Source organism: Lepidochelys olivacea (genome assembly GCF_965140295.1).
Source record: "Lepidochelys olivacea isolate rLepOli2 genome assembly, chromosome: 5".
In the NCBI taxonomy this organism is placed as follows: domain Eukaryota; kingdom Metazoa; phylum Chordata; order Testudines; family Cheloniidae; genus Lepidochelys; species Lepidochelys olivacea.
The window spans coordinates 252,941-364,131 of record NC_140415.1 but is presented as its reverse complement, the minus strand read 5'-3'; the positions used below and the strand labels follow the sequence as shown (position 1 = coordinate 364,131).

General features: G+C 52.8%; 2 protein-coding genes across 4 annotated transcripts; one reads left to right on the top strand and one right to left on the bottom strand.

Annotated features, from left to right (window-relative positions):
• Nucleotides 1-9,979: 9,979 nt before the first annotated feature.
• LOC311520448 (gamma-secretase subunit Aph-1b-like) lies at nucleotides 9,980-38,669 on the top strand. Of its 2 annotated transcripts, XM_084627898.1 has the most exons (8): nucleotides 9,980-10,237; nucleotides 16,096-16,266; nucleotides 32,531-32,604; nucleotides 32,879-33,001; nucleotides 34,803-34,847; nucleotides 36,461-36,588; nucleotides 37,183-37,306; nucleotides 37,625-38,669. In XM_084627898.1, exons 1-8 carry the CDS (start codon nucleotides 10,125-10,127, stop codon nucleotides 37,660-37,662), a joined length of 816 nt encoding a protein of 271 aa, XP_084484024.1. In that variant the 5' UTR covers nucleotides 9,980-10,124; the 3' UTR covers nucleotides 37,663-38,669. The 2 variants fall into 2 exon arrangements, with proteins under 2 accessions (XP_084484024.1, XP_084484025.1); XM_084627899.1 differs by lacking the exon at nucleotides 34,803-34,847 and having other exon boundaries at nucleotides 10,005-10,237.
• Nucleotides 38,670-39,565: 896 nt separating this feature from the next.
• On the bottom strand, nucleotides 39,566-108,379 carry CA9 (carbonic anhydrase 9). 2 transcript variants are annotated; one of them, XM_084629630.1, is made up of 13 exons: nucleotides 108,136-108,379; nucleotides 80,042-80,071; nucleotides 68,420-68,590; nucleotides 61,840-61,982; nucleotides 60,424-60,516; nucleotides 59,817-59,883; nucleotides 59,090-59,247; nucleotides 58,696-58,837; nucleotides 52,078-52,152; nucleotides 41,425-41,448; nucleotides 40,641-40,676; nucleotides 40,253-40,346; nucleotides 39,566-39,882 (listed from the first exon to the last, which is right to left on the bottom strand). In XM_084629630.1, the coding sequence occupies exons 1-13, from the start codon at nucleotides 108,236-108,238 to the stop codon at nucleotides 39,816-39,818; spliced, it is 1,203 nt and encodes a 400-aa protein (XP_084485756.1). In that variant the 5' UTR covers nucleotides 108,239-108,379; the 3' UTR covers nucleotides 39,566-39,815. The 2 variants fall into 2 exon arrangements, with proteins under 2 accessions (XP_084485756.1, XP_084485757.1); XM_084629631.1 differs by lacking the exon at nucleotides 52,078-52,152.
• Nucleotides 108,380-111,191: the final 2,812 nt, after the last annotated feature.

The following is a 111,191-nucleotide window of genomic DNA, read 5'->3' as shown; positions in this document are numbered from 1 at the left end:
TCTCCCTCACATCCTCAACAGTGACGACCGATGCAAAGAATTCATTTAGTTTCTCCGCAATGGCCTTATCATCTTTGAGTGCTCCTTTAGCATCTCGATTGTCCAGTGGCCCCACTGGTTGTTTAGGAGGCTTCCTGCTTCTGATGTATTTTTTTTTTAAATTTGCTATTACTTTTGGAGTCTTTGGCTAGCTGTTCTTCAAATTCTATTTTTGTTTAATTATATTTTTAAACTTCATTTGCCAGAGTTTATGGTCTTTTCTATTTTCCTCATTAGGATTTATCTTCCACTTTTTAAAGGATGCCTTTTTTGCCTCTCACTACTTCTTTTACTTTGTTGTTTAACCACGGTGGCTCTTTTTTGGTTCTCTTACTAATTTTTTTTAATTTGGGGTATACATTTAAGTTGAGCCTCTATTATGGTGTCTTTAAAAAGTTTCCACGCAGCTTGCAGCGATTTTACTTTTGGTGCTGTACCTTTTTAATTTGTTTCACTAACCTCCTCATTTTTGTGTAGTTCCCCTTTCTGCAATTAAATGCTACAGTGCTGGGCCGCTGTGGAGTTTTCCCCACCATAGGGATGTTAAATTTAATTATATTACGGTCACTATTACCAAGCGGTCCAGCTATATATAATACCTGAGAACCCAGATATGGTGGGGAAGCCCCAGATGGCAGGTGAGCCAATGCCCCCACCCAACTCTAGACTGGCCCAGGCACCCCAAAATTGGCCCTTGTTTCATCTTCAGCTGATTTGGCACCTTTGATGCGAGTGCCCCATGTTGGACTGCAATTTCAGCCGGGTCTGCTCTGGGGAGTCTCAGGCCCGTAAGCAGCCCTCCTGGTAAGCTGATAGTCCCCTTGGACACGTACGGAGTCTGAGTGTCAGCCCTCATTGATGCTGGATGCAGGCAGACTCTCGACCATCAGGACCTCATCCAGCCCCTGGATCTATCACTGGGAGTCATTCGGCTGCAATGCATCCACGGGGAGGTGAAGCCCTACTCCAAGGCCTGGGTCATCGTGATGGTGAAGGGGGAGGCACAGACCATGACGGTAGGCCAGCACCAAGGCTAGCATATCCTGTTATCTTGGTCCACGGCTAGAGGGGATTTGTGGAGGTCCTGCATGCTGCAAACCTGGGGGTCCCATCAGCCTGAAGTGGCCTTTGAGGGAGAGCCCTTTGAGGAAGTGGACGAGGCACCCGAGAAAGCACAGGAGTGAACTTCTAACAAGGGAGCCCGGGGGAGGACCTTTTGAGCCTGATGAAAGGGCTCTCCTCCTCCTACCCTCTGAGGAGTCAAAACTCCTAGCACGCTGACAGGGGGCTTATGGGATCATTCGCCAGGTTGGGCCGGTCACCTATGAAGTGTCCCAACCCGACTGGAAGGAAAATGACATGGTAAATCTGTCATATCTGTTAAAGGTATGGCGGAAGCTCGAGGGGCTGCTGATCACCTCATATGCCTTGGAGCCAGACTTAGGGGCCCAGCTTCCTGACCTAACGGACTCTGAAGGGCCACAACTGGGGGATACTCTGACTGAGGAGCAACAGAAGCAAGTCAGGAGCCTGCTGAAAGCATTCCCTAAAACCTTCATGGCTCAGCCAGGACAGACTACACTTGTACAGCATAGAATATTGATGAACCCGGGAGAAGTTGTCTCAGAGACCATGAGGCCATTCATAGAATCATAGAATATCAGGTTGGAAGGGACCTCAGGAGGTCATGAAGGCAATTGCCATGCCAAACACCCGAAATAGTTGAGAAGGAGGTCCAAGCCATGGTGGAACTAGGCATAGTCGAGAGGTTCCAAAATGAGTGGCACAGTCCCCTTGTTCTGGTCCTTAAGCCTGATGAGACCCTTGGGTTCTGCCTTAATTTTCCAGAGAGTCAACACCATCTCTAAATTCGATGCTTACCTGATAACATGGATCAATGAGCAACTAGACTCCCTCAGTGATGCCCAGAAACACCCTGGATCTCACCAAAGGGTACTGGCAAATTCCACTGGAGCCAAGCTCCAGGGAGAAGACTGCATTCACTACCCTGACCAGGCTGTACCAATTCACCTGGATGCTTTTCGATCTCCATGGCACCCCGACCACCTTCCAGCAGCTGATAGACTGGATCCTACAACCCCATTATGCCTGCACTGCTGCCTGTCTCAATGAGACAGTGATTTACAGCAGCCACTGGGAAGACCACCTCAACTGGGTCACCACTATCTATAGAGCCTTGTGCACCACCAGGCTGACTGCTAACCCCAAGAAGTGCAAGATTGGGTGGCAGGAGATTACTTATCTGGGATACACCCTGTGGCAAGACCAAGTATGGCCCCTAGTGGGAAAGCTCCAGGGTCTGCAGGCCTACTCAGCCCCCTACCACAAAAAGACAGGTGTGGCAATTTCTGGGGCTAGCAGAATATTACCACTACTTTGTCCCCAATTTTGCCTTGATCGTGGCTCCTGAAAAAAGATAGTCCCCGATGTGTGCATTGGATGGATGAGTGTGGACGAGTCTTCCAGAGTGTGGATGGGCCTTCCAGACCCTCAAAGACCAACTGTGCCAAGAGCCAGTGCTCATAGAATCATAGAATATCAGGGTTGGAAGGGACCTCAGGAGGTCATCTAGTCCAACCCCCTGCTCAAAGCAGGACCAATCCCCAACTAAATCATCCCAGCCAGGACTTTGTCAAGCCTGACCTTAAAAACTTCTAAGGAAGGAGATTCCACCACCTCCCTAGGTAACGCATTCCAGTGTTACACCACCCTCATAGTGAAAAAGTTTTTCCTAATATCCAACCTAAACCTCCCCGACTACAACTTGAGACCATTACTCCTTGTTCTGTCATCTGCTACCACTGAGAACAGCCTAGAGCCATCCTCTTTGGAACCCCCTTTCAGGTAGTTGAAAGCAGCTATCAAATCCCCCCTCATTCTTCTCTTCTGCAGACTAAACAATCCCAGTTTCGTCAGCCTCTCCTCATAAGTCATGTGTTCCAGTCCCCTAATCACTTTTGTTGCCCTCCGCTGGACTCTTCACAATTTTTCCACATCCTTCTTGTAGTGTGGGGCCCAAAACTGGACACAGTACTCCAGATGAGGCCTCACCAATGTTGAATAGAGGGGAACGATCACGTCCCTCGATCTGCTGGCAATGCTCCTACTTATACATCCCAAAATGCCATTGGCCTTCTTGGCAACAAGGGCACACTGTTGACTCCTATCCAGCTTCTCGTCCACTGTAACCCCTAGGTCCTTTTCTGCCGAACCGCTACCGAGCCATTCTGTCCCTAGTCTGTAGCAGTGCATGGGATTCTTCCATCCTAAGTGCAGGACTCTGCACTTGTCCTTGTTGATCCTCATCAGATTTCTTTTAGCCCAATCCTCTAATTTGTCTAGGGCCCCCTGTATCCCATCCCTACCCTCCAGCATATCTACCTCTCCTCCCAGTTTAGGGTCATCTGCAAACTTGCTGAGGGTGCAATCCACACCATCCTCCAGATCATTTATGAAGATATTGAACAAAAACCAGCCTGAGGACCGACTCTTGGGGCACTCCACTTGATGCCAGCTGCCAACTAGACATGGAGCCATTGATCACTACCCATTGAGCCCGACAATCTAGCCAGCTTTCTATCCACCTTATAGTCCATTCATCCAGCCCATACTCCTTTAACTTGCTGGGAAGAATACTGTGGAAGACCATGTCAAAAGCTTTGCTAAAGTCAAGGACTGCCATCTGCTGTTCAGCCCTGACTTCAACTGGGACTTCCTTTTACAGACAGATGCCTTAGTAGTGGGACTGGGAGCCATCCTCTCCCAAGAGGTTAACAGGGAAGAGCACCCCATATTATATATCAGCTGCAAGTTGCTCTTCTGAGAGAAGAACTACTCAGTTATCAAGAAGGAAGCTCTGACAGTCAAGTGGGCCATGAGTGCCTTGAGATATTAGCTCCTGGGACCCCCTTTGTGCTTCTGACTGACTGCTCCCCTAAAGTGGCTGAACATGGTCAAGAAAATGTCTGCCTGACTGGTGCATTGGTATCTCACCGTGCAACCCTACACGTTCACGGTGTGTCATCGGACTGGTAGGGACCACACCAATACCAATTTCTTCTCTCGGTTGGGAGAAGGGGACTTTGCCATCTCTTTGCCTTTTCCTAGAGATGGACTTGAGGGGGTGGGGTGTGTAATGTGGTGGAATGGCCTCCCTCTGGACTTGAGAGCAAGGCACCACTACACTCCCCCGGTTGGCAGAGCCAAACCTGCATCGGAAGTACCAGGGTGGGACAGGAAGTATAAAGGGAGGGCCCTGCAGCTCAGTTACCAGGAACCAGGGAAGGAGACAGATGTCTCCAGTCCACTGCAGAACTCCAGAGCTGAACCAGCTACTGTGCAGCACCCTGACCCCAGGGAAAACTGACCTGGAGAGGAGTTGCCGGGTCTGCCATCTGCAGTGTACCCCGAGGAGACAGAGGACTCTTGGACTACGGAACCCCCTGCCCAAACTGTGGTACAAAGTAGCCAGAGATGCTGGAATAATTTGTATAGTGGGGGTGCTGAGAGCCATTGAGCCAAACCTTGCGTATGATGGAAACCACTTCAAGCCAAGGGGTGCAGCAGCCCTCCCAGCACGACTACTTCCAGCACCTATGGAAGTAGCCCAAGGGAAACACACTTTAGTCCGGTTTTATTAGAATCATAGAATATCAGGGTTGGAAGGGACTTCAGGAGGTCATCTAGTCCAATCCCCTGCTCAAAGCAGGACCAATCCCCAATTTTTGCCACAGATCCCTAAATGGCCCCCTCAAGGATTGAACTCATAACCCTGGGTTTTGCAGGCCAATGCTCAAACCACTGAGCTATCCCTCCCACCGAAGGAATCAGCATGTTTCAGTAGGATCCCCACTGACCCAGTGGTAAAATTATTCACCACTGTTATGGCTCTGGGCTGGGACCCTGTGGAGTAAGGTAGGCCTGGAACCCCTACCCTCTGCTGCCAACCCCAATCCCAGGGTGGCAGCCTATTCACTCCAAGGCCAGAAGGCCTGTGCATTGCTTGTGGCTTGCCCAAACCAGAAGACTGTAGGCTCCAGACTGTATTTGGTGGCTGCCTTAGCCAGGTTAGGCTAAAGCCTGCTTCCTGCTTTGTCCTGCCCCCAAAGGGCCAGAGCTCTAGAGTAGGGGTGGCCAAACCATGGTTGTGAGCCACATGTGGGTCTTTTACAGGTAAAGTGAAGCTTGCAGAGCCCCCCACATCACCACCATTCTCCACCTATGGGGGTGGGTGGGGGGGAGGCTCAGGTCCTCTGCCTGGCAGCGGGGAGCTGGGTCTTCAGCCCAATGGGGAGGGGGGTCTCCAGGCTTCAGCCCCATGGGGCATACCTGCCGGAGTTTGGGGCTTGAGCAGGGCTGAAACCAATGGGAGATGCCAACAACAGGGATTTGTCCATGCCCCATCCCTCTCAGGGAGTTTGGTGCCTTGGCCTGGGCTGCAGGGACACACAGCCAGAAACCATCTCCTGGAGTCAGGCTGCTTTGTGACAGTGAGCTAGGCAGGGGCCTCATACCACACAGCAGCTGGAGGAGGGGATACTCTCATAGTTTTTAGCCCAGTGGTTAGATGCGGGAGCCCAGGTTCTGGCAGACAGGAGGGAACTGACTCCTAGGTTTCCCACAGCCCAGACAGGTTCTATCACTGGGGTAGAAGGTATAATGTGGCAGCTCCACAATCTCCTCCTGATGGATTCTGAAAGTGCTGCAATCCAGTCAGCAGACTCTTAGCACCTCTACGGGATCAGGCCCTGCAGTGAGCTAGGCATGCATTCGCCCGTCTCCCTGGCTTGTGAATTGCTCTAGGGCTGGGGCATCCTGATGCCCAGAGTGGGGCAGGAGTGCAAATGCTGACAGGCAGACTAAACAGGGCAGAGTTTTGTGAATTGCAATAGAGCCAAACCTGGGACCTGGTGCCTAAATACCGTGGTGAATCCCTCCTATGGGACCGTCCAGCCCATTCTACACAAGTGACGTTTGGGGCCCAGCTTGAACTGGTTCATTGATTGGGATAAAACCCAAATAGACACCTCACACGAATGCACCTTGTGTGTGGGAGATGCAGCGCTGACAGCTGCTGAGAAGAACTGGACCAATTCCCCGGGCACTCAACAAACGGAACTGACTCAGCTCTGGGACCACCTCTTCTAAAGCAGCAACCCCACCCCACCCAAAGGGGGTCAGACACTAAACGCAAATAGAAACATGCTCCATTCTTCTTGACACATTATTGCTCCTGTGCTCAGTAACGCCCCAGCAAACATACCGTCTGCCAACACGGCACCAGTAGCCGAGTCACTGGGAAGAACATATCAAACCCAGCAACAGCCCAACTGGTTGTGACACAGGCATGCCTCAGCAGGCACAACACACCAATGTCTGACCAGTGTCTCACTCAGCTAGCAAAGCATGTGCTCTGAGGAGAAAGTCCAGGATGTGCACCTTAACACACGTGAAACAGCCTTCACCAAACCAGGACACTTCACCAGAGCAGTAGATCTCATCATGGAATGAGCCACCCTAATACTCCGAGAGAACCTGCTTCCACACAGAAATAAAACCCCCTTTTACTGCACACCCCAGTTGTCACCTACCACCCCACATTGGAACCCATATGGCATGTCATCAGACTACAACCTGATGGGGACCTGAAAGAAAATTTTTCCTGAACCCCCTCTTCTGGCCTTCAAACTACCCCCAATCCCCCGTCCTCTTCATCCGAAGCAAGCTCTCCGTAGACCAGGACTGTAGTGGTCTCTCGCTGTCAAGTGGGGAGGGAGGCCACCCCACCTCGCCACGTCAGGCAGCAGCACTTGGGCTTGGGTCCTGCTGGTGGGGCCAAGCAGTCAGCAGTTTGTAGCTCGCAGCCTCCCCGCAGAAGCAAATGACCATTAGCAGTCTAACAAATTTATTTGAGCATAAGCTGTAGCTCACTCATTTATTTATGCTCAAATAAATTTGTTAGTCTCTAAGGTGCCACAAGTCCTCCTTTTCTTTTTGTGAATACAGACTAACACGGCTGCTACTCTGAAACCTGTCATTAGCAGTCTGGAGCTCTAGCCCCTTGGGCGTGGCAGAGCAGTAAGCAGTCTTTAGCCCAGAGTCTCCAGGCCAGGGAAGACAGCAATTAACAGCCTATAAGGGAAGCTGTGGCCCTCTGGGTGGGACAGAGCAGGGAGGTTTAGCCTAAGCCTCCTGGCTAAGGCAGACAGTAAACACAGGGTATGTCTACACTAGGCACCTGTGCTGCTACATCCATGCCACTAAAAGGTACGCAGTGTAGCCACTGTTCGACAAAGTGCTGTTCACACTGGCACTTTCGTCTGTAAAACTTTTGTCATTGGAGGGTGTGTGTGTTTTTTTCACACCACTGAATGACAAAAGTTTGACCAATAAAAGTTCAGTGTAGACAAAGCCAGGCTAGAGCAGAGTTGGCCAAACTATTTGTCCACACTGAACTTTTGTGGAGGGGGCGGGGGCGGGGAGAGGAACTCAGGGAGGCTCACAGGGTGTTCTAACTTGGGGGAATGGAGGACTCAGGGCGATCTCAGGGAAGCTCCCTGCCAGGCACGTGTATCAGACTGGGAAATCATCTCCCTGTAAAAGCGGGAAGGGCAGCCGTATTGATTTAAATGCTGCTTCCCTCCTTTCTTGGCTGGCCCCCTTGCTGCGATATGTCCGATTCGGGTTGTGAGGTCCATGGCAGGGTCGGCCGTGAGGTGTCAGAGCGGCAGGGCCTGGCCAAGCAGATGATCAGACCCACCCACCTCAGGAAACAGGTGCATCCTCTGTGCTCCGCACGTGGTTTGGCTTGGCTGAACTTTGTGCCTGCGGCAGGGTTGGCGTCCAAGCTTCCTGGCAGGCCAAGTTCATTCCTGGAGCTCCCACCCTGCCCTTCCCCTGAGCTCAGGGAGGGAGCTTCAGCGCTCTGCTCTGGGGGGGAAGGATCCAAAAGGCCTGGCTCCAGACGACCCCGCCCCACCCTGGCCTTCCTCCCCACAACTGACCCCAGACTCTCCCCCGCCCTGGCCTTCGTCCCCACAGCCTACCCCAGACTCCCCCCCACCCACCCCGGCCTTCGTCCCCACAACCGACCCCAGACTCCCCCCCCCCCGCCCCGGCCTTCGTCCCCACAGCCGACCCCAGACTCCCCCCCCCCCGCCCCGCCCTTCGTCCCCACAGCCGATCCCAGACTCCCCCCCCCGCCCCGCCCTTCGTCCCCACAGCCGATCCCAGACTCCCCCCCCCCCGCCCCGCCCTTCGTCCCCACAGCCGACCCCAGACTCCCCCCCCACCCGCCCCGCCCTTCGTCCCCACAGCCGTCCCCAGACTCCCCCCCCCACCCGCCCCGCCCTTCGTCCCCACAACCGACCCCAGACTCCCCCCCCCACCCGCCCCGCCCTTCGTCCCCACAGCCGACCCCAGACTCCCCCCCCCACCCGCCCCGCCCTTCGTCCCCACAGCCGACCCCAGACTCCCCCCCCCACCCGCCCCGCCCTTCGTCCCCCCAGCCGATCCCAGACTCCCCCCCCCCGCCCCGCCCTTCGTCCCCACAGCCGATCCCAGACTCCCCCCCCCCCGCCCCGCCCTTCGTCCCCACAGCCGTCCCCAGACTCCCCCCCCCACCCGCCCCGCCCTTCGTCCCCACAACCGACCCCAGACTCCCCCCCCCACCCGCCCCGCCCTTCGTCCCCACAGCCGACCCCAGACTCCCCCCCCCACCCGCCCCGCCCTTCGTCCCCACAGCCGACCCCAGACTCCCCCCCCCACCCGCCCCGCCCTTCGTCCCCACAGCCGACCCCAGACTCCCCCCCCCACCCGCCCCGCCCTTCGTCCCCACAGCCGACCCCAGACTCCCCCCCCCACCCGCCCCGCCCTTCGTCCCCACAGCCGACCCCAGACTCCCCCCCCCACCCGCCCCGCCCTTCGTCCCCACAGCCGACCCCAGACTCCCCCCCCACCCGCCCCGCCCTGTCCCCACAGCCGACCCCAGACTCCCCCCCCACCCGCCCCGCCCTGTCCCCACAGCCGACCCCAGACTCCCCCCCACCCGCCCCGCCCTGTCCCCACAGCCGACCCCAGACTCCCCCCCCACCCGCCCCGCCCTGTCCCCACAGCCGACCCCAGACTCCCCCCCCCACCCGCCCCGCCCTGTCCCCACAGCCGACCCCAGACTCCCCCCCCACCCGCCCTGTCCCCACAGCCGACCCCAGACTCCCCCCCCCCGCCCCGTCCCCACAGCCGACCCCAGGCTCCCCCCCCCGCAGCCGCCCCCAGACTCCCCCCCCCGCCCCGCCCTGTCCCCACAGCCGACCCCAGGCTCCCCCCCCACCCGCCCGCCCCGCCCTGTCCTGTCCCCACAGCCGACCCCAGACTCCCCCCCCACCCGCCCCGCCCCGCCCCGCCCCCACAGCCGACCCCAGACATCCCCCCACCCGCCCCGCCCCGCCCCGCCCCCACAGCCGACCCCAGGCTCCCCCCCCACCCGCCCCGCCCCGCCCCGCCCCCACAGCCGACCCCAGGCTCCCCCCCCACCCGCCCCGCCCCGCCCCGCCCCCACAGCCGACCCCAGGCTCCCCCCCCACCCGCCCCGCCCCGCCCCCACAGCCGACCCCAGGCTCCCCCCCCACCCGCCCCGCCCCGCCCCGCCCCCACAGCCGACCCCAGGCTCCCCGAGGTCAGCGCCCGGCTCCTTTACTCAGCCCCCAGGCGCGTGCCGGGCAGGGCAGAGGGAGCCCCGGCCCCCCAGGAGCCCGCGCGGCCCCGGCAGGAGGGAGGGTCACAGGGGCGGGGCCCCCGGCCTGAGCGGGTCCGTCGCACCCCGGGGCGCGCGCTGCGGCCCCAGGCGGGGCTCGGGGTCACCAGCGCGGCCCCGCGGAGGGGCCCAGCGCTCGCCCCGGCGTTGCCCTTTTAACGCGGCCGGGCTGCGGGACGTGATGTCACCAGGCCCCCGGAAGGGGCGGGGCCAGGGCCGGCGAGGCGGGACCGGGACCGGGACCGGGAGCGGCAGCCCGACCGACTGACTGACCGAGCCCTGGTGCTCCCGCCCGGCCCGGCCCGGCCCGGCCATGACCCTCCCCGTCTTCTTCGGCTGCAGCTTCATCGCCTTCGGGCCGGCGCTCGGGCTGCTGCTCTTCACCGTGCTGCGGGACCCGCTGCGCGTCATCGTGCTCGTCGCCGGGTGAGTGCGCGGGAGCGGCCCGGGGGGGGCCCTGGCGGAGCCCCGGGGGGGGGGCCCTGGCGGAGCCCCGGGCGGACCTGCTGCGTGCCCCGGGGTCAGAGCCAAGGGTCCGACCAGCCCCGCGTCCTGTCCGCCGTCAGGGGCCGGCGCCCCACGGGGAGCGAACAGGCGGCGAATCCCGCAGTGACCCATCCCCGGTCGCCCATTGCCCGCCTCTGGCAAGCAGAGGCCAAGGCCACCATCCCTGCTAATAGCCATTGTTGGGCCTGTCCTCCAGGAACTTACCTACTTCTTTTTTAAACCCTGTTATACTCTTGGCCTTCACAGCCTCCTCTGGCAAGAATGACAGGTTTCAGAGTAACAGCCGTGTTAGTCTGTATTCGCAAAAAGAAAAGGAGGACTTGTGGCACCTTAGAGACTAACCAATTTATTTGAGCATGAGCTTTCGTGAGCTACAGCTCACTTCATCGGATGCATACCGTGGAAACTGCAGCAGACTTTATATACACACAGAGAATATGAAACTATACCTCCTCCCACCCCACTGTCCTGCTGGTAATAGCTTATCTAAAGTGATCATCAGGTGGGCCATTTCCAGCACAAATCCAGGTTTTCTCACCCTCCACCCCCCCACACAAATTCACTCTCCTGCTGGTGATAGCAAGGAGTTCCACAGGTTGACCGTGCGCTCTGTGAAGAAATACTTCCTTCTGTTTGTTTTAAACCTGCTGCCTGTTCATTTCATTGGGTGACTCCTAGTTCTTGTGTTGTGAGAAGGAGAAAATAACACTTCCTTATTTGCTTTCTCCACACCAGTCATGATTTTATAGACCTCTGTCACATCTCCCCTTAGTCATCTCTTTTTCAAGCTGAACAGTCCCAGTCTTATTAATCTCTTCTCATTAGGAAGCTGTTCCATACCCTCAGTCACTTTTGTTGCTCTCTTCTGTGCCTTTTCAAATCCCAATATATGTTTTTTGAGGTAGGGTGACCAGATCTGTATGCAGTATTCAAGATGTGGGAATATTCTGGATTTATACAGAGGCAATATGATATTTTCTATGTTATTAACTATCCCTTTCATAATGATTCCCAAAATTATGTGCCAGAACCTGGGATGGGCAACAGGGGATGGATCACTTGATAATTCCCTGTTCTGTTCATTCCCTCTGGGGCACCTGGCACTGGCCACTGTCAGAAGACAGGATAATGGGCTAGATGGACCTTTGCTCTGACCCAGTACGGTCGTTCTTATGTTACCTTTTTTGACTGCTGCTGCTGCTCATTGAGTGGATGTTCTCAGAGAACTGTCTATAATGACTCCAAGATCTTTCTCTTGAGTGGTAACGCCTAATTTAGATCCAGTCATTTTGTATGTACAGTTGGGATTATAGCACTGGTTGTAGGTCTCGTCTGACCTCCTGTACAGCATAGGCCAGGGAACTGTCCCAAAATACTCTCTAGAGTAGAGCTTTTCAAAAAACATTTGCTCTTGATTTAAAATTTGTCAGGTTATGGAGTATCCACCATGATCCTTGGTAAATTGTTCTAATGGTTAATTACCCTCACTGTTAAAAACATACACCTTCTTTTCAGTCTGAATTTGTCTAGCTTCGCTGTCCAGCCATTAGATCATGTTATGCCTTTCTCTGCTAGATTGAAGAGCCCATTATTAAACATTTGTTCCCCATGTGGGTACTTATAGCCTGATCAAATCACACCTTAACCACCTCTTTGTTAAAAGTTTATCACTAATTTTTTCTAATTTTTTAATCATTCTCATGGCTCCTCTCTGAACCTTCTCCAAATTATCACCAATTACAGGCATCAGAACTGGACACAGTATTCCAGCAGTAGTTGCACCATTGCCAAATAAAAAGGTAAAATAATCTCTACTCACACTCAAGATTCCCGTTTATACATCCCAGGATCGCATTAGCTCTTTTGGCCACTCTGTCATACTGGGAACTCATGTTTGGCTGATTATCCATCCCCCCCAGGGTGCTGGAACAATTTGTATAGTGGGGCTGCTGAGAGCCATTGAACCAAACTGTAATATAATGGAAACCCATTTCTAGCCAGGGGGTGCTGCAGCACCCCCTACACCCCTAGTTCCAGCACCTATGCACCCCCCCCCAAGCTTTTTAGAGTCTCTGTTTCCCAGGATCCTGTGAGCATGGTCGACATTCTGTGTTCCACACCTTTCCTAAAAGGTGGCGCCCAGAATTAGACGCAGCTCTCCAGCTGAGGCCTCACCCAGCACCAAGGAGAGCAGGACAATTGCATCCCATGGTTTTCGTACACAATTCCAGTTAATACACCCCAGAATGATACCAGCCTTTTTGCAACCGCATGATGTGGTTGACCCATATTCAATTTGTGATCCCCAGGATCTCTAACCCCCAGATCCTTTTTAGCAGTACTCTCACCTAGACAGTTGTTCCCCATTTTGTAGTTGTGCATTTGATTTTTCCTTCCCAAGTGAAGTACTTTGCACTTGTTTTTATTGAATTTCATCTCCTTGAATTCAGACCAATTCTCCAATTTGTCGGGGTTGTTTTGAATTCTAATTCTGTTCTCCAAAGTGCTTCCAACTCTCCCAGCTTGGTGTCTTCTGCAGATTTTATAAGCATACTCTCCACTCCATTATCCCAAGTCATTAATGAAAAAAATTGAGCAGTACCAGACCCAGGGCTGTCTGCTGCAGGACCCCGCTAGATACATCCTCCTGGTTTGACAGCAACCCATTGATAATGACTCTTTGAATACGGTCTTTCAACCAGTTGTGCACTTGCCTTATTGTAATTTCATCTAGACCACATTTTTCTAGTTTTCTTATGAGAATGTCACATGGGACTGTCAAAAGTCTTACTAAAATAAAGATACATCATATCTACTGCTTTCCCCATATCCACTTGGCCAGTAACTCTGTCAAAGAAGGAAATGAGATTAGTTCGGCATGATTTGTTCTCGATAAATCCATGCTGGCTGTTCCTTATAACCCTGTTTATTTTTAGACACTTATAAATTGATCTGTTTAATAATTTCTTCCAGTATTTTTCCAGGTATTGAAGTTAGGTTGACTGGTTTGTAATTCCGTGGTCCTCTTTGCTCCTCTTCTTAAAGATAGGTACTATGTTTGCCCTTCTCCAATCCTTTAGGATCTCACGCATCCTCTAGGAGTTCTCAAAGATTGCTTCAGCTAGTTCTGTAAGTAGGAACTAGAATGAATTTCATTAGGTCTTGCTGACTTGAATACATCTACTTATCTAAATAGTCTTGAATCTATTCTTTCCCTATTTTGCTTGCATTCCTTCCCCCTTGTTAATAGTAACTGTGATTTCAACTTAGTTTGCAATGGTGTTGTAGCCATGTTGGTCCCAGGAATGAGAGACTCGGTGGGTGAGGTAATATCCTTTATTGGACCAGCTTCTGCTGGTGAGCGAGACAAGCTTTTGAGTTTATACAGAGCCCTTCTTCAGGTCTGGGAAAGGTACTGAGAGTGAAGACAGCTTGTCTCTCTCACCAGCAGAAGTTGGTCCAATAAAAAAATTACCTCACCCACCATGTCTCATCAAGCTAGTTTGACAGGATCTATTTTCCATAAACCCATGCTGATTGGCATTAATTATATTACCCTCCTCTAATTCTTCATTATTAGAGTCCCATATCAGCTGCTTCATTATCTTGCCCAGGATCAATGTCTGGCTGACAAGCCCATAATTACCCAGGTCATGCTGTTTACCCTTTCAAAATATTGGCATACTATTTGCTTTCTTCCAGCCTTCTGTACCTTTCCCCAGCGTTCTAGGGCATTTTGAAAATCAGCAGTAACGGTCCAATGAGCTCCTCAGCCAGCCTTTCTAAAACTCTTGGGTTCAGGTTATATGGACCTGCTGTTTTAAAATATCATCTAACTGATCGAGCTGCTGTGTGGCATTCTCCTGAGAAAGTAGTGGAATGGAAAGAGTTATATTGTCATATGATGAGCCTACAATATCCGTCTCCCACAAACAGAACAGAAATATTTATTGAACTCCTCTGCCTTTTCTCATTATTCTTGATAATTCTACTACTTCCATCTAGTAATAGACCAATCCATTGTCAGGATTCTGGTTCTTTCAAACATATTTTAAACATTCTTATTGTCCTTATCTCTGCTGGCCACAGGTTTCTCTTTGTGTCCCGTTTCAGTGTTCTACAATTCCTAACTTCTGATTTAAATCCATTGCCATCCCCTTCTCCTTTCTTCCATTTGTTGTGTATTGTTTAATTTTTGTACGCTAAAGAGTGTGAGGTGTGCACAATGGGGGCCAGGTAGATCAAAAAAGCAGGACCTGAGAGGAGGAGGTTTCAGGTCCGAGTATATTTTCTATGGGGCAGACCAGCAACAGTCCCCTGTGCCCCAAGAGAAGGATCTGGGGCAGCCTGGGTCAGAGAGAATGGGGGAGCTCAGGGAACAGGAGCTGAGCACCTCTGCAGATTTCGGGGGCTGAGCCCTACAGCAGCTCCACCGGACACCACTGGAGATGCAGACTGCTCCATCATGGGGCATGCTCTGTGGGACAAGTCACCATTCCCTTGTGCTGTCATTTACAGCAGTGCAAACATGTGCCATGCTGTCCGTCGGCGTTCGCTCTCTTTGCAGCACTGGGCAAACCTTTTGGCCCGAGGCCACATCGGGGTTGCCAAACTGTATGGAGGGCCAGGTAGGGAAGGCTGTGCCTCCCCAAACAGCCTGGCCCCTGCCCCCCCCCCCCCGAGAAGCCCCAACCCATCCAACCCCCCCATGCTCCTTGTCCTGTGACTGCTCCCCAGAACCCTCTTTCCCTTATCCAACCTCTCCCCCTCCTGCCCCCTTACCATGCCGCTCAGAGCGGCAGGAGCTCGCAGCCACGCCACTGCACTGCCTGGCAGGAGCAACGGGCCAGAGCGCTGGCAGCGCTGCGAGCTGAGGTTGCGGGTGAGGGGGGACAGCAGGGGAGGGGCCGGGGACTAGCCTCCCCAACCGGGAGCTCGAGGACCGGGCAGGATGGGCCAGATGTGGCCCACGGGTCGTAGTTTGCCCCCCTCTGTTCTAACAGGTATGGTGCTGTGTGTGTTGGGCCGCAGGCCTCAGCTCTGCGGGCCAGCTGCCTTGGGACCTGGCTCCCCTTGCTGAACCCAGCGTGCCTGAGACCTGCAGTGATGGGGGCTGCGTGTCTTTCACTTGCTACCAGGTGTTCCAGATGTTTGCTATGTTCTGCTCTGAGTGCCGTGTGCTTCAGGTGGGGCACTAACTGCCCCAGTCTGCTCCCTGGCTGAGGAGCACAAGGGCCTCATTTTGGAGCTGCTGCTAAGGGCGCAGTCCCTGCGCACTCGGTGATTTGAGTGGTGTGTCTGTCATGGGGTGGACACCAGATGGGGGGGTCCTCTGTCCATGCACTGCAGGATCTTGAGTTGGGTTAGCAGTAGGGTTTTTCTGCCACTTCCCATGTTTCTGGGCCCCCCATTGGTCTGGGCACTGCATCCTGCTGCTCTCAGAGGGGCTGCTATGGACGGTGGCAGGAGAGCACCAGTCCTCTGTCTGGAGGGGCCGAGCACATGATCTGTCATGCTCTTGCAGAGAGATTTCAGCACAGATTCGTTCTCTCGGCTGGCGCATGGGAGTCACAGATTTCCACCAGCTGAGACTCCTGCCACAGGTATCCACACCTCTCCCCACCCCTAGCTCTGCCGAGCCTGACCAGGCCTGGGAGCTGCACCCCACTGATGTGCAGATAGTGGGGCCCTTTCCACACTGCCCAGCCTGGGTGGCTGTCTGAAGCAGGCAGGCAGTATGGTGCTGCACGTTCCAAAATGGCCTGTCTCTCTTTCAGGGCCTTTTTCTGGCTGGTCTCCCTGCTCCTGTCATCGTTAGTCTGGTTCATTGCGGTTAAAGCCAGTGACCCAGGAGATGAGCCACTGCAGAAGGGCCTCCTAATATTCGGGGTCCTGTTCTCCGTGCTCCTACAGGAGGCCTTTCGATTTCTCTACTACAAATTGCTCAGGTAAGGAGTGGTGTGGGGTGCCTCACACTACCTGCCTTTGTAGACTGTCAGTCCAAACTGTAACTGCACTGCTTATTGCACAAGCCAGGACTTTACACTCACCCTGCTGCCCCACCCCGCTTGTCTGTTTGATTCACCTGATGTCTCTCATTACGTAGTCAGACTGTGAGTTCTGTGGTGCAAGGACTCTCTCTCTCTTGTTTTTGTTACAGGTGTTTAGAGTGCCCAGCACAAAGGAGCCCTGAGCTCCCGCCCCTAGGTGCTCCTGCAATACTAATAGTAAATAGAATCATAATTGTGATTAAATTCATCTAGTTTTAAGGTCAGAAGGTCCATTAAATAATCTAGTCTGAGCTCCTGTGTAGCACAACCCATTGAATTTTCCCCAGTTCCCTCTGCACGGAGCCCGATAACTTGTGTTTGGCTGAAGCAGCTTCCAGAAAGACATCCAAGCTTGATCCGACTCCAAACAATGGAGAATCCACCACTGCCCATAGGACTTTCTTCCAATGGTTCATCAGCTTCATTGTTAGACATTTGTGCCTAATTTCTAACCTGAATTTGTCCAGTTTCAGCTTCCAGTGTTGGGTCTTGTTCAGCCCATCTCTGCTAGACTAAAGAGCCCTTTGGTACATGGCATTGTTTTCCCAGGAAGGCACTGACACACTGTAAGCAAGTCACCTCTCCATTGTCTTTTTGATTCCTGTTCATTTAACGCAACATTCTTACGAGTGCTGCTTTACCACAAAGGGGGAAAGCCAAGAAATTAGCGTAGTGGAAAAATCCAGTGTGCCTGAGAATCTGGCAATGCTTACACTGCATCCTGCTCCAAGCCACGACCCGACCCAGCATTCCTCTGCATCCTGCTAGCTTCCCTACTACAGCAGTGAGGTGCATTCCTCATTCTGTAGCCGTACAATAATCTGCGTATCACCTGACCCCGCATCTCCAGCCTGTGGTAGGTACAGTCCTGTGAGAGCCCTTGGGCCGGAGTTACAAAGAGCTCAGCATGTTGGGTGCTTGTGTGTGCCTGAAATTGACCATTATCTAGGTGTCTGCGTGGGAGCTGATCTCTTGTGAAAATCTGGCCCATCTCACCAGGGGCTGCTGACTGTCCCGCTGCATTCAGGACAGACATGGAAGAGCTGGTCTCCGCTTTTGCCTTGAGCGCATGATCTCTGTCCAGTACTGGGAGGGTGAACGGTGCAGCGGGCGGTATGCAGCTCCCAGTGGGCTGGTGGAAGAGGTCCGAGTCTGTTGTGGACCATTTATGATGGGTAATAAGGGATCAGGGATGGATTGGCTGAGTCACAGGCCAGGATGCTACATCCCAAGCACTGGCCACAGCGGTCTTGCCTGATATGTAGACAAGACCTCTGATGTGTAGATTATTGTACGGCTTCCCTAATGGCACGGGCCACCTCCCTGGCCTACCCAGGGTAGGCAAACTTCCATCTTCAGTACTGGGCCTAGGCATGCTGAGTGCAGGTGGGTGAAGGCCGGACGCCGCAGGGAGGAAGCTGGATATACATGTTGCAATAAGGGTAGGAGGGGCAGAACTGTTCAGGTCATGGTGGCAAGAACGGGTGGATTACTCCATTGCTGGGAGGTGCTGGAACCGTTGTCTGCGCAGCTTTGTAAACATGGTAATGTGTATTGAACAACTGAGAAGCTGGGGCGGATTCTGATGTCCTCATGTGGCTGGGGTGGGGAGTTTTGCTTTTCCGTGTTACAGTGCACCCATCCAGCTTTGGAATCCATCCATCTAGTAACTGGATGAGAGCAAATCGCTGCCCTCTGCCAGCTCCCCCCGTCCTGCAGGGACCCCCCCACTGCTGAGCTCCCCAGGTCTGAAGGGGGGATGCACCGAAGGAAGGGTGGAGGCGCTTGGGGAGAAGCAGCTAAGTGGAGGTGGAGGTTACAGTTTGGGCGGGGACTTCTCCTAAAGGGACTCTTCATATTCCCACAGCAATCTTGAAACAGGCCACTTTCTTCTCTATGTGTGAGTGTCTGCTGCAACTCCCGGCTGCGACGCTTCCATAGTGCTATGTTTCATCCCGAAGCCTGGAGCACTGAGCAGCTAATGGTGCCCTGGGTACTCAGCTCACCAGGATTCTTTTGCTCAAGACACACACTTGGGGCCTGGTTCTTACGCCCCCTAATTCTGGTTTAACTGGCTACGTTGGCACCCCCCTGCACAAGGAGGAGAATTCCTGGGTGACGCACAAGTGCAGTGGCTCTATGCTGGACTCCATGTAGGGATGTGGCCAGAGCACCTCTCCACTTCAGGTATTCCTGACTGCCCTTTGCATCATGGTCAGTAGGTGTAATTAGAGCAGGCCTCAGGCAGCTTGAATTTATGCCAGGGACTGGTCTGATCTTCTTGACCTGCTGCTCGACAAACCGGGAAGAATTAGTAGGGGAAGCAAAAGTGGATGGGAACCTGGGAGGCAGTGACCGTGAGATGGTCGAGTTCAGGATCCTGACACAGGGAAGAAAGGAGAGCAGCAGACTTCAGAAAAACAGACTTTGACTCCCTCAAGGAACTGATGGGCAGGATCCCCTGGGAGAATAACATGAGGGGGAAAGGAGTCCAGGAGAGCTGACTGTATTTTAAAGAATGCTTATTGAGGTTACAGGGACAAACCATCCCAATGTGTAGAAAGAATAGTAAATATGGCAGGCGACCAGCTTGGCTTAACAGTGAAATCCTTGCTGATCTTAAACACAAAAAAGAAGCTTACAAGAAGTGGAAGATTGGACAAATGACCAGGGATGAGTATAAAAATATTGCTCGGGCATGCAGGAGTGAAATCAGGAAGGCCAGATCACACCTGGAGTTGCAGCTAGCAAGAGATGTTAAGAGTAACAAGAAGGGTTTCTTGAGCTGTAGCTCACGAAAGCTTATGCTCTAATAAATTGGTTAGTCTCTAAGGTGCCACAAGTACTCCTTTTCTTTTTGTGAATACAGACTAACACGGCTGTTACTCTGAAACCTAGCAACAAGAAGAAAGTCAAGGACAGTGTGGGCCCCTTACTGAATGACGGAGGCAACCTAGTGACAGAGGATGTGGAAAAAGCTAATGTACTCAATGCTTTTTTGCCTCTGTCTTCACGACTACTGCACTGGGCAGCACAGCATGGGGAGGAGGTGACCAGCCCTCTGTGGAGAAAAGTGGTTCGGGACTATTTAGAAAAGCTCGACGAGCAGAAGTCCATAGGGCTGGATGCGCTGCATCCGAGAGTGCTAAGGGAGTTGGCGGATGTGATTGCAGAGTCATTGGCCATTATCTTTGAAAACTCATGGCGATCGGGGGAGGTCCCCGACGACTGGAAAAAGGCTAATGTAAAAAAAGGCCCATCTTTAAAAAAGGGAAGAAGGAGGATCCGGGGAACTACAGGCCAGTCAGCCTCACCTCAGTCCCTGGAAAAATCACGGAGCAGGTCCTCAAGGAATCAATTCTGAAGCACTTAGAGGGGAGGAAAGTGATCAGGAACAGTCAGCATGAATTCACCAAGGGCAAGTCATGCCTGACTAATCTAATTGCCTTCTGTGACGAGATAACTGGCTCTGTGGATGAGGGGAAAGCAGTGGATATATTGTTCCTTGACTTTAGCAAAGCTTTTGACACAGTCTCCCACAGTATTTTTGCCAGCAAGTTAAAGAAGTATGGGCTGGATGAATGGACTATAAGGTGGATAGAAAGCTGGCTAGATTGTCGGGCTCAATGGGTAGTGATCAATGGCTCCATGTCTAGTTGGCAGCCGGTATAAAGTGGAGTGCCGCAAGGGTCGGTCCTGGGGATGGTTTTGTTCAATATCTTCATGAATGATCTGGAGGATGGTGTGGATTGCACCCTCAGCAAGTTTGCAGATGACCCTAAACTGGGAGGAGAGGTAGATACGCTGGAGGGTAGGGATAGGATACAGAGGTCCCTAGACTAATTGGAGGATTGGGCCAAAAGAAATCTGATGAGGTTCAACAAGGACAAGTGCAGAGTCCTGCACTTAGGATGGAAGAATCCCATGCACCGCTACAGACTAGGGACCGAATGGCTCGGCAGCAGTTCTGCGGAAAAGGACCTAGGGGTTACAGTGGATGAGAAGCTGGATATGAGTCAACAGTGTTCCCTTGTTGCCAAGAAGGCCAATGGCATTTTGGGATGTATAAGTAGGGGCATTGCCAACACCCTCTATTCGACACTGATGAGGCCTCATCTGGAGTACTGTGTCCAGTTTTGGGCCCCACACTACAAGAAGGATGTGGAAAAATTGGAAAGCATCCAGCGGAGGGCAACAAAAATGATTAGGGGACTGGAACACATGACTTATGAGGAGAGGCTGAGGGAACTGGGATTGTTTAGTCTGCGGAAGAGAAGAATGAGGGGGGATTTGATAGTTGCTTTCAACTACCTGAAAGGGGGTTCCAAAGAGGATGGATCTAAACTGTTCTCAGTGGTAGCAGATGACAGAACAAGGAGTAATGGATACTATTAATTTAGGCTTAAATAGAGACTGGGAGTGGCTAAGTCATTATGCAAGGTAGCCTATTTCCTCTTGTTTTTTCCTACCCCCCCCCCCCCAGATGTTCTGGTTTAACTTGGATTTAAACTTGGAGAGTGGTCAGTTTGGATGAGCTATTACCAGCAGGAGAGTGAGTTTGTGTGTGTGGTTTTTGGGAGGTGGGTGAGGGGGTGAGAGAACCTGGATTTGTGCAGGAAATGGCCCAACTTTATTATCATGCACATTGTGTAAAGAGTTGTCACTTTGGATGGGCTATCACCAGCAGGAGAGTGAATTTGTGTGGGAGGGTGGAGGGTGAGAAAACCTGGATTTGTGCTGGAAATGGCCCACCTGATGATCACTTTAGATAAGCTATTACCAGCCGGACAGTGGGGTGGGAGGAGGTATTTTTTCATATTCTCTGTGTATATATAAAGTCTGCTACAGTTTCCACAGTATGCATCCGATGAAGTGAGCTGTAGCTCACGAAAGCTCATGCTCAAATAAATTGGTTAGTCTCTAAGGTGCCACAAGTACTCCTTTTCTTTTTGTGAATACAGACTAACACGGCTGTGACTCTGAAACAAGGAGTAATGGTCTCAAGTTGTCGTGGGGGGGGGCGGTTAGGTTGGATATTAGGAAAAACTTTTTCACTAGGAGGGTGGTGAAACACTGTAATGCGTTACCTAGGGAGGTGGTGGAATCTCCTTCCTTAGAAGTTTTTAAGGTCAAGCTTGACAAAGCCCTGGCTGGGATGATTTAGTTGGGGATTGGTCCTGCTTTGAGCAGGGGGTTGGACTAGATGACCTCCAGAGGTCCCTTCCAGCCCTGGTATTCTATGATCCCTGGACAGTCCCAGTCTCAGGGGACTGCAAAGGCTGTATACAACCATCTTCCTCTCCCCTCCAAGCTCAGGTCAGAATCCAGGCCCAGGTCTGTACATAGAACAAAAGCATGGAGTGGCGGGGACGGCTTGAAGGTGATTTCAGGGCTCTGCCTTAAGTCCTGACTGAGCTTGTAGAGGTGACAAGCAATGCCTGAGATGGTATTATGCCCATCTGTTATCATTTGTGCTCATTCTGAACTAAAAGGCTCAGACCCAGGTAAAGAGCAATGAGGCAGTTACTTAGAAGTTTGGGATCGGATCTCATCAGCAGACAGTTTCTATGTTCTTTGGATTCTGGTCTTGGGTCCAGGATGCTCCTATTACTCCCACTCTGGAGGGGCCGATACCATGGCCTTGGTGGTTCACAACTCTACTTGCTTGCACACGTCTGCTGGGCTCAGCCCAAGAGAAACTTTTATAGAAGGTCTCTTCAGATTTTTCTGGGGTGAGGGTGGGCGGGGCAGCCCCCCACTTCACCTGATCTGACACCCAGATCTGTGCATCAGGACTTGGTTCTCAGGTTCCTGAACTGCATTCCCTACAGTAGCCAGTAGGTGGTGATAGTGTATTACAAAAGTTCCATGTTTTGCTCAGTGGAGATTGGGTTCTAATTGCAAACGATTTGATCCTGTTTGCGCAAGGCTCTCCCGGCCTTGGCCCGGAAGCGCAGAGTCACTCTTCTGGGAATTGGGTCCCTCCCTTTGTTTAGTCAGAGATTGGTAAAGCAAGGCCAGAATGGGCCATTATGATCATCCAGTCTGCCCTCCTGCATAGCACAGGCCAGCGAGCCTTGCCCAGTGATTCCTCCATGAAACCCAGAATGTCTGTTCCCTGTTGGCAAACGGTCAGGAACTGAAAAGGAGGACTTGTGGCACCTTAGAGACTAACCAATTTATTTGAGCATGAGCTTTCGTGAGCTACAGCTCACTTCATCGGATGCATACCGTGGAAACTGCAGCAGACATTATATACACACAGAGATCATGAAACAATACCTCCTCCCACCCCACTGTCCTGCTGGTAATAGCTTATCTAAAGTGATCATCAAGTTGGGCCATTTCCAGCACAAATCCAGGTTTTCTCACCCTCCACCCCCTCCCCCCCACAAACTCACTCTCCTGCTGGTAATAGCCCATCCAAAGTGACAACTATCTTCAAAATGTGTATGATAATCAAGGTGGGCCATTTCCTGCACAAATCCAAGTTCTCTCACCCCCTTCCAAAAACCACACACGCAAACTCACTCTCCTGCTGGTAATAATTTATCCAAAGTGACCACTCTCCCTACAATGTGCATGGTAATCAAGGTGGGCCATTTCCAGCACAAATCCAGGCTTTCTCCCCCCCCCTTTTTTTCCCCCGGGGACACACACACACACACACACACACACACAAACTCACTCTCCTGCTGGCAATAGCTCATCCAAACTGACCACTCTCCAAGTTTAAATTCAAGTTTAACCAGAACGTCTGGGGGGGGGGGGGTAGGAAAAAAACAAGGGGAAATAGGCTACCTTGCAAAATGACTTAGCCACTCCCAGTCTCTATTTAAGCCTAAATTAATAGTATCCAATTTGCAAATGAATTCCAATTCAGCAGTTTCTCGCTGGAGTCTGGATTTGAAGTTTTTTTGTTTTAAGATAGCGACCTTCATGTCTGTGATTGCGTGACCAGAGAGATTGAAGTGTTCTCCGACTGGTTTATGAATGTTATAGTTCTTGACATCTGATTTGTGTCCATTTATTCTTTTACGTAGAGACTGTCCAGTTTGACCAATGTACATGGCACAGGGGCATTGCTGGCACATGATGGCATATATCACATTGGTGGATGTGCAGGTGAACGAGCCTCTGATAGTGTGGCTGATGTTATTAGGCCCTGTGATGGTGTCCCCTGAATAGATATGTGGGCACAGTTGGCAACGGGCTTTGTTGCAAGGATAAGTTCCTGGGTTAGTGGTTCTGTTGTGTGGTATGTGGTTGTTGGTGAGTATTTGCTTCAGGTTGCGGGGCTGTCTGCAGGGTTGGTTCCCTATGTGGATGGAGCAGGTCAGCGCTGCGGTTCTTCCAGTTGTTCTTTCCCTGACTCTAGTACAGCGGATCCAAGGCTCTCGAAGCATTTCACAAACCCTGCTGAACTCAGCCTTGCGGCCCCTCGGAGCAGGGCACTATTAACCGCCAGTGTTAGCAGATGGGGAACTGAGTTAGGAAGCGTGTGTCGGAGCACAGCCACTAACAGACCCCATATCGGACTCCCATTCCTGGGCTTTAGCCTGAAGGCCATCCTGCCTCCTGTATAATCTGTACAGAAAGTCCTTGCATTTGTGCATCTCAAAGCCCCTGGGAGCCTTCAGCTCTAGGCCTCATAAACAGCTTCCAGTCAGTGCAACTCTCGTGTGGCTTGCCTGGCCTCATCCTCTCCAGACACTCCCTGGCAGGAGAAGCCAGAGGAGGCTTCAGGCAAATTCACATTGATTTGCAGGATGGAGGAGGTGCAAGAACCTTATTTTAAAGCGACCCCTTCCCCACCCTCCCCCCATCCCAGATGCCAGGAGCTGCTGTTCTCTTATGCATGTTCACAGGCAGTTGAACCTGCACTGAAAATCAGGCATAACCCTCAGATCCCTGGCCAGCTGCCAGCACAGCCCTGATCTGGGTAAAGACTGGGCCCTGCCCTCAATGAATTACCAAATAATTAAGAAATCAATTTGCAAACACCTAGAAGATAATGAGATAAGTAACAGTCAGCATGGATTTGTCAAGAACAAATAGTGTCAAACCAGCCCGGATAGCTTTCTTTGACAGGGTAACCAGCCTTGGTGGTAGGGGGGATGTGGTATATCTTGATTTTAGTAAGGCTTTTGATACTGTCTCAATGACCTTCTCATAAACAAACTAAGGAAATACAACCTAAATGGGAACTACTATAAGATGGGTACATAACTACTCTCTGGGAACGGTTTTCCAAGCAGTTATCAGTGGTTCACAGTCATGCTGGAAGGGCATAACAAGTGGGGTCCCACAGGGATCGGTTCTGGGTCTGATTCTGTTCAAAATCTTCATCAATGATGTAGATAATGGCATAGAGAGTATACGTATAAAGTCTGCGAACGACCCAGCTGGGAGGGGTTGCAAGTGCTTTGGAGGATAGAATTAAAATTCAAAATGATCTGGACAAACTGGAGAAATGGTCTGAAGTAAATAGGATGAAATTCAATAAGGACAAATGCAAAGTACTCCATTTAGGAAGGAACCATCAGTTGCGCACGCACACAAAATGGGAAATGACTGTCTAGGAAGGAGTACTGCAGAAAGGGATCTGGGGGTCATAGTGGATCACAAGCTAAGTATGAGTCAACAGTGTAACGCTGTTGCAGAAAAAACAAACATCATTCTGGGATGTATTAGCAGGAGTGTTGTAAGCAAGACACGAGAAGTAATTCGTCCACTGTAATCTGTGCTGATTAGGCCTCAACTGGAGTCTTGTGTCCAGTTCTGGGCACCACATTTCAGGAAAGATGTGGACAAATTGAAGAAAGTACAGACGAGCAACAAAAATGATTAATTTCAGAGTAGCAGCCATGTTAGTCTGTATTCACAAAAAGAAAAGGAGTACTTGTGGCACCTTAGAGACTAACCAATTTATTTGAGCATAAGCTTTCGTGAGCTACAGCTCACTCCATCGGATGCATAAAGTGGAAAGTACAGTGAGGAGATTTTATATACATGCAGACCATGAAAAAATATACATTGTAAGGAGAGGTTTCAGAGTAGCAGCCGTGTTAGTCTGTATTCGCAAAAAGAAAAGGAGGACTTGTGGCACCTTAGAGACTAACCAATTTATTAGAGCATAGCTCACGAAAGCTTATGCTCTAATAAATTGGTTAGTCTCTAAGGTGCCACAAGTCCTCCTTTTCTTATTGTAAGGAGAGTGATCACTTAAGATGAGCTATTACCAGCAGGAGAGGTGGGGTGGGGGGAGAGAAAACCTTTTGAAGTGATAATCAAGGTGGGCCATTTTCAGCACATTTCCAGGAGTTAACAAGAACGTCTGAGGAACAGTGGGGGGGGGAGGAATAAACAAGGGGAAATAGTTTCACTTAGTATAATGACTCAACCACTCCCAGTCTCTATTCAAGCCTAAGTTAATTGTATCCAATTTGCAAATTAATTCCAATTCAGCAGTCTCTCGTTGGAGTCTGTTTTTGAAGATTTTTGGTGAAGGATAGTCACTTTGAGGTCAGAAATCGAGTGAACAGAGATTGAAGTGTTCTCCGACTGGTTTATGAATGTTATAGTTCTTGACATCTGATTTGTGTCCATTTATTCTTTTACGTAGAGACTGTCCAGTTTGACCAATGTACATGGCAGAGGGGCATTGCTGGCACATGATGGCATATATCACATTGGTGGATGTGCAGGTGAACGAGCCTCTGATAGTGTGGCTGATGTGATTAGGCCCTGTGATGGTGTCCCCTGAATAGATATGTGGGCACAGTTGGCAACGGGCTTTGTTGCAAAGATAGGTTCCTGGGTTAGTGGTTCTGTTGTGTGGTGTGTGGTTGCTGGTGAGTATTTGCTTCAGGTTGGGGGGCTGTCTGTAGCCTGTCTCCCAAGATTTGTGAGAGTGATGGGTCGTCCTTCAGGATAGGTTGTAGATCCTTAATAATGTGTTGGAGAGGTTTTAGTTGGGGGCTGAAGGTGACAGCTAGTGGCGTTCTGTTATTTTCTTCGTTGGGCCTGTCCTGTAGTAGGTGACTTCTGGGTACTCTTCTGGCTCTGTCAATCTGTTTCATCACTTCAGCAGGTAGATATTATAGTTGTAAGAATGCTTGACAGAGATCTTGTAGGTGTTTGTCTCTGTCTGAGGGGTTGGAGCAAATGCGGTTGTATCGTAGAGCTTGGCTGTAGACAATGGATCGTGTGGTGTGGTCTGGGTGAAAGCTGGAGGCATGCAGGTAGGAATAGCGGTCAGTAGGTTTCCGGTATAGGGTGGTGTTTATGTGACCATCGCTTATTAGCACTGTAGTGTCCAGGAAGTGGATCTCTTGTGTGGACTAGTTCAGGCTGAGGTTGATGGTGGGATGGAGATTGTTGAAATCATGGTGGAATTCCTCAAGGGCTTCTTTTCCATGGGTCCAGATGATGAAGATGTCGTCAATATAGCGCAAGTAGAGTAGGGGCATTAGGGGACGAGAGCTGAGGAAGCGTTGTTCTAAATCAGCCATAAAAATGTTGGCATACTGTGGGGCCATGTGGGTACCCATAGCAGTGCCGCTGATCTGAAGGTATACATTGTCCCCAAATGTGAAATAGTTATGGGTGAGGACAAAGTTCAGCCACCAGGTTTGCCGTGACATTATCGGGGACAGTGTTCCTGACAGCTTGTAGTCCATCTTTGTGTGGAATGTTGGTGTAGAGGGCTTCTACATCCATAGTGGCCAGGATGGTGTTTTCAGGAAGATCACCGATGGATTGAAGTTTCCTCAGGAAGTCAGTGGTGTCTCGAAGGTAGCTGGGAGGGCTGGTAGCGTAGGGCCTGAGGAGGGAGTCTACATAGCCAGACAATCCTGCTGTCAGGGTGCCAATGCCTGAGATGATGGGGCGCCCAGGATTTCCAGGTTTATGGATCTTGGGTAGCAGATAGAATACCCCAGGTCGGGGTTCCAGGGGTGTGTCTGTGCGGATTTGATCTTGTGCTTTTTCAGGGAGTTTCTTGAGCAAATGCTGTAGTTTCTTTTGGTAACCCTCAGTGAGATCAGAGGGTAATGGCTTGTAGAAAGTGGTGTTGGAGAGCTGCCAAGCAGCCTCTTGTTCATATTCCGACCTATTCATGATGACAACAGCACCTCCTTTGTCAGCCTTTTTGATTATGATGTCAGAGTTTTAGAGTAACAGCTGTGTTAGTCTGTATTCGCAAAAAGAAAAGGAGTACTTGTGGCACCTTAGAGACTAACCAATTTATTTGAGCATGAGCTTTCGTGAGTTGTTTCTGAGGCTGTGGATGGCATTGTGTTCTGCACGGCTGAGGTTATGGGGCAAGTGATGCTGCTTTTCCACAATTTCAGCCCGTGCACATTGGTGGAAGCACTCTATGTAGAAGTCCAGTCTGCTGTTTCGACCTTCAGGAGGAGTCCACCTAGAATCCTTTTTGTAGTGTTGGTAGGGAGGTCTCTGTGGATTAGTATGTTGTTCAGAGGTGTGTTGGAAATATTCCTTGAGTCGGGGACGTCGAATATAGGATTCTAGGTCACCACAGAACTGTATCATGTTCGTAGGGGTGGAGGGGCAGAAGGAGAGGCCCCGAGATAGGACAGATTCTTCTGCTGGGTTAAGAGTATAGTTGGATGGATTAGCAATATTGCTGGGTGGGTTAAGGGAACCATTGCTGTGGCCCCTTGTGGCATGTAGTAGTTTAGATAATTTAGTGTCCTTTTTCTTTTGTAGAGAAGCAAAGTGTGTGTTGAAAATGGCTTGTCTAGTTTTAGTAAAATCCAGCCACGAGGAAGTTTGTGTGGAAGGTTGGTTTTTTTATGAGAGTATCTATTTTTGAGAGCTCATTCTTAATCTTTCCCTGTTTGCTGTAGAGGATGTTGATCAGGTGATTCCGCAGTTTCTTTGAGAGCGTGTGGCACAAGCTGTCAGCATAGTCTGTGTGGTATGTAGATTGTAATGGATTTTTTACTTTCAGTCCTTTTGGTACGATGTCCACCTGTTTGCATTTGGAAAGGAAGATGATGTCTGTCTGTATCTGTACAAGTTTTTCATGAAGTTGATAGATTTCCACTCCATTACAACCTACATACCACACAGACTATGCTGACAGCTTGTCACACGGTCTCAAAGAAACTGCAGAACCACCTGATCAAGTGGGACATTAGGAAAAACTTCCTGACTGTCAGAGTGGTTAAGCACTAGAATAAATCACCTAGGGAGGTTGTGGAATCTCCATCATTGGAGATTTTTAAGAGCAGGTTAGACAAACACCTGTCAGGGATGGTCTAGATAATACCTGAGTGCAGGGGACTGGACTAGATGACCTCTCAAGGTCCCTTCCAGTTCTATGATGCTATTTCCCATTTACCTTCAGGGCATCAGAGGGCACCAAGGATTAATGCTGCCTGCTGGACAAAGGTGCCTCTCAGGCCACAAATCTGCCTCCTTTGGATTATGAGAATGGGGCCTTGTGCTCAGTGCTACACACAGCCTGAGACACAGTCCCTGCCCCAAGGAGCTGACTGTCTAAACCGACAAAGAGGGGCACAGTGAAAGGAAGTGACCTGCTCACGGTTGATATACATCTGTACCAGCTAAACATAGGCAGGGATGGGGTCCAAACGAGCTGTGACTGCTCACGAAAGAAAGAGCTTGAAGTCACCGTGGGTAGTTCCCTGAACTCTTTAGCTCAGTGCACAGCAGAGGCCAAAAGGGCAAACAGAATGTCGGGAGCCATTAAGAAAAGGATAGAAAATAAGACTGTAGATAGCATAATGCCACTATATAAATCCATGGTTTGCCCACACCTTGAATACTGTGTGCAGTTCTGGTGGTCCCATCTCAAAAAGGGTATAGTGGAACTGGAAAAGCTTCAGAGAATGTCAACAAAGATGATCAGGGGTATGGAACAGCTTCTGTACCAGGAGAGATTTAAAATATTTGGACTGTACAGCTTAGAAAAGAGGTGACTAAGGGGGGAGATAAGGGAGGTCTATCAAATCATGACTGATGTGGAGAAAGTGAATAGGGAAGTGTTATTTACCTCATTGTGTAACACAAGAACCAGGGGTCCCCCAATTAAATTAACAGGCAGCAGGTTTAAAATCAACATATGGAAGTACTTCTTTACACAATGCAGAGTCAACCTGAGGAACTCCTTGCCAGGGGATGTTGTGAAGGCCAAAACTATAACTGGGTTCAAAAAAGAACTGGAAAAGTAGGGTAGGTCAATCAATGGGCTATTAGCCAAGATGGTCAGGGATGCAACCCCATAGGTCACCCTAAGCCTCTGACTGCCAGAAGCTGGGGAGGGGGGGAGAACGGGGAATGGATCACCCCAGGACAGGGAATCTTGCTAAATGTGGCCAAGTTCATAAGCCTAAACCAGGTGGCAGTGAGGGGCCAGGGCTGGCTCTAAACACAGTTACCCTGTACTACAGCATCTCCCTATTTGGTATCAAAAACCCTTTCATGCCTGGGCTCAAACTGCATGGCCCAGCGAGGTAGTGTCAGAGCCAGGCCTAAAACCCAGGATTCATAGTGTTTGAGCCAGAAGGCATCATTAGTCTGACCCCCTGCAGAGCACAGGCCAGCTACTGTCATCCAGTCACTCCTGTGCTGAGCCATTTACTGTCAGCCATTGGTTCTTTTCTGCCTTTCTCCTCTTGATTAAAGAGCCCTTTAGTACCTGGTATTTTCTCCCCGTGAGGGTCTTTAGTTTCCTCTCAGTCTTTCTTTGTCTCTCGCTGTAAAACATTTTTCCGGCTCTTGGATTATTTTTGTGGATCTTCTCTGCACCCTGTTTAGTTTTTCAACATCCTTTTAAAAATGTGAACCCCACAACTGGATGCAGTAGCAGCCTAACCAATGCAGTATAAAAAGCTAAAATCACTTCCTCCTCACTAATCACCTGTTTATACATAGATGACCATAGTGGTCCACTCTTCTCTTTAGAATCTATGAATCTATCTGAACTTCTGCAGAGCACAGGCCAGAGAACTGCCCTGAAATAATTCCTAGAGCAGAGCTGTGAGGAAAAACATCCCATCTTGATTTAAAAATGGTCAGTGATGGAGAAACCACCACAGCCCTTGGTAAACTGTTCCAATGGTTGTTTAACATCACTGTTAAAAATTTGTACCTTAGTCTGACTTTGTCTATCTTATACTTCGACCCCTTGGATCGAGTTAGACCTTTCTCTGATAAATAGAAGAGCCCATTATTAAATAAATATTTGTTCCCTATGTAGGTGCTTGTAGACTGGAATCAAGTCCCCACTTAACCTTCTCTTTGTTAAGCTACATAGATTGAGCTCCTGGAGTTGATCACTATATGGCAGGTTTTCTGATGCTTTAATCATTCTCCTGGCTCATCTCTGAACCCTCTGTAATTTATCAACATTTTTTTTTTAATTGAGGACCCCAGAACTGGACACAGGATTCCAGCAGTGGTTCCAATAATGCCAAAGACGGAGGCAAAATAACTTCTCTGCCCCTACTCGAGATTCCCCTGTTCATGCCTCCCAGGATCGCATTAGCCCTTTTGATCACAACGTCGCACTCGGAGCTCATGTTCAGCTAATTATCCACCACGCCCCCCAAATATTTTCAAGCGTCACTGCTTCCCAGGATAAAGTCCCCCATTCTGTAGGTATGGCCTGCATTCCTTGTTCTAGATGGATACATTTATGTTTAGCCATATTAAAATGTGTCTATTGTTTGCTTGCACCCAGTTTACCAAGTGATCTAGATTGCTCTGTATCAGTGACCTGTCCTCTTCATTATTTACCACTCTCCCAATTCTTTTTTGTCATCTGCAAAATTTATCAGTGATGATTTTGTTTTCTTCCAGGTCATTGAAAAATGGTTAAATAGCATAGGGCCAAGAACCAATTCTGGTGGGACCCCACTGGAAATAGTCCTGTTCAGAGATGATTCTCTATCAGTTATCCAGTTTTTAATTTGTGACTGTCCTCTCCTTGTCATTATTTACCATTCTGCCAGTCTTTGTCATCAGCAAATTTTATAAGCAGTGATATTTATATTTACTTCCAGATCCTTTGATAAAAAAATTGAATGGCATCGGGCTTAGAACCATACCAGAAATGCCCCACTCAGTTATGATTCCCTCTTAACAGCTGTCACAGAGCCATGGAACAGTCTCTGGGAAGAGCCCATCAGTGGGCCAGACCCCCTGAGGGGGTCTCACTCTTTCTCCAGTGTAACCACCTCCTGAGACTGGACCTCTGGGCCTGCAGCCCCCCTGCTTCACCCCGTGAGCTCTGCTCAGCAAGTCACACTGAGACAGACCCTGATGGAGACTTGTCCACTCTGCAGGGATTAATGCATCTCACCCAGCATCTGCAGTGACACTCACACAGCACTGCCAGAACAGTTGGCTTTATTAGTCACCTGGACACAGCACAGGGAGCGCTTAGAGTAGCCCAGAGAACTGACAGTTAGAGCGTCATCCAGTCTGGCCAACCCAGCACCCAGCCAAGCTGTAGAGAACCCCTTGGTTCAAGCTCTGTCTGTCTCTGTCTGACCTCCTTGGTCAGACTCCAGGTGAGAGCCCGGCTCCTCCCAGCTGCCAGCTCTGATCCCCCCCATCTCATACCTCCCCAGTCCTTTATTCTCCAGCTGGGGAAAGTTCTCAGCCTCTCTGCTGAGAGGTGGGAAATCCAAACCCTCTGGGGCCTTGGTCACTGGGTGTTAATGTCTGAGGGATTGGATTTGCCCTTGTCTTCTCAGATGCTACATTGACGTGGAGCCTAAAGCCCAGACAGTTCGATGACACCCACTCCTTTGTTTCTTTGCCTGCCTTGAGAGCAGATAGCCCTTTTCCACCCATTTGGCAATGATGCAGCACATAGGGGAAATGGGCTGACAGGACTCATAAAAATATAACGAAATATTCTTACTTTCTCAAAACTCCTTTCTGAGATCTGTCAGCCAGTTCTAAATCTGTTTAATTTATGCTTCATTGGTATTGCGTAGAGGTAATTTTTTAATCAGACTATTGTGTGGTGCTAAATCAAACACCTTGCAAAGATCCAAGTACAGTACGTCTACACAGTTACTGTTATCAACCAGCCTAGTAATCCCATCATGGGCAGCCGTACACTGGGGTGTGACTGGGACTCTCTCCTTTCTCTGTCCAGGAAGGCAGTCGAAGGGCTGGTGACCCTCAGTGAAGATGGCTGCTCCCCGATTTCCATCCAGCAGATGGCATATGGTATGTTCCTCAATGGGGCAGGGCTGACCCCAGCTTGTGTGATGGGGTATATGGGATGAGTGGAGGTAGCATCTCATAGAGGAGGGGAGGGGGCTCTTGGGAAAAGGAGATTTCTCACCAGGGATCCCTCAGAATGGAGGCAAGTGTTGTGGGGTCCCTGTGCAGGGCTGTGGGGGAGGCCTCTGGGGATTGGAGACAGGTCAAGGAGCCTCTCTGAGAGTCTCTGGCTCTGACGTCCCTGGGCTCAGCAACATGTGTTTTCTCTGTCCCACAGTAGCTGGCCTGGGCTTTGGGCTCATGAGTGGCGCCTTCTCCATGATTAACCTCCTGGCAGATGCCCTGGGGCCTGGCACTGTGGGAATCCATGGAGACTCACAGCTCTACTTCCTGACCTCGGGTGAGCAATGGGCCTACAACCCACTGCACCATCTACCTGCCAAACTGTGCTATAGAATCTCTAGGGATAGTAACTCCATGCTCTAATAATAAGAATGTAGCAGTAGAGAGATACTACTGACCAGGATGGTGATAGTAACTGTGAAATGCTCAGGGAGATTAGAGAGGCTATGTTAGGGTTCCCTCCCCACTCTGAACTTTGGGGTAAAGATGTGGGGACCCGCATGAAAGATGCCCTAAACTTATTTTACCAGTTTAGGTTAAAACTTCCCCAAGGCACAAATCCCTTGTCCTTGGATGGATGGTATGCTGCCACCACTAAGTGATTTAGACAAAGGTTCAGGGAAAGGACCACTTGGAGTTCCTATTTCCACCAAAATATCACCCTAAGCCCCTACACCCCCCTTTCCTGGGGAGGCTTGAGAATAATATCCTCACCAATTGGTACAGGTGAGCACAGACCAAACCTTTGGGTCTTTAGAACACTGAAAATCAATTAGGCTTTTAAAAGAAGAATTTTATTAAAAAAAGTAAAAGAATCACCCCTGTAAAATCAAGATGGAAGGCAATTTTACAGGGAAAAATAAAAAGATTTAAGACACAGAGAATCCCCCTCTAGGCTTAGTTTTAAAGTTACCAAAACAGGAATAAACCTCCCTCCAGCAAAGGAAAATTCACAAGCTAAAACAAAAAATAATCTGACGCCTTTTCTGGCTTTACTTACTGTTTTAGTAATTTTGGATGCTTTTTTAGGCAGGTTCTTAAGAGTTTTTTTTTTTGGGGGGGGGCTAGTTTCTTTCTCTCCTTAAAAAAACACACAAACAAAGAGCACAACAAAGCCTCCTCACCCCCAGATTTGAAAGCACCATTGGTCAGGTGCCAACTAGGTTATTTGAGCTTTTTAACCCCTTACAGGTAAACTCTGGCCAGGAGAAATGTTATATTACTGAATACATAAAGGTTGTTACCCTTCCCTGTATATTTGTAACAGGCTATTAAAATAAATAACTCAATAATAGAGATTTCCACTATCCTCATATTGACTGGGCACATGTCCCCTCAGGACAGGATACTGAGATAAAGTTTCTGACACCTTAAATGGCTGCTTCTTGGAGCAGCTAGTCCTGGAACCCACCAGAGGAGAGACCATTCTTGATTTAGTCCTAAGTGGAGCACAGGATCTGTTCCACGAGGTGAATATAGCTGGTAATAGTGACCATCATATAATTAAATTTAACATCCCTGTGGCAGGGAAAACACCACAGTGGCCCAACATTGTAGCATTTAATTTCAGAAAGGGGGACTACACAAAAATGAGGAGGTTAGTTAAACACAAATTAAAGGGTACAGCACCAAAAGTGAAATCCCTGCAAGCTGCATGGAAACTTTTTAAAGACACCATAATAGAGGCTCAACTTAAATGTACACCCCAAATTAAAAAACATAGAGAATCAAAAAAGTGCCACAGTGGCTAAACAACAAAGTAAAAGAAGCAGTGAGAGGCAAAAAGGCATCCTTTAAAAAGTGGAAGTTAAATTCTAATGAGGAAAATAGAAAGGAGCATAACCTCTGGCAAATGAAGTGTAAAAATATAATTAGGAAGGCCAAAAAAGAATGTGAAGAACAGCTAGCAAAAACACTCAAGAAGTAATAACAAAAAATTCTTTAAGTAGATCAGAAGCAGGAAGCCTGCTAAACAACTAGTGGGGTCACTGGATGATCGAGGTGCTAAAGGAGCACTCAAGGATGATAAAACAATTGCGGAGAAACTAAATTAATTCTTTGCATTGGTCTTTTTACAGCTGAGGATGTGAGGGAGATTCCCAAGCCTGAGCCATTCTTTTTAGGTGAGAAATCTGAGGAACTGTCCCAGATTGAGGTGTCATTAGAGGAGGTTTTGGAACAAATTGAAAAATTAAATAGTAATAAGTCACCAGGACCAGATGGTATCACCCAAGAGTTCTGAAGGAACTCAAATGTGAAATTGCAGAACTACTAACTGTGGTTTGTAACCTATCATTTACATCAGTTTCAGTACCAGATGACAGGAGGATAGCTAATGTGATGTGTATTTTTAAAAAGGGCTCCGGAGGGGATCCTCTCAATTACAGGCCGGTAAGCCTGACTCCAGTATCGGGCAAAATGGTTGAAACTATAGTAAAGAACAGAATTGTAAGACACCTAGATGAACACGATCTTTTGGAGAAGCGTCAACATGGTTTTTGTAAAGGGAAATCCTGTGTCACCAATCTACTGCAATTCTTTGAGGGGGTCAACAAGCATGTGGATGAAGGTGATCCAGTGGATATAGTATATTCAGATTTTCAGAAAGTCTTTGACAAGGTCCCTCACCAAAGGCTCTTAAGCAAAGTAAGCTGTCATGGGATAAGAGGGAAGGTCCTCTCAGGAATCAGTAACTGGTTAAAAGATGGGAAAGGATAGGAATAGTCAGTTTTCAGAATGGAGAGACGTAAATGGTGGTGTCCTCCAGAGGTCTGTACTGGGACAGTCCTATTAAACTTATTCATAAATGACCAGGAAAAAGGGATAAACAGTGAGGTGGCAAAATTTGCAGATGATGCAAAATTACTTAAGATAAAGTTAAGTCCAAAGCAGACTGCAAAGAGCTACAAAGGGATCTTACTAAACTGGGTGACTGGGCAACAAAATGGCAGATGAAATTCAATGCTGATAAATGCAAAGTAATGCACATTGGAAAACATCATCCCAACTATACATATAAAATGATGGGGTCTAAATTAGCTGTTACCACTCAAGAAGGAGATCTTGGAGTCACTGTGGATAGTTCTCTGAAAACATACGCTCAAAGTGCAGTGGCAGTCAAAACAGTGAACAGAATATTGGGAATCGTTAGGAAAGAGACACATAATAAGAGAATATCATGTTGCCGCTATATAAATCCATGGGACGCCCACACCTTGAATACTACCTGCAGATGTGGTTGCCCCATCTCGAAAAAGATCTATTGGAATTGGAACTGGAACACACACAACAGAGGTTTGCAGCTTTGCTTCCTGATCTCAGTTAAGCAACAGGTGTAGCAGCCCCTGCCCCTCCCGTACTGCACCCAATCCATCCCTTCCTCACCCTAGTCTGCTCCCCCACTCCTGCCATGTCTCCACTAACACCACCATCGACCCTTTTCTCACCCACGCTGCCCCTCATCACTGCCTCCTCCTTAAGGCACCCCACTACCACAGCCCCTCAAACTGCCTGCCCACTGCCGCCCCCATCACGGACATCCTGCTCGCACCCCACCCATCCCCTCACCAGCACGGCTCTCCACATCAGTGCCCTACGCTGCCCCTCAGGTAAAGCCAGTTCCCATCAACAGAGGGTGAGGAGTGCCCCACCCCACTAGGCCCTGACTCTGCCCGGGGCTCTGCTTGGTGGACAGCCTTGCCAGCCTAGCTGTGACCATCTATGCTCCTCCTCACAGCCTTCATGACCATGGTGATGATTTTCCTTCACACCTTCTGGGGAATCCTCTTCTTCCACGGCTGTGAGACCCAGCACTGGTGGGAGATGGCAGCTGTCATCCTCACTCACCTCATTGTGTCAGGATCGGTAAGCGTGGGCAGGGCAAACCGAAGATGTGGGCGGCTGGGCAGGCTGCTCCCACACCACTGGGTCACCGCTGCCTGAGTGCTGCAGGGAACTGGGTGGGTGGTTCTGGGCCAGGAATTACTATCTGGTAGGTGTGTGAGGGCCCCCTCAGGATGTGGGCCCTGTCAGGATGGGTGCTGCATGCAGAAAGACAGTCCCTGCCCCCAGGAGAACTGGGTGTTCCCCCATGACCATTGCTCCAGGGAGTCACCTGTGAGACCTGCATGAGTGTGAACAGACAGAGGCAGCCTCCAGGTACTAAAGCCTGTGAGTGAGAGATGCAGCACCCCTGAACCTCAAACTCCAAATGCTCCAGAGGAGTCTGCAGGACCCACTAGCTCCATGGGGCAGTGCCGTCCTGCTGCAGACCAGCGAGACAGCCCGGTGCCCTGGGCACACCAGCCCCATATCCCTCAGAGCACCGTGCCCCAGCCAGGTGCGGAGCAAGGAGTGTCAGGGAAGGAGATCAGAGCATCGAGGGGGCCTGAGCCAGCTACCTCTGGGGCTCCCCCGGCTCCTCCGCTGCTCTCATCCTGTTTGCTGCTCTCCTCCCAGACGTTTTGGAACCCCCTGTACGTGGGCAGCCTCATCCCCTCCTACCTGCTGATGTTTGCCACGGCGGCATGGGCCTACATCCTGTCAGGAGGCTGCACTCGGAACCTGCTCCGGTCCCTGCGGGGTGAGTACCCGCTCCAGCCCCACATCCAGAGCAGGAGCCCTGCCGAGGCCATGCCTCTGAGGGGAATGCTGGGAGGGGCTACCCCAGTATTGGGGGAGGACATGGCCTGCTTTGGGGCAGGGGGAATGCCCTGATCTGAGCCCCTTCAGCAGTGACATTAACTCTTTCCTAGCACTAGCAGGTGGGGAAACACCCCAATCTGGGGCTGTTCATCAGGGTGCTGCCCCTTTTCTGTGAGAATGGGGCAGGAAATGACCTACTCTGGAACCCTGTGAGCTGGGTGCCTGAACTCACCCCCTTGCCTTTGCTTCTCCACAGGGCAGCAGAGCGAGACAAGCCCCCAGCCAGGATCCTGAGGGTCCATCAGGAGCTCTCCCCTCAGCTGCTCTCTGCCTGCCCTGCCCTCCCTCTGGTGCTGTCAGCTGGGACCTACAGTTCCCTTCTCTGCAATATCATTTCTCTCTTCTGGAATGGGAGTCCCCCGATCAGTCCCTGCTGGAGGCAGGTGTCCGGGGGCTCCTGCAGCCAGGGAGTAGCCATCAGAATGTCTGATAGCTGAGGGCTGCTCACCCTGTCCTACCAACCCCTGTCCCTTCATGCTGTGGACCTGGACTGGTTTAGCCCACCCTTGAAAGACCCATGGTTCAACATGGTGTGAGGGGTTCTCCAGAACTCACTGTACCTGGTCCACAAGCAGTGTGTGTGGTGGGCTCTTTCTGCCACATACAGGGAGAGTCCTTCTCAGCCCCAGGAAGTCTGTGATCTGGTCAGCAATTTGCCTGGATACATCAAAGCGCCGAGCCGGGGAGGCTAGGCACTAAGGAGCTGCAACGTCCTTTCCCCTTGCCCAGGAGTGGCTGTACCAGGGGGCTGAATTCCCAGCCCTGGCCCCAAGTGCCTGGCTGCTGGTATGGGACAGACTGCCAGGTACTGGCCTGAGAAGGATGGTGGGTGGCATTCAATGGGAAATGCAGAACAGGTGGGTGGCAAAGGGTGAGGCTGACTGGCTGCCCAGCACTGGCATGGAGAGGGGATGAGTGGTGCCAAAGGGCTGATGCTGGTGCGGGAAGGGGATGGGCAGGTGATGCTGGCACAGTGCAGCTGGTAGCTGCATGCCTTGTGCAGACATGCTGGGAGGAGGGGCGGTGGCAAAGGTTTATCCGGGGCGGGATCAGTGACCCTGCCCATGTCTCTGGTGGGGGTGGATATGAGGTGCCCGAGCTGGCACCAGCCCTGGGGATGTGAGGTGGAACTGGGAGCAGGGACCCGGAAGCCATGCAGAGGCACCAGGGCAGAGAGCCAAGACTGACTGAGTTTGTAATGGGCTTTTATATCAATAAAGAGAAATACCAGCCTCAGAGAATTTGTGTGTGGCTGTGGGGGATGGGATGGGTCCTGCGCATGCGGTGCATCTGCCATGCTGGGAGTGGGAAGTTGGGGTGATACCCAGCTTGTATGCAACATTTCACGTGTAGGGGCAGGGTCATTATCCTTGTTTTACAGCTGGGGAAACCAAGGCACAGGCATGGAATTGACTTGTGTACGGTCACCCAACAGGCCAGTGGGGCAACCTGGAACAGAACCCAGCTGTTCTGAGCCTTGGTCCAGTGCTGTATGCACTGGACCACACTGCCACTGTCCTTGGGAGGGGATTGTGTGTCCTTGTTTTACAGAAATGGTGCAGGGACTCCACATGGCCACTAGGCGTCTGCCAGTACCACGGCACGTGGCACCGGCATCGAGTGGGTGAGTGGGGCGCTGGTTGGATGCTGCCAGGTGGATGCTGGGCTCCAGGCTGGCACAGTAACGAACCCCGCTGGAGGGTCACAGGAAGCTGGGCAGTAGCTGTCTAGCCTCTACTGCTGCATGCAGGGTGTCTGGCTGCTGAGCCCCTGGGGGCAGGCCAGAGGCCATGGGACCCCCCCCTCCCACCTGTGACAGGCCCCATGGCAATGACTTCTCCTGCTGCTCAGCCCAAGGTGCACTAAGAATGAATCCACTGGCGGGGGTGTGGGCCAGAGTAGCTACATGAGTGCTCAGGAAGGCAAAGCCCAGCTGCAGCATCCTTTTCTGGGGCTTCCTGGCTGCTCTAGCTGGAGCCATCCACTGTGCTGCTGAGGGCAGCTGGTCCCACACAGGGGTGCTTCCTAGCCCTGGCCTGGTGTATCTGCCTGGGGCGATCCCACAGCAGAGGAGCTCCTGCAGCAGAGGCAGGGCTGGCATAGCAATAGGTTTCTATTTCATTGATTTTATTGTATCTTTAAAAAAAGTATCTGTGAAAGGGGCAGAGTTTTTCCCCTCAGTCTCTGCTGAGCCTCAGTGCAGGTAACCGGGCCTCAAGGAGTGAAGGCCCCAGAGAAGGGGCCCCTGCTGCTCTGGCCACTTGGTGGGGAGGGAGGGCGTGCTTGGCTGGCTGTGAGTGGCAGGGTCCAGCCAGCAGAGCCCAAGGGTGCGTGTGCTGGTCTCCTTCCGTGTGCCAGAGGCCCTCGCTGGGCAGCAGGAGCCCTGCCTACACCGCATTCTCATCTGTGGTGGCTGCTGTGTAGATGACGTTGGGCTTGGGGTGAGAGTCCGGCCTGCAGGGAAGGGAGAACACTGGGGCGTCAGGGAGCCCTGGAATGAGCTGAGAAAGGACCGATCGCCTGCAACTCCCTGGCAGCCCCCCCTTCTGTGTCATGGGGCAGGTTCTCCCCACTCACACCCCCCCCCCCCCCAGCCTCTGGGCACTCTCTCCCTACACGCAGGAGTGGCTTGTGCCAGGTGAGCTGCGACTCTCCCAGCCTTTGCAGGGTAGGGCACAGGGGGGAAGGGGAACTTGGCTGGGGCAGCGAGGGAGAATCGTAAATTGAATGGGGGTTCAGGACAGAGGGAGGGAGAAGGGTCGGGGTGTGGTTCCCGCATCCAGGCAGCGGGGCGTGGAGCATGCCGGTGGCTCCCAGCTCTCACCTTGTGTTCTGGCTCCGCTGCTTGTGGATGTAGATGAGGAAGGCCAGAGCCGTGACTGCAAAGAGAACCCCAAAGAGACCAGCCAGCACGTCCGCTGCAGACACAGGAGAGCAAGGGGGGGTGAGGTACCAGACACAGAGGGGGAGGGAGAGCTCAAGGCCTGGGAGAGTGGGACCAAGCCAAGCGCTGCTCCCAGGGAGGGGAGGAGGAAGCTGGTGTCACAGCACAGGGGCAGGGAGAGGCCAGGAGAGCCAGGGCAAGGGATGGAGGTGACAGAAGATGGGGAGGCCGGGTGGCCCGGGGCAGGAGGTTGAGGCAGCAGAAGCTGGGTGGCCCTAGGGCAAGGAATTGGCAGGGAGGCCAGGGCAGCCCATCCTGCAGCACTCACCTGTCTGCAGGGAGAGGCCCAGCTGGTTTTCTGAATCTAAACATGAAACATGTGGGGGGGAGGACACAGAGACAGCAGGTGAGGCTGGGCGGGGACAGGTGCCAAAGCCACCCACCCCCTGTACAACCCCCCTGTGCCCCAGCCCACTGTCCCGCCATTGCATCCCCACATCCCAGCACGCAGCCACCAAGCCTGCCCCCCATCCGAGCCCAGTGTGCAGCCTTGTCCCATCCCCATTCTAGCCCAGTGTGCAGCCCCCCACTCCCCCCCGTTCGCTCTAAGCTGTGCATGGGTGCACGCGCGCACAGATACTAAACCCCGTGCACACAGCAAGACACCGTGCACACAAACATTTGCACAGAAGCACAACAATTTGCACATAAGACATTTTTTGTGCATACAGCCTGTCAGAAATTAGAGGGAACATTGACCCCCACACACACACATCCCAGCATGTGGTCACTGAAATCTGCACCTACCCACCCAATCTGTGTGTGTACCCCCCACCCCCATGTGCAGTGCCAGGCTCTTTCCTGGCACACAGCCAACTCCCCCCCCCCAAATGTAAACTCGTGTCACCCCGTGGACACATTTCCCACTCCCCCAACCCCTCCCACCATGGTGTGCCTTAAGGAAGCAGGTACCACCCCCCCATACTGGTACTGCCCTGGCCTGGCGGCTAACCCTGGTGCCCTCCCACGACAAGCTGGTGTTAAGGGGATGCCTGCCAATTCTTTCACCTCTGCCCCATCCTTGGGGCGTGGGGCCTGGGCCCAGCTCTTACCTCCGCATGGTGGGCAGCCAGCACCTGCAACAGATGCAACATGGTGAGCAGGCCGTGGGGGAGGGCGGTGAGAGAGAGAGAAGGGGGCTGACTGCAGCAATGGGCAGGCGTCTCCCATCACAGCCCCTCTGCCCCCTTTTATTTGGTTTTGGTAAAACAACTTTGAAGAGTCCCTGCCCCCCAGCAGAGCTGCGAATGCCTGCCCCCCATGGTTGCCCCTCCCCCTCCAACAGGGACACTCGCCCACTCTGCACCGAACCAGCCAGAGCAATGCAGCTGCTCTAAACCCAGCTAGTCAGTCCTTCAGCATGGCTCAGCTGCTCCCGGGGCTTGGCCTCTGCTCCATTTCTTCCTGGGTCTCCGGTGCTTTGTTAACCGCACCCCACCAATTTCCAGTTCAGGAAAACCCAGAGCCCAACCAGCAGCGTCTCTCACCCTCAACAATGCCCCCATCACACACAGAATTGCACTGGGAGACCCTCGGCCCCGCCCCTGCCTTGGGGGAGCGAGGGGAGGTCGACAGTCCTTTGGCCATGACCATCACCAATCTAGCCTCTGACAGAGCACAGAGCCCCCTTCCTCCTTTCCTGAGAGACTCCCGCTGCCCACACAGGATGCTGGACATCCATACAGAAACTGTGCCAAAACCCAGCTAGCAACACAGCTTGGGAAATACTGATTATCCACCACAACCCCAAGGCTTTTCCAGAGTCACTGCTTCCCAGGATTGAGGCCCCTGTCCCGTATGTACAGACTGCAGTCTTTGCGCCTATATTTTTCTGTTGCTAGATGTATACGTTTACATTGGCTATATTAAAACACATACTGTTTGCTTGCGCCCAGGTTCCAAGCAATCCCGATCCCTGTGTCAGTGACCTGTGCTCCTCACTATTTACCACTGCCCCACCAATTTTTGTGTCAAACTTTATCAGTGATGATTTTACATTTTCTTCTAGGTAACTGATAAAAATGTTAAATAACATAAGGCCAGGAACTGATGACTGTAGGACCCCACTGACAACCCACCTGTTTGATGATTCCCAATTACATTTTGAGATCTAAAAGTTAACCAGTTTTTAATCCAGCTGTGTGCCATATTAACTGTATATCATTCTAATTTCTTAATCAAAATGTCCTCTGGTACCAAGTCAAATCCCATACAGAAGTCTGGCTATTGCATCATCAGTACTTACCTTTGATGTAATCTCATCAAAAAATAGCACATTTATTTGACAAGATCTATTTTCCATAAACGCATTTTGGTTGGCATTAATTATATTACACCCACCCCCTTTAATTCTTTATTAATCAAGTCCTATATCAGCTGTCCCATTATTTTGTCCAGGAACAACATCAGCCTGACAAACCTGTAGTTACCTAGGTCATTCTATTTAACCTTTTCAAACAGTCACACACCATTAAATAGTGGCACAATCACTCTCACTGCTAAATATTTGTGCCTTATTTCTAGTCTGAATTTGTCTAGCTGCAGCTGATAGCCATTGGAGCTTGTTCTGCCTTTGTCTGGTAGAATTAAGCACGCTTTGTTAGCAGACATCTCTTCCCTATGGAGGTAATTGTAGAATGTGATCAGTCACCTCTTAGCCTTCTTGTGGCTAAACTAAATAGATGGAGTTTATTTAGTCTCCATTCCAAAGCAGCTTTTCCAAATCTTGAACACTCACCACTCTGTCCTGAACCTTTTCCTATTTTTCAACATTCCCTTTGAAGTGCGGCCTCCGGAGCAGGACACAGTGTTCAGCAATGCCATATGCAGAGGTAATAGAACCCCCCCGGCAGGCAAGGACCAGGTTTTGTTACCATCAGGCTGGGCACTCCTGTGCCAGTGTACATCTGCCATAATCACTGAGTCCTTCAAGTGATAAAGGGCCTTGAAGGCCAAGACCAGGCGTTCAAGTGTGTGGCACCCGGCACTGGAACTCAGGGTGTGTGCAGGGGAAGTGCCCAGAGCCCAGAAAGCCCAAACAGCCTGAAAGTGCTTCATGGACAAAGTGTGAATGTTGTTTATTCTTCTAGTGCCCATGTACCTAGAGCCCCTCCCACTCCAGAGAAACTGTCCCATTCCCCCCCACTAGCCGTTGCCAGAGCCCAGGGCCCTTCCAGCACGGGAGAGACCTCCACACACAACCCACATGAGATGCACTGTCCTAGGGTTGGGGGTTCCACGACTACCGCTCCCAAGAGAAGGAGGCGGGTGGTGGTGATTGGGGATTCTCTCTTCAGGGGGACTGAGTCATCTATCTGCTGCCCTGACCGGGAAAACTGAGAAGTCTGCTGCTTGCCAGGGGCTAAGATTCGTGATGTGACGGAGAGACTGCCGAGACTCATCAAGCCCTCGGATCGCTACCCCTTCCTGCTTCTCCACGTGGGCACCAATGATACTGCCAAGAATGACCTTGAGCGGATCACTGCGGACTACGTGGCTCTGGGAAGGAGGATAAAGAAGTTTGAGGCACAAGTGGTCTTCTCGTCCATCCTCCCCGTGGAAGGAAAAGGCCGGGGTAGGGATCGTCGAATCGTGGAAGTCAACGAATGGCTACGCAGGTGGTGTCAGAGAGAAGGCTTTGGATTCTTTGAGCATGGGATGGTGTTCCAAGAAGGAGGAGTGCTAGGCAGAGACGGGCTCCACCTAATGAAGAGAGGGAAGAGCATCTTCACGAGCAGGCTGGCTAACCTAGTGAGGAGGGCTTTAAACTAGGTTCACCAGGGGAAGGAGACCAAAGCCCTGAGGTAGGTGGGGAAGAGGGATACTGGGAGGAAGCACGAGCAGGAGCGCGTGAGAGGGGAGGGCTCCTGCCTCATACTGAGAAAGAGGGGCGATCAGCGAGTTATTTCAAGTGCCTATACACAAATGCACGAAGCCTGGGAAACAAGCAGGGAGAACTGGAAGTCCTGGCACAGTCAAGGAATTTTGATGTGATTGGAATAACAGAGACTTGGTGGGATAACTCACATGACTGGAGTACTGTCATGGATGGATATAAACTGTTCAGGAAGGACAGGCAGGGCAGAAAAGGTGGGGGAGTTGCACTGTATGTAAGGGATCAGTATGACTGCTCAGAGCTCAAGTATGAAACTGCAGAAAAACCTGAGAGTCTCTGGATTAAGTTTAGAAGTGTGAGCAACATGGGTAATGTTGTGGTGGGAGTCTGCTATAGACCACCGGATCAGGGGGATGAGGTGGACGAGGCTTTCTTTCGGCAACTTGCAGAAGTTACTAGATCGCACGCCCTGGTTCTCATGGGAGACTTCAATCACCCTGATATCTGCTGGGAGAGCAATACAGCGGTGCACAGACAATCCAGGAAGTTTTTGGAAAGTGAAGGGGACAATTTCCTGGTGCAAGTGCTGGAGGAACCAACTAGGGGCAGAGCTCTTCTTGACCTGCTGCTCACAAACCGGGAAGAATTAGTAGGGGAAGCAAAAGTGGATGGGAACCTGGGAGGCAGTGACCATGAGATGGTCGAGTTCAGGATCCTGACACAAGGAAGAAAAGAAAGCAGCAGAATACGGACCCTGGACTTCAGAAAAGCAGACTTTGACTCCCTCAGGGAACTGATGGGCAGGATCCCCTGGGAGAAAAACATGAGGGGGAAGAGTCTAAACTGGGAGGAGTGGTAGATACGCTGGAGGGTAGGGATAGGATACAGAGGGACCTAGAAAAATTGGAGGATTGGGCCAAAAGGAATCTGATGAGGTTCAACAAGGACAAGTGCAGAGTCCTACACTTAGGACGGAAGAATCCAATGCACTGCTACAGACTAGGGACCGAATGGCTCGGCAGCAGTTCTGCAGAGAAGGACCTAGGGGTGACAGTGGACGAGAAGCTGGATAGGAGTCAACAGTGTGCCCTTGTTGCCAAGAAGGCCAATGGCATTTTGGGATGTATAAGTAGGGGCATTGCCAGCAGATCGAGGGACGTGATCGTTCCCCTCTATTCGACACTGGTGAGGCCTCATCTGGAGTACTGTGTCCAGTTTTGAGCCCCACACTATTGGAAGGATGTGGAAAAATTGGGAAGAGTCCAGCGGAGGGCAACAAAAGTGATTAGGGGACTGGAACACATGACTTATGAGGAGAGGCTGAGGGAACTGGGGATGTTTAGTCTACGGAAGAGAAGAATGAGGGGGGATTTCATAGCTGCTTTCAACTACCTGAAAGGGGGTTCCAAAGAGGATGGATCTAGACTATTCTCAGTGGTAGCAGATGACAGAACAAGGAGTAATGGTCTCAAGTTGCAGTGGGGGAGATTTAGGTTGGATATTAGGAAAAACTTTTTCACTAGAAGGGTGGTGAAGCACTGGAATGCGTTACCTAGGGAGGTGGTGGAATCTCCTTCCTTAGAAGTTTTTAAGGTCAGGCTTGACAAAGCCCTGGCTGGGATGATTTAATTGGGGATCGGTCCTGCTCTGAGCAGGGGGTTGGACTAGATGGCCTCCTGAGGTCCCTTCCAACCCTGATATTCTATGATTCTATGATTCCCCAACCACCACCAGAGCCCAGACTAGGACGGCCCTCCAGCCAAACCCCAACACAAGACAATCCCAGCACCAAAGCCCATCAAGCCCAGAACCCCAGCAGAGGCTCCGACTCCGACTGGCCCAAGGAGAGCCCTTCCCAGCAGCTGTGCTGGCTGCAAGCAGGTAGGAAGCACAGAGATGGAAGAACCAGTTCTAGCCACCAAAGGGAGCAGTACCTTCTTCGGGTGCTTTGTCCGTGCTTCTCCCTGCAGCATCCTCAGGGGCAGGAGTCACAGGAGGATCGCTGCCATCTGGGATGAGCTTACAGGGGACTCGAACATGCACAGTCTGGGGGGGAGGGGCTTTTCCAGCCAAGGGCCACCCGCAACCCTCGCTCTGAATCAAGGAATAGCCTAAAACTCCATCATGGAGCCCTGGAAATCCAGAAATACTCTAAGCATCCAAGCGAGGCAGGCCATTACAAATCTGATACAAAACTACTAAAGATAGTTAAGACCCAGGCAGATTGCAAAGAGCTACAAAAGGTTTCAGAGTAACAGCCGTGTTAGTCTGTATTCGCAAAAAGAAAGGGAGTACTTGTGGCACCTTAGAGACTAACCAATTTATTTGAGCATAAGCTTTCGTGAGCTACAGCTCACTTCATCGGATGCATACCGTGGAAACTGCAGCAGACTTTATATATACACAGAGAATATGAAACAATACCTCCTCCCACCCCACTGTCCTGCTGGTAATAGCTTATCTAAAGTGATCATCAGGTGGGCCATTTCCAGCACAAATCCAGGTTTTCTCACCCTCCACCCCCCCACACAAATTCACTCTCCTGCTGGTGATAGCCCATCCAAAGTGACAACTCTTTACACAATGTGCATGACAATCAAGTTGGGCTATTTCCTGCACAAATCCAGGTTTTCTCACATCCCCCCCACCCCCATACACACACAAACTCACTCTCCTGCTGGTAATAGCTCATCCAAACTGACCACTCTCCAAGTTTAAATCCAAGTTAAACCAGAACATCTGGCGGGGGGGTAGGAAAAAACAAGAGGACACAGGCTACCTTGCATAATGACTTAGCCACTCCCAGTCTCTATTTAAGCCTAAATTAATAGTATCCAATTTGCAAATGAATTCCAATTCAGCAGTTTCTCGCTGGAGTCTGGATTTGAAGTTTTTTTGTTTTAAGATAGCGACCTTCATGTCTGTGATTGCGTGACCAGAGAGATTGAAGTGTTCTCCGACTGGTTTATGAATGTTATAATTCTTGACATCTGATTTGTGTCCATTTATTCTTTTACGTAGAGACTGTCCAGTTTGACCAATGTACATGGCACAGGGGCATTGCTGGCACATGATGGCATATATCACATTGGTGGATGTGCAGGTGAACGAGCCTCTGATAGTGTGGCTGATGTGATTAGGCCCTGAGATGGTGTCCCCTGAATAGATATGTGGACACAGCTGGCAACGGGCTTTGTTGCAAGGATAAATTCCTGGGTTAGTAGTTCTGTTGTGTGGTATGTGGTTGTTGGTGAGTATTTGCTTCAGGTTGCGGGGCTGTCTGTAGGCAAGGACTGGCCTGTCTCCCAAGATTTGTGAGAGTGCTGGGTCATCCTTTAGGATAGGTTGTAGATCCTTAATAATGCGTTGGAGGGGTTTTAGTTGGGGGCTGAAGGTGACGGCTAGTGGCGTTCTGTTATTTTCTTTGTTAGGCCTGTCCTGTAGTAGGTAACTTCTGGGAACTCTTCTGGCTCTATCAATCTGTTTCTTTACTTCCGCAGGTGGGTATTGTAGTTGTAAGAAAGCTTGACAGAGATCTTGTAGGTGTTTGTCTCTGTCTGAAGGGTTGGAGCAAATGCGGTTGTATCGCAGAGCTTGGCTGTAGACGATGGATCGTGTGGTGTGGTCAGGGTGAAAGCTGGAGGCATGCAGGTAGGAATAGCGGTCAGTAGGTTTCCGGTATAGGGTGGTGTTTATGTGACCATTGTTTATTAGCACTGTAGTGTTCAGGAAGTGGATCTCTTGTGTGGACTGGACCAGGCTGAGGTTGGTGGTGGGATGGAAATTGTTGAAATCATGCTGGAATTCCTTAAGGGCTTCTTTTCCATGGGTCCAGATGATGAAGATGTCATCAATATAGCGCAAGTAGAGTAGGGGCTTTAGGGGACGAGAGCTGAGGAAGCGTTGTTCTAAATCAGCCATAAAAATGTTGGCATGCTGTGGGGCCATGTGGGTACCCATAGCAGTGCCGCTGATCTGAAGGTATACATTGTCCCCAAATGTAAAATAGTTATGGGTAAGGACAAAGTCACAAAGTTCAGCCACCAGGTTAGCCGTGACATTATCGGGGATAGTGTTCTTGACGGCTTGTAGTCCATCTTTGTGTGGAATGTTGGTGTAGAGGGCTTCTACCTCCACAGTGGCCAGGATGGTGTTATCAGGAAGATCACCGGTGGATTGAAGTTTCCTCAGGAAGTCAGTGGTGTCTGGAAGGTAGCTGGGAGTGCTGGTAGCCTGGATTTGTGCAGGAAATAGCCCAACTTGATTGTCATGCACATTGTGTAAAGAGTTGTCACTTTGGATGGGCTATCACCAGCAGGAGAGTGAATTTGTGTGAGGGGGTGGAGGGTGAGAAAACCTGGATTTGTGCTGGAAATGGCCCACCTGATGATCACTTTAGATAAGCTATTACCAGCAGGACAGTGGGGTGGGAGGAGGTATTGTTTCATATTCTCTGTGTATATATAAAGTCTGCTGCAGTTTCCACGGTATGCATCCGATGAAGTGAGCTGTAGCTCACGAAAGCTTATGCTCAAATAAATTGGTTAGTCTCTAAGGTGCCACAAGTACTCCTTTTCTTTTAGCTACAAAAGGGTCTCTCAAAACTGAGTGACTGGGAACAAAATGGCAGATGAAATTTAATGTTGATAAATGCAAAGTAATGCACTTTGGAAAACATCATCCCAACTATACATATACAATGATGGGGGTCTAAATTAGCTGTTACCACTCAAGAAAGAGATCTTGGAGTCATTGTGGATAGGTCTCTGAAAACATCCACTCAATGTGCAGCGGCCGTCAAACAGAATGCTGGCAATAATTAAGAAAGGGATCGATAATAGGACAGAAAATATCAAGTTGCCTGTATATAAATCCATGGTACGCCCACATCTTGAATACTGCGTGCAGATGTGGTCACCCCATCTCAAAAAAGTTATATTGGACTTGGAAAAGGTTCAGAAAAGAGCAATAAAAATGATTCAGCGTATGGAACGGCTTCCATATGAGGAGAGATTAATAAGACTGGGACTTTTCAGCTTGGAAAAGAGACAGCTAAGGGGAGCTATGATTGAGGTTTATAAAATCATGACTGGTGTAGAGAAAGTAGATAAGGAAGTGTTGTTTAATACTTCTCATAACACAAGAACTAGGGGTCACCAAATTAAATGAATGGGCAGCAGATTTAAAACAAATAAAAGGAAGTATTTCATCACTCAGCGCACAGTCAACCTGTGGAACTCCTTGCCAGAGGATGTTGTGAAGGCCAAGACTATAACAGGGTTCAAAAAAGAACTAGATAAGTTCATGGAGGATAGGTCCATCAATGGCTATGAGCCAGGATGGGCAGGGATGGTGTCCCTAGCCTCTGTTTGCCAGACGCTGGGAATGGGCGACAGGGGATGGGTCACTTGGTGATTCCTTGTTCTGTTCGCTCCCTCTGGGGTACCTGGCATTGGCCACTGTCAGCAGGCAGGATCCTGGGCTGGATGGACCTTGGGTCTGACCCAGTAGGGCCCTTCTTATGTTCTCGCCTCTTTCAGCTCTGCCAGCAGCCTTGCTAAATGACGCTACGTCTCCACCTTACCTGAGTCGCACCCCCACAGTCCCAGCCCTCTTTTTGCCACATTTGAGTCACTCCTCAAACCCTCTGCTCCTCCTGCCTCCGCTGCTCTCTCCACAAAGGAATGCGGCAATTCCTTCCAAGAGCAGATTGACAAACTATAATGTGACCTTCCCCCTCTCGGCTTGCCTTCCCTTTGCCTCCTACAGCTCTCGCCGCCTTCTCCCTGAGAACAGAGGCAGAAATTTCTCATCTGCTCGCCTCCTCGATCCCCAGGACCATCTGCTCCCTTGTGCCACTCTCATTTCCTCCTTTACCCTTCTCCGTAACCGCTCACTGGTCTCTGGGGCATGCCCCTCTGTGACAACACCTTCCCATGGCCGGCAGGCATGCTTTAGTTTCTCCCATCATAACAAACAAGCTCAGTTCCCTTTCAGTTCTAAGGCCACAGGACACAAGGTTTACGCTCGCTGGCTGGCGTTCCGCTCCACTCTGGCTCTTGTTCCTTGCGCTTCACACTCACCCAAGTCTGTCATGACCTCTTAGCCGACACAGACCCATCCGCCTTGACCTGTCAGCTGCCTGCCACCCAGTCGCCCAGGCTCTTCTTGAAGTCTTGTCCTGCCTTGGCTTGTGTGACTGCCCTTCGCTGAGTCTCCTCCCACCTCTCCAATTGCTCCTACAAGGAGTCCTTCTGAACTTCCCCCTCAGTCCCACTTCAGCTGTCTGGGGGGTTCCTCAGGGCTCTGGCCTTGGGCCCCGGCTCGTCTCCCGCTACACCTAGCACTGAGTAATTTCATCTGCAAACACAATACCAGCTCTATGATGGTGATTCACAGACCAGTCTCATTCTGTAGAACACTAACATCTCAGCCTCTCTTGCTGACATTGCCTCCTGGAAGTCTCACCGTGAGCTCAAGTGCAACATGGCTAAACCAGAGCTCTTAATCTCCCGCAAAACACAAGTCCACTACCTCCTTTCCTGACCACAGTGGACAACAACAGAACCCTGCTCGTCACTCAGGCCTGGAACTGGGGTGTCATCATTGACATGGAGCACTCTCTAGTTCCTCACATCCAGATTGAGCCTGAGTCTTGGAGCTTTTTTTGCATAACATCACTAAGATACGACCTTTTGTATCCAATCACAAGCTAGAACACGTCAGCTCATGTCTCCATTACTGCGCCAGTCTTGACGCGTGTCTCATATGCATGGGGAATGCTGTTGCAAAGCTAATTTCCTAGCCTGTCGCTCTGGCCACAGATCCCTCCCCTGCCACCCTCTTCTCTAGCACAGGGGTTCTCACCCCCCCGCAACATGCTGTAAAAACTCCACGGCCCCCCTGTGCCACAGCAGCTGGTTTTCTGCACATAAAAGCCAGGGTCGACGTTAGGGGGGAGCAGGCCGGGCACTTGCCTGGGGCCCCCCGCCACAGGGGCCCCTGCAAAGCTACATTACTGAAGCTTCAGGGTCAGCCCCGAGTGGCGGGGCTCAGGGCTGTGGGCTTCAGCCCCATGCAGTGGGACTTCGGCTTTCTGCCCTGGGCCCCAGCAAGTCTAACGCTGACCCTGCTTGGCGGCCCCCCTGAAACCTGTTCGCAGCCCCCCAGGGGGCCCCGGACCCCTGGCTGAGAACCACGGCTCTAGCATATCCAACATTTGCTTCCTTGCTTCCCTTTCAAGGCCCTTCATGGCCTATCTCTCTCCCTCCACCCCCCCATACGGTGTTTAAAAGAAACAAAACACCCCAGCCAGCAAGAGTCTGAGATACAGGGGACAAACTAGCTACTGACACTCCCATCCCCCCACCCTCCAAAAAGACCCCTGGCAATACCTAGTACAGCAGAGCCCATCCCCCACAGCCAGCCACTGAGACCACCCCACGCCCCTCCCTCCAGCAAGCACCCCACCCCATCCCCCCCCCCCGAGCAGAGCCATCCATCCCCCACAGCCAGCCACTGAGACCACCCCACACCCCTCCTTCCAGCAAGCACCCCGCCCCATCCCTCCCCCCCCCCCGGAGCAGAGCCATCCATCCCCCACAGCCAGCCACTGAGATAGTCCCGAGCCCCTGCCCCTCAGGAGCACTCAACCTGCACAGATCCACAGCCGCACCCAGCCACCAGCAGAGTCAGGCCACGCTGCCCCTCAGAGCCCCGAAGCCTCTGGCCAGAGCCCCAGCAGAGGCTCTGACTCTGCGCAGACAAGGTGGAGCCCCCCACAGCTGTGCTGGCTGCAGGGAGACGGACAGGGCAGAGCCAGAGCCAGCCCCAGAGGGGATAACAAAAGCCACCAGGAGGCAAGAGATACCTGCTCCTGGAGCTTCGTCCGTGCTTCCCTCTGTGGCACCGTCAGGGGCGGGCGTCATGGGGGGAACTCCACCGTCTGTGGTGAGATACAGGGACTCAAACACGCATGATCCAGGGGCCTCCCAGCACCCCCTGTGATCACCCCTCAGCCATCCCCCCAGCCCAGGTATACCCAGCAACTCCCCTGGAATGCCTGCACCGAAGCCAGGAACAGCCCAACCCTGGCCCCGCACCCGCATCCAAAAATGTCCCAGGAACCCTCACAGTCTCCCCCTCATCCCGTAAACAGCCCAGAGACTCACTGAATTCAAACTCCTGCGGCAAGGACACTCCAAATCCTGTGCCCATGCCATCCCTGCCCCTGGGACCACCCTGCAGGCAGCTTTAGACTCTTTCTAGAATGCTCGTCCCAGCCCGAAGCCCTCACTAATGGGGCAGGACCCTGCATGAGGGGCCAGGCAGGTAAAGTCAGGGCTCTGACTGCTGTGCCCCGTTTGTTCAGCACAAGTCTCTGTTAGGCTCGGCTTTGCCTGTGTAAGCAGAGTCAGGATGAGCTCCACCCTGACATCTGGTGGTGAGGTCTGGCAAGTGATCAATGGCTCCATGTCTAGTTGGCAGCCGGTGTCAAGCGGAGTGCCCCAAGGGTCGGTCCTGGGGCCGGTTTTGTTCAATATCTTCATAAATGATCTGGAGGATGGTGTGGATTGCACTCTCAGCAAATTTGCGGATAATACTAAACTGGGAGGAGTGGTAGATACGCTGGTGGGCAGGGATAGGATACAGAGGGACCTAGACATATTGGAGGATTGGGCCAAAAGAAATCTGAGGTTCAACAAGGATAAGTGCAGGGTCCTGCACTTAGGATGGAAAAACCCAATGCACCGCTACAGACTAGGGACCGAACGGCTAGGCAACAGTTCTGCGGAAAAGGACCTGGGGTGACAGTGGACGAGAAGCTGGATATGAGTCAACAGCGTGCCCTTGTTGCCAAGAAGGCCAATGGCATTTTGGGATGTATAAGTGTAGGGGCATAGCCATCAGATCGAGGGACATGATCGTTCCCCTCTATTCGACATTGGTGAGGCCTCATCTGGAGTACTGTGTCCAGTTTTGGGCCCCACACTACAAGAAGGGTGTGGATAAATTGGAGAGTCCAGCGGAGGGCAACAAAATGATTAGGGGTCTGGAACACATGACTTATGAGGAGAGGCTGAGGGAACTGGGATTATTTAGTCTGCAGAAGAGAAGAATGAGGGGGGATTTGATAGCTGCTTTCAACTCCCTGAAAGGGGGTTCCAAAGAGGATGGATCTAGACTGTTCTCAGTGGTAGCAGATGACAGAACAAGGAGTAATGGTTTCAAGTTGCAGTGGGGGAGGTTTAGATTGGATATTAGGAAAAACTTTTTCACTAGGAGGGTGGTGAAACACTGGAATGCGTTACCTAGGGAGGTGGTAGAATCTCCTTCCTTTGAAGTTTTTAAGGTCAGGCTTGACAAAGCCCTGGCTGGGATGATTTAATTGGGGATTGGTCCTGCTTTGAGCAGGGGTTTGGACTAAATGACCTCCTGAGGTGCCTTCCAACCCTGATATTCTATGATTCTAAGTTGCGGAAAAGAACTTCAGGGGCTGATCTCATTTGCATAGGCACACCCACACCGCCTAGAATGAGGCCATAGCTGCCCAAATGGTCACTTTGGTAGCTGTGGGATCCCCAGTGTCTCTGTTATTGGGGCGGGAAGAATAAATTGTTATTACCCTGATTATGGGAATCAAGGACAGTGGAACTGCACTTGGTCTTTTGTTATGATGGAGGGACTCGCCATCAACTAAGTAGCACTCTGACAGGTTTCAGAATAACTGTAATAGATAGAATATCCCAGGTCGGGGTTCAAGGGTTGTGTCTGTGGGGATTTGTTCTTGTGCTTTTTCAGGGAGTTTCTTGAGCAAATGCTGTAGTTTCTTTTGGTAACTCTCAGTGGGATCAGAGGGTAATGGCTTGTAGAAAGTGGTGTTGGAGAGCTGCCGAGCAGCCTCTTGTTCATATTGCCCCCCTTCCTCAGACGTTCTTGTTAAACCCTGGATTTGTGCTGGAAATGGCCCACCTTGATTATCATACACATTGTAAGGAGAGTGATCACTTTAGATAAGCTATTACCAGCAGGAGAGTGGGGTGGGGGGAGAGAAAACCTTTTGTAGTGATAAACACCCATTTTTTCATGCTTTGTATGTATAAAAAGATCTTCTGTTCTTTCCACAATATGCATCCGATGAAGGGAGCTGTAGCTCACGAAAGCTCATGCTCAAATAAATTGGTTAGTCTCTAAGGTGCCACAAGTCCTCCTTTTCTTTTTAAGTAGCACTCGCTAGACAAGGGTCATGGGTTCCAAAACTATGAACTGAGAGAGGCTGGGGACAGGTATTAATACTTGGTGGCATGGGCCCTCTGGGGAGGGCCTTACAGGCTAATTGCACTTCCTCCTCTCTCCACTGTGGAATGTCAGAGCTAACTGTGATTCCATTAGGAGTCTGGTTACAGGCTGCTGAGCTGCATTCGCTTTGGGCTGACAGTGCACCAGCACTGGGGCTCCCCTACTGCAAGCTGAAATCACCTAAGAGCTGACATCACTGAGTGTTGTGTTGAGTAGTGGGGGAGCCTGACGCTATATGGTGGAGCCATTTGCAGCACGGTGGGCAGAGCGGCTGGTGGAGCAGTTCAGTTTGTGGGATGGCGAGCAGAGCAGAGCGGCTGGCAGAGCGGAGCCCCATGGAGAGGTGGGGCCATCAGTGTTGGACCACGTAAGGTGCCCCTTAACACACACCCCCATCTCCACCCAGGTTGGGAGGTTAAAACTCTGCAGATAAACTTTTGAACTCTGGGGCTGCCCTAACCAGGGACAGAGACTTTTGCGTCGTTGGACTTTTGGGACTTTGGGTGATTTGGGGTTGCTGGACTCAAGAACCAAAGGGAAAGGGCATGCCCCAATTTGCTTGGGGTGGGTTTTGCTCGTGGGTTGTGTTATGAATCCTGTTGGTGATGTTTCCCCAACATAATGCCATATTGTTTCTCTCTGTTATTAAAAGGCTTTTTGCTACACCCAGACTATGTGCTTGTGAGAGGGGAAGTATTGCCTCTGGGAGGCGCCCAGCGGGGTTGGTATATATTTGTCCCAGGTCACTGGATGGGAGCTTGAGCCGGTTTGCATTGTGTTATTGGAATGGAACCCCTAGATACTGAACCTGGCCCTTGTTGCTGCCAACTGTGACAGGCAGAAGGGTTACACCTGATTCCCTGCCGGGAACTTGGCTTCCTTTGGGACCGTGTGCCCCTAGGCCAGGGGTGGGCAATCTTTTTGGCCTGAGGGCCACATCTGGGTATGGAAATTTTATGGTGGGCCATTAATGCTCACAAAATTGGGGGTTGGGGTGCAGGAGGGAGTGAGGGCTCCAGCTGGGGGTATGGACTCTGAGGTGGGGCCAGAAATGAGGAGTTCAGGGTGCAGAAGGGGGCTCCAGACTGGGGCAGGGGGTTGGGGTGCGGGAGAGGGTCAGGGGTGCAGCCTCTGGGCGGCGCTTACCTCAAGCAGCTCCCAGAAGCAGCGGCATGTCCTCCTCTGGCTCCTACGTGGAGGCGCGGCCAGGCGGCTCTGCGCACTGCCCTGCCTGCAGGCGCCGCCACTGCAACTTCCATTGGCCCCATTTGCTGACTAATGGGAGCTGCAGGGGCGGTGCTTGGGGCGGAGGCAGTGTGTGGAGTCCCCTAGCTGTCCCTATGTGTAGGAGCCGGAGGGAGGACATGCCCCTGCTTCCTGGAGCTGTGGGGAGCAAGCTCCCAACCCCGCTCCCTGGCAGGAGCTTGAGGGCCAGGTTAAAATATCTGAAGGGCCGGATGTGGCCCCTGGACCATAGTTTGCCCACCCCTGCCCTAGGCACTGCCCACAGCACCTGGGTGGCAGAGACAGGGGTCTGGCTCAGATCAGGGACCTGGGCCCAGCCTGGCTGGAGGAGTCATGCTGAACTGCAGGCTGCCACGAAGAAAGCCCTGAACTCTGCAGCAAGTGGCACCTTCCTCCCGCATACACAACCCCAAGCCAAGTTCCACGCCCTGCTATAGCCTGACAGAGATGTCCAGGGCTAGGCCGGAGTCAGAGGATGCTGCTCTGGGAGGGCCTCCTCCCACTGAGCCTGTGGACCTCTCCACCCAGCAGCCAGTGCGCCAGGAACTTGCCAGAGGGAATCTGTCCCTCTGAGCTGCATCACCTGCCCCAAAGACAACAGAGATGCATTAGCTGGGCCTAGCCACTTCCCTCCCCCACCTCCAGGGACCTTTAACTTCTGGGAGCCATAGAGGCCCAAGAGTGGGTCAGTGGATCTGAGCTGTTCCAGCAGAGCCCTGGCCCGTGGGTGCATGCTGCACCAGGGTGCAAGCTCATGAGCACCACCCCAGGAGGGCCAGAACCCCGGATGCCCAGCCAGCAGAAATTAAAGAGGCACACAGGAAATGGGCCCTCAGCCATGCTACCAATGGCTTCAGCTCTCACTGCAGGTTCAGCGCCTACAGCAAAGCGAGCAGAGCAAGCCCAGCAGCACCCGCACTGCCCTGTGCTAACCATCACTCCCCCCCCAAGACACCATCACAAGGGGCCCTTCGAGCCCCCTCAACCAGGGCACTTACAGAGGGAGCTGGTGTGGCCGCGAGAGACAGCCCCCCCGCCCCACTCCAGCAAGCACCTAGCAGGGACAGAGCTGCAGGGTCCTCTGCTATTCCCCAAGGCAGCAGCCAAGCTCTGACCAGGGTGTGATAGACGAATCACTCGCACTGTGCCCCGGGTACTCAATGCCTGGCTGGGAAAGGGGCGGGCAGACCCCAGGAGCCATGGCTGGGGCAGCTCTTGCCAGCCCCGCCCTTACAATGTGCAGCGCCGGGGCCTCCTGGTACGGCCGACATGCTCAGTGCCACCACCGAGTTGCCTGGTCTCACGTGCAGCCGGAGGCAGCTCAGCCCCAGCCTGGCCTGCAGCCCATTTCCTTTCCCACATCTGCCCAAAGGCAGAGGCTCTTGCCAGACCATGGTCACTGCAGGCAAGGAGGCACTGTGGCCCATCATAGTGCTACAGTCCCCCCCTCTGCCCCACTCCCTGTGAGGCTGCGAGTCCCAGACTCCGTTCCCTCCAGAGCCTGTTTTAAGCGGTAATGTTTGGGATGGTAGAGGAAGAACAGCCCGTTAGCGTGTCACCCTGTCCCCTCCTGCTGTCCTGGAACAATCACACTGTCTCCCTGGGGCACCCAGGCTGCTCTGTGGGAGAGCAGCCCCAGCTAAGGGGTTAGAGAAGGGCTCAGCTCGTCCTGGTTTGGGGCAGCAGCTCTGGCCAGAGCCCACTGATGGTTTTGTGCTCCCCCACGTGACAGAGGGGATCATATCCCCCTGTGGAGGTGGGACACCCAGACCTGCCTCTCCTCACTGCTTCAGGGAGCCGTGTTACGTCTGTGCAGATACATCAAGGAGCCTGTGGGGCAGAGTCAGGGACATGTTCTTCTCCAGCGAGTCTGGTTCCTCCTTCACGCTGGGCAGCAGCAGGATTGACATCCCCAGGGCTTGCTGAGCCCACAGCATGTGACCCCTCTTTCTAGGGCGCCTGCACTGTCTCTCCTTGAAACCCACCCTCACCTGCATGACATGTGCTGTAAGGGCGAGCTCAGTGACTGCAATTTCCAAGGCCTCTGCCGCCTTCACTGTGCCAGGGCTCCGGCACGTCCACCAGCACACGCGGCTTGGTGGTGGGTTAATCGTCTGCTCTACAGGCAGTAACTGAAACTGGGCCCAAAACACTAAGACTTTGGGACACATGATGGGGCTCTGCCAGGCAAATGTTTACCCAATGCGGTATCACAGGCTGTTAATGGTTCTGTTATCGCCTGGTACACACCAGCTGTATCCTGCACAGGGTGGCTTTGTCTGTGGGTGAGACGCAGAGGCATGCCGGGGCTCGGCCCACTTGCTTGGCCCAGCCTCAGTCGTTGAGTGCTTCAGAAGTGGGGCAGTGAGACTGCGGCTTTCCTAGACCACTGATGGGTCAGGAAGCTCAACAAGCACCTAAGCTGGGGAAGGGGTGTTCCAGGGAAGGGTTCAAAGAAGCTGAACTGACCAAGCTCTTTCAGAAGTGGGGCAGAGGCATAGCCAGGCCCAGAAGTGGGAGGAACAAAATACCCCTGGAGGGTGTGTTCTGGGATTTCAAAGAGCCCGGCTCCCCTGCAGCTCCTGCCTGGCTTTGGCTAGCAGGACTGGGGACACACAGAGAAGCACCCAAACGCCTGGGTCCCAAAGTGAGCTGGCGAAAACTGCAAACAACTTGCTGTGACTATTTGTTCAGACACATTCCTTTTGTGCCCTGCTGGCATGTCAGCTGTGAGGCCAGGACAGAGTGGGCCCTGGAGACCAAGCTGCCTCTCCCCACAGAGCCCCTTGCATTGTTGTGGGCCCAGCGCTCACTGATACTAGCTTACGTGAGCTATTCCTTCCTGGGACACCAGCATCCTGATTCTGCTCTGCTCTGCCAGGCTTGTCTGTGTCAAGGTGGCATGCAGGAGAGAACCGGCCAGCCACATCCCACGGCTCCTTACCAGGAAGCGGGACCCGCCTCGGGCTGAGGGCTGCCTGGAAACTCGCCAGGACTTTCCGTCCGTGCAGGCTCTGGGTTAGCCGGAAGTTGTTCTGCAGATCCTTGTCATCGTCTCCCTGCAGCGTGGTCTCCAGCAGCGAGATCTGGAGAGGGAGGGTTGAACGGAGTCACTAAGCCGCCCCTGGGAGCCTCATGAACGCAGCCAGGATTCAGCACTCAGTGCCCTGGTGCAAGGGGGGCTGGCTTCAGGTGGTCTCCGGTTGCCTACGGGCCACCCCCACCGTTGCTGGTGCTGGCTCGCAGCTCCTAGTGTGACAGGCATGGCAGAGCCACCTGCGGGCAGCCCCACCCACGCCCAAGAGGAGAACAGGCAGGCCCTCACCCCCCGGACGGACCTGCTCCTTGGACAGCAACACCGTCTGGTTGAAGACAGTCCAGTTCACCGTCTGGTAGCAGGGAGGGGTGGTCAGAGAGCCACTGTAGCGGTAATAGCGGCCTAGGTTGGTAGGCAGCAACCCTTCAATATTGAACCCAGCCACTGCCGTTTCCTTGCCTAGAAGGGAAAAAATACTGCCGGTGCTCTAGAGCAGCATGTCTCCATGCTCTAGAATAGAGAGACAGCACGATCTAGAGCAGCACAGCTCCACGGACTAGAGCACAGCAACAATCAAGAACTGCACAGGCCCCTGGGGATCCGAATCAGGACAGCAAGATCCTGGTCAGCACGTCCCCAGGAGCCAACCCCCAGAGACGGTGAGCGGTGACTGCTCCGCCGCATGGGAACTGCCCCCTGGTTTCGCTGCAGAAGCACAATGCACTGGACAGGCACAGCCAGTCTGCACAAGCCCCGGATGGACAAGCCTAAGGCACCAGGGAAGTCATGTCATTGGGACAGGTGCAGAGTGGGAGCCCGGAGAATCCCGAGGGATGAGACAGGTATGCAAATGCTGAGCGGGAATCCCTGAAAGGCCTTGGCTGAGCGGGCCACTCATTGTCTGTCTGTCTCACAGGAGCTGCCTGCCTCTGTCTGTCTGGCATGCACAAGCCTCTCCATGCAGCAGGCAGCTCACTCGCTGCCCCGGGCTGTCCCCATGGTGGGCATTAGGCACGCAAAGGCTTTACCTTCCTCTTGGATCTCATCCAGCTGCTCAAGCAGAGGCTGATAGTGCACGTTGTCCTCCGGCCCAACCTGTAACGCACAGACTCAGCAGGTGTGAGAGCACAGGCACCAGGAAGGGCAAGTCTCCTGCCTATTGAGCCCCCGCAGCTGGGTCACAGCAGGGAGCATCGCTCCGAACATGGGACTAATATCACTCTCACAGGCAGAGGATCGACCTGTGACCTCCCTGACTGACTTGGCTGGGGTCAGGGCATCCCCCAGCACGGCCCTTCCACCCCCTGACCAGGATCAAAGCATGAACCCTACCACTGACCAGCGATTAGGGCATCCCCTAACCTCACCTGGACCAGTGTGCAGAGCACATTCTGCCTCCCACCACCAGCATGGCCTGGTGATCGGGGCATGTCCCATCTCCGCACTGGCATGGCCCAGTTGACAGGGCATTCCTCCCTCCTGGAGATCCCCTGCCCTCCACTGCCCCTATTTCCCTCCACCCCAGAATTGCCTCAGTCCTCGCCTACCCTGCCACGCCCAGCCCAGTGATCAGAACATCCCTGCCAGGCACTGCCCCCACCCCACCTTCCCAGTGACTGCCCCCATTGGCATCACCTGCAGGAAAGCTGCCAGCACTGCTAGGCCACCGGGCTGCCTCATTGCCTCTTTGATGCTCTCATAGCTGGGGTTGTAATAAACCATATGGATCTGGAATCAAAGCACAGAACCCCCTGAGGCTCCATTGTGCCATGGATGAGTGCTGGACCACCCAGACCTGCACTGGTCCCAGGGTGACCCAACCAGGTGTGGCCAGCCCCAGCACTAGGGCCTCTCCATTAGCAGCGCCTGGGGCTTGGGCACCTGGCCAGAGCCCCCCACTTGGCACCAGGCAAGCTCCCCAAACCATTTACGGTGACCTGAGCATACTGCTGCTGCTGCCAGCCCCTGCTGCCCCAAGAGCCCACCCTGCCACCAGCCTCCCCCATTTTCTGCACATGGGGCAGGGCTCAAGGTCGTCTCCCTGGTGCCCCTCTCGCTGGGACAGCAGCATGCTGGCAGCCAGCTCCAACTCCTGTCCTCCCTGATGCACTGGGCCCTGGCGGCTCCGTGTGAACAGCAATGTGGGAGGGAGGGTAGAACAAGTTAGGAACCAGACCCAGGCGGCAAACAGCCCCAGGATCTCTGTGACCACACAGCTCTGGGCTGGTGCCAAGGACGAGGGCACAGCGAGCTGTCCCCACTCCCAGGCCCAGAGAATATCACGGCCCTCACATGCCAAGAAGCGGGCCAGAGTTCTGGGGAAAAGATGAATCATCCTCCAGCACAGGGCAGCCTGCACTGGGAGCTCTGCGTTGACCCCTCCTTAGGGCCTGGGTCCCCTGGGATAGTTTGTGCCCCCCAGGCACATTCTCGGGCAATTTTAAAGGGGGCTGCGATGGGCCCTGGACTTAGGTGGGGGTGGGCTCCCTGTGGCCCGAGCACCTGGTTAGTGCCAGGGCAGTCTGGCTGCAGAGCAGTATGGATTGTTTATCCTGTACGCAGAGTGAGTGCTCCCCGTGTGGGTCTGTCCCTGCGCTGTGCACCGGGTGCCTGGCTCCAGGCTATTCTCTCCCCACCCCCACCCTGCTGGCACAAGGTCCCTTCCATGCCTCACTTCCCCTCTGCTTCCATGTTTCAGGCTGTGTCATAAACTCTGCTTTGATTTCAGTTGCTCAGCCCGAAGCGCAGGATTCCTCCCTCTGGGTTGCTGGCACTGGGCACTTGACCTGTGCCCTGAGAGGGTCTGAGTCAAGAGCGGAGATTGTGGTCGGAGCACTCCACTGAGGGCAGGGGTGGCAACTCCCCGCCAACGGAGCTGCAGTGTGGACAAAGGGCAGCCAGTGACCTGGGGGTGCCACAACCCCCTCAGGGCCCTAGCCCTCACCCTGTGCAGACAGCTGGAGCGGGTGGGACTGATGTGATCATCGCCAGTAACTGAGGCACACCCGGGGAGCAGCAGGCAAAAGGGGAAGGTCCACGACGGATCTTTACCTCCCCATCATAGCGGCGTCCGTCCACGGTGTGTTCTGAGCCCGGCCCTGCCGGGGAGCCCCAGTGCAGGTGCAGCTGCATTGCTCTGTGCTCCTGGGGGTAGCCGCTGGCAATAGTCAGAGAGCCTGGCAGCTGAAGGACAACTGCAGGAGAGAGGGAGTGAAGCGGGAGAGGAGTCGGAGGTGGGCTCTGATCCATGCGCTGGCACCAGGCGGAGATGTGTGTTATCGAAAATAGTCAATGTGGTGTAATGGAAACCAGGTCTTGGCAAAGAAACCGATTGCATTCTTTGATGCAGTTAGGAGTTTGGTTGAGAGAGGGAAGGGTAGAGATGTAACACACTGAGACTCAGTACAGTGCAACACGCAGTTAAAACCGTAGCACTATACAGCAGAAACAGAGCACACGTTAAATGGATTATGCCCCAGCTTACCAACAGCTCTCAAAAAACAGCTGCCAATGGGGAATCCTCACTGATCAGGGGAGTCTATAGTGAGGTTCTGCAGGGATCAGTTCAAGGCCTGACACTATTCAACGGTTTCACTAATGCTCTGGCAGTAAGTCACTGCTGATGCCACAAAGATCGGCAGAGCAATAAGGATGAGAACAGGGCAGCCACACAGACCAATCTGGATCACTTGGTAAGCTGGGCCCATTCCAACAAAATGTGCTTTAATGCAGCCAAATGCCAAGTTCTCCATGTAAGAACAAGGAATCCAGGCTGCACTTACAGACGGGGGCTACAGCACTTACAGTCCTGGGGAGCAGCAACTCAGAAGAGGATTTAGGGGTTACAGTGCACCAGCAATACAACGGGAGCTCCCAGTGCAACTCTGCGGCACAAGGGGCTAATGAGATCCTTGGGGGTGTAAATAGGGGATAGCAGAGGAGCAGGCAGGTGCTTTTATCCCTGTATAAGGCATTGGTGAGGCCGATACTGGAACTTGCGCCCAGTTCTGGGGTCCACATTTAAAAATTAGAGAGGGTGAAGAAAAGATCTATAAAAATGAGTTGAGTGCTACAGAAAATGTCTCCTAGTGAGAGACCTCCATCTGTTTAATCAAAAAGGAGATTGAGAGGTGACTTGATTATGGTGTAGAGTTTGTCTACAACACAGGAACACTCAGGAAACTAACGTTTAAAGTGGATTAGTTAAATCATATTAAACCCCTACGTGGACACTCTGAATCAGAATTAAAGTGAACTAAACAAAACTGAAAAAAGGCCACTCTAACTCTGAATAAGAGCATCCACACAGGAGTTCAAGACAGTTTAACTAATCCACTTTAAATTCATACCTTTGGCTAATTCAGATTAATTTTCCTGTGTGTCCCCATGTACACAAACCCTTATTTACCTAAGTACTTTAGCCCTAAGTACCTTCCTGGGAAGAAAATAACAGGTTCCAAGGGCTCTTTACTTGAGCAGAGAAAGGCAGAACAAGAACCTATGGCTGGGAGCTGAAACCACATGAATTCAAATGAGAAATCAGGCACAAATTTGGAAGAATGTTTTTACGTGAGTAACACCTGGCGCACACTGCCAGAGGCAGTGCTGGACTCCCCGACTCTTTGACATCTTCAAGCCTGGCTGCCTTTCTGGAAGCTGCTTTAGCCAAACAAGTTCTGGGGCTCAGTGCAGGGGACTGTGGTTGGATTCAAGGGCGTGTGCTACAGAGCAGGTCAGACTAGGGATCTGATGGTCCCTTCTGGCCTTGGAATCCAGGAATCTATGAAACTCTAGGACAGTCAGGGAACCTTCACTGGGAGGGGCAGAACAGTGAGCCCAGAGCTTACCCAGACCTGGCACCCCAGTGGGGCCTGCTGGGGGAGACTGGAACTGTAAAACCAGGAGCTCCCCCACAGCCAGCGCTCCTGCCCCCCCGCTCCCCACAGCGTCCCCTCTGCTGGGACTGACCAGGCTGGAGTAGCCGGGAGCTCCCCCCACGGCCAGCGCTCCTGCCCCCCTGCTCCCCACAGCGTCCCCTCTGCTGGGACTGACCAGGCTGGAGTAGCCGGGAGCTCCCCCACAGCCAGCGCTCTTGCCCCCCTGCTCCCCACAGCGTCCCCTCTGCTGGGACAGACCAGGCTGGAGTAGCCGGGAGCTCCCCCCACTGCCAGCGCTCCTGCCCCCCTGCTCCCCACAGCGTCCCCTCTGCTGGGAGAGACCAGGCTGGAGTAGCCGGGAGCTCCCCCCACAGCCAGCGCTCCTGCCCCCCCGCTCCCCACAGCGTCCCCTCTGCTGGGACTGACCAGGCTGGAGTAGCCGGGAGCTCCCCCCACGGCCAGCGCTCTTGCCCCCCTGCTCCCCACAGCGTCCCCTCTGCTGGGACAGACCAGGCTGGAGTAGCCGGGAGCTCCCCCCACTGCCAGCGCTCCTGCCCCCCTGCTCCCCACAGCGTCCCCTCTGCTGGGAGAGACCAGGCTGGAGTAGCCGGGAGCTCCCCCCACGGCCAGCGCTCCTGCCCCCTGCTCCCCACAGCGTCCCCTCTGCTGGGAGAGACCAGGCTGGAGTAGCCGGGAGCTCCCCCCACGGCCAGCGCTCCTGCCCCCTGCTCCCCACAGCGTCCCCTCTGCTGGGAGAGACCAGGCTGGAGTAGCCGGGAGCTCCCCCCACGGCCAGCGCTCTTGCCCCCTGCTCCCCACAGCGTCCCCTCTGCTGGGACAGACCAGGCTGGAGTAGCCGGGAGCTCCCCCCACGGCCAGCGCTCCTGCCCCCCTGCTCCCCACAGCGTCCCCTCTGCTGGGAGAGACCAGGCTGGAGTAGCCGGGAGCTCCCCCCACGGCCAGCGCTCCTGCCCCCTGCTCCCCACAGCGTCCCCTCTGCTGGGAGAGACCAGGCTGGAGTAGCCGGGAGCTCCCCCCACGGCCAGCGCTCCTGCCCCCTGCTCCCCACAGCGTCCCCTCTGCTGGGAGAGACCAGGCTGGAGTAGCCGGGAGCTCCCCCCACGGCCAGCGCTCCTGCCCCCTGCTCCCCACAGCGTCCCCTCTGCTGGGACTGACCAGGCTGGAGTAGCCGGGAGCTCCCCCCACGGCCAGCGCTCCTGCCCCCCTGCTCCCCACAGCGTCCCCTCTGCTGGGAGAGACCAGGCTGGAGTAGCCGGGAGCTCCCCCCACGGCCAGCGCTCCTGCCCCCCTGCTCCCCACAGCGTCCCCTCTGCTGGGACTGACCAGGCTGGAGTAGCCGGGAGCTCCCCCCACGGCCAGCGCTCCTGCCCCCCTGCTCCCCACAGCGTCCCCTCTGCTGGGAGAGACCAGGCTGGAGTAGCCGGGAGCTCCCCCCACGGCCAGCGCTCCTGCCCCCCTGCTCCCCACAGCGTCCCCTCTGCTGGGACTGACCAGGCTGGAGTAGCCGGGAGCTCCCCCCACGGCCAGCGCTCCTGCCCCCCCGCTCCCCACAGCGTCCCCTCTGCTGGGAGAGACCAGGCTGGAGTAGCCGGGAGCTCCCCCACAGCCAGCGCTCTTGCCCCCTGCTCCCCACAGCGTCCCCTCTGCTGGGACTGACCAGGCTGGAGTAGCCGGGAGCTCCCCCCACGGCCAGCGCTCCTGCCCCCCTGCTCCCCACAGCGTCCCCTCTGCTGGGACTGACCAGGCTGGAGTAGCCGGGAGCTCCCCCCACGGCCAGCGCTCCTGCCCCCCTGCTCCCCACAGCGTCCCCTCTGCTGGGACTGACCAGGCTGGAGTAGCCGGGAGCTCCCCCCACGGCCAGCGCTCCTGCCCCCCTGCTCCCCACAGCGTCCCCTCTGCTGGGACTGACCAGGCTGGAGTAGCCGGGAGCTCCCCCCACGGCCAGCGCTCCTGCCCCCCCGCTCCCCACAGCGTCCCCTCTGCTGGGAGAGACCAGGCTGGAGTAGCCGGGAGCTCCCCCCATGGCCAGCGCTCCTGCCCCCCTGCTCCCCACAGCGTCCCCTCTGCTGGGAGAGACCAGGCTGGAGTAGCCGGGAGCTCCCCCCATGGCCAGCGCTCCTGCCCCCCTGCTCCCCACAGCGTCCCCTCTGCTGGGACAGACCAGGCTGGAGTAGCCGGGAGCTCCCCCCACGGCCAGCGCTCCTGCCCCCCTGCTCCCCACAGCGTCCCCTCTGCTGGGACAGACCAGGCTGGAGTAGCCGGGAGCTCCCCCCACGGCCAGCGCTCCTGCCCCCCTGCTCCCCACAGCGTCCCCTCTGCTGGGACTGACCAGGCTGGAGTAGCCGGGAGCTCTCCCCACGGCCAGCGCTCCTGCCCCCCTGCTCCCCACAGCGTCCCCTCTGCTGGGACAGACCAGGCTGGAGTAGCCGGGAGCTCCCCCCACTGCCAGCGCTCCTGCCCCCCTGCTCCCCACAGCGTCCCCTCTGCTGGGACTGACCAGGCTGGAGTAGCCGGGAGCTCCCCCCACGGCCAGCGCTCCTGCCCCCTGCTCCCCACAGCGTCCCCTCTGCTGGGAGAGACCAGGCTGGAGTAGCCGGGAGCTCCCCCCACGGCCAGCGCTCCTGCCCCCCCGCTCCCCACAGCGTCCCCTCTGCTGGGAGAGACCAGGCTGGAGTAGCCGGGAGCTCCCCCCACGGCCAGCGCTCTTGCCCCCTGCTCCCCACAGCGTCCCCTCTGCTGGGAGAGACCAGGCTGGAGTAGCCGGGAGCTCCCCCCACTGCCAGCGCTCCTGCCCCCTGCTCCCCACAGCGTCCCCTCTGCTGGGAGAGACCAGGCTGGAGTAGCCGGGAGCTCCCCCCATGGCCAGCGCTCCTGCCCCCCTGCTCCCCACAGCGTCCCCTCTGCTGGGACAGACCAGGCTGGAGTAGCCGGGAGCTCCCCCCATGGCCAGCGCTCCTGCCCCCCTGCTCCCCACAGCGTCCCCTCTGCTGGGAGAGACCAGGCTGGAGTAGCCGGGAGCTCCCCCCATGGCCAGCGCTCCTGCCCCCCTGCTCCCCACAGCGTCCCCTCTGCTGGGACAGACCAGGCTGGAGTAGCCGGGAGCTCCCCCCACGGCCAGCGCTCCTGCCCCCCTGCTCCCCACAGCGTCCCCTCTGCTGGGACAGACCAGGCTGGAGTAGCCGGGAGCTCCCCCCACGGCCAGCGCTCCTGCCCCCCTGCTCCCCACAGCGTCCCCTCTGCTGGGACTGACCAGGCTGGAGTAGCCGGGAGCTCTCCCCACGGCCAGCGCTCCTGCCCCCCTGCTCCCCACAGCGTCCCCTCTGCTGGGACAGACCAGGCTGGAGTAGCCGGGAGCTCCCCCCACTGCCAGCGCTCCTGCCCCCCTGCTCCCCACAGCGTCCCCTCTGCTGGGACTGACCAGGCTGGAGTAGCCGGGAGCTCCCCCCACGGCCAGCGCTCCTGCCCCCTGCTCCCCACAGCGTCCCCTCTGCTGGGAGAGACCAGGCTGGAGTAGCCGGGAGCTCCCCCCACGGCCAGCGCTCCTGCCCCCCCGCTCCCCACAGCGTCCCCTCTGCTGGGAGAGACCAGGCTGGAGTAGCCGGGAGCTCCCCCCACGGCCAGCGCTCTTGCCCCCTGCTCCCCACAGCGCCTCTGCTGGGTGAGGCTGGGACTGAAGTAGCTGAAAGCTCCCCTAGGGTTGCCAACTTCCTAATTGCACAAAACTGAACACCCTAGCCCCACCCCTGCCCCAAGGCCCTGCCCCCACACTCACTACATTCCCCTTCCCTCAGTGGCTCGCTCTCCCACATCCTCACTCACTTTCACTGGGCTGGGGCAGGGGGTTGGGGTGTGGGAGGGGGTGACGGGCTCTGGCTGGGGTTGTGGGTCTGGGGTGGGGTCGGGGATGAGTGGTTTGGGGTGCAGGAGGGGGATCAGGGCTGGGGCAGGGGGTTGGGGCTCAGGGCTGGGGCTCAGGGCTTACCTCCGGCGGCTCCTGGTCAGTGGCGCGGTGTGGGTCAGCAGGCTCCCTGCCTGTCCTGGCACCGTGCTGCACCCCAGAAGTGGCCAGCAGGTCCGGCTCCTAGGCAGGAGGCTCCACTCACTGTTCTCGCCCGCAGGCACCACTCCCCCAGCTCCCACTGGCCGTGGTTTCCAGCCAATGGGAGTGCGGAGCCGGTTCTCGGGGCAGGGGCAGCGCGTGGAGCCCTATGGCCCCCCTGCCTAGGAGCTGGACCTGCTGGCTGCTTCTGGGGCCCAGCGTGGTGCCAGGAGAGGTAGGGTCGAGCCTGCTTTAGCCCAGCAGCACCGCTAACTGGACTTTCAATGGCCCACTCGGTGGTGCTGACCAGAGCCACCAAGGTCCCTTTTCGACCGGGCGTTCCCGTCAACAATCGGACACCTGGCAGCCCTAAGCTCCCCCAACAGCCAGCACTCCTGCCCCACTCCCTGCAGTTCCTCCTGCTGGGAAAGGCTGGGGCAGCTGGGAGCTCCCCCCACAGCCAGTGCCCTGCGCCACTCCTTAGGGTGCCCCCTGTTGGGAGAGGCTGGGGCTGGAGTAGCTGTGAGTCCCACAGTGAGTGCTCCTGCCCCACTCCACACAGCGCCCCCTGCTGGAAGAGGCCAGGACTAATCTATGGGAAATGTCTCAAAATATCCCATCTCGTCTGAGCACCCTGTGAAGCAAGTTCCATGCCCTGTGAGCCCAGCACACACGACTCAGCCCCGCCACTGACCTGTGTGTCCGTTGTTCATTAGGCTGAGCTGCTCACTGGGGTCCAGGTTGCAACCTGCCAGCACAACAGGCTGCAGCTCAGGGCTGAAGATTGTGGAATTGGTGTCAATATTGATGGGAGACTGCATCTGCCCACCGCAGTAGGGGTACTCCAGCTGCCACTGGGCCTTATCTGTGCGGGGAAAAGAGCGACGAGTGGGTGAGCCTGCGGGGTGAGGGAGCCTGCCAGGGAGGAGGAATGTGCAGGGGGCTCCGGGCCCACCCGCAGAGGCTGCAGCACTCACAGGATGGTGATGTCAGAGGTCTGAGCAGACCGGGGAGCCTGTGGGGAGCGCAAATGCAAACACTGCTCCCTCCTGACAAGCATGTGCCACAGGGATTGTGTTGGCCTGGGTGCAGCGCAGTGTGCTTAGTCACACTCAGTCCGTTTCACTGATGGCCACTTACCCCTGAATTTTACCCCGGAGCGGTGGGGGGGACTGGGAACAGACAGTACAAGCACCCTCTTGCCCCGCCTCGTGGTACCTGCCCTGAGCACAATGCACTGGGGGGCTCCTGCCCTGGGCGCTAGCTCCCTCCAGGTTTGCTCAGAAGCCTTTTCAGGCGCAGCACTGCGATGCTGCTTCCTGCTCAGACAGCAGCCGATGGCCAGGGCCTGCTCTGCCAGCAGACAGTGCTGGGCTCTGAAGCTGCTGGAATCTTGGGGCAGCTGTCACAGGACAGGGCTCTGTGCCCTGTGCACAGCCAGGAGCATCTATTTTAAGGAGCAGCTGGACAAGCTGTGAGAAGATGAGTTACAGCCTGATCCTGGCAGGGAGAGACACGCTCCTGGCGCAGCTGTGCTGCTCCCTCTCTGCCACTAAGGGAACGCTTTGCTGCCCGGCCCTTCATGGCCCTTTCAGAGGCAGCCTGGCTGGCCAGCTCAGAGACATGAGGCAAAACTGCTAATGCAAGTCACATGGTGGGGGGGGGGGAGAGACATGCAGCAGGGTACGGCCATGAATGGAAACATGCTGGCGGCCCTGTGGGCAACAGGACTTCACTGCACAGTGAGCAGCACCAGAAACTCAAAGGCGGCACCAAAGAGAGCAAGTCCCGTCTCTCCCATTTCCACGCAGCTGGGCAACACAGGGACCTGTGTCCATGTACACATGAAGCCCTTGTGTGTGCATGAGACAGACAGAGCCAAGTCTCTGTGTGCATCTACAGGGGCTGTGCCCGAAGACACACGTGCGCGTGTGCGTCTACGGGGGCTGTGCCCGAAAACACACGTGCGCGTGTGTGTCTATGGGGGCTGTGCCTGAAGACACACGTGCGCGTGTGCGTCTACGGGGGCTGTGCCCGAAGACACACGTGCGCGTGTGTGTCTATGGGGGCTGTGCCTGAAGACACACGTGCGCGTGTGCGTCTACGGGGGCTGTGCCCGAAGACACACGTGCGCGTGTGCGTCACCACTTCTGGGGGACCCTTGGCCCACATAGCTCCTCCCCAGGCACGTGTCTGCTTTAAGGCCTGTTAGGCTGCGCTGTTCCTTATTCCTGTATTTTGAGTGCCTATAAAGGTTTCTGGGTTTCCCTGCCTGGGCTCAGTGAATGGGCTCTTTTCCTTATTGGTAGACCCCTGCAGAGGGACTGGGATCCCACAGGTCCGACAGGACCCGCTGCCATGCTAGAGGGAGCAGGATATTTAAAAGTCCTGAGCAGGGCTTTAGCTGGAAACAGCGGTACTGGTGTGTCACAGCTGGCTCCTAGTTACCCCAGGAGAGGTTTAAGCTGGAACTCATAAGGAGGAACAGGTTAGGCTGAGCACCTGGGGGACACTTCGGGTGAGCACTGGGGGAGGAGTAGAGATGGGTGGCACCCACAGAGCACAATTCATGGTGCGTATTGCTAGGCAGAGTGGCTTAGAGTGAGTGCCCGGGGAACTGGTCAGGGCACACACCTGGGAAGGTTTATGATGAACACCAATGGCTTGGTTTAGGGTGAACACTCAAGGAGGAGCAATTAAGGGAAAACACCCAGGGAATAATTCAGCGTGAGCATGTGGGGAGCAGCACTTTAGGGTGAATGCTGGACGAATGTTTTTTGAGTGAATCCCAGAGATGGAGCAATTTAGAGTGAACACTCACAGAACGGTTTAGGGCAAGGACCAAGTGAGGAGCAGTGTAGGGCAAACCGGGTATGGCGAGCATCCAGAGAGGAACAATGTCGGGTGAAACCATTGTGGAATCATTTAGGGGCGCACCTGAGAAGAGAGCTTTACAATGGACACCAAGGGAAGAGCATTAAGGGCCGAGCAGTTTGGGGTGGACACTTAGGGAGATGTTCAGCAGGAGCACCCAGGGAACAGGGTAGGATGAGCATATAGGGAAGAGCCTGCGGTTTGTGTTAGGAGAATTTGAGAGTGAGTATCCAGGGAGGTAATATTTAGGGGGGCATGAGAGGGGACCGGTTCAGGCAGAGCACTCAGAGAGGTGCAGTTCGCGTGAGCACAGTGAAGAATGGTAGGACGGACTCATGAGACAGCGTTGACGTTTCTCCCCTACATGGAGTGAGCAGACCAGGGGACTGGTTTAGGATCAATACCCAAGGTATTCACAAGCCTAGGGTGTGGCAGCACATCGCAGCCTGTCACTGTTTGCAAATAGCTCAGTACAACCCTGGTGGTGTGAAGCAGGAGTAAAGCCATGCACCCGGGCGTTGCCCAACACGGCTCGGCACCGCACCGAACGCCCCCCCTGAGCGCTAACGGGGCATTGGGCAACACGGCTCGGCACCGCGCCCAACGCCCCCCCTGAGCGCTAATGGGGCGTTGGTCAACACGGCTCGGCACCGCGCCCAACGCCCCCCCCTTAGCGCTAACGACGCCGCGCTGAACGCCCCCCCCTTAGAGCTAACGGGACGTTGGCCAACACGGTTCGGCACCGCGCCGAACGCCCCCCCTGAGCGCTAATGGGGCGTTGGGCAACACGGCTCGGCACCGTGCCGAACGCCCCCCCCTTAGAGCTAACGGGACGTTGGCCAACACGGCTCGGCACCGTGCCGAACGCCCCCCCTTAGAGCTAACGGGACGTTGGCCAACACGGCTCGGCACCGTGCCGAACGCCCCCCCTGAGCGCTAACGGGGCGTTGGGCAACACGGCTCGGCACCGCGCCGAACGCCCCCCCGAGCGCTAATGGGGCGTTGGCCAACACGGCTCGGCACCACGCCCAACGCCCCCCCCCTTAGCGCTAACGACGCCGCGCTGAATGCCCCCCCCCTTAGAGCTAATGGGGCGTTGGGCAACACGGCTCGGCACCGCGCCGAACGCCCCCCCTGAGCGCTAATGGGGCGTTGGGCAACACGGCTCGGCACCGCGCCCAACGCCCCCCCCTTAGCGCTAACGACGCCGCGCTGAACGCCCCCCCCTTAGAGCTAACGGGACGTTGGCCAACACGGTTCGGCACCGCGCCGAACGCCCCCCCTTAGCGCTAACGGGACGTTGGCCAACACGGTTCGGCACCGCGCCGAACGCCCCCCCTTAGCGCTAACGGGGCGTTGGGCAACACGGCTCGGCACCGTGCCGAACGCCCCCCCTTAGCGCTAACGGGGTGTTGGCCAACACGGTTCGGCACCGCGCCGAACGCCCCCCCTTAGCGCTAACGGGGCGTTGGGCAACATGGCTCGGCACCGTGCCGAATGCCCCCCCTTAGCGCTAACGGGGCGTTGGGCAACACGGCTCGGCACCGCACCGAACGCCCCCCCTGAGCGCTAACGGGGCGTTGGTCAACACGGCTCGGCACCGCACCGAACGCCCCCCCTGAGCGCTAACGGGGCGTTGGTCAACACGGCTCGGCACCGCGCCCAACGCCCCCCCTTAGCGCTAACGGGGCGTTGGTCAACACGGCTCGGCACCGCACCGAACGCCCCCCCTGAGCGCTAACGGGGTGTTGGTCAACACGGCTCGGCACCGCGCCCAACGCCCCCCCTTAGCGCTAACGGGACGTTGGCCAACACGGCTCGGCACCGCGCCCAACGCCCCCCCTTAGCGCTAACGGGACGTTGGCCAACACGGCTCGGCACCGCGCCCAACGCCCCCCCCTTAGCGCTAACGACGCCGCGCTGAACGCCCCCCCCTTAGAGCTAACGGGGCGTTGGGCAACACGGCTCGGCACCGCGCCGAACGCCCCCCCCTTAGCGCTAACGGGGTGTTGGCCAACAGGGCTCGGCACCGCACCAAACGCCCCCCCTGAGCGCTAATGGGGCATTGGCCAACACGGCTCGGCACCGCGCCGAACGCCCCCCCTGAGCGCTAATGGGCTAACAGGATGGGTGGAGACACAGGGATGCATTTAGCCTTCTTTGGGCTGGTGCACAATCCTGATATAAGAGGTACTGGACCTCCACCTCCAGCCCATTGCTGGGCCTCAGGAGGGCAGATCTGACCATTGGCATGTCTGAGCCCTGGTCTACACTATGAGTTTAGGTTAAATTTAGCAGCATTAGATTGATTTAACCCTGCACCCGTCCACACAACGAAGCCATTTTTGTCAACTTAATGGGCTCTTAAAATCGATTTCTATACTCCTTCCCAATGAGGGGATTAGCGCTGAAATCGATGTCGCCGGGTCGAATTTGGGTTAGTGTGGACATGATTAGATGGTATTGGCCTCCGGGAGCTATCCCACAGTGCTCCATTGTGACTGCTCTGGACAGCACTCTCAACTCGGATGCACTGGCCAGGTAGACAGGAAAAGCCCCGTGAACTTTTGAATTTCATTTCCTGTTTGGCCAGCGTGGCAAACTGATCAGCACAGGTGACTGTGCAGATCTCATCAGCAGAGGTGACCATGGAGTCCCAGAATTGCAAAAGAGCCCCAGCATGGACTGAACGGGAGGTACTGGATCTGATCACTGTATGGGGAGATGAATCAGAACTCCATTCCAAAAGACGAAATACCAAAATATTTGAAAAACTCTCCCAGGGCATGAAGGACAGAGGTTATAGCAGGGACCCGCAGCAGTGCCGCGTGAAACTTAAGGAGCTCAGGCAAGCCTACCAAAAAACCCAAGAGGCAAACGCCCACTCAGGGTCAGAGCCCCAGACATGCCGCTTCTATGATGAGCTGCATGCCATTCTAGGGGGTGCCCCTACAACTACCCCACACCTGTACATGGACTCCTGCAAAGGACTCTCACACAACAGGGATGAGGATTTTGGGGACGAGGAAGATGATGAGGAGGGGGAGGTTGAAGATAGCACACATCAGGCAAGTGGAGAAACCATTTTCCCTGGCAGCCAGGAACTGTTTATCACCCTGGAGACAGTACCCTCCCAGCCCGGGCTCCCAGACCTTGAAGGTGGAGAAGGCACCTCTGGTGAGTGTACCTCTGTAAATATAATACACAGTTTAAAAGCAAGCATATTTAATTCTAGAAAGAATAGTAAATATGGCAGGCGACCAGCTTGGCTTAACAGTGAAATCCTTACTGATCTTAAACACAAAAAAGAAGCTTACAAGAAGTGGAAGATTGGACAAATGACCAGGGAAGAGCATAAAAATATTGCTCGGGGATGCAGGAGTGAAATCAGGAAGGCCAAATCACACCTGGAGTTGCAGCTAGCAAGAGATGTTAAGAGTAACAAGAAGGGTTTCTTCAGGTATGTTAGCAACAAGAAGAAAGTCAAGGAAAGTGTGGGCCCTTTCCTGAATGAGGGAGGCAACCTAGTGACAGAGGATGTGGAAAAAGCTAATGTACTCAATGCTTTTTTTGCCTCTGTCTTCACGAACAAGGTCAGCTCGCAGACTACTGCACTGGGCAACACAGCACGGGGAGAAGGTGACCAGCTCTCTGTGGAGAAAGAAGCGGTTTGGGACTATTTAGAAAAGCTGGAAAAGCACAAGTCCATGGGGCTGGATGCGCTGCATCCGAGAGTGCTAAAGGAGTTGGCGGATGTGATTGCAGAGTCATTGGCCATTATCTTTGAAAACTCATGGCGATCGGGGGAAGTACGGTCTCCCACAGTATTCTTGCAAGCAAGTTAAAGAAGTATGGGCTGGATGAATGGACTATAAGGTGGATAGAAAGCTGGCTAGATCGTCGGGCTCAACGGGTGGTGATCAATGGCACCATGTCTAGTTGGCAGCCGATATCAAGTGGAGTGCCCCAAGGGTCGGTTCTGGGGCCGGTTTTGTTCAATATCTTCATAAATGATCTGGAGGATGGTGTGGATTGCATTCTCAGCAAGTTTGCAGATGACACTAAACTGGGAGAGGTAGATACCCTGGAGGGTAGGGATAGGGTACAGAGGGCCCTAGACAAATTGAAGGATTGGGCAAAAAGAAATCTGATGAGGTTCAACAAGGACAAGTGCAGAGTCCTGCACTTAGGATGGAAGAATCCCATGTACCGCTACAGACTAGGGACCGAATGGCTAGACAGCAGTTCGGCAGAAAAGGACCTAGGGGTTACAGTGGACGAGAAGCTGGATAGGAGTCAACAGTGTGCCCCTGTTGCCAAGAAGGCCAATGGCATTTTGGGGTGTATAAGTAGGGGCATTGCCAGCAGATCGAGGGACGTGATCGTTCCCCTCTATTCGACACTGGTGAGGCCTCATCTGGAGTACTGTGTCCAGTTTTGGGCCCCACACTACAAGAAGGATGTGGAAAAATTGGAAAGAGTCCAGCGGAGGACAACAAAAATTATTAGGGGACTGGAACACATGACTTATGAGGAGAGGCTGAGGGAACTGGGTTTGTTTAGTCTGCAGAAGAGAAGAATGAGGGGGAATTTGATAGCTGCTTTCAATTACCTGAAAGGGGGTTCCAAAGAGGATGGATCTAGACTGTTCTCAGTGGTAGCAGATGACAGAACAAGGAGTAATGGTCTCAGGTTGCAATGGGGGAGGTTTAGGTTGGATATTAGGATAAACTTTTTCACTAGGAGGGTGGTGAAACACTGGAATACGTTACCTAGGGAGGTGGTGGAATCCCCTTCCTTAGATATTTTTAAGGTCAGGCTTGACAAAGCCCTGGCTGGGATGATTTAGTTGGGGATTGGTCCTGCTTTGAGAAGGGGGTTGGACTAGATGACCTCCTGCGGTCCCTTCCAACCCTGATATTCTATGATTCTAATGATTAATTTGCCCTGAAGACTTGGGATGCATTCGTAGCCAGTACAGATACTGGAAAAGTCTGTTAACGTGTCTGGGGATGGAGTGGAAATCCTCCAGGGACATCTCAATGAAGCTCTCCTGGTGGTACTCCCAAAGCCTTTGCAAAAGGTTTCTGGGGAGGGCAGCCTTATTGCGTCCTCCATGGTAAGACACTTTACCATGCCAGGCCAGTAGCACTTAATCTGGAATCATTGCAAAACAAAGCATGGCAGTGTGTGTGTTTGCTGGCATTCAAGCAACATCTGTTCTTTATCTCTCTGTGTTATCCTCAGGAGTGTGATATCATTCATGGTCACCTGGTTGAAATAGGGGAATTTTATTAAGGGGACATTCAGAGGTGGCTGTTCCTGCAGGGCTGTTTGCCTGTGGCTGAACAGAAATCATCCTCGCTGTTAGCCATGCAGTGGGGGCAGGGGTGAAACGATCATCAAAGAGAATTGGGGGTGGGGGTTAGTTGGGTTTGTGCTGCACGTTAACCCGAAAACATCAGCCCCTCCTTTTAAATGGCCAGTGTGTCTTTTTCAGTTTTAATCTCCCTTTTTTTCCTCCCGGAGCTGCAAATATTTCAACGCTGTGACTAGCATCTCCGTCCCAAAGGCTAGCTTAGATAAGGAGAAAAAAACGCACTCACAATGAAATGTTCTCTGAGCTCATGCAGTCCACCCAAACTGAAAAAGCCTAGCAGAATGCATGGAGGCAGACAATGGCAGAGTCCAGGAAAGCACAAAATGAACGTGAGGACAGGATGGAAGCGCGAGAGGACAGGTGGTGGGAGCAACAGGAGAGGTGGCGGGATCAAGAGGAAAGGTGGCGGCAGCATGATGAAAGGAGGCAGGATGCAATGCTGAGGCTACTGGAGGATCAAAACGATATGCTCCGGCGTATGGTTGAGGTGTAGGAAAGGCACAGACCGCCACTGCAGCCCCTATGTAACCAACCGCCCTCCTCCCCAAGTTCCATAGTCTCCTCACCCAGATGCCCAAGAATGCGGAGGGTGGGAGGGGCCTCCACCCCAGAGGACTGCCCAAGCAACAGAAGGCTGGCATTCAATAAGTTTTGAAGTGCAGTGTGGCCTTGTCCTTCCCTCCTCCCCTCCTCCACCACCCCACCCAGTGCTTCCCTCCTCCCCCACCCGTCCTGGGCTACCTTGGCAGTTATCCCCCTATTTGTGTGACGAATTAATAAAGAATGCATGAATTTGAAACAACAATGACTTTATTGCCTCTGCAAGCAGTGATCGAAGGGGGGAGGGGAGGGCGGTTGGCTTACAGGGAAGTAGAGTGAACCAAGGGGGCGGGTTTTTGTCAAGGAGAAACAAACAGAACTGTCACACCGTAGCCTGGTCAGCCATGAAACTGGTTTTCAAAGCTTCTCTGATGCGCAGCGCGCCCTGCTGTGCTCTTCTAACCGCCCTGGTGTCTGGCTGCACATAATCAGCGGCCAGACGATTTGCCTCAACTTCCCACCCCGCCATAAACGTCTCCCCCTTACTCTCACAGATATTGTGGAGCGCACAGCGAGCAGTAATAACAGTGGGAACATGGTTTCGCTGAGGTCTAACCGAGTCAGTAAACTGCACCAGCGTTGGACTTTCAAATGTCCAAATGCAAATTCTACCACCATTCTGCACTTGCTCTGCCTGTAGTTGAACAGCTCCTGACTACTGTCCAGGCTGCCTGTGTACGGCTTCATGAGCCATGGCATTAAGGGGTAGGCTGGGTCCCCAAGGACACATATAGGCATTTCAACATCCCCAACGGTTATTTTCTGGTCTGGAAAGTAAGTCCCTTCCTGCAGCTATTCATACCGACCAGAGTTCCTGAAGATGCGAGTGTCATGCACCTTTCCCAGCCATCCCACGTTGATGTTGGTGAAACGTCCCTTGTGATCCACCAGACCTTGCAGCACCATTGAAAAGTACCCCTTGCGGTTTATGTACTGGCTGCCTTGGTGCTCCGGTCCCAAGATAGGGATATGGGTTCCATCTATCGCCCCACCACAGTTAGGGAATCCCATTGCAGCAAAGCCATCCACTATGACCTGCACATTTCCCAGGGTCACTACCCTTGATAGCAGCTGTTCAGTGATTGCGTGGGCTACTTGGATCACAGCAGCCCCCACAGTAGATTTGCCGATTCCAAATTGATTCCCAACTGACCGGTAGCTGTCTGGCGTTGCAAGCTTCCACAGGGTTATCGCCACTCGATTGTGAACTGTGAGGGCTGCCCTCACCTTGGTATTCTTGTGCTTCAGGGCAGGGGAAAGCAAGTCACAAAGTTCCATGAAAGTGCCCTTACGCATGTGAAAGTTTTGCAGCCACTGGGAATCATCCCAGACCTGCAACACTATGCGGTCCCACCAGCCTGTGCTTGTTTCCCAGGCCCAGAATTGGCGTTCCATGGTATGAGACTGCCCCACTGCCACCAGGATGGCCAAATTGCCGGGGCCGATGGTTTGAGAGAAGTCTGTGTCCATGTCCTCATCACTCTCGTCACTGCGCTGCTGTTGCCTCCTCGCCTGCTTTTGCAGGTTCTGGTTCTGCACGTACTGCAGGATAATGCGCGAGGTGTTTACAATGCTCATAACTGCCGCAGTGATCTGAGCGGGCTCCATGCTTGCCATGATATGGCGTCTGCAAGAGAGCAGGAGAGCAGAGTTGCAGGGGAGGTGGTAGTTGGATGACCAGTTTTGCAGACCTACTGCACCGTCTGCTGCCAGGACACAACGGCTGAGCAGGCTGCACGCTTGCCATGGTATAGCACAAGAGCAGCCGAGCAGAGTTGCAGTGGAAGCGGCTCTGCAAGACCACCAGGAAAGCAGAGTGGCAGCTGAAGCGATGGATGACGATGGTCATGTAGAGGACCTGTGAGGTGGATTCATAGCATCAGGAGAGCAGAGTGGCAGCAGAAGCAGTCGTTCGATGATGACGGTTTGCAGACCTACTGCACCGTCTGCTGAAAGCAGTGTGGCGCCCGCACGGAAAAAAGGCACGAAATGATTGTCTGCTGTTGTTTTCACGGAGGGAGGGGCGACTGACGACATGTACCCAAAACCACCCGCGACAATGTTCTGGCCCCATCAGGCATTGGGAACTTAACCCAGAATTCCAATGGGCGGCGGAGACTGCGGGAATTGTGGGATGGCTACCCACAGTGCAATGCTCCCAAAGTCAATGCTAGCCTCGGTACTGTGGATGCACTCCACCAACTTAATGTGCTTAGTGGGGACACACACAATCGACTGTATAAAATCGCTTTTTAAAAAATCGACTTCTATAAATTAGACCTAATTTCGTAGTGTAGACATACCCTGAGTGAGACCTTTCTCTAGGGCCCAATTCATATTTTGGGGCCTAATTCACCAGTCCCCTACACCTTGTGTTGTCACTGACACCAGTGCAAAGTGAGCGTAAGGTGTCCCCACGCTGATTTACAGGGCAAATGAGACACAAGGCTCAGGATAATGGTGACCTGGGCCTTGGTGTGAACGTCGGGAGACAGCAGCTTGCATGGGGTGGGTGGAGAGAGAAGCAGGGAAACCCAGCATGGAAGGAAAATAAGTAAGCAGAGAAGCCCAGCATGGTGGAGTCAGGGGAGCCAGGAAGCTCAAAGAGCAAAACAAAGGTCCTGTAGGCACATCTGAGATTTCCAGTCCCAGCCCCAGTTAAAGGCCCCAGGGGTGTGGGACGCCAGTGATGTGAGGAACTCTCTATCCAGCTGGGCTGTGCCTGCGGGCAGCAGAACAGCCAGTTCACCAGGCAGGCACAGGGTCAGGAGCCTGGCTTGTGCCCTGGGCCACCTCCCTATGGGAAGGGAGCTGCACAGCCAGCCTAGCTGCAAAGCGGGGTGCATATGGCAGGGGGACACAGGACTGATGAGTCAATACCCCATAAGAGAGGAGGTGCTTCTAAGCCAGGGGTCGATGCTCCAGCAGAGGAAGCAACCCTAGGTCTGCGTGAACATGGAACCTGGCTCTCCCAGTGACCCCCGGGTGTGTGTGTGTGTGAAGTCCAGCTCAGTGAGTGAATGAACCTTTTAGCCTGTGGGAACACAGAACAGATGGGCAGGATGGGGCCCAACAATGGTTTCCGACAGGGTCACTCTCTCTTAATCATAGAATCATAGAATATCAGGGTTGGAAGGGACCTCAGGAGGTCATCTAGTCCAACCCCCTGCTCAAAAGCAGGACCCATACCCAATTAAATCATCTTATTTGGGTAATCTGAATCATCAGATTCTTATTTGAAGCTGAGCAGCTCCCACCTTTCCCTGGGCCTGTGAGGCCCCAGAAATGCTTGTGAGCCCCTCTGGGGTTGGTACCAGACCCCCTCCCTGCTGCTGAACAGGGGCAGGGCAAGGCAGAGCATGGGAGTAAGCAAGGCAGCCCTGTAATAATTAACCCTAGCTGGCACGGGCCCAGGGCCTGCTGCGTGATATGAAAGGGTAAGAGTAACCATAGTGTATTTACCTGCATAGCTCCAGTGACCGTGGTCAGGACCTTGAAAAGAAAAGAGAGAGAGAGAGAGAGAATGAGTGGAAGCCATGAGCTGGCAGCAAACAAACCAGTTCCAGGCAGCCCTCCAATCCCCACCCAGCTGGACTGCCCCACACTTGCTCCCAGTTCCCTCCCAGTTTCTCACCCTTCCCCCTCCTCTCACTCAGGCAGAAGAGGATTTACCATGAAACAAACATTGACAGGGTGTGACGTTATTGACATAATCTGGGACCGTATAGATCATTGTTGCAACCAAGATCCTGTAGTGGCACCAAATCTTGTATAAAGGGGGTCAAATAAGGTGTCTAAAAGAAGGTTGCTAGTTATGATTATGCTATCTGTGTGCATGTGTCATTTTTGTATTTAAAATTTTAAGTATTGGCTCTATCCTGTCTGTAGTTCAAACTTGTGCTGTGCTTCTGGGTGACACCCCAGTTGGTGTCAAGTTGGTGTCAGCTCTGCCTCGCCTGCTGGATGGCCCATTAAGGACCATCAGCTATACAAGTGACCCATTGAGAGAAGGCAGATACGCCTTGGGACTCAGCCAGGTGTGCAGGGACAGGCCTATGGAGAGAACTCTGAGGTGTTTCCAGGCCATGGGATGGACAGCTTGTCTTTGGGACAAAGAAAACAGAGACCACATGGCAAGAGACTATAGAAAGCTGCTGCAGCTCCTCCATCTGGTCTTCAGTCCTGCTTCTTTCCTCTGGAGGGACTTTGCTACGCTGAAGTTCTGAACCAAGGACTGAATGACCCATCCCAGCTGTGGATGTTCTCCAGAGACTTGATTTGAACCTGCAGCCTATTCCATCACTGAGACAAGCCTGAACCAAGAACTTTGCCATTACTGTATGTCATTGATTCCATTTAACCAATTCTAGCTCTCATCTCTATCTTTTTCCTTTTATGAATAAACCTTTAGATTTTAGATTCTAAAGGATTGGCATCAGCGTGATTTGTGGGTAAGATCTGATTTGTATATTGACCTGGGTCTGGGGCAGAGATGGGCAAACTACAGCCCGCGGGCCATATCTGGCCCACCAGACCGCCCTTGCCCTGCCCTTGAGCTCCTGGCCTGGGAGGCTAGTCCCTGGCTCCTCCCCTGCTGTCCCCCTTCCCCCGCAGCCTAAGTTCGCCCTGCGGACAGTGCGGCTGGCTGCGAGCGTCTGCTGCTCTGAGTGGCATGGTAAGGGGGCAGTGGCGGGGGGTGTTGGATATAGGGTAGGGGGTCCCTGGGGGCAGTCAGCAGACAGGGATCGGGGGTAGTTGGATGGGGCATAGGTTTGGCGGGGGGGCGGTCAGGGGATGAGGAACAGAGGAGGTTGGATAGGGCGTGGGAGTCCCGGGAGGGCCTGTCATGGGATGGAGGTGTAGCTAGGGGTCGGGGGGCAGTCAGGGGACAGGGAGCAGGGGGGTTGGATTGTGGGTGGGGTCCCGGGGGGGAAGATTGGGGTGGGGGGGTCCTGGGAGCAGGCAGTCAAGGGACAAGGGGCGGGGGGGTTGGATGGGTCAAGGATTCTGAGGGGGGCAGTCGGGCTGGGAAGTGGGAGGCGGTGGATAGGGGGTGGGGGCAAGGCTGTTTGGGGGGCACAGCCTTCCCTACCCGGCCCTCCATACAGTTTCGCACCCCGATGTGACCCTCAGGCCAAAAAGTGTTCCCACCCCTGGTCTGGGGCTTGGTCCTTTGGGATTGAGAGACCCTTTTTTCTTCTACTGGGGTATTGGTTTTCATAACCATTCGTCCCCATAACGAGTGGCACTGCTGGGGATACTGGGAAACTGGAGTGTCTAAGGGAATTGCTTGTGTGACTTGTGCTTAGCTAGTGGAGTAAAACCAAAGTCCTCATGTTTGGCTGGTTTGGTTTGCCTTAGAGGTGGAAAAACCCTAGCCTTGGGCTGTAACTGCCCTGCTCTAAGCAATTTGTCCTGAATTGGCACTCTCCGTTGGGTCCCACCAAAGCCATCATCGTTACATAGGGGGGCCCCCAAAATGCAGGACAAATCTCATCTGACTACCAGCCCCCAAGTCCCAGCCGGTGGTGCAGCAGGGCTCAGGCAGGCAGGCTGCCTGTATTCTGTGGCTGGTAGCCCTACGCCACTCCCGGAAGCGGCTCGCACATCTCTGCGTGTCCCTGGCGGGTGGAGGCGACTCCACGCACTGCTCCTCCCCAGGCTGTGCATGGAGACCCACTGCCCCCCGCCCCCCAAAGGGGCGCAGAGACGTACCAGCAGCATCACAGCAGAGCTAAGTGTGGTGTTTAGATGCTGCTTGTAATTATTGGAACTGGGAGCACTGGCTGTTGGGAGTCTGAAAGGACAGGAAACAGGAAGGGGTGGGGGGAGTTGAGGAGGTGGAGTGAGAGCTACCGAGGGTGCAGCAGCAGCTTGGTAAAGAGGTTTCCACTTTAAAAATAAAGTCCTGTTGAAGTTTGTTAGTACCTTGCCTGGTTGCTACAACATTTTGGCGACGAGGATGGATCTTCTGCCTCTGAACCCACCTGCATCCTTTCTGCAAAGCCCAGGTGAGCCTCTAATTGCTTTTACTGCCTGGATCCATATGTTTGAGACTTATCTGCTTGCAATCAGTGCTACAGAGATTTCTGAAGTAAGAAAGTGTGCTCTGCTAATCCACTGCCTTGGAGCAAAAGGGCAGCGTATATTTTACACTTTTCCCCTTGCAGGTCATAAATATGAGACTGCACTCACTGCATTAAAGAACTTTTTTGTGCCAAAACTGAATGTAGTAGCTAATCGCTACAGATTTCGCCAGCGTGAGCAGAAAACACGGGAGACTATAATGCAGTATATTGCTTCCCTGAGGAGTCTGATTGTAACTTGTAACTTTGGGAATATGGCAGATGAGATGATTAGAGACCAGCTCATTGAGAAAACAACCATGTTTTGTGTAAGAGAATGCTTACTTCTAGAACCACAACTTACACTAGAAAAAGCAATAACCATTGCTACTCAGATTGAGTCAGCTACAGCTGAAGCCAAAATGATGAGCATGGATACAGGAGGCACAGTCCAAGCTGTGACTCCTTTGCAGAAAAGTTCACTATCGCTGCAGACACACAATTGCAAGAGAAAAACTAATGAAAAACCACCAAATCAGCAAATTCAAAATACAGTAAAAGCATGCTTTCGCTGTTGACCCCCACAACACCTTGCAAGCTACACAGGATATCCGGCAAAAGTAGCTCAGTGCAATCATTGCAAAAAGATTGGACATTTTGCTAAAGTATGTCACAGCAGCCAGTTCAATCAACAGGTGCATACAGTTACAATACCAGATGTTACTGTGCTGAGCGTGGACAAAATCACTACTGCACATATTCCAGAACAAATAAAGTGCACTGTAAACGTTTCCGCCATACCCTCAGGCAAACCACACTCTATTCAGCTAATGTTGGACACTGGCTCAGCAGTATCTATACTACCTGATTCCATCTATTTGCATTACTTTAAAGATGTGCCTCTTCCTGAACCCAAACTTCACTTGGTGTGTTATTTGAAAAACCATATTCCAGTATGTGGCTGCCTGCCAACAATAGTTACTTTTGGTGATTGCTGTGTAACTGCAGAGTTCTACATTGTCCACAAAGGCACTCCTATCCTTGGCAGAGATTTATTGGCTGCTTTAAATCTCAGGGTAGTTCATGGACGAATTGATCTTTCTCAGCAAAGCACTCCTGCGGTACACACACCAGTTTCAGCTGGGACCCAACACCAGGTTGAGGAGCAACTCGGCTGTGCTTATGGGTTTCTGCATAAAGTTAAAATATAGAATAATGTGATGCCTGTACAACAGAAGTTACGGAGCTTACCATTTTCAGTCAGGGAAGCTGTTTCAGAGGAACATAGAAAACTTGTTCAAAAGGACATTATTGAAGAGATTGACTCCTCAGAATGGGTTTCACCTGTCGTAGTGATGCAGAAGAAGGGTGGAGGCATTCGCCTTTGTGTGGATTTAAGGGAGCCAAATAAAGCTATTGTGATTGACAGCCATCCTCTTCCTCACATAGAAGAAGCATTTACAGAACTCCATGGAGCAAAGATGTTTTCTACTCTTGATTTGCAGAGCACATACTACCAGGTTACGTTGCATGAAGATAGCAGAGACCTCACAGCATTTATTACACATGAGGGACTATTTCATTTTAAAGGTGTTCCATAGGGTCTCGCATCTGCCCCAAGTGCCTTCCAAAAAATGATGTCATTGATTCTGAAGAATCAACATGGAGTTCAGTGCTATCTGGATGATATTATCGTGTTTGGAAATACTTCTGAGGAGCATGACAATAACCTGCAGTCTGTACTAAACTGCATCAGCAAAGCAGGCCTCAAGCTTAATAGGTCCAAATACAAATTTAGATAAACTGAACTCTCCTTTCTGGGGCATACAATTTCACAGGCTGTACTAAAATCCTGTGTCACTTGCCAAATGCATGATAAGACAGCAGTGACATGTACCCCTCCATTACAGACTGTTCCTCTTCCTGAATCTGCATGGGAAAAAGTGGCGATTGACATTGTAGGACCCTTTGATACTGCTCCAAGTGACTGCCATTATGCCATCACTTTAATAGACTATTTCAGTAAATGGCCTGAAGTAGTGTTTACATCGCAAATCTCTTCTGCTACAGTAATTAAGTTCCTCTCTTCAGTTTTTAGCAGGGAAGGTAGCCCCAAAGAACTGGTTTCAGATAATGGTAGTCAATTTACTTCCCTGGAATTTGAAACTTTTCTAGCACAGAGGAACATTTTACACAGAAGGTCATCCCTATATTACCCTCAAGCCAGTGGGGAAATCCAATGGTTTAATAGAAGTTTGAAAGAGATTTTGCAAATGGCTAAACTGGAAGGGCGATTGTGGATAACCTTCACTACTGATTTCTTGCAAGCATACCGGGCTACACGACATACCACCACGCAAAGATCACCCGCAGAGTTACTGCATGGGAAACAGATGAATACTAAACTGAACATTGCTGGGTTGTTAAAGGCACGACCGGATGCCCCAACCGAGGATGATGTGAGAAAAACAGTTGAACAGAACCAAGCAAAGTATAAGGCTTTCACAGACAAGCTAAGGAACCAAAGTTTGAGTGCGGTTCCTTCATTAGAATACAAAAACCTGGAATTTTACGCAAAGGGGACCATAAATTCACAGCTCCTCTTAAAATCATAGAGAAGAAAGGACCTTACACCTATCAACTTTCTGATGGGCAGGTATGGAATGCTTCTTATCTTGCACCTGCCTATACACCAAGAGGAGATTATGCCAACACCCAGTCTGCATTGGACAGCTTCACTGTAGTATCAACACAACAAGACATTGACCTGGAACCGGGGCTTGAGAGACGGCCTGTCAGACCCAGACGACCACCTGTCTGGACTAGAGACTATGATATGTAGTATCTACGGTGTTTTCAGTGTAATATTTCTGCCAACAGTATAGTGTCTTGTTTCATATTTGTTCCTGTGGTTGGAACAAAAATGTTTATTTTAATTGGGAGAGTTTCTTAAGAGAGGAGGGAATGTGGTGTTTAGATGCTGCTTGTAATTATTAGAACTGGGAGCACTGGCTGTTGGGAGTTTGAAAGGACAGGAAAGGGCGGGGGAAGTTGAGGAGGCAGAGTGAGAGGGTGCAGCAGCAGCTTGTAATGAGGTTTCCACTTTAAAAATAAAGTCCTGTTGAAGTTTGTTAGTACCTTGCCTGGTTGCTATACTAAGGCAACTCCCTGACCACGCTGCCTCCCTCCCTCCACGCTGCTTTCAGGAGCAGCCCTGCAGTGTGTGTTTGTTTCTGCGTGTTGTACCCCCCAACCGCCAATTCCACAGCTCCCATTGGCCGGGAAGTGTGGCACCTGCGGGCAGTGGTGCGCAGAGACCCCCCAAGACACCCCCATTTAGGAGCCACTGCCAGAGGGGTGTGCTGGTCACTTTGGGAGCTGCGCCGCCCAAGGTAAATGCCACCCCCTGACTCCTCCCGCACCCCAACCCCCTGCCCCAGCCCATAACCCGTACCCTGCTCCCAAACTTTCTCACAGAGCCTACACCCCTCAGCCCCCGCCCACACCCCAACCCACTGCCCCAGCCCAGAGCCTGCACCCAGCACCCAAACTCCCTCCCAGAGCCCCACCCCTCACCCCTACCTCTTCTGGGTCAGTGCTCGCAAAGAGTAAAGCCTGAAGACATTTAGCTTATCAGGAAGGCAACACTTTTCCCTACATTCCTAATGAGATGAAGAAACTCCAGACCATGTGCTCATGGGGCATATAAACAGGGGAGTAGGGAGGAGGCTAGGCAGGTGGTTTTACCTCTCTATATTTACAGCATTGGCAAGACCAACATTGGAATACTGCGGTGAATTCTGGTGTCCACATTATTAAAAAGCTGTTGATAAATTATAGAGGGTGAAGAGTAGAGCCGCAAAAATTATGTGAGGGCTGAAAAATACTTTAGACTGAAAGAGTTAAGGTGCTCCATCTCTTTAGCTTATCAAAAGGAAGACAGATGATGAAGAGCCATTGGCCATTATCTTTGAAAACTCGTGGCGAACGGGGGAAGTCCCGGATGACTGGAAAAAGGCTAATGTAGTGCCAATCTTTAAAAAAGGGAAGAAGGAGGATCCTGGGAACTACAGGCCAGTCAGCCTCACCTCAGTCCCTGGAAAAATCATGGAGCAGGTCCTCAAAGAATCAATCCTGAAGCACTTACATGAGAGGAAAGTGATCAGGAACAGTCAGCATGGATTCACCAAGGGAAGGTCATGCCTGACTAATCTAATCGCCTTCTATGATGAGATTATTGGTTCTGTGGATGAAGGGAAAGCAGTGGATGTATTGTTTCTTGACTTTAGCAAAGCTTTTGACACGGTCTCCCACAGTATTCTTGTCAGCAAGTTAAAGAAGTATGGGCTGGATGAATGCACTATAAGGTGGGTAGAAAGCTGGCTAGATTGTCGGGCTCAACGGGTAGTGATCAATGGCTCCATATCTAGTTGGCAGCCGGTATCAAGTGGAGTACCCCAAGGGTCGGTCCTGGGACCAGTTTTGTTCAATATCTTCATAAATGATCTGGAGGATGGTGTGGATTGCACTGTCAGCAAATTTGCGGATGATACTAAACTGGGAGGAGTGGTAGATACGCTGGAGGGGAGGGATAGGATACAAAAGGACCTAGACAAATTGGAGGATTGGGCCAAAAGAAATCTGATGAGGTTCAATAAGGATAAGTGCAGGGTCCTGCACTTAGGACGGAAGAACCCAATGCACAGCTACAGACTAGGGACCGAATGGCTAGGCAGCAGTTCTGCAGAAAAGGACCTAGGGGTGACAGTGGACGAGAAGCTGGATATGAGTCAGCAGTGTGCCCTTGTTGCCAAGAAGGCCAATGGCATTTTGGGATGTATAAGTAGGGGCATAGCGAGCAGATCGAGGGACGTGATCGTCCCCCTCTATTCGACATTGGTGAGGCCTCATCTGGAGTACTGTGTCCAGTTTTGGGCCCCACACTTCAAGAAGGATGTGGATAAACTGGAGAGAGTCCAGCGAAGGGCAACAAAAATGATTAGGGGTCTGGAACACATGACTTATGAGGAGAGGCTGAGGGAACTGGGATTGTTTAGTCTGCAGAAGAGAAGAATGAGGGGGGATTTGATAGCTGCTTTCAACTACCTGAGAGGTGGTTCCAGAGAGGATGGTTCTAGACTATTCTCAGTGGTAGAAGAGGACAGGACAAGGAGTAATGGTCTCAAGTTGCAGTGGGGGAGGTTTAGGTTGGATATTAGGAAAAACTTTTTCACTAGGAGGGTGGTGAAACACTGGAATGCGTTACCTAGGGAGGTGGTAGAATTTCCTTCCTTAGAAGTTTTTAAGGTCAGGCTTGACAAAGCCCTGGCTGGGATGATTTAATTGGGGATTGATCCTGCTTTGAGCATGGGGTTGGAGTAGATGACCTCCTGAGGTCCCTTCCAACCCTGATATTCTATGATTCTATGATTACAGCCTACAAGGATCTTCCTAGGGAGAAAATACCTGGTAATAAGGGGCTCTTCAACCTAGCAGGAAAGGCAAAACAAGAACCAATGGTTACAAGTTAAAGCCAGACAAAATCAAATTAGAAATAAGGCACAATTTGTAACAGTGCTTAAGCACTGAAACAAACTCCTAGAGTGGAGTCTCCACCTCTTGTCTTCACATTAAGACTGGTAACTTTCTGGAAAAGCTTTACTCGAATACACGCGATTGGGCTCAATACAGGGGTAAATGGATGAACGTCTCTGGCCTGTGGTATACAAGAGGTCGGATTAGATGATCTAATGTTCCCAACAGGCCTTAAGGTCTATGAGCTGCTTGCTGCAAGGGAGCCTCTCTGGAGCACCGTACTGCCCCAGAGACACGCTCAGTGCTCACAGGTACTGATCCGCCCCAAAGAGCTCGAGAGAAATGAGTGAGCCTGAGAAACACAATGCAGGGAGGAGGGGAGCAGGGCTAAGACTGCAGAGTTACCTAGGCCTGCTACAAGATAATCATTCTCAGCTCTCTCCACTGGCTCTTCTGCTTAGCCCTGAGCCATTGGCACTTTCCCTTAGGCCCTGGAGCAGAGCTGGATCTTAAGGAGGAGCAGGTAGGTGCCTTACGGCTTAGCTCCAGGAGGGGTAGAGTTGCCAATTTTGGTTAGACATATTCCTGGAGGTTTCATCACATGACATAATCTTTAATGAAAGATTAATTTTTAATTCCTGGAAACTCCAGGGCAACCTGAAGGGTTGGCAACCCTTCAGAAGGGTGAGGATGGGGGGAGGTAGGAAAGGGGAGGTCAATAGGCCACTGAACTCAGCTAACCTGCTCTTGCTCAGCATCCTTAGGTCTGGACCCTTGCAGTCCCTTCTAACCCTCTGATTCTGAAGGATCTTGGGTGTGGGATGTCTTCCCCTCTCGAATTCACTCCCAATCTCAGGCAGGCAGACCTTGGGGGTGCTGAGGTTCAGGCCTGGTGCAAGGCCCCTGTTCCCCAGCTGGGGATGGTTTGCCAGAAGCTGGGAATGAGCGGACAGGGGATGGATCACTTGGTGATTACCTGTTCTGTACATTCCCTCAGGGGCACCTGGCATTGGCCACTGTTGGAAGACAGGATACTGGGCTAGATGGACCTTTGGTCTGACCCGGTATGGCTGTTCTTATGTCACTGAGGTGCAGGGTTCCCTGGTGGGGAGTTGCTCTGATCACTGTGACATGTACCATGCTGGTTCTAATATGCATTTCTCTCCAGGTTGATGAAGTTTAGAAATCATAGAATCATAGAATATCAGGGTTGGAAGGGACCCCAGAAGGTCATCTAGTCCAACCCCCTGCTCGAAGCAGGACCAATTCCCAGTTAAATCATCCCAGCCAGGGCTTTGTCAAGCCTGACCTTAAAAACCTCTAAGGAAGGAGATTCTACCACCTCCCTAGGTAACGCATTCCAGTGTTTCACCACCCTCTTAGTGAAAAAGTTTTTCCTAATATCCAATCTAAACCTCCCCCACTGCAACTTGAGACCATTACTCCTCGTTCTGTCATCTGCTACCATTGAGAACAGTCTAGAGCCATCCTCTTTGGAACCCCCTTTCAGGTAGTTGAAAGCAGCTATCAAATCCCCCCTCATTCTTCTCTTCTGCAGGCTAAACAATCCCAGCTCCCTCAGCCTCTCCTCATAAGTCATGTGTTCCAGACCCCTAATCATTTTTGTTGCCCTTCGCTGGACTCTCTCCAATTTGTCCACATCCTTCTTGTAGTGTGGGGCCCAAAACTGGACACAGTACTCCAGATGAGGCCTCACCAATGTCGAATAGAGGGGAATGATCACGTCCCTCGATCTGCTCGCTATGCCCCTACTTATACATCCCAAAATGCCATTGGCCTTCTTGGCAACAAGGGCACACTGCTGACTCATATCCAGCTTCTCATCCACTGTCACCCCTAGGTCCTTTTCCGCAGAACTGCTGCCTAGCCATTCGGTCCCTAGTCTGTAGCTGTGCATTGGGTTCTTCCGTCCTAAGTGCAGGACCCTGCACTTATCCTTATTGAACCTCATCAGATTTCTTTTGGCCCAATCCTCCAATTTGTCTAGGTCCTTCTGTATCCTATCCCTCCCCTCCAGCGTATCTACCACTCCTCCCAGTTTAGTATCATCCGCAAATTTGCTGAGAGTGCAATCCACACCATCCTCCAGATCAAATGGGCAAGCAGACCCTGGAACAAGAAAGGCAGCAATGTGGGGGCTGGGGTGAGTGGGTCCATAGAATCTGGGGACACAAACATTGGAGAGGAGGGCAGTGAAAGGGGCCAGTGGAGCCCCCAATTCCTGGGGCGGAGAACAACCCGTTGTCACGGAGTGTGGGGAAGTCCAGGGCCTGCACCCCTCTTCCTGGGATTCACTGAGACTCTCAGCCAGCCAGTAAAATGGAAGGTTTATTGGACAATAGGAACACAGTCTAAAACAGAGCTTGTGGGTACAACCAGGACCCCTCAGTCAAGTCCTTCTGGGGGGCAGGGAGCTTACACCCCAGCCCTGGGGTTCCCTGCATTCCACCACCCAGCACCAAACTGAAAAGAAAACCCCCCCAGCAGGCTCTCTCCTGCAGCCTTTGTCCAGTTTTCCAGGCAGAGGTGTTACCTCCCCCTCCCCCTCCTGGCTCAGGTTACAGGCTCTCAGGTCTCCCATCCCCAGTGAAACTCCCCTGCCACATTCCCAGGTCAACACTCCCCCCTCCCTGCTGCATCACACCTCCATCCCACAAGGTACAGCTCTTGTAGCTGGGGTCTCCATGGTCCTGACTCTGAGCAGGGCCGGGAGCCTAGCAGTGGTGTTGTCACACTCGGCCCATTCAGGAGGTGAGCCTGATGGGCTGACAGCACTGCTCTCTGGCCCCACCCTTGGCAATGGCTATGGAAAGACACCTAATAGTAATAGAGTGAGTTTATGGATGAGAAAGATCCATTTTCCCAGGCCCAGCCCTGAGGCTGTTCATTTCCCTGAGACCCAATGGCACTGCTGTGGGGGGAGGGGGGAGAACCCTCCCCATTCTACAGAGGACTCAGGGGCTGTCTTAGGGTATGTCTACACTATGAGCTGGCTGTGAGTTGCTGTTCATAGACATACATAAATAACAGCATAGCGCCGGTAGCATGGGTAACGGCAGCAGAGCCTGGCTTAGCTGTGTTGAGTACAAACATGCCTGAAATGAGGGGCATGTATTTGGCATGGCCCCACCGTGCCTCCGGTGCTACTACCCATGTCATCATGCATGACGTTATGGACATAAACTGTGAACATATAGATCATTGTGGCAACCAAGGTCCTACAGTTGCACCAAATCTTGTACAAAGGAAGTCAAGTAAGGTGTCTATGAAAAGGTTGTAATTTGCTGGTTATAATTAGGGCTGTCTGTATGTGTGTATCATTTTTGTATTTGAAGTTATGAATATTGGCTCTGTACTTGTATCACAATGTGTTTGATTCTTAGTAGCATTAGTGAGGCATGTGGTCAGCTTCTTGAGAAAGGAATTTTCAGATTAAGTGCCCAATCAAGAAACACTTCACTGACAATAGAGCTTGGGAGACTCCAATCTACATATGGGAAGCCTTCCTGGGAATGTTCAAGGCAGCATGTGAGCAATGGCTGCTCTACCTGTAAAGAACTGAATCATGCATGGTGTCAAGGTTCCTTCCCCACTCTGAACTCTAGGGTACAGATGTGGGGACCTACATGAAAACCCCCTAAGCTTATTTTTACCAGCTTAGGTTAAAACTTCCCCAAGGTCCAAACTATTTTACCTTTTGCCCTTGTACTTTATCGCTGCCACCACCAAGCGTCTAACAGATATATAACCGGGAAAGAGCCCGCTTGGAAACGTCTTTCCCCCAAAAATCCTCCCCAAACCCTACACCCTCTTTCCTGGGGAAGGCTTGATAAAAATCCTCACCAATTTGCATAGGTGAACACAGACCCAAACCCTTGGATCTTAAGAACAATGAAAAAAGCAATCAGGTTCTTAAAAGAAGAATTTTAATAGAAGAAAAAGTAAAATAATCACCTCTGTAAAATCAGGATGGTAAATACCTTACAGGGTAATCAGATTCAAAACATAGAGAATCCCTCTAGGCAAAACCTTAAGTTAAAAAAAATCACAAAAATAGGAATATACATTCCATTCAGAACAGCTTATTTTATCAGCCATTTAAACAAAACAGAATCCAACGCATATCTAGCTAGATTACTTACTAAGTTCTAAGACTCCATTCCTGTTCTGTTCCTGACAAAAGCATCACACAGACAGAGAGAGCCTTTGTTCTCCCCCCCTCCAGCTTTGAAAGTATCTGGTCTCCTCATTGGTCATTTTGGTAAGGTGCCAGCGAGGTTATCCTAGCTTCTTAACCCTTTACAGGTGAAAGGGTTTTTCCTCTGGCCAGGAGGGATTTTAAAGGTGTTTATCCTTCCCTTTATATTTATGACACATGGACATGTGACTTGCTCATGTGACTCAAAACTCCATCTTGCTTGCTGTGATTTTCCACAGTAAGAACAAAGGGGTCCTTCCACATGGCAAAAGGGTATAAAAGGCTGCTGCGTCATCTCCATTTTGTCTTCAATCCTGCTTCTTACCTCTGGAGGAACTTTGCTACACTGAAGCTCTGAACCAAGGACTGAATGACCCATCCCAGCTGTGGATGTTTTCCAGAGACTTGATTTGAACTTGCAGTTTATTTCATCACTGCTACAAGCCTGAATCAAGAACTTTGCCATTGCTGTATGTAATTGATTACTTTGACCAATTTTAGCTCTCATCTATATTTCTTTCCTTTTATGAATAAAACTTAAGATTCTAAAGGATTAGCAACAGCGTGATTTGTGGGTCAGATCTGACTTGTATATTGACCTGGGTCTGGGGCTTGGTTCTTTGGGATCGGGAGAACCTTTTTTCTTTTACTGGGTATTGGTTTTCATAACCATTCGTCCCCATAAGAAGTGGTGCTGCTGGTGATACTGGGAAACTGGAGTGTCTGAGGGAATTGCTTGTGTGACTTCTGGTTAGCCAGTGGGTAAAACCAAAGTCCTCTCTGTCTGGCCGGCTTGGTGTGCAAAGGAACCCCAGCCTTGGGCTGTAACTGCCCTGCTCGAAGCAACTTGTCCTGAATTGATACTCTCAGTAGCGTCCTGCCAAAGGCTGCATCCTTGCACCATGTATAAGGGCAGTGATTCCATGCGCTCGTTCTAGCAGAGCTTGCACAAGTACGTGAACAGAAGCAGGACATTCACTCCCTAGCTTAGAGCTGCAGTGGCACTGCTGCCCCACCACTGCTTCCCTCCACAGTGTGGGCCCAGGGCTGGCGGCTTGTGGGCAGGACTCAAACACCACAAGTGTGCAGATATCCGACTGGATCAGACCACCACAATTGCTAAAAGCTGCCAAAGCTGCTCTGCTGGAGGGGTACTTGGGCCTGGGCTGCAAGGAGGACATAGAATACAGATTGTAAAGCCAGAAGGCCACATGTGACCATCCAATCTGACCCTGTGTATAGCACAGGCCCTAGGACCAGTCTGACCGAGGGTGACCAGCTGTACAGTTTTTGGTAAAAGTCCAGTCGACAGTGTTGCGGTGCTAAGGCAGCGTAGGGGACAATTTCCTGGCGCAAGTGCTAGAGGAGCCAACTAGGGGGGGTGCTTTTCTTGACCTGCTGCTCACAAACCGGGTAGAATTAGTGGGGGAAGCAAAAGTGGATGGGAATCTGGGAGGCAGTGACCATGAGTTGGTTGAGTTCAGGATCCTGACGCAGGGAAGAAAGGTAAGCAGCAGGATACGGACCCTGGACTTCAGGAAAGCAGACTTCGACTCCCTCAGGGAACGGATGGCCAGGATCCCCTGGGGGACTAACCTGAAGGGGAAAGGAGTCCAGGAGAGCTGGCTGTATTTCAAGGAATCCCTGTTGAGGTTACAGGGACAAACCATCCCAATGAGTCGAAAGAATAGTAAATATGGCAGGCAACCAGCTTGGCTTAATGGTGAAATCCTAGCGGATCTTAAACATAAAAAAGAAGCTTACAAGAAGTGGAAGGTTGGACATATGACCAGGGAAGAGTATAAAAATATTGCTCGGGCATGTAGGAATGTTATCAGGAGGGCCAAATCACACCTGGAGCTGCAGCTAGCCAGAGATGTCAAGAGTAACAAGAAGGGTTTCTTCAGGTATGTTGGCAACAAGAAGAAAGCCAAGGAATGTGTGGGCCCCTTACTGAATGAGGGAGGCAACCTAGTGACAGAGGATGTGGAAAAAGCTACTGTACTCAATGCTTTTTTTGCCTCTGTTTTCACTAACAAGGTCAGCTCCCAGACTGCTGCGCTGGGCATCACAAAATGGGGAAGAGATGGCCAGCCCTTTGTGGAGATAGAGGTGGTTAGGGACTATTTAGAAAAGCTGGACATGCACAAGTCCATGGGGCCGGACGAGCTGCATCCGAGAGTGCTGAAGGAATTGGTGGCTGTGATTGCAGAGCCATTGGCCATTATCTTTGAAAACTCGTGGCGAACCGGGGAAGTCCCGGATGACTGGAAAAAGGCTAATGTAGTGCCAATCTTTAAAAAAGGGAAGAAGAAGGATCCTGGGAACTACAGGCCAGTCAGCCTCACTTCAGTCCCTGGAAGAATCATGGAGCAGGTCCTCAAAGAATCAATCCTGAAGCACTTGCATGAGAGGAAAGTGATCAGGAACAGCCAGCATGGATTCACCAAGGGAAGGTCATGCCTGACTAATCTAATCGCCTTTTATGATGAGATTACTGGTTCTGTGGATGAAGGGAAAGCAGTGGATGTATTGTTTCTTGACTTTAGCAAAGCTTTTGACACGGTCTCCCACAGTATTCTTGTCAGCAAGTTAAGGAAGTATGGGCTGGATGAATGCACTACAAGGTGGGTAGAAAGCTGGCTAGATTGTCGGGCTCAACGGGTAGTGATCAATGGCTCCATATCTAGTTGGCAGCCGGTATCAAGTGGAGTACCCCAAGGGTCGGTCCTGGGGCCAGTTTTGTTCAATATCTTCATAAATGATCTGGAGGATGGTGTGGATTGCACTGTCAGCAAATTTGCGGATGATACTAAACTGGGAGGAGTGGTAGATACGCTGGAGGGGAGGGATAGGATACAGAAAGACCTAGACAAATTGGAGGATTGGGCCAAAAGAAATCTGATGAGGTTCAATAAGGATAAGTGCAGGGTCCTGCACTTAGGACGGAAGAACCCAATGCACAGCTACAGACTAGGGACCGAATGGCTAGGCAGCAGTTCTGCGGAAAAGGACCTAGGGGTGACAGTGGACGAGAAGCTGGATATGAGTCAGCAGTGTGCCCTTGTTGCCAAGAAGGCCAATGGCATTTTGGGATGTATAAGTAGGGGCATAGCGAGCAGATCGAGGGACGTGATCGTTCCCCTCTATTCGACATTGGTGAGGCCTCATCTGGAGTACTGTGTCCAGTTTTGGGCCCCACACTTCAAGAAGGATGTGGATAAACTGGAGAGAGTCCAGCGAAGGGCAACAAAAATGATTAGGGGACTGGAACACATGACTTATGAGGAGAGGCTGAGGGAGCTGGGATTGTTTAGCCTGCAGAAGAGAAGAATGAGGGGGGATTTGATAGCCGCTTTCAACTACCTGAAAGGGGGTTCCAAAGAGGATGGCTCTAGACTGTTCTCAATGGTAGCAGATGACAGAACGAGGAGTAATGGTCTCAAGTTGCAGTGGGGGAGGTTTAGATTGGATATTAGGAAAAACTTTTTCACTAAGAGGGTGGTGAAACACTGGAATGCGTTACCTAGGGAGGTGGTAGAATCTCCTTCCTTAGAGGTTTTTAAGGTCAGGCTTGACAAAGCCCTGGCTGGGATGATTTAACTGGGAATTGGTCCTGCTTTGAGCAGGGGGTTGGACTAGATGACCTTCTGGGGTCCCTTCCAACCCTGATATTCTATGATTCTATGATTCTAGTCCCTACCTGTCCTGGCTGGCACTGCGTCCCAGAAGTGGCCAGCAGGTCCAGCTCCTAGGCAGGAGGGCCACAGGGTTCCGTGCGCTGCCCCCGCCTGAAGCACTGGCTCCACACTCCCTGTGCAGGAATCTATTCAGTGCAGCTATGCTGGCTGCACACAGGTGATGTTGCTAGAGTGGGGAGAAAGCTCTGCAGAGCTTTAAGTCTCACTTGCTGACTAGCAGCTCCTGACTGTCACCCTTCCCTACCCCCGCACTTTGTTCACAGAGTCTGAGGCTAGAAGGGACCGCTGTGATCATCTAGTCTGACCTCAGGTAGAACAAAGGCCAGAGAATTTCCCCAAAATAATTCCCAGAGAAGATCTGTTCGAAGATATCCAATGTTGATTTAAAAATTGACAGAGATGGAGAATCCACCACCACCCTTGGAAAACTGTTCCAATGATTAATTATTCTCACTGTCAAAAATGTACATCCCAGTTCCAGTCTGAATGTGTCTAGCTTCACCTTCCACCCATTGGATCATGTTAGACCTTTCTCTGCTAGACTGAAAAGCCCATTATTAAATATTTGTTCCCCATGCAGGTGCTTACAGACTGTAATCGAGTCACCCCTTCACCTGCTTTTTGTTAAGCTAAATAGATTGAGCTCCTGGAGTCCGTCACTAAGGCAGGTTTTCTAATAGTCTGGTTACTCTCGTGGCTCTTCTCTGATCCCTCTCCAGTTTATCAACCTCCTTCTTGAATTGTGGACATCAGAACTGGACACAGCATTAAAGCACCAGTGTCAAATAGAGAGGTAAAATGACCTCTCTACTCCTACTTGAGATTCCCCTGTTTATGCATCCAAGGATCGCATTAATCCTTTTGCCCACAGCAATCCACTGGTAGCTCTTGTTCAGCTGATTATTCACCACAGCCTCCAAATCTTTTCCAGCGTCACTGCTTCCCAGGATAGAGTCCCCCATCCTGTAAATATGGCCTGCATTCCTTGTTCCTGGATGGGTACACTTACATTTAGCTGTACTAACAGACTTGTTGTTTACTTGTGCCCAGCCTCCCAAGTGATCCAGATCGCTCTGTATCAATGACCTGCCCTCTTCACTATTTACCACTCCCATCTGCAAACTTTATTGGTGATGAATGAATGTTTTCTGCGAGGTCACCGATAAAGCTGTTCAATTGCATAGGGCCAATCCCCAGCACTGCTCGATGACGATTCCCTGTTCACACTTACACTGAGACCTATCAGTTAGCCAGTTCTTAATTCATGTAATGTGTGCCATGTTTAGCCCAGGGCAGAGTCAGCCCTAAAGCTGCTGGGCTAGAGGCACCCTCTGAGGCCTGGGGCTCCCCAGGGAATTTCCCAGCCTCAGAGGCCAATCAGTCCCCCCACGCCATACTGAACAGGGCCCTCGCTCTTCTCTGCAGCTCTGCCAGAGTCCCCCATCGACCCCTCTCCTCATTCTTCCAGGCCCCTCCCCCTCACCTCTGGTCCCAGGAAGAGTCCAATTCCCACATAAATCTTTCCTATCTGCTATCAGATGATGAGTGTTCGGCAGGCATCTTGCTGCACAGCTCATCCTGGCGCTGCCTGCACAGAAACCAGACTAAGAGCCACAGATATGGGGCTCACAGCACTGGCCCCACAGAACTGCCCAGGCAGCAGCACGGCCTGCCAACCACAGTTGCCAACTTTCACGCTGTAAATAAGCACCCCGACTTTCACAATAAGACAAAAATCAAACTAATCCCATTTTAAAACAAGGCCAAAACAAGCCAATCCCTAAGAACCCCAACACTCTATGTGACTAGATTCCCCCGGCGTGCTGGGTGGGCCCACTGTACACCCCTGACTCTCTCCCCCCGTTGCCCTTGCTTGCTCCTTGTTGCCCCTGCTTGCCAGGATCCAATAAAAAAAAAGAAGCAAAAAGCTAAAAGCCAAAAACTAGCCAACAAGGAACTCATAAGCCAATTAAGCCAAAAACAAGCCCAATTTCTGCATTTTTTCACGGGTTTGGCATGTCTGCTGCCAACCCGTCCCTGCTTAGGTGAGCCTGTCCCGCATTCCTTGCTCCTGCCTGCAGTTTCACTGAGTCCAGGATTCCCCTTGTCACGGAGTGTGGGGGAGTCCAGGCCCTGCACCCCTCTTCCTGGGATTCACTGAGACTCTCAGCCAGCCAGCAAAACAGAAGGTTTATTGGACAACAGGAACACAGTCCACAACAGAGCTTGTGGGTACACCCAGGACCCCTCAGTCAAGTCCTTCTGGGGAGCAGGGAGCTTAGACCCCAGCCCTGGGGTTCCCTGCGTTCCGCCACCCAGCACCAAACTGAAACGAACCCTCCCCACCCCCAAGGCTCTCTCCTGCAGCCTTTTTCCACATTCCCAGGCAGAGGTGTTACCTCCCCCTCCCCCTCCTGGCTCAGGTTACAGGCTCTCAGGTCTCCCATTCCCATTGAAACTCCCCTGCCACATTCCCAGGTCAACACTCCCCCCTCCCTGCTGCATCACACCCCTCCATTTCCTGTTCGTCACTCTTGTGTAGAGTGCTGTGTGGCTGTTACTCAGCTGCCATGCCCTGATCAGGGGGGACTATATTTCATAGTAGGCAAAATGGTTCCTCTGTATCCCTCAGAGCAATGGGCCTGAGCCAAACTCTGAAATCCCACTCAGGCTCTTAAGGCAGGGGGAAGGTAATTCATTATGGCCTATTCTGCTACCCTTACTCTAAGTGCTCCCAGAGACTTCAGCATGTATACGGGAGGAAAAGTCTGGCCTTGGGTGTCCAAATGCTGATGGCGGAGCCTGGGTGGGTCACCAGGGGTCAGTGTATCAGCTGCATCTGCATCTCCCTCCTCACGCTCCTTCCTCTCCCCTCTCCGCATTCTCTCCCCTCTTTCTGCCTTGCTCCTGCAGTTCACTCACCCTGCATTTGCACTGTGCTTATCCACATGGTATCTTGGCCCATTAACTGCTGTCCTCTGGCCTCACATCAGCCGGTCCCAGCCATTCTGATGGGAAACAAAGTGAGGCCTACACAGGCAGCTCTCTCACCCGTCGCCATTTCCCAGCGAGCTGCAAAGACTCAGCCACCATCAGGAGCACACAGAGGCACTCACCCCTGCACAACTCAGCCCTGAGCATCCAACACCTCCAGGCACAGGGCACAGTCCTGTCACCATCCACAGTGGTACCAGGGCCTGGTACCCAGCCCACCCAACTTAAATAGAACTCACCACAGGGGATGCTGGAGGGCTGTGCTTAGCCACAAAGCAAACCACTCCCTCACTGAGAGGTTCCAGTGTCTCCCCAGCTGCCAGTCCCTGCTCCCCACACTGACCCTGTGGCAAGGAGTTCCACAGGCTGGCTGTGCATTGTGTGAAGAAATACTTGTGTGAAGGGGTAAAGAACACTTCCCTGTTCACTTTCTCCATACCACTCATGATTTTACAGACCTCCCCCTTAGCCGTCTCTTTTCTAAGCTGAATAGTCTCTGTCTTTTTAATCTCTCCTCATACAGAAGTTGTTCCATCCCCCTAATAATTTTTGCTGCCTTTTCTGTACTTTTTCCAATTGCAATTTATCTTTTTTGAGATGGAGTGAACGGATCCACAAGCAGTATTCAAGGTGTGAGGGCACCATGGATTTATATAGTGGCATTATGATATTTTCTGTCTTATTATCTCTCCCTTTCCTACCTGTTCCTCGCAGTCTGTTAATTTTTTTTGACTGCCGCTGCACATTGAGCGGATGTTTTTAGAGAACTCTTCCAACGCTGCCTTCTCCTGCCCCCGTCCTCTCTCCGAGCCCCTCCCTGCTCACTGCTAGTGCCCTGAGATGATTGTGCTCCTTCCCCCAGGCCCCTGCCTGGCCCATACACAAAGAGAGGAATCAGGTCTCCCTGCTCCAGTTGCCTTGGCAATGAGCACTGGGCCCTATAGTCACTCAGGGATGTGATGCAGGCAGGGGCCAGGAGGCTGCATTCCCATTGCTCTCAGAAGAGTCTATTCCACACACACTCACTCAGCTTTGCCCCACAATCTCCTCCCATGCTGTCCCTCCTCCCCCACAGCCTCAGCTCACCATGCTGCCAGCGCTCTGGGTGGCAGGGCTGCGAGCTCCTGCTGGGCAGCGGGGCTGCGAGAGCCGCCGGCCTGCCCCGGTGCTCTAGACTGCGCGGCAGTGTGGCTGGCTCTGCTGGGCAGCGTGGCTGCCAGTCCCGGTGCTCTGAGCGGCATGGTAAGGGGGCAGGGATCAGGGGGGTTGAATAAGGGGCAGGGGTCAGTCAGGGGACAGGGAGTGGGGGGGTTGGATAGGGGGCAGGGTCCGGGGGGGCGGTTAGGAGACAAGGAGCAAGGGGTGTTGGATGGGTCAGGGGTTCTGAGGGGGGCAGTCAGGGGGTGGGAAGTGGGAGGGGGCGGATAGGGGGCGGGGGCCAGGCTGTTTGGGGTGGCACAGCCTTCCCTATCCGGCCCGCCATACAGTTTCAGAACCCCAATGTGGCCCCCAGGTCAAAAAGTTTGCCCCCCCCACCCCGAACTAGGGGGAGCCCGGGCAGAGAGCCTAGGAATTTCCATTGCCCAGCTCCTGCCAGGCCAACGCTCCCCAGCACAGGTTGCTGTCCCTAAAGGGCTTCACACAGACACCCCATTGTGCTGGGCGGGGGGTGGATGGACTCTGCCCGACAGGCTGTTCTCCAGGTGCACCTAGGAATTATTCTTAGCCAAAGAGATTCAGGCAGAACACACTTTACTGTTCAGCCCCCACAAAGCAAAATGTTTCCTAGCTGGCAATAAGCATTTCCCTGAGCTCTACCACCCTGTCCCTTCAGACCAGCAGAATTGGTTTCACTTGGAGACCATCATCTGGCAACTCCCACAGCCTCTGGCCAGGCCACCTTGTGCTGTGATCCCATCAGCTCTCACAAGCCTATGCAGAGCTGGGCCTGATCAGCACCTGCATGAGGCACCTCAATGGAACACCTAGGTACTGCCCATCATGGCACGGGTGACTGGGGCTCCTCCCTCTGCCTCCACATTGACCCAATGCCCCACTGTGGGGCAAAGAGGCACTGCTGGAGAGGCTGTAATACCAAGGTCCTGACCACTTGTGGGCTTTAACAATCCCCCAGCACTTTGCACAAGGGATGGTAACACTGGGGCCCTGGCCCAATTCCTGTGCAGGTAATTATGGCCTGCCACCTAAATTCCCCCTGTACTTGCAGTCGGGTGCAGTTTTCTTCCAGTCAGAAATGGCTGAGTGGCATTGCTATTCACTGTTGAATAGCTGCCACGTACCACACAGAGGAGGACACATTTCAGTGGTGGGTGACCTGATCACTGACTATCCATTACCTATCTCTCAGGAAGAGTGAGGCTTCAGTGGTTATAACTTCAAAAGCCTTGAGCGAATGTTCAACTGGCCACCCACAGGTTAGGTCACCACATTCACAGGGTAACTGGCAGGGCCAAGCTTTTGCTGTGGTGAGAATCCCAGCCAGGGAACTCAGCAGAGAGAGCTGCACACAAGGCATGTTGAGCTGCCACTGGGCTCAAAGAATCACAGAAACAAGACAGCCTGTCACTCTGTTCCAGCCCATCCCCAGAGCCAAGGCAGACTCCAGCCACCTGCACATTCTCTAGGCTTCTGTCAAGCCCCGCAAGAAATGCTGCAGATGACAGGGCCCTGCCCAGGGAGACCCTCCTCTGGCAGCCTGAGATTCAGCCTAAAGTTCCTCTGTGTTAATTTCAGCCACTTTCTCCTCGTCACTGCACACACCCAAGTGCCACCAGAAATCTCTCTCTCTCTATCTGGCATTTTGAGGATGCTCATCATGGCGGTGCCTGAGAGAGTGCCCTGTCTGTTCCTTCCTTACTGCTAAGTTAGGGCAGGAGCTGCCATTAAAGGCAGGCAGCTTTGCATGTCCACACTGCTCCAGCAAGGAAGAGAGTGCAAGCAGAGCCAGTTTGCTGCCAGGGGAGGTGCTGCAAAGGCTGTGGGTTAGAATCAGTCCTGTGCAGAAAAGAAGCTGCTGACCATGGAACAGCTGAAGCCCCCAGTTCCCAGGAGCTCCTGGCAAACAGCCAGCCTGTTTGTGCCGGAAACCAGGCCTTGGTGGCTGGTGTGGTGCATGCGTCCTCGGGTCAGTGACTGGCTCGTACCTGCTCTGTTGCCCTCCCACCCTCACAGAGCCCCGTCCCCCTCTACTCCATTTGCACCCTGCTCTGAGGCACAGCACTTGAACCTGGGTTACCCTGGCACAAGACCCCCCCCAGACCTCAGCTCCACCCAGAGACCTCTCACCCAGTAACTGAGGGGATCCCCGTATCCCCTCCATTAGTGACAGACAATGCTAGGGATCCCCAAATCCCACCCTGAGGGTGCCTGGCCCTGAGGCCAGGGCACATTCCTGGACAGTCGCTCCCCAAAAATGAGGAGCTCTGACCTCCCAGATTCCCACCCTCCTCCTCCTTGTGGGCATGCTGCCCTCCACCTCTCTGTCCTGGCACATGCCCCATAGACACTATTCATCTGATGTTCCTTGGCCCCTCCCTGCATATCCCCCATATCTGGTGCTGCTTCTCCACTGCTCACTGGCCCCTCCACCTTCACATAGCTCAGATTCAGCTTCTCCAGGATCCCCTGCCCTCCCATGCAGGCACAGCCCATAGGCATGGCTCTCCGGTGCACACCCTGGGCACCACCCACGCAAGCCTCGCTCCTTCCCAGACTGAGCTCTGACTGCGCAATAACCTCAGCCATGTTTAGAAATCTTGCTTTAGTGCAAACCTTTGTGACAGTCTCTAATCCGCAGCTGGCAGCTCATGCTGCTGCAGGGAACATTCCTTGTGTTCCTGGGTGGTGGAGGGCACAGGTCCTGGTGCCTGGGAATTGAGCCAATTCCCTACAGCGGCCTCTGTGCTTCTCTGGAGGAAGGTGGCAGAGGGCTGGCAAGCCCCAAGGTACCTTTCCCATCCCCAGACAGCCACGGAGCCCCCTGCTCCTGCAGGTGTGAGCATGAGGGAGATTGCACCAGCAGGGAAATGGGAGAGGGCACCAAGACAAGACTGGGATGGAAGGTGACCAGAAATGGAGCTGGGAATGGACAGAGACAGGCCTGGGCAGGGAGATTGGAATGGGGAGGGGAATGGACTAGGATAGCTGCAGTGGGACTGACATGGGGCTGGAGGGACTAGGGGAGGTGCAGGATGAGAAGGATAAGTAGGGGCATAGCGAGCAGATCGAGGGACGTGATCGTTCCCCTCTATTCGACATTGGTGAGGCCTCATCTGGAGTACTGTGTCCAGTTTTGGGCCCCACACTTCAAGAAGGATGTGGATAAATTGGAGAGAGTCCAGCGAAGGGCAACAAAAATTATTAGGGGACTGGAACACATGAGTTATGAGGAGAGGCTGAGGGAGCTGGGATTGTTTAGCCTGCAGAAGAGAAGAATGAGGGGGGATTTGATAGCAGCTTTCAACTACCTGAAAGGGGGTTCCAAAGAGGATGGCTCTAGACTGTTCTCAGTGGTAGCTGATGACAGAACGAGGAGTAATGGTCTCAAGTTGCAGTGGGGGAGGTTTAGATTGGATATTAGGAAAAACTTTTTCACTAAGAGGGTGGTGAAACACTGGAATGCGTTACCTAGGGAGGTGGTAGAATCTCCTTCCTTAGAGGTTTTTAAGGTCAGGCTTGACAAAGCCCTGGCTGGGATGATTTAACTGGGAATTGGTCCTGCTTTGAGCAGGGGGTTGGACTAGATGACCTTCTGGGGTCCCTTCCAACCCTGATATTCTATGATAAGGAGAGTGGGTAACAGAGGGAGGTGAACACTGTCCCGGGACAGACTTCGTGGGGAGCCTCTCCAGGGTGGGAGGGGTCAAGGCCCCAGATGGAATCTCACTCTCCTTCTCCTTCCCCCAGGGAAATGCTATTTCTCCCTATCGCTCTTGATAACAACCCTGCCCATTTTATTAGGGCCAAGGTCTCTGTGCCAGGCATAGGCCAGGTGGCTGCATGCCTGAGAGGCGAGGGATTGGCAGGAAGGGCCCCGAGGGCTGGGGAGCTGCACGGGGGCCTCTGGCCAGACACAGCGTAAGCCCAGCTGAGGAGCCCGCACTGTGTGTGTGTGTGGGGGGGGGGGGGCAAGAGAAGAACCCTGGCAGAGCTCATGCTGCCAGCACAGTCTGCTACAATAACCACTGCTCAGCTGTGGGTACAGCCATCCCCTCTCCCCACAGCCAGGGGTCCTGCTCTGCAGCTTCCCACCCTGCTGCCTGGGGCCCATCCATTCTGCAGGGCATTCCTCGCACTCCAGCACTAAACTTTCAGACCAGTTGGCAGAGGCTCCAGGGAGGCAGGTCAGAGCTGACTCTCCCAAGCCATACCTCAGACAGGACCCTTTTGAGGAGGGCACCCCTTCCTCCCGCAAGATTGCTACACTGTGTAACACAGAGCCCTGAGCCAAGCCCCCTCCCAGAGACAGGCAGGGCACCTGGCAGTGCTTGCTCCTTTGCCACAGCAAATTCCAGCCCAGCTCAGCCCTTTCCTGCCCCATGGAGCAAGCGCTGAGATGGGGGACCTCAGCAGACACCCTGTGGTCCCAGGTAGGGTGGGGTCTCTGCACAGACACACATCCTGCCCCCAAGATCTTAGCAGCAGATTTACAAGCACTCAGCCTGAAGCTCCCCCTGGCGCTGACCACACACTGTACCCAGAGCCCCAGACCTGCCCCTCTGACACCAGTGGGCAGGGTTCTTCCCACCATCCCGTCCACAAACCACACCGATTCAGTGCATCTCCTGGCACTGTAGGAGGAAATGATGCAACCTGTGGAGAGTAATCGCTCCCCGGGACGCCGCCTGTGCAGATCCCTCGAGTGCTAGCACAACCCTATAAAACTAAACCACATGCCACAGCTTCCCCTGAGTCACCCCAGCCCTGATGCAAGCAGCACTTCCAACCAGCAGCATGTGCTAGGAGACAAGAGGCAGGATGCAGAGACCCTGGGGCTGCAGCCTAGTCCAGCCACAGAGCTGGGTGTGGGCTTGGTGCTGGAGGCCAGTTGGGAGTAAGGGGGGTGTAATGGAGGGTCAGCAGGGGGCTGAGATGAGGTGGGGGTGACAGGGGGTGATGAGGGGAGGATGATGAAGAGATGTGGGGGGGTCATACTGGAGTGAGACAGCGACAAAGACAATGTAAGGAGTACTAGAGCCTGACTGCACAGCACCCTGCGGCATCCTGCCCAGGACTCACTACTCTGTGCCCATGGCTCAGTCTGTCTAGGCTCTCCAACTGCACTCACTGCTGTGTTCTCAGTGCCCGCCTGGCTCTCAGCCGTCTAGAGCTGCCGCACGCTCTGAGCTCCCAGGAAACCCCTGTACATGGACAACACAACTGCAGCCTCACTCTTGTATTGACCCCCCCCGGGAACTTCCAGCCTGGAAACGTGACAGCACCCCCCAGCTATAGTACCCCCCCGTGCCCCCTGCAGCACAGACACCTCTGCATCCCCACTCCCTGGGCTCAGCACCAGCCCTCTCAGCACCTGACCGATAGAGCAAAGACCCTTACCCACAGCCAGAAAACATGCCAGGCCCAAGCCCAGCACCTAGAACGCAAACATACACTGGGCAGCGAGGGAGAACAAATCCAAAACAGCCCCAGATCCCTGCACAGAACAATCACACTGTGATACAGACATCACTGCAGCCACATGTGCAGAAACAGACAAGCCCTCACCAAATACAGACTCAGTGACCATAAACCAGGGGTGAGGTCCAGCTGGCACAAAGCATATGCCAAACTCACAGAGCAGTGACTGTCCAGCCAGTGGACAGAGAAGAGAGATTTCAGAGCAGCAGCCGTGTTAGTCTGTATTCGCAAAAAGAAAAGGAGGACTTGTGGCACCTTAGAGACTAACCAATTTATTTGAGCATAAGCTTTCGTGAGCTACAGCTCACTTCATTGAATGAGCTGTAGCTCACGAAAGCTTATGCTCAAATAAATTGGTTAGTCTCTAAGGTGCCACAAGTCCTCCTTTTCTTTTTAGAGAAGAGAGAGAAAGAGAAACTTTCTAGTCCAATGTCTCACAGCAAAGGAACAAACGGAAATTAGACTCCAACTATCAGGAATCCTAAGCAATATCTTACCAGAGTAAAGAACTGCTGGACCCTGGAGATGGAAAGAAACAGCCCCACTCTATGGAACCACCTGCCCTGGGGCAGGGATGGGCAGGAACAACAAATGGACCCAGGGGATCAAACCCCAAAGACATGAAGCACTGACCTGAGCGAATCGTATCCCCACCTCCGACAGAGACTGCGGTGGACTGTTTCTTCCTTGCACTTTGCAGCACTTGTCTAGTCAGTCATGATAATCAAGTCTTACTGAACTGAAGTGTGTGACAGTCCCTAAGAGCCTCTATCACTGAGACATGACCACAGCCCTTCCGCTGTATCACAGCCTCCAGGCCTTGCACTGAGATGTGGCTGAATTTATTCCTCCAGCAGAACAGAGCATGACTGATGCTGTTTGGAAAAAAACATCACTGCACTTTTCTCTCCTGCTCCCCAGGCGCCTCATCGATTTCTCAGGGGATTCAGGCAGGTTCTGTGATAGCCCAGCGCTGCACTAAGGGGCCATAGACGTGAGTGTGAAATGGCCCCTATTGGAGCAGTGTATCTGAGCAAGCTCACAGCCAACAGACCAACGCTACAGAGGAAAAGCACCATAAACCAGCTCAGCATTGGAATATCCATGCAGCTGTTTCAGGTCCATCCCCATATGCCTCTCCTCCCCCCAGCACCTTATTGCCCATGTGGCTGTGCCATAAATCTTGACAGCCTCACTGCCCAGGCAGCTGTGCCAGGCCGCCGTCTGAGTTGCTGACCATACCAGTCACATGCCATCGCTTTCCCCTGAGTGTTAGAGCTGCAACTGCCAAGTTGACATTAATCCCTTTGAACTGATGGAAAAAGGAATTAATGTGTGGAAAGGGGTGTGGGGCCCAGCGAGGAGAAAGGGGGGGCTGCAGGAGATGGCTCAGGAGCTGTATGCAGAGAGCGGGCGAGGTGAGCAGGAGAGATGAGGGGTGTGTACATGGTGGGAAGAATGGGACCATGTGCTAGGCAGGATGTCAGCCTGTACGACTATCATGGTCCCTTGTGGCTTTAAGTCCTATAAGTCTGTGCACATAAGGAGGGGACTAAGGTGAGGGAAAGGGGGTACAGAATCTATACATGGTGGGTGAGTGAAAGGGGGCACAGGATCTATACATGGTGGGGGTCATGGGGTCTCAGCCAAAGGGGGTGGAGGGTCGGTACGGCTGTGTACACAATGCTTGTTTAATTGGCAGAATGCCTGGTGGGGAGATGTTGCTGTGGTTACACCTGACCAGGCTATTCCAGTTTGCAGGTCTGCTGGGTTCTCCAGGGTCAATACAGCTGGCAACCTTCCCTGCATTGTGGTGCCATTTGTGGGTGTCAAGGTGAAGCTGGGAGAAATTCCATCCCCACTGACTGAACTTTTGGTGGGAGTCCCCGGGGTTTAGCTGCTGCTGTGACGGGTGCCCTGGCTGCGTGCGCTGGTCCAGCAGATGCTGAGAGACAGGAAGCGGGTCTAGGATTTGGGCTGGGGGACTGTGGGCAGGAACTGACGCACTGTCTGTGCAGGAGCATTCCTCCAGCAGGGCTCTCCTTGGCCAAGATGAGTAAGATGATGAATGGCTCATGGGGAGCTGCCTTAGAACAAGTGCAGGGCAAGAGGTCCTGCGGCTGAAAGGCTGATCCATGCCTGAGGACAGGCAACAGTGACACTGCTCTCCTGGCAGACAATTGCCCCATGACACAAACAGGACATGCTTCAGTCAGCCCTCTTGGGATGTGTTAGAGAACCAGCAGGGAGACACCAGCCAGCCCTGTGGGGAGCAGAACCATCACCATATACCCTGCGCCCCATCTCTCCCTAGAGTGAGCAGCCAGACACCAGAGAGCTGTGTGTGGCCAAGGGAACCAGAGACGGAGTCTGGGATCTACTCACCTTTCTTTTTGGGGTGAGAAGCGTGCTCTGAGCCATGCTCGTCCTCAGTCCAGCCCAGGGCAGCCAGCAGCAGGAGAGAGAGACCCAGCCTGGTGCAGCTCATCCTCTAACAAGTACCAGTTCAGTGGGACGGCCCCACTTCTCCACTGCAGAGCCTGCCTCTGGCTGCCAGAGCCGCAGCAAGCTGTGCTGGGCGGCTGGAGCTGAACTGTGTCTACGTGAGAGGGAGAGAGAGAGAGGGCAGGAGCGGGAGGGGGCAGTGAGTCACCAGCCTTTACCTTTTATAGAGACTGCAGGCAAAGTCTGCGGGGCAGGTGAAGGGTGAAATACATGCTGCATTGGGAGCTTGCCTGAAGTTCAATGTCATTGCCAGCTGGGGGGTCTGGGCTGGGACCAGGGTGTGCATACACTGAGCCTTAACATGGACTAGAGCCAAGGGACGCTCCCGGAGCTTGAACAGGGTTTCCTTTTCAGACAACCTACCAGCAATGCAGCTCAAACACAGCCACAGCTCTTCTCCCATAGCAACGGGGCCTGGGACCGACCCTCCATTATCCCCATAACCACAGCTCCCCTCCAATACCAGTGGGGCCTGGGACTGACCCCTCCATGAGCCCAATAACCACAGCTCCCCTCCAATACCAGTGGGGCCTGGGACTGACCCCTCCATGAGCCCAATAACCACAGCTCCCCTCCCATACCAATGGGGCCTGGGACTGACCCCTCTGTGAACCCCATAACCACAGCTCCTCTCTCATAACAATGGGGCCTGGGACTGAACCCTCCATGAGCCCCACAACCACAGCTCCTCTCCCATAGCTATGGGTCCTGGAAAAAAACCCTTAGTGAGCCCCATAACCACAGCTCCTCTCTCATAGTAATGGGGTGTGGAACCAACTGTTCCATGAGCCCATAACAACATAACCTCCTATAGCAATGGGCCTGGGTCCAACTCCTCTGTGAGCCCCATAACCACAACTCCTCTCCCATAGCAACGGGGGCTGTGGCCTGGCCCCCTCCCCCTGTAAGCCCCATAAACACACCTCCCCTCCCCTGGCAATGGGACCTGAGAACTGACCCCTCAGTGAGCCCTAAAAGCAGAGCGCCCTTCTCACAGCAATGGGATCTGAGGATAGATTCCTCCATGAGCCCCATAAACAGAGCATTTGTGACCCATCCACTTATAACTACACCCCCCACCCTTCCTGTGACACAGAGGGCTCAGGAGCCCACGCCCCAAGGGGACGCCCTTTGACAGGAGAGTGAGGCCTGAGGCAGATATTGCCCTCATTCCACTGCTCAGCAGAGTTAAGGACAATACAAAGGAGTTTAAGTATATAGAGAGAATCCTAACAGTGATCATAGTCTATAGCTAGATGGGCATGGTAGACCTGTCAATAATAATACAGAAAAGGCAGAAGTGTTTGGTAAACATTTCAGCTCTGTATTTGGGAAATAAACAGATGATGTGTTCATATCCTATTATATGTTGATGAAATACATTCCATTCCAATAGCAACCGAGGAGGATGTCAAACAGCATCTACTACTGTTAGACATTTCTACATCAGCAGGTCCAGATAACTTGCATCCAAGAGTATTAAAGGATCTGGCTGAGGAACTCACTGACCATTAATGTTGATTTTTAATAAGTCTTGGAACACTGGGAAAGTTCCAGAGGAGTGGAAGAAAGCTCTTGTGTCAACATTTAAAAAGGTAAATGGGATGACCCAGGTTACTTTAACCTGTCATCCTGACACTGATCCCGAGCAAAATCATGGAATGGTTGATTTAAGACTTGATTAATAACTAACTAAAACAATGTAATATAATTAATGCCAATCAACAGCTACGTTTGAGAACAGGTCTCATCAAAGTAACATACCGTTTTTTGATGAGATCACAAGTTTGGCTAACAAAGCTCATAGTAATATTTAGACATCTGTGAGGTATTTGACTGGGCACTGCAGGACATATTGATTAATAAACTACAGTGATATAAATTTAACATGGCAAACATCTAATGGATTACAGACTGATTACACCGTAGGTCTCAGAATGTACTTATAAATGGGGAGTCATCCTCAGAGTGGGTGTGTTTCTAATGGAGTCCTGCAAGGATCAGTTCTTGGCCTTACACCATTAAACATTTTTATCAATGACTTGGAAAAAAACAAAATTTTTACTGATAATGTTTACTGATAAAGGTGACAAAGATTAGGGAAGTGGTAAATAATGAAGAAGACAGGTCACTGATAATACAGAGGGATCTTGATCACTTAGCAAATGGGACACAGGCAACAATATGCATTTAAATACATCCAAATGCAAGGGCATACATATAGGAACAAAGAACGTGGGACATACTTACAGGCAGGGGGACTTCATCCGGGGAAGCAGTGACTCTGAAAAAGAGTTGGGTGTTCTGGGGGTAATCAGCAGATCATGAGCTCCCAGGGTGACCAAAAAGGCGAATGTGACCTCTGGATGTATAGAGAGGGGAATAGTGAGTAGGAGTAGAGAGGTTATATCACATCTGTATTTGGCACTCGTTTGAACACTGCTGGAATCCTGTGTCCAATTCTGGTGTCCACACTTCAAGAAGGATGTGGATACATTGGAAAGACTGTTGAGAGAAGAGCCATGAGAATGACTGACTCATGGGAAAACATGCTGTGATAAATGAAGGGGGTGGGGAGTAAACTCCTTTTTATGGACACCCAGCCAGCCAGTTAGCTATAAAATCCCTCTTAGTAGCTGTTCTCTACTTGCTTTACCTGTAAAAGATTAAAGAGTCTCACTGCTATGCATAGGTAAAAGCAGGGTCGGCTCCAGGCACCAGCGAACCAAGCAGGTGCTTGAGGTGGGCAATGTAAAGGGGCGGCAGGACGTTGGGCTCTGGGACAGCAATCCGCCCTCTGCGGCAGCGGGAATTTGGCGGCAGGGACATGACTCTTCTTCGGTCGCTGGCAGCAATTCGGCGGCCGCACCATCACTCCGCCTCTGTGTTCGGCAGGCAGGACTCCGCCTCCATGTTCGGCGGCAAATTGTTGGTTT

Excerpts from the sequence above, each read along its gene's own strand:
- CA9 (XM_084629630.1), bottom strand. The coding sequence starts at position 108,238 with ATGAGCTGCACCAGGCTGGGTCTCTCTCTCCTGCTGCTGGCTGCCCTG. Across the intron at positions 80,072-108,135 it reads TTCTCACCCCAAAAAGAAAG|GTCCTGACCACGGTCACTGG; the intron begins GTGAGTAGATCC and ends TTTCTTTTCAAG. Across the intron at positions 68,591-80,041 it reads CGGTCACTGGAGCTATGCAG|ATAAGGCCCAGTGGCAGCTG; the intron begins GTAAATACACTA and ends TTCCCCGCACAG.
- LOC311520448 (XM_084627898.1), top strand. The coding sequence starts at position 10,125 with ATGACCCTCCCCGTCTTCTTCGGCTGCAGCTTCATCGCCTTCGGGCCG. Across the intron at positions 10,238-16,095 it reads GTCATCGTGCTCGTCGCCGG|GGCCTTTTTCTGGCTGGTCT; the intron begins GTGAGTGCGCGG and ends TCTCTCTTTCAG. Across the intron at positions 34,848-36,460 it reads GCCTGAGCCATTCTTTTTAG|CCTTCATGACCATGGTGATG; the intron begins GTGAGAAATCTG and ends TCCTCCTCACAG.